The sequence below is a fragment of the Lampetra planeri genome, chromosome 23 (assembly GCF_965212315.1).
Source record: "Lampetra planeri chromosome 23, kcLamPlan1.2.h2, whole genome shotgun sequence".
Lineage (NCBI taxonomy): Eukaryota > Metazoa > Chordata > Hyperoartia > Petromyzontiformes > Petromyzontidae > Lampetra > Lampetra planeri.
The window spans coordinates 1,439,065-1,559,740 of record NC_136129.1 but is presented as its reverse complement, the minus strand read 5'-3'; the positions used below and the strand labels follow the sequence as shown (position 1 = coordinate 1,559,740).

The 120,676-nt window shown below is 56.1% G+C and overlaps 1 protein-coding gene across 4 annotated transcripts; it reads left to right on the top strand.

Annotated features, from left to right (window-relative positions):
- The first annotated feature begins 39,523 nt into the window (after window positions 1–39,523).
- Window positions 39,524–119,626, top strand: LOC144726209 (protein 4.1-like). Of its 4 annotated transcripts, none has more exons than XM_078604724.1 (20): window positions 39,524–39,645; window positions 74,211–74,354; window positions 83,317–83,472; window positions 87,692–87,796; window positions 88,998–89,040; window positions 91,853–91,928; window positions 92,885–93,109; window positions 94,053–94,140; window positions 95,247–95,399; window positions 96,661–96,758; window positions 98,093–98,271; window positions 98,882–99,207; window positions 100,349–100,411; window positions 101,679–101,867; window positions 107,773–108,462; window positions 110,454–110,582; window positions 110,914–111,015; window positions 112,491–112,571; window positions 117,117–117,281; window positions 118,973–119,626. In XM_078604724.1, exons 2-19 carry the CDS (start codon window positions 74,223–74,225, stop codon window positions 117,246–117,248), a joined length of 2,967 nt encoding a protein of 988 aa, XP_078460850.1. In that variant the 5' UTR covers window positions 39,524–39,645; window positions 74,211–74,222; the 3' UTR covers window positions 117,249–117,281; window positions 118,973–119,626. The 4 variants fall into 4 exon arrangements, with proteins under 4 accessions (XP_078460850.1, XP_078460851.1, XP_078460849.1 ...); XM_078604725.1 differs by lacking the exon at window positions 39,524–39,645 and adding an exon at window positions 58,039–58,364; XM_078604723.1 differs by lacking the exon at window positions 39,524–39,645 and adding an exon at window positions 71,675–71,844.
- The last annotated feature ends 1,050 nt before the right edge of the window (window positions 119,627–120,676 follow it).

Here is a 120,676-nt window from a genome sequence, read left to right as displayed (position 1 = left end):
CACACCCCACACGGAAGAGCGGCGCTCTACCGCTACCGGAGGATGTTCTGAGTTTGCCTGAAGAATCTTCAGGAAGATATTCTGAGTCGTGAGTGAAGAATTTTCCGGAAGATGTTCTGAGTTTGCGTGAAGAATCTTCCAGAAGATTTTCTGACCATTGGAACCTCATTTGCCAGTAAAAATATGATAATTGGTTTTTTACCCTTCTATCTGGCAACAAAACTGACACCTTTTTTTTACAAGGAGTCATGTTTACATAGACCACAATACCTGCAGTCATAATGCAAACAAAAAACATAACTCTGATAATGTGCACTGTCCTTGGACAGTGCACATTATCAGAGCTAAAAAAAAACATAACTCTGATAATGTACACTGTCCTTGGACAGTGCACATTATCAGAGTTATGTTTTTTGTTTGCATTATGACTGCAGGTATTGTGGTCTATGTAAACATGACTCCTTGTAAAAAAAAGGTGTCAGTTTTGTTGCCAGATAGAATATTTGGCATTGTCCTTGAAACTGATTGGTCTACGCCAGAGTATATAAATGGCATAAGAGATAAATGCCCTGATAGTGCCATTGTCTTTGTAGGTTCGCCTTTGGGCACTGGTGGTGAGATGAGGCCATAAAGAAGGCTGCTGGTGTAGGCCAATCCGTGTTAAAGACAATGCCATCAATTATCACCAGAGCATGTTTGTTTACATGTTCACCACAAAGTGCCGTGTGTTCAATGCAGTACTGGATTCGTTGCGAAAGGTTTCGACTCGGTGTTTCAACATCTTATGACGTCACGCATCTGGGGGGGGGGGGGGGTCAGACATTTGTGACGATGTGTGACAAGAGGGGGGGGTTTGAGAAATGTGACGTCACATAAAAATGCGAAACTTTAAATAAATATAGACATGTTTTACTTAATGAAATGTACTTTTTAATACATGTTTTCTCCTGCAACATCAGAGTGCAGCGCCACATTAAATACGCATTACATTGACAATAGTTTAAAGAGATTTGAAGCATGTTTTATTTTGGGGGGGGGGCAGAGCTTTGTGACGTCATATTTGAGTGGGGGGTGTCTGACTTTTTGTGACGCCGTGTGACGATGGGGTCAAAAATCGTCCAAAATCGCGTGACGTCATTTATGGACGGCCCCTTAACACCTCCAGAAAGAGTAAAACAAAAATTCAAACTTCCATACTGGCAAAAATGAATAATTATTTTTCAACGTACAACACGCTACTCAATACCCCCCCCCCCGTATCGTTCAATCCAAAGTCAATAACAACAACAAAAATACACGACCATGCGATTTGTCTCGTTTTTTTACGGAGATCGCGACTGTGAACGATGAGAAAGGCTCAGTGTCGCTCGAACGCCGGGAGAAAGATTTGGTGGTGATGGGGGGATGGGCATTTAAGACACGAGTAGCCTTTCAGAAATGTCTTTGAAAGGTCGGCGTGGGGTGAATGCGGCTGTGAATGTGCAGCAGCAACAGCAGCGGGACAATGATGGCAACGTCCCACGACGTTTCGGGCGCAACCCAAGCGTGCGTCATCCCTCGCCCGAAACGTCGTGATTCATTTTATTATTCTACCTACGTGACTTTACCGTGTATGGATTCCTGCAGTCACGAAAGCTTCAAATCAAGACAGCCCCCGCAGTTTAGACGTTGTTCTCTCGCCAGCAACATCATGCAACCATAGCATCTTGCGTGTGTTTTAGCAAGCCCGGCCGCCGATGAGACCCTGAGGGTGGAAACCGACCCAGAGGTTTGTATTTCTCGTGCCTACATGCCGCCCGGGTGCAATATCGGTGTGGCAAGGCAATGGAATCGGACGCACCCACACGCAATGTGTAGATGCATGTCTGTCAAGGCCGGAGCCATGGAGTCAACATTGGGGGGGGACCAAATCTTCCAGGGGGTCTGGGGGTCCCACCCCAGAAAAAAAAATCTAAATTTGAAAACTCATTTCCTGCCTAAAATATAGAAAAAATTCACTAACACATAGGATGGACTTTTAATACATTTTTTTACAATAATGTCAAGTAGTGTATTGTATTACATTGCTCTGTTTTTTTCTTTTTTACCTTTTCTTGCTTCATTATTCGTAATGGCAGAGATTAGGGATTAATAAAGTACAACCATAACCAATCATTGTGAGCATATTTTAATATTGGGGGTGGGGGGTGTGTGTCCCCCAATATATATTATAATTACGGCCTTGATGTCTGTTGTAAACGCGCACGCGGGCGGCGTTCGGCTCGCGTGATCTCCCCGCCGCTGCCTCGAGACGCGCCGAGAGGCTGGCGGAGCGCGGCCGAGTGGAGCTGGGGGGGGGCGCTTGGGCCCTTGAATAATTTAGAGGCGCGGAAACCACTCTGCCAACACTCGGCGGAGCATCAGCCTGCCTTGACCACCCAGGGTCAGGATCCCCCCCCTGATAGAGGGGGAAGGGGAAAAACACCACCCCCGACCAACAAAACCTCTTCCGACAATCCCCTATCGGGGTGGGTGTGGTGGGGGGGCCTGCCTTGTTAGCCCGTTTGGAACACGGGGAGCATTATTTATTCACGCCGAGGCCAATTTAAACCCCGTAATGTGCAGCGATCGATGCCAATAGCCCACGCAGGGACGATACATCCTCGCACGCGTGTAACCATATTCCCGGTGTGATCGATACGACGACGATGGTTCTCCTCTTCTTACTTTTAGTTTTAAAATAAATTTACGGTTTATTTTTTATTTTTCCGAGCACAGCCCCCCCGGACCCCCCCCCCCCCGCCGACAAGAGCCGACACCGCCAAGCGGCCAGCGACAAACGGCACCATCGCGGTCGTGGAGGAGTGGAACGTGCGACTCGGCTTCGCGCCGCACGATTGGCGCGGTTGGCGCACGCGCGGTGCGAAAGAAGTCCAACGTACACGGCGTACGTACGGCAAAGTGATGTTTTTAAAAGTGTTATTATGTTTACAGGAGTTTGGGGGTACACGAGGCGGTGATGGAAGAGGGGGTGCCAAAGGGGAGCGGTGCGAGGGAAGATGCAGAATGAGAAGCGAGGTGACCTGCAGGGTGGTGGTGGTGAGTGGACTGGTGAGCGGGTGGATGATTGGGTGAGTGTGTTGTCGTGACCTGCAGTATGGTGGTGAGCGGGTGGGTGGACGGGTGAGTGGGTGAGTGCGTTGTTGTGACCTGCAGTGTGGTGGCTAGTGGACTGGTGAGCGGGTGTGTGAGTGGGTGAGTGAATGCGTTGTTGTGACCTGCAGTGCGATGGTGAGTGGTAATTGAATAGTCAGGCTGGTTGACCGTGGCCTCAACACGGGAGGCAGTGATGGGATTTCTTGGGGACGTTGGGACTGTCCTCAACAACCGCGATTTCCTTTCTCAGCGTTATCCGAAGCTGTGCATGAGCAGCTCATCTCTGGCAACCCGTCCACCAGAGCAGCGTGGACTCGCGGCGCTTTCTGCGCTGAGGAGCGATGCTCCAGGGCACCGCCACGACGCATCCTTCACGTGCTCAGCGCCAGACGACAAAGCCACCGTCCCATGCCACCGTCGTTACACCTTTCTGTGTGTGTGCCGACACACCGCGCACGCGTTCGTCGCCACTGTGTGCTCATGTGACGGCCAGAATTGTATGAATTCCCGGACCCCTCCAAAAAATAAAAAATTACCCCCAGCTACTAAGTTGCCGATAATTATAATGCCCTTGAACGTTGATGGCGGCGGAGATTCTCCTCTGAGTCGACGAGGCTTTGTCATCATCATCAAGACGATGACTGGTCATTGCCAGCTGCGATATCTGTCCACTGCTGGATGAACGTCTCCCCAACTCCGTCGTCATCTCTCGCGATGCAACAATCCATCTGGCTCCATCGCAGGAGCCGATGCCACTTCATCGCTGCTCTGGGTGTCTTCCGTGTGTGTGTACGTTGAACTTATTTCGCGCCGTACGTAGCCAACCGCGCTAACCAGATGCGTACCCCTTCTTGCTTTGACTGCTAACGATGGATTGTAAAGTGTGCCAATGAAGCAAGCAAGCGTCGTCTTTACGCATACGGGTGGGCCATCAAGTTGCGATTTTCGTTCTTCCGACCACCCATTCATGATAATAACAGCAATGATCACGAGAGTTCACACACACACGTGACACGCCACCGCACAGCATTCGCTCACTCTGGAAGAGAGCGGAAGGGAAGGAGAGGGACCGGCTGAGAGGGGCGAAGAGGAGGAACCACAAGAAGAATGGGACGGCAGCAGCAAGCTGCTGAGCTGGGTCCAAATCCTGGGTCCAAAGCTCTGGGTTTCTTTACCTGTTAAGGTGTTAGCGGCCAATAAATTAGCCTTTTATACACGTGGGAGGATTATTGCAGCACCCAGGGAAAACGCACGCGTGCGAGGGGACAACGCTATATCTCGTACAAGCGGAACAGGTTGGAGATTGGTCCACGCTTGCTGCACTGCCACCTCCTGGCTAGCCCGCTTTCAGTTGCACCCCGACTCGTGTGCTCCTTTGTGTGATCTACCAACCCTTGCTGCTTCCACGGGGCTGCATTAAGGGCCGCGTGCTCAGCCACCGCTAACCAAGCAAACGTCACGTGGTTTGGTTGCTGCTGTAAATGTCCACGTGATGATGATACAGCATGGGACCTCCTTTGATGATGATCATTACTAAGCAACTTCGTTGAGCTATCATTTGTGATAGCCAGGTCGCTTCTGAAACAGAGTTACATAGCTCAATGAGGCCTCACCTGGTCAAATAACAAGAATACCATTGGACCATTTCTGCCAGAATAAACGTATGAGAAATAAGAATAGGTTCTACCATTTCTGGCAATATAACAGTTTTTAAAAAAGATATTATATGGCTGGGGAGGGGCTGGTCACCCCGTGGTGCCCTTATAAAACTCAACGTTTAACCTACTCACGCCGGCTTGTGCCCGCCCTCACAGTCGGCCATATTTGCGGAATACACCACGCCGCCGTTGACCCTGGCCATTGAGCGAGCAACCCAACGTTCCTACCAGCTCTCTCCGCAGGAATGTGTTATCATCAGAGCCATGTTTGTTAGCATGTTCACTACAAGTACCGTGTGTGTTCAATGCAGTACTGGATTCCTTGCAAAAGGTTTCGACTTGGTGTTTCCTGTTTAACTGCCAGAAAGGGTAAAAATAATAATTATTATTTTTAAACTTCGATACTTGCAAAAATGAATAATTATTTTTTCAAGGTACAACACGCTACTCTATACCTCCCCCCCACAAGTACAGTGTGGTGAATGCAGTACCTGATACCTCGCAAAATGTACAATTTATTTGGTGTTTGAACATCTTAAAACACAACTCCGGTTTCATTGCCAGAAAGGCTAGAAACCTATTCTTATTTTTTCATGAAATAGAAAGGAAACCCAGGTGAGTTCGTATCTGGATAGGTGAATGGGAAGGCAGCGGCGTGCTGGGTGCGTGGAGACAGCGTGGCGCTTGTGATATTTACGAACACCGCTGGCAAGGAGTATACGACACGCAATGTTCTTTGTAACCAATTCCCAGAAGAGTTGGGAGAGGATGGGAGCAATCAGCTATATTCGTCTGATTTCTAATCGACAGTTGTTTTATTTTCTTATTTCGTGCGCGAAGTGTTTCTCCGTGTTACGTAACGGGTGGCAGGGGGGCACGCGCGGCTGGCTGGCTGGCTAATTAATTCGCAATTAACCGCGGTTATAGATTCTGGGAATTGTTCATCCCACGCTGCATCGGTGATCCCAGATCCGCTCGGCCCCCACAGTGAGACCCATGCGTCGCTGCGGCTCTCCCGGGGACCGAAGTCCACTCCGTCGGCCGCTCCGCTCGCCGGCCCCAACCACCGGGCCAGCCACCTCGCGCATAGCGGCGCGGTCACGACACCGCAGCCCCCCCCCCCCCAATCTGTACTCCTCCGCCGTCTCTCGACAGCAGCCACAGCTGGGGTGGCAGTGTCTAGGAGATGTTAACGCTCTCGCCTGGTATGCAGGAGGTCGTGGGTTCGACACCGACCCTGACACTGCCTGCTGCTGTATATTTGGAGTCTGCCTGTCTCTCTCTCTCTCCCCCCGTGGTCGCGTTGATTTTTCTCCGGATCCTCTGTGTTTTTCACCTCCGCATTTAGAATCGACATCACGCGTTTAGAGTCTTTGTCTGTTGCTATGAATTCCCACGCGATGATGATGAGCCACTTTGTCGAGCTATCATCTGTGATAGCTAGAGTCGCTTCTGCAAACAGAGCTACGTAGCTCAGTGGGGCCTTAGGGGCCGTCCATAAATGACATCACGCGATTTTGGACGAGTTTTGACCCCCCCCCCCTTCGTCACACGGGGTCACAAAAAGTCAGACCCCCCCTCAAATATGACGTCACAAAGCTCTGCCCCCCCCAAAAAAAATAAAACATGCTTCAAATCGCTTTAAACTATTGTCATTGTAGTGCGTATTTAATGTGGCGCTGCACTCTGTTGTAGGAGAAAACATTTATTAAAAAGTCTATTTAATTAAGTAGAACGTGTTGCCTATATTTATTTAAAGTTTCGCATTTTGATGTGACGTCACATCTCTCACCCCCCCCCCATCGTCACACATCGTCATAAATGTTTGACCCCCCCCTAGGTGCGTGACGTCATTTATGAACGGCCCCTTACCTGGTACAATAAAAAAAATGTTTTTAGTTTTCCAATGCGAGGCCACTTTGCGGCACCGCAGCGTGTCCTTGTTTAAAATGATGGGGAGGGTGGAGGGAGGTTGGGGGGGGATTAGAGAGGGGGGTGGGGGGCTGGGGAGGGGGGCGGGGTGGGAGGGGGGAATTCACAGTCAATGTCAGACTCTAACCCAGTGGTTCACAACCTTTACCGCAGCCTTGCAACCCTTTGGTTGTCAATCGTTAAAAATGTTTACAATGTTCATAACTGCAGAGGGTTTGATGAAACAAAGTAGTTGCGTAACTTACGTGCCCCGTGCTTAATTTGTGTTTTCGATGATGTCACTTCAAAAAAAAATCCGGACATGTCTCGCACTCCCCTCCAGAACGTGCGTCTCGCGTGATGCACCCCGGGTTCAGTGCCCGCAATAAATAAAAAATATTAAAACACAAATTATATACTTGCACAGTCAAGTAATTGTATGTTTTCATGCGCTATACAGCCAGATAATACAATAGATCGCTAACCTTAAACACCCAGTCGTTCATAAAAGTTGAAGGCAGTATAGTACTATAGTAATAGAGCAAGTGCAGATTCCATCTCTTAGGCATACTTAAGCGGTTGTTCTTTCGCTGTGTTTGTCCCCACCTGAAGACGGACGCTTGTGTTGCGCCCGAAACGTCGTGATTTAATTTAGTTGTTTTCATTTCAATTTATTTTATTTTCTACCTACGTGACTTTACCGAAAAAAACTAAAAGTATGGATCCTTGCAGTCACGAAAACTTCAAATCTAGAATCAAGTGCAGAATCACCAAACCGGAGTTGATAGCTTGAAAGCATTTAGCGCGGGGCCCTTGAAAGTGCGGGGCCCGCATCATATGCAGCTACTTTTGCTACGAGGATAATCCGGCATTGCCCAGGTTAAGAATGATAGCCATGCACTGCTCTAAAGAGATGTTAAACGCCGTGAGTGACCGTGCGATCTTCAGCTTCTCACCGCCGATGCCCATAGAGGAATCGGCTAGGATGCCCCAAATTTGGCCCAATCACGCTCAGCTTTCGAGCAACACCTTTCTTTCCACTCAGCTGCAGTCGAGTCGAAATGTTGAGGGGAGGGGGTGGGAATGGCACAACCCGTCCCTGAGCTGTCCCAAACGCAACGTGACGGCTCACGTTGCCTTGGGCGGCCAAACAAAGACAGAGATCCCCCGTATAGCCTCGACAAACTGTTGGGGCAAGTGCCGTAAGCGAACACCTATGAAGGCCGGCACGGCACACGAGGGGGTCGTGGGCCAGCACCACGCCCGGCCGCCTTTGTCTCCGAAGTGGCGATGTTTACACACCGCACCAGGTACTCAGTTTAGGCTGAGTCGACCTAGGCAAGGCCCAGGACCGGCTTCAGATAATCGTCACTGGTGTTGGTCGTGAGCGGGAATCGAACTCAGGTCGCCGAATTCGTAGCGCACTGCTCCGCACACACGCGCACGCACGGACACAACACACAGACGGCGGTGACGTCACCACGCGCTTGTGCCAGGCTACGTGCACGTTAAGGCCACGTGAAGTGTCGAACGCCCGCTCCCAGTAGGTCACGGGGCAGACCCAGGTGCCACGGGTCGACTGACCGGGATGACTGGCCGATGCACCACCTGTGCCCCCGACTGTGCCGACTTGCTGGATTTTAGACACCCGGCACTCCACTCGTTGTTGTGAGCGTCGCTCCTCTGCCCTCCTCTGCGTCCTTCACGAGCCTCCTCCACACACAACACACACGAGGGGGTGGGTGGCCAACACCACGCCCGGCGATGTTTACACATCGCACCAGGTACGCATTTGAGGCTGAGTCCACCTAGGGGAGGCCCAGGAGCGGTTCAGTTAATCGTGATTGTTGTTGGTCGTGAGTGGCAATCGAACCCGCTTCGCCGGGTTAGTAGCGCAGCGTAGCGCTAACCGTTTCACCACCGCTCGCCACACTCACACACCCCCCTCACAATCCCCATGCCCCACAGCTCCTGTGCGCATCTCCCTGAGGCATCAGGAGGCAGAGGAAGTGAAGAGACGTGAGGACCATTCTGGAATGACAGATGCTGGGGGGGACGCCGCGTTAATCGGGTGACCGTGAGCGAGCGATGCCGCGCACGGCACGAGGGGTCCCACTCGGTGCCGTGCTCTCTGGGCGAGACGGCCCCGGGGGAGACGCGACTGAGTTGTGGGCACGCCGCTCATACCTCAGTGGGCTACGCCCGTTTGGTTTTATTCGTGTCTCTATTTTGTTAAGTGATATGCTGACATTTACTATACACTGCTTGTTGTTGTAACGTTCTAAGCCGCCCCTAATGGACACAGTTTTAAAAAGCGCTTCATAGCTCATCGGATTCCTCCAGTATAAATATATATTCTGTTTCTGAAGTCGAGCTCATGTTCGGCTGACACGTGGCGCCTGTCTGGCACACGTGTCCCACTGAAGCCCCCCCCCCCCATCACATCGTCACACGCACAAATACGGACAATTGTTTACAAAAACAACAATTAACATCAAGTTGAGGCTGTGCTTGATTTGATGTGCAGCTCGCCCACGCGCTGTCCGACGTTTCGCTCCTTGTCCCAGGCCCAGGGAAGCTCACTCGAGGAGCCGCCGAATAGGAAAAGAAAACCGAAGCGATTCTTCGGAGAGTCTTCTCACCCAGGGGCCGTCGATCCAACCTCCTGGAACACGCACTGGCGTGTGTGTGTGCGTGTGTGTGCATGCGTGTGTGTGCATGTGTGTGTATGTGCATGCGTGTGTGTATGCGTGTGTGCATGCGTGTGTGTATGCGTGTGTGCATGCGTGTGTGTGTGCATGCGTGTGCGTGCTTGCATGTGGATGTGCATGCGTGTGACCGGCTCCGGTTTGTCAACAGAGGTCTCACTCAGAATCAGTCGAGCGGCATTATCTTTTCATCGGTTGCGTATCGCTGTGTGGAAGCTACCTGGTCTGTCGCGCCGCACGAAGCTTCAGGTCTTCTCGGCCACTGTCATTCCCTCCATTTCCTACGCTTGCGAAACGTGGAACCCCCTAATGGAGCATCGTCGCCGGTTAGAAACATTTAGGCTGGCCTGCCGACGACCCATCCTGGGTTTAACCAGGCTGGATTGTGTGAGCTCACAAATCCAGCCACCGCATGCCTAAACAGCTTTTGTTCGGTCGGATAGAGGGGGCTAAACAGGCGCGGTACGGGCTAGAGAAGAGATGGAGTGATGTGGTACAGGAGGATGTGGAGTTGAGTGGACTTACCGATGACTGGTAACAGCGGTGTCAAGATCGGCCTCTGTGGAGGAGGAGGCTCGTGAAGGACGCTGCTACTGGGCAGTTGGAGGCAGTCGCCCTCCAACAACAACGGAGGGCAGAAGAGCGCCGCTCACAACAACGAGCGGAGCGCCGGGTGGCTAAAGCACAGCAAGTTGGCACAGTAGGGGGCACAGGTGGTGCATCGGTCAGTCATCTCCGTCAGTCGACACGTGGCACCTGGGTCTGCACCGTGACCTCCTGCCGGCGGGCGTTCGACACTTCACGTGGCCTCAACGTGCACCTAGCCTGGCACAAGCGATGTGTCCTTGCGGTAGTGTCGCGGTTAGGGCGCTGCGCTATTCCATTCCCGCTCACAGCCAACACCGGTGACACGTATCTGGACCGGTCCTGGACCTCCCCCTAGGTCGACTCAGCCTCAAATGAGTACCTGGTGCGGTGTGGAGTCAACATCGCGCCACTGGAGAGACAAAGGCGGCCGGGCGTGGATGCTGGCCACCCACCCCCTCGCGTGCCGTTCCGGCCTTCATAGGTGCTGCTCGCTAACAGCACTTGCCCCAACAGTCTGTTAAGGCTACACGGGAGGGGGCGGATCTTTGTCTTTGCGTGTGAGTATGTGCACGTGCGTGCGCGCGTGCAGTAATCACGCGTGATGAATTGGTTGGGTCAATTTAACTGCTGATTCAATTAGTGATGGGACTGCAAAGCCCTGATCAATCATTCATAGAGACGAACGGGGGAGGGGGGGCACCCGGAGGGGGGGCCCTCCCCTCCCCCACCCTCCCCCCACCCCTCCCCCTACCCCTCCTCGTCGCCTTAATGGGGCCGCCACGCGCGCCCAATGCCCCCCCCCACTGCTCGGTGATGTTAAACGGTGGTGATGTCATCTCGGTTACCTGAACCGGTCCTGGTCCTCACCCAGTTCGACTCAGCCTCAAATGGGTACTTGGTGGCGTTGTGACGTTAAACATCGCCACTCGGGGAGACAAAGGCGGCGGTGTCGTGGTTGCTGCCCCCACCCCCTCGTGTGCCACAGTGCCATAGTTCATAGGTGCTGCTGCTGCTACTCGCCCCGACAGTCCCGAGCGTGATGCAATCTTCCAACCGGGGGGGGGGGGGTGAAATACAGTGGAGTGTATTTTACCAAACGCGTAACTGACCAGCGTGGGGAAGTATGGCCAGGCAATTCCGCACGACGTGGCTAAAGAAGTGAAACACACACGCATGGCCGACACGGCGTTCATGGGCTTGACTGATCTCTCAGTAGAATGCAGTGGTTCTTATTATTCTTAAACTTGGGGTGGACACCCCCTGGGGATGCTGTGAGATGCCCCTTTCTGGGGGTGCGAGACATGGCCCAGGTTATTTGAGACGGTAAATAATCGAGAACACAAATTGAGCACGGGGCACGGTCAAGTAACAACTTCCTTTGTTTCATCAATCCCTACGGATGTATTCACATCTTTTGTTTACCGTTGAGAACCAAAGGGGTGCAGGGCTGCAGTAGAGGCGAAGAACCACTCGCTTCGTAGATTCACACATAACTAAAACAAAAACAACGCCTGCATGTGCTACGTGCATTCTACAATAACAACACTAATAACAACAATAACAGCAAGAATAAAACCAATATCAACAATAGCAACACTAACAACAATATAAACAACAATAGCAACACTAACAAAAATATCAACAACAATATCAACAACAATATGAACAATAGCAACACTAACAATAATATCAACAACAATATCAACACTAACAACAATATCAACAACAATATCAACAATAGCAACACTAACAACAATATCAACACTAACAATAATATCAACAACAATATCAACAATAGCAACACTAACAACAATATCAACAACAATATCAACAATAGCAACACTAACAACAATATCAACAACAATATCAACAACAATATGAACAATAGCAACACTAACAATAATATCAACAAAATCAACAACAATATTAACTATAGCAACACTAACAACAATATTAACAACAATATTAACAATAGCAACACTAATAACAATATCAACAACAATATGAACAATAGCAACACTAACAATAATATCAACAACAATATCAACAACAGCAACACTAACACCAATATCAACAATAGCAACACTAACAATAATATCAACAACAATGTCAACAACAATATCAACAATAGCAACACTAACAATAATATCAACAACAATATCAAAACAATATCAGCAACACTAACAACAATATCAACAACGACAACTACTACAATGCATGCAACCGTGGAAAGCCTCCCCGAGTCTCAAGACGACTTTTGCAACAGGATCTTGCCCCACCATTGGGGTGTTTGGTCCGTTCTGACGACGAGATCTTTGGCTTCACGTGGGAGGGCAGAGACGGAAAACCCTGGAGATCACCCACCACCAATAGGAGCAGGAGGAGGTGACAATCAACATTCCGCACAGATGGATTCAATAATCCCTTGCTGTGCTGCCAACTCACAGGCGGCCCCAAGCCTATAACGCCTGACTTACCAAGCAGTCTTCCAATCAAGCAGTCAACGTTTTGTTTTTAAATGTTACCAAGTAAGGTCCACTGAGCTAGGTAGCTCCTATCACAAATGACATCTCAGCGAAGTGGCTTATCATGTGGACATTGATAACAGCCAAATACTCTTTGGTTTTTTCGGTAAAGTCACGTAGGTATATCAAACAAAATCAATGAAATCACGACGTTTCGGGCGCAACACAAGTGTCCGTCATCAGGTGGGACAACCACAGCAAGAAACTTCAGCAATTGTTTCTTGCTGTGGTTGTCCCACCCTGATGACAGACGCTTGTGTTGCGCCCGAAACGTCGTGATTTAATTTATTTTGTTTGATACCTATGAAGTATTGGAATGACGGCAGGAAACCACTTGACGGGTAGCACACTTTTTATTAAACCTTGACTTGTCACGATACAACGTGTGGTCTCTATTCCTCTGACTACACACACTTCACTTGACACGTGTAGTTACTATTCCTCTGACTACACACACTTCACTTGACACGTGTAGTTACTATGGCTCACACTGCATGCCCAAACTGCATGCTCACACTGCACTCCGCCCCGTAATGTCCGTGGAGCCTACAGGCCCACCCCAGCTTGGGCGTGGGCCACAACCTCTGAGTCCCGAGAGCCGGCCCTCTCACGGACGTTCGGCCCCGGGTCCTAGGGTTCCGCCTCTGGGTCACACAGAGCCCGGCCCCTACAGGACAGCGGGACTAGGTACCGCAGGGCCCTATCTCTTCCTCCTCCGTCTTCAGTCTTCGCTGGTTACTCGCTCCCCGTGCGCCTGTGCGCACCACCTTATATAGCCCCCGCTCACGGGAGACGGAGCGTATGCGGACCTCGACGTGAGCATCCCCCTTAGTTGACCAATCCCCGCGCGCTTGTCCCAGGATCCCCTCGCTGTCAGCGCGCGTCACTGATACCCAACCAATCACTGCCTCATAACCCCCCGACCCCGCGCTGACCCCTGATCCTTCACCGTCAGCGCGCGTCACCAACACACACAGCCAATCACTACGCGCTGGCACACGATCCCTACCCCAGCGCGTATCACCACTACATCACCCCCTCACACATAGCTCGCAGCCGGCCTGGCTGCTAAACAACAACACAACACAACGTCAACACAACAAAAACCCCACCCCCCAGTGTGCCCCGTAACGCAACAACAACAACACAACGACAACAACCTATGTACAAATCGACAACCAACACAATAAAAGTCAACAACAACACACAACACCTAGACAACAAGCTATGTACAGCCCGACGAACAACACAATAAAAGCAAATCCCAGAAAATGAACGTGTCCAGTGTCTCTGTGACTATTGATCCCTCCCCCCTCCGCTCGCTCCTCCACCCGGGTGATAGAGCGGTCGAGCGGATGAGGAACGCAGTGACGAGGCGCTCCGGCCACATCGGCTCCTCATTCGGTTGGTCATAAAAAGTAGCGCGACCTAGCGTGAGTCCGCCTGGCCGGTCCATCGTATGGAACGGGACGCTGACAACCGTCCGGTGGCTCCGGCAGCCCTGGACGGCGCGGATCGGGCCTGGAAGGACAGGCCGCGCCGCGAAGATCCGGCCGCCGGTGGTCGGCAGCTGTCAGTTCCGAGACACCTGGGAGCGGATCAGGCGGAGACATGTGAGGATCAGGCGGAGACATTTCCCCCCTTGGGTGGTCGGTCACGTCACATGCTCAGCCCTCACAACACAAAGGGAGGCCATATGGAGGCGAGAACGGTTTCAGTCGGGAGGGGTGGACGTACCAACGGCGCTTTCTCCATTTTATTTGAACACACTGGGGGCGTGCAACCCGCACGACCTCCACGGGTCCCCGCCATGGCTTCAACAATTTAGGCGACGTAGCCAAAGGTGCCTGAGGGCAGTGCAGCCAGGCCCTATCACCTGGTTTCCAGTCGTGCACGGACACCTTCCGTGCACGCAACCGCTCGTTGGCAATTTGGCGAGCCCGCGAATTAAGCCGTGTGGCCTCCCGTGCCTCTGTCAGCTTATGAATGTTAAATTTAATATGTTCTGCCAATTTCGAATTTGTTCGTGGTGCGGACAGTCCCAGCTGCGTTTCCATGGGCGGGTCGGCTTCCCGACCATACATCAGATAGAATGGGGAAAATCCCGTTGCTGCATGGGGAGCCATTCTATACGCGGCGAGGACCCCCGGGACCTGCAGGTCCCAATCAACATGTGCCTCACACACCTGCTGGCACAGCATAGAAGTCAAAGTCCTGTGGAGTCTCTCCACCATCCCGTCTGTCTGTGGGTGGTACGGGGAGGTACGCACCTTCTTAGTACCCAATAGGTCGCACACCTCTTGCAGCAATTTACTTGAAAAATGTTTCCCTTGGTCGGTCAGCAAGCGTTCGGGAGCCCCCTTGTCCAGGACGTAGCCCTGGACAAAGGCGTCCGTCACAGCCGCCGCCGACTGGTTGGCGAGTGGCCACGCCATAGGCCACCGGGTAAAGTATTCGACACCCACCAACAGGTACTTATTACCCCTAGGCGTGACTGGAAAAGGCCCCAAAATATCGAGCGCAATGAGCTCGTTAGTGCGCGAGACCTGAATAGATTGCAGCGGTGGATTTGATGCCACGGGCGGCGGTTTCCGTCTGGCGCAATCAACACACCCTATTAGAATATTCACCACATCACTCCCCATCCCCGGCCAATAATAGTCACGCTGAAGCAGAGCAAGCGTTTTGTTTACTCCCAAATGCAAGAGGCGTTCATGTGCGGCCAGGACAACTTTCCCCCGCACAGCGGAAGGCACCACGAGTGCGTGGCGCCGGGACAAACTGTCCCATCTCATTAACAGGCCCTGCTTAAGTACCCAGGAGCCAGTTCGCTCCCGGCCCTCCTCGGGACCCCCCACCCTGCGGCGCAACGCTAGCAGGGAGCTGTCAGACATTTGGAGACGGCCCCACTCAATCAGCGACAGTGAGAGCAGCAAGTCCTCTCCCTCAGGGGTAGCGGGAACATCCCCGATTGGTGCATCCGCGGTCGCAGCCAACGCCCCCATACCTTCCGCAGCTGGCGGTTTACAGCGCGCCGATCCCATTAAGCACGCACATTTGTGACAAGGTGACAATCGCGACAGGGCATCGGCGTTAGTGTGGCGCAACCCCTTACGGTATGTGGTCGTGAACTGATAGTCCTGGAGGACTTCCAACCACCGTGACAATTGGCCCGAGGGTTGGGCGACCCTCAATGAATACTGAAGCGCCGCGTGGTCCGTCCGGACCGTAAAGTGACGGCCATAGAGATACGGTCTAAATTGCTGTACAAAAAAAACAATAGCAAGCAACTCGCGACGGGTGACGCAGTAGTGCTGCTCCGCCGGCGACAAGATCCTGCTACCATAGGCGACCACCCTTTCGACTCCCCCAACGACCTGTGAGAGCACCCCCCCAATGCCCGTGTTGCTAGCATCCGTGTCTAGCAAGAAGGGACTTGCAAAGTCAGGATAATGCAAGGGCGGGGCACCCACCAAGGCGTCCCGGAGGGAGCAGAACGCGGCCTCCTCCTCCGGTCCCCATCGGAACTTGACTCCTTTTGCCGTTAGAGCGTGCAAGGGTTTTGCAATGGTGGCGAAATGCTCAACGAATCGGCGGTAGTAAGAAGCAAAACCGATGAAACTGCGCACGTCCGAAACCGACGTGGGCGTTGGCCATGAACTGACACAGTCCATCTTCGCGGGATCGGTAGAGATCCCCGAAGAATCGACAATGTGGCCCAAGTATCTCACGGACTTACGAAGAAGGTGGCATTTGGCCGGTTTAAACTTTAATTTAGCCGATCGCATTCGCAAGAACACCCCTCTCAATCGCTGGAGGTGTTCCTCAAACGTTTCACTGAAAACAATGACATCGTCAAGGTAAATCAAGCAAGTATCCCATTGCAAGCCCGACAAAACCAACTCCATAAGGCGCTGAAACGTCGCGGGAGCGGAGTGAAGTCCCATGGGTAACCGGTTAAACTGGAATAGGCCCCCTGGAGTCCGAAATGCTGTCTTAGGTTTAGACTCGTCGTCGAGTGGCAGCTGTCAGAATCCCGATAATAAATCAAGAGTAGAAAAATATCGCGCACCAGACAATGCATCGAGGGACTCATCCATTCTGGGGAGCGGATACGCGTCAGCCACGGAGATTTTATTTAGGCGACGGAAATCTACGCAAAATCGCAAGGACCCGTCTTGCTTTTTAACCAGCACAATAGGTGCTCCCCAAGGACTGGAAGAAGACGAAATAATGTCGGCCGCCAGCATATCGTTGACGGCCGACTGAACGTGTTCCTTCTCAGCAGGACTCAGCCGGAAGGGATTGAGCCTGACCGGTGCCGCATCGCCTGTTTCAATATGGTGGCGCAACAGGTCCGTGCACCCAATGTCATATTTATGCTTACTGAACACATCAGAAAATTCTATCAGCAACGCACGCAGCGCACCCAACTGTACCGTTGACAAATCGTTCGAGTCCGCGCACAGTGAATCGACCCATTCAAGGTCCTCCCTCACTGGAATGTTCTGCGTCGGGCTTGGCTCAACATGCGCAACCAGCCGCTCTTCCGCAGGGACCCGTGCCGCGTGAGCTAGCACGGTGCCCTGCTGAATAACGGCCGGCCGCGACCCAGCGTTTAAAACCATCACGAACGGGTCCTTGTCAGCCCGAACCAAAGTGTGAGCCACCGACAAATCGAGACCTCCGACAGCCCTATTTGAAGGACCCAAAAGCATGCTCTGTTCCGAGGTCTCCCCCACCCATGGTTTCCTCAACCGGAGGGGAATTAACATCTGTGAACCCAGGATAACGTGCACGGTCTGTGTCGCCAGCGCTTGTATCGTAGCGCACGCCGTCCGAATTTCGGTAGGGTTCGCCAAAAATGAAATACGGCGACCCGATGGTAGTTCAATGCAACGCTGATCGATGAGAATTTTAATGGGCATTTTAGCCAAAAAATCTGTGCCCAACAGACAAGGAACCGCCAAGGAAGAAGAAACGAAAACGGGTCCCGACAATTTGATATCTCCAATGCAAATGGACGCCCTAATCTAACCGACAATGCCCAACGAGCCCCCATTAGCCGCGTAAAATGGCACGTCCACCGGGAGCAGAGGTCGACATTGGACGGGGAGAATGTTGTAAATGAGGTCCGATATAATAGTCGCCGACGCCCCCGTGTCCACTAACACCCTGACCTCGACCCCGTCAATGAATCCCGTAACGACCGATGATCCCGCCGACGCAGCCACTATCCTGTGCCCCAACTCCGACCATTTAATGTCCCCTCGGTCCCGCACGAACCCCCCTCGCCGAACCGAATCCCCGATCCCTAACCGGCTCTCCTCCGCCGCAACGCGACGGCCCATGTGTGTCGTGCATGTAGGCCGAGCATGTGAAGCGCCGCGACTTGCCGGGGTTAGTAGGGATGACTTGGGGCCTTGGTCGTCGTCCAGCCGAGGTCCCATGGCGCGCTGACGTGGAGCACGGCAACCGGACGCCACGTGGCCCCGGAGGCCGCAGTTATAACACGTGATGAGGGTCGTCGGAGATCTCGGTTGCTCCAGCTTGCGGGCCGATCGCAGAGGCGAACGACCCCCCGACCTCCAGTCCCCCGGTCGTCCCGCGGTGAACGCCTCCTCTCGTGGGCTGACGACTTGGGGCTCGGTGACCACCGGGCCCGGAGCTGAGGCCACGGCAGCATTGCAGACGACCCCCTGTTTACGTTGAAGGACCTCGTGCGCCTGTATACTTGTTGCGACCCGCAAAGAAGAAATATCGACCTCGTCGGTCCTGCGCCAACTTGAGCAGTTGCTCCAAGACCATCGCGTCCTGGCCCTCCTCGTCCATATGAGGGAACGCGGCGTCGGCGAGAGCCAACAACGCCGTGCGGTAGGCGAGCGCGGTCTCCGTGTCCGCCTTCCGCCGGGCGTAAAAGTGATGGCGACACGCCGAGGGAGGTCCGTAGACCTTGGCCATGAGACCCAGCGCAGCCTTAAGCGTGGAGCGGTCCGACCTCTGTGCGGACGTGAAGGCCGCGAGCGCGTTGTCGTCCAACATGGCAGGCAGTGCCCGCAGCGCCGTAGCGTCGGACCAGGCGGACATTTCCTGATGCGCCAGAAACCTGCGCTGGAATGCGCCCCAGTCCCCGCCTTCCGCCTTGAAGGCTGACAATGTGGGAAGGCGCTGTTGAAAGATGAAGTCGTCCTCTGCCTCGTGGTTCCTCTCCGCCGCACCGTCGGTGTGCGAGATGGCGGCCCCAATGGCAAGTGGCTGATGGCGGTCCGCAGCGCGCGTTGATGACGTAAGCGGGCGCGCTTGGAGAACCGCCGCCACGTGGTGCTCGCCGTTCCCGCCAAAAGATGTCCGCGCAGTTGAAATGGCGGGAATCGGCCAGTCATTTTGGCGGGAATCTGCGGGGCGACCCTGTTGAATGTCCGCCGACGTTCCCGCTCCTCCCGACGTGCTGATTTCCGCCAGGATGGACGCGGCGGCGAGCAGCAGCTCCGCCAGACGGGAGTGCGCCTTGCGGAGCACGGCATCGGTCCCCAGTCGCTCGTCCGGCGCCCTCGGCGGATCCTGCAGCGTCGGCATTTCTTCGTCCTCACCCCCCGATGCCAGCTGGCCCGAGTCGTCCAGGTTATCCTCGCGGTCAATCCCGTGAGTCCGACGGGTCTTCCTTGTATCCATGCCTGGAAGACTGTTTCACTTCTGACGCCAGTTGAAGTATTGGAATGACGGCAGGAAACCACTTGACGGGTAGCACACTTTTTATTAAACCTTGACTTGTCACGATACAACGTGTGGTCTCTATTCCTCTGACTACACACACTTCACTTGACACGTGTAGTTACTATTCCTCTGACTACACACACTTCACTTGACACGTGTAGTTACTATGGCTCACACTGCATGCCCACACTGCATGCTCACACTGCACTCCGCCCCGTAATGTCCGTGGAGCCTACAGGCCCACCCCAGCTTGGGCGTGGGCCACAACCTCTGAGTCCCGAGAGCCGGCCCTCTCACGGACGTTCGGCCCCGGGTCCTAGGGTTCCGCCTCTGGGTCACACAGAGCCCGGCCCCTACAGGACAGCGGGACTAGGTACCGCAGGGCCCTATCTCTTCCTCCTCCGTCTTCAGTCTTCGCTGGTTACTCGCTCCCCGTGCGCCTGTGCGCACCACCTTATATAGCCCCCGCTCACGGGAGACGGAGCGTATGCGGACCTCGACGTGAGCATCCCCCTTAGTTGACCAATCCCCGCGCGCTTGTCCCAGGATCCCCTCGCTGTCAGCGCGCGTCACTGATACCCAACCAATCACTGCCTCATAACCCCCCGACCCCGCGCTGACCCCTGATCCTTCACCGTCAGCGCGCGTCACCAACACACACAGCCAATCACTACGCGCTGGCACACGATCCCTACCCCAGCGCGTATCACCACTACACCTACGTGACTTTACCGAAAGAACCAAAGAGTGTGGATCCCTGCAGTCACGAAAACTTCACATCTAGATTGAGCAGCAAAATACTCTAAAAACGGAGGATCCAGAGAAAAATCCACGTGACCACGGGGAGAACACGCAAGCTCCGACTATACAGCAGCAGGCGTCAGGTTCGGGTTCGAACTCACGACCTCCCGCATAGCAGGCGAGGTAGTTAACATCTCGCCACCGCGGCGTCTAAAGCCAGCTGCAGTCTTGGCACTACAAATTCCAAATCCGTTGTCCGGGAGGGTTTCTACACATACTCCTGGGCTCCCCTCCCACGGGAATGGCGACTGAGAGAGTGCAGCCCCAGGGGATTAAAATGACGAGAGGCAGGAACATCCCCCCACCCCCACATCTCCCCCCCCATCCCTCCATCCCCCAAATTCCTCCATCCCCCCCCCAACTCTCTCTCCCCCATCCCTCCATCCCCCCCATCTCTCTCTCCCCCATCCCTCCACCCCCCCCATCTCCCCCCCCCATCCCTCCATCCCCCCCCCCATCTCTCCCCCCACCCCTCCACACCCCCCACCCCGTGTACCGGCGTCAAGGTCCCCATTTGAGCTACAACAAAACAACAACTTTACAGGAGCCTGCAAATCACTCAGTTCGGTCGGGATCACTCACAGAGCGGTGGCATCGCCCCCCGACTGTGAAGGCAGCGCAGCCGGTGTCTCTGATACACAGCAGCGCCTCGCTGCGTGACGATCCCCTTGTGCTGCCACACAGGGATAGCTGCTACTGGGGGTGCCCCCTGGGCTAGGTGACAAAGCAAACTTCGCCCTGTGAAGGCACCGCAGCCGGTGTCTCTGATACACAGCAGCACCTCGCTGCGTGATGATCGCCAAGTGCTGCAGGCACCGGAGCGCCCATGCTGAGCCCGCCACACGACAACATCTCAGGGCGCATCGCGTCTACGCGACTGCCGATGCTGCTACTGATGGTGCTGCTGCTGCTGGTGGTGGTGCTACAGAGGCTGCTGGTGGTGCTGGTGCAGCTGGTGGTGGTGCTGGTGGTGCTGGTGGTGTTGCTGCTGCTGGTGATGGTGCTGGTGGTGCTGGTGGTGTTGCTGCTGCTGGTGGTGGTGCTGGTAATGCTGCTGGTGGTGCTGCTGGTGGTGGTGCTGCTGTTGTTGCTGCTGCTGTTGTTGCTACTGCTGCTGCTACTGCTGGTGCTGCTGGTGCTGCTACTGCTATTGTTGCTACTGCTGCTGCTGGTGGTGCTGGTGCAGCTGTTGTTGCTACTGCTGGTGGTGTTGCTGCTGCTGGTGGTGGTGCTGGTGGTGCTGGTGGTGGTGTTGCTGCTGCTGGTGGTGGTGCTGGTGGTGGTGCTGGTGGTGCTGGTGGTGGTGTTGCTGCTGCTGGTGCTGGTGGTGCTGGTGGTGTTGCTGCTGCTGCTGGTGGTGGTGCTGGTGGTGCTGGTGGTGGTGCTGCTGGTGGTGTTGCTACTGCTGGTGGTGTTGTTGTTGCTACTGCTGGTGGTGCTGCTGGTGGTGGTGCTGGTGCTGCTGGTGGTGGTGTTGCTGCTGTTGTTGCTGCTATTGCTGCTGGTGGTGCTGGTGGTGGTGCTGCTGCTGGTGGTGTTGTTGTTGCTGCTGTCGTGGGTGAACTCGAGATGAGAGGAGTGACGATGGGGCTGGGACGGGAACCTCCCAGTCTCTCCCTGTCGCGCCAGCCGAGCAGCATGGGGCGGGGGGGTCACGGCCGAGGCAAAGAGGGTTGGGGGCTAAATCTGAGCTGACGACGGCGACGACGATGGCGATGGGAATGGGCAAATTAATCGGCCGCACTTTCAAAAACAGCGTCGGCATAACGGTGCGCGCAGAATGAGCGCGATGGGCGAGACGGAGGCGCGTCTGGAGTGTGATGAGCTCTGATGTCGCCAACGACAGAGAGCCGGGGGCTGGTAAGCGTGGACGTACGTTGAACTTCTTTCGCACCGTACGTAGCCAACCGTGCTCAGCGAAGGTGCGGGTGAAGGACAACGAACTAAACACTTCAAGCGATTCCAAAGAAACGAGTTTGTCAACCGAGATGATGACTTAAAAGTGCATAGCTCCCAGTGACTTCCTAATATGGGAAGGAAGAGCGTTCCAGACGGCCACAGAAGCGCGTCTGGAGGCGCCGCGCGGTGAAGCGGTGACCACCATCACCGCCACCGTCTCTGTTCGACGGCTCGCAGCCAAAAGCCGCCGCTGCTGCTGCCTCTCTGCTAGGATGGTGGGAGTTCGCGTGATGATGGTTTATGCTCCTTGACGAGATCAGCAATCGTGGCCGGCAGAACCATGCCCCGGCCGCCTTTGTCTCCCCAGGGGTAATGTTGTGGACACACTGCTTGAGGCGTTTATTTTAAGGCTCAGTGGAGTAGTGGACAGAGGCAATGCCCAGGACCGGTGCAGATTATAATCGCGACTCGCGCAGGCCGTGAGCGGGAATCGGCTTCGTAGCGCAGTGCGCAGAACAAAAACAACCAAAGATCCCCCGTGTAGCCATAACAAACTGTTGGGGCAAGTGCTGTTAGCGAGTAGCACCTACGAAGGCCGGCAAGGCACACGAGGCGGTGGGTGGCCAGCACCACGCCCGGCCGTCTTTGTCTCCCTAGTAGCGATTTTTAACCACTGCACGAGGTACTCATTTGAGGCTGAGTCGACCTAGGGGAGGCCCAGGACCCGTTCAGGTAATCGTCACTGGTACTGATCATTAGCGGGAATCGAACTCAGTCTGCCGGCTTCGTAGCGCAGCGAGCGAACCGCGACACCACCGCTCCCCAACACAACAACAACGGTCATTCCCCACGAAGTGACGTCACCACGGCGCTCGTGCCAGGCTAGGTGCACTTGAAGGCCACTTGAAGTGTCGAACGCCCACTTGGCAGAAGGTCACGGGGACAGACGCAGGTGCCACGCGTTGACTGAGATGATTGACTAAGATGACTGACCGATGCACCACGTCCATACAGACACACGCACACACAAACATCACTGGTCGATCGGCAGGTCACCATATCCCCCCCATCCCCCCCCCTATCCCCCCATCTCCCCCTATCCCCCTTCCCTATCCCACCTCCCTATCCGTGCTGCTGACAGCGGATGCTGAGTGGGGAGTAGAGAGGGAGAGAGAGAGGAGGGTGATGATGAAGATGAGGGTGATGATGATGAGGGTGATGATGAGGATGATGATGAGGAGAGTGAGGATGATGATGAGGGTGATGATGGAGAAGGGTGATAATGATGAGGGTGATGATGATGATGATGAGGAAACCTACAGGGAGACGGAGCCATTATCCTACGCTCAAAGAGGCACCATTCCGACCCCGGGTCCCATGCACCACGCGGTCGCCACCCGCGGCCCCAGTGGCCGCGCCCTTCGCCGCCTTTTGTTGCGGAGAAGTCGCGGTTGGAGACCGGCCGGCCACCCTGGTTAATACCGCGGTGCTGCTGGATGCGTGGCGTCTTCTTGACCCCGTGCGCCCTGCTGGACGCGAGCTGTCATTGCGTTAGCCGGGTCGCTTCTGACAAAGAAGCTTAACAGCTCAGTGGGGCTTTAACTGGTAAGATAAATTTTTTTAATAGTTTCGTTTTAGTTGTATATATTTTGAAGTGATCTCCTTACCTCTCCTATACTGTGTACTCCTATCGTGTTGTTGTAGCGTCTGTTGTTGTGACGTTCTGACCGCGTGGGCCCCGACTGGACATTGTGAAAAAGAGCGTTATAGCTTCGTATTGGGTGTAATAGAGGGACAACAGCCACATTAGACATGAGTTCATCGTTCTCGCCATACTCATTGGCTCACACTGACTGCAAGGCGTGGGGTGAAGCTGGGCGATTGATCACGTGCGGCTCGGCATCCGAAGTCCTGAAGACTCAGAATCGGTGAACTCGCCGACAATGTGCACGTGAGAGGGAGGAAGCTGCCGGCCATTTAGTTTCAAATACAATGCACACATTAGCGGAGCATTCTTGATTTGAAGCTTTCGTGACTGCAGGAATCCATACTCTTTGGTTCTTTCGGTAAAGTCACGTAGGTAGGATTACAATAAAACAGATCACGACGTTTCGATCGCAACACAAGCAATCTTCACTTCAGCATTTGTTTTGCTGTGGTTGTTCCACCTGATGAAGATTGCTTGTGTTGCGATCGAAACGTCGTGATTTGTTTGATTTTATTTTATCGGAGCATGTTTGTTTTCCATGTTCACTACAAGTTCTGTATGTGGTTAACGCAGACTCGATTCCTTGCAAAAACCTATCGATTTGGTGTTCGAACACCTGCTGTATTGCCACAAAGTGTAAAACCTATGATCGTTTTTATTAAACGCTGTTATTTAACTCACTCCGTCTGTTGTATCCTCAAAAAATAAATCTTGTAACTCAATTTTTACCCACTTCCCAATGTGATATCGACTGCAAACTTGAAATACCTACGTCATACTGATGACAATACTATATTCTATCATAAAAAAATCCAAAACAAATATTTTTCAACATTTTACACGCTTTTATTTAACTTACTCTGTGTGTTGTGATATCCTCAAATCTTGTAACTCTATTTCAACCGTCTTCCCAATGTTGTATCGACTGCAAACTTGGTATAGCTGTGTCATACTGATGACAATACTATATTCTATCATTGAAAATTAAAAATGTATTTTCAAACTATCTTTTTTACGGCTCTAATTGTCCACGTTTACGGCTCTAATTGTCGACGCTCAACTGACGTTGCCTGTAAATCACCGCGGTCCCTTACGTCACGGCAAGCCTCGGGGAGCCACGCCGAGGGGCGGGGGTGTGGAAGGAGGGGAGGGGCGATGGGGAAGGGGGCAGGGGGAGTGGCAGCTCGGACAGTACATTTCAATAAAGCGTGGTTTTTAAAAAAGTATTTTTGAATATTTTATTCATACCTTGATACTTGCAAACCAGTGTCCCATGATATAGCTCACCACAGGCTATAAATGCTCCGATACGTGTGGCATTGTCTTTGTGCTGTTTGCTTTTTGTTGTTCTCTGGCCTGACACTGGTGGTGGTGAGACTGGGCCCTGAAGAAGGCTGCTGTCACTGGTGTAGGCCAATCAGTTTCAAACACAATGAATGTTATTATCAGAGCCATGTTTGTTTGCATGCTCACCATAAGTTCCTTGCAAAAACGCATCTATAGTTGGTGTTTGAACATCGTAACACAACGCCTGTATTATTGCCAGAGAGGGTATAAAAACCTATTCTTATTACACACTTTTATTTAACTCAATCTGTCTGTTGTTGTTGTTGTCGTTGTTGTTGTATCCTCAAAATCGTGTAACTCAATTTTTACCCACTTCCCAATGTGGTATCGACTGCACACTTGGTATACTTATGTCATACTGATGACAATACTATATTCTATCATAAAAATATGTATTTTTAAACATAATTTATGTGTTATGTTTCGGCTTGGGTCTAATTGTCCACGGTCAACTGACATTGGCTGTAATTGGCCACAGTCCCTTACGTTATGGCAAGCTTCGGGGCCACTTCCTGGAGTCGTGGAGTTCTGCCATTACGAGTACGGTACATTTCATTAAAGCGTGTTTTAAAAAAAGTTTTCTTAAATATTAATTATTCCCACTATAATCACCCAGGAATGTCCTTAACCCTCGTGACGTCACTCCACGTCGACCAGCCCCCCTCATTAATATTAATGAACTGCTGCACGAGTGTCAGAAGGTCTTTTCGAAGGCCTCCTCATCCAAAATTAACTGACAAAAGTGCAGCGAACTGCTGGTTGGAGCGTGGGACATGACCGAGTGTCCGGAGAAGGCAAAAACCATCAATAAGAGCACAACATCGCTGCTGCACCACCTGGGGGTGTTCCTCGGACCAGAGAAGGAACCACCGCAAAGGAACTGGGTCAAGCTGGAGGAAAAAGTGAAGGAGCGGCTGGGCACCTGGAGTCGCCTGTGCAAGTTCCTCACCTTCAGGACAAAGACGTTGGTGGTGAACCAGCTGGTGACGTCCATGCCGTGGCACCGACTCTTCTCCCTGCACCCCCCCCCCCCATGAGTCTCGTCAACGCGCTTCAGAAGCGAGTCCTCGACTTCTTCTGGTCGGGCGGAGGACACCGGGTCGCGGCTGGGGTCCTGTCCTTGCCACTGGACGAGAGCGGTCACGGGCTGGTGTGCGTGCGGAGTCAGCTGGCCACCTTCCGACTGCAGGCCGCACAAAAGTTCCTGCACGCTGCCCCTGCACCGGCCTGGAGCGTCACGGCCTCCTTCCTCCTGAAACAGCTGGGGGCTCTGCAGTGCTCCAAACAACTATTCTACATGGACCTGCAGGGCCTCCCACTGGGACAGCTGCCACATTTTGGCGTCATCTGGTCCAACCCATATGAGACTATGCTCTAAGGAAAGCTGTCTCGGGTGTGGACCAATCGACTTCAAGGACAGTGCACATTATCAGAGTTATGTCTTTTGTTTGTATTATGACTGCAGGTATTGTGGTCTATGCAAACATGACTCCTTGTAAAAAGGTGTCAGTTTTGTTGCCAGATAGAAGGGTAAAAAAACAATTATCATCTTCTTGTTTCCACTGATCGTAAAAAAAGAACAGCCTACGTCCTCGACATGGACCTGCCCCTCATTAGTAATCATGAGCGGGTGACGTCACTCCACATCGAACAGGCCCCAGTGACGTCCTCCAAATGGACACCCTCCCTCATTAATAATAAATAGCGGGTGACGTCACTCCACATGGGGGGCGAGGCGCCTCCTCGCCCCTCCTCGGCGTCAACTTACAACCCTCACTACAAAGGCAGAACCCTCACGTCACGTGATCTCCGTCACGCTGTTGAGACATCGAAGTAAAAATGACGTCATGATGAACAAGGGATTATAACCTTTAAATGAAATAAGTCTGTGTCACCGCGCCCTTATAAATTGCACACGAATTGATGCAATTAATATCACGTGGCGGTCTGCTTTTCGCTTGCAAGTTTCACATCTACTGCACGACACTCGTCCTTGGACGGGCTAAAGGCGAGTTGCTCATAACGAGGGAGGCAGTTCCCTACCCGGGCAGCAGCAGCAGAGTGGAGAAGGGGCAGCCTCTAGTCCAGTGAGCAGGTGCTGAGCGGCGGCTCAGAGTGTGCCAACCGAAGCACCAAATAGAGGTTTTCTTTGGGTTAAATCGCGTAAATATATAAATGTGTCGTGAAACCCGCCACCACCCGACACAGCCAATTGGCGAGGTTTGTGACGTAAACAGAACGTGGCCAATTCGTTGCTCGTGCAGAGAGTACATCCACGACATTTACACACCGGTGTTGCTGTACCAGTAACGAATTGGCCACGTTCTGTTTACGTGAAAAAAACCCTTACTAATTGGCTGTGTCGGGTGGTGGCGGGTTTAACGACACATTGAGATATTTACGCCATCTAACCCAAAAAAACACCTGCATCGTGATGATATCGGTCACGAAATCCTCCTCCTGCTACGACGTGTCAAACAAAGCACCGAAGTTGCATTGCGGCAAATCATCGGAGGCGGTGGGTGGGGCGGGGGCGAGGGGAACGCACGAGGTGACATTCACTCCGTCTCTTCGTCGCCCTTCTCTGCACGCTCCACCCCCTGCGGCAGTCGTCCCTGCTCGGAGCGGCTGCTGGGAAGACGGAGACGGCGTTGCGGCTCGCGCCACCGACCCGCGGTGGCGAGGAGATGTTGACTACCTCGCCTGGTGTGCAGGAGGTCGTGGGGTCGATCACGACCATGACGCCTGCTGCTGCTGTGTATTTTTTGGAGTTTGCGTGGGGTTTTCTACCGGGTACTCCAGTCTCCCCCCCACCTCCACAGTGGCGGATTAAGCTAGTGCGGGGCCTGTAGAATGTGATGTTATAAAGGGGCCCTAAATAAAAAAAGTAAATATTTAAAACACAAATTTGTAACCTGCATAGTAAAGTAATTGTATTTTTTTCATTTGCTACACAGCCAGATAATACGACAAATCGCTAACCTTAAACACCCAGTCGTTCATAAAAGTTGAAGGCGGTATAGTACTATAGTAATAGAGCAAGTGCAGAATCACTGAACCGGAATTGATAGCTTGAAAGCATTTAGCGCGGGGCCCTTGAAAGTGCGGGGCCCGCAGCTACTACATATGTAGTAGCTACATATGTTGTAGCTACTTGTGCTACCAGGATAATCCGGCACTGCCCCACCACATTTAGAGTTATTCGGCTGTTGCTGTAAATGTCCACGTGATGATGATGATAAACCACTTTTCGTTGAGCGATCATTTGTGACAGCCAGGGTCGCTTCTGAAAAAAAAATCTACATCGCAGCTCGGTGGTGGGCCCTTACCTGGTAAAATAACAAAAACAGTTCATGGTAATACGTTTTTAGTTTAACCCACAACTGAAGCGACAAGTCATCGTTCCGACAAACTTTCTATCTCGCGACCCGCTCCGCTCGAGGAATTCGAGGGGGTCGACGCGTTCCCTGCAGGACGCCCGCGGGTGTAGAAAACACGAGGTCGCCCACACAGTCAATAACAAAATGATCGTCTCCGTAAATGAATGCAAATTTGCTCCGATGACCCTCATTAAAAACAACACGGATCCCTTGGCGAATTCTAAAATAAAGTAACACGAAGCAAGGTCGCCCCCTCACCACTCCCGCCCCGCCCCATATCGGTGCCTTTGTCGAGTCGCCAGACGCCCCCCCCCCAAAAAAAAACTGCCGACTTACTACTTACTACCTCTCTCTCTGAGTCGCACTCTCTCTCTCTCTGAGTCGTCCTCCCTCTCTAAGTCGTCCTCTCTCTAAGTCGTCCTTTCTCTCTAACGTCGTCCTCTCTCTCTGAGTCGTCCTCTCTCTCTGAATCATCCTCTCTCTCTGAGTCGTCCTCTTTCTCTGTGTGAGTCGTCCTCTCTCTCTGAGTCGTCCGCTCTCTCTCTGAGTCGTCCGCTCTCTCTCTCTAAGTCGTCCTCTTTCTCTCTGAGTCGTCCTCTCTCTCTGAGTCGTTCTCTTTCTCTCTCCACCGCTTCCGTCCATCCACCTGGCGACCTGCTCCAGTCCCCCCCTCTGCCGCCGTGGCGCGGCTGTGGCGCAGTGCCTGGCGCAGCGACAACCAAAACCTCGCGTGGCGCACACATCGCCACGCGCTCGTTCGTCGCGCTGTGCCGCACGCCGCGTGGCTCTCTCCGTTGTGTCCGACGCGTCGCTCCCCACAGCACCCCCACCACCAGGGCCGGATCAAGGCACGGGGGCTTTAGGGGCTGCAGCCCAGGAGTCTCCGCCAGCTGGAGGGCCTCCAGAGTTGATGACGTGAACAGTTGATTCGTTTGTGAATAATCTTGATTTGAAGCTTTCGTGACTGCAGGAATCCATACTCTTTGGTTCTTTCGGTAAAGTCACGTGGGTATAAAATAAAATAAATCACGACGTTTCTAGCGAGGGATGACGGACGCTGAGGTGTTGCACCCGAAACGTCGTGATTTATGTTATTTTATACCCACGTGACTTTACCGAAATAACCAAAGAGTACGGGGGCTGTGTTCAACTCACGGAGTTAGAAATTAAATAAAAACAAATCACGACGTTTCGATTGCAACACAATAAATCATCATCAAGGGCGAAAACCACAGCAAGAAAAATTATGAATTTTATTAGTTGTTAGCCTTGTAAAAATACATTTTTATTTTTCCTTTAACTTTGTTTTCATTTGGGGGGGCCTCACAGTACATGTAGCACCGGGGCCTACACAACACCTGAATCCGGCCCTGCCCCCATCCCGTGCCGCGAGAAGCGAATTCGGCCGCGCGAGCTCCTGGGAGAACTCGACTCGGTTCTCGAAGAAGCTCCACCGGCACGCGCAGCGAAACGTCGGACAACACGTCGGACATCACGCGGCACAACCTGGGAGCACGACGGGGGTGGGGGGGGGGTTGCAGCATGCACGGCCTGCGCCTGGCACCGGAACTCCCCCCCCCCCCCCCCCCGGGCGTCCGAGCTGCAGACTCCAACACGCAAACTACAAATAGACGGCAGGCAGCCAGCCGCCAGGAGTCGGGATCGAGCACACGACCTCCTGCGTACCAGGCGAGGGAGATGATTTCTCCTCAGCCACCGCGATCACACCGCGGGAGGGAGCAACGCTCTATCCCCGTACAGATGGAAGCAGATGGCGATGAGTCCACTCGCCGTTGACTGCCTTCTCCCGGCGAGCCGGGGTGGTGTGGCACCTCCTCGAAGGGAGTCTCACAACAACGGGGCGCGGTGGTGGCTAGGAGATGTTAACTACCTCGCCTGGTACACAGGAGGTCGTGGATTCGATCTCGACCCTGATGCGTGTATAATATTGGAGTTCGCGGTGTCTTTCTCCACGTGGTCGCGTGGATTTTTCTCCGGGTCCTCTGGTCTGCCCCTCCACGTTTAAAATCAACATAACGCGTTTGGAGTCTTTTTCTGCTGATATAAATGTCCACGTGATGATAAGCCATCTTCTTGGTTCTTTCGGTAAAGTCACGTAGAATGGAAATAATAAAATAATAAAAATAAACATCATAAAATAATTCTCACGACGTTTCGGCCACAACGCAAGCAGCCGTCCTCAGGTGGAGAACAGGTCTGTCGAGAAGACAGAGTCTGAATGACACACCCCAGGCTTGGAGCGTCTATTTAAGCTGGGATGGAGGGGGGAAGAGCGCCTTGACAAAAAAAACCCCGCCAAACCTCCTACGCATTTCATTCAGACTCTGTCTTCTCGACAGACCTGTTCTCCACCTGAGGACGGCTGCTTGCGTTGTGGCCGAAACGTCGTGAAAATTATTTTATGATGTTTTATTTTTATTATTTTATTATTTCCATTCTACGTACTGAAAGAACCAAAAAGATGAATCCCTGCAGTCACGAAAGCTTTAAATCGAGATGATAAGCCACTTCGTTAATATATCGTTTGTGGCCAAGTCGCTTCTGAAAAATATCTACATAGCTCAGTGGGGCTTTTAGCTCGTAAAATAGAAAAACTGTTTATAGTTTAACTGTGCGAGATACACCAACCTTCGCTACTTCCACAGTGCTGTATTACAGGCAGCCACCTACATCCGTTCGGTTCATGTATTAGGTGTAGCATTGTGAGCCACTCGGCTCTTGAATCGGGTGCAACCGCAACAAACAGCAGCGACCGCATAAGTTTGATCACAGCTCGCGTGTTCAACGGCCTATTGCCTCTCCACGCCAATACTGTCCAGCGGCAACCGTTTGAGCAAGAAAACCCCCGGGACCGGTTTCGTTTCAACCTTTCCGGGTCTCATCGGCATGCTTCGTTGATCGCCAAAGAGCAAAGCCAGCGCGCGCAACGCAAGTCCGCGTGCCGCAAAAACACGAACAGCGCGAACTCACAGCGGGGCCAGGCGCGCGTCCCCATCGCTCCGTGGGCAGCACTCGGGAGCCTCACTGAGATGCCTTCCCGCCTGCAGCCACGGGGAGGCGCACGCTTGCGGAGTGGGGGGGGGCGAACGCCTGTGCAGCAAGAGTGTGGACTCGTCTCCATCTGTCTCCATCTGTACGGGGATTGAGAGGAAACCCCGCCTCGCACGCGCGGTGGTTCTCTCCGGGCACTCCGGTTTCTTCCCGCGTGTATCGACACACTCACCCCAACACAGGACGCCAGAGCGTGGGCAGTCGTCGGGGATTGAGTGTTACTCCCTCGCATGCGAGGGGTTTTCTCCGGGCACTCCGCGCGTGCGAGCGCTGGACACGGCGGCGCGTGCGGCCGTGGCGCAGTGCGTGAGCGAGATGGTGCGCGTTGACAGCGCCTACTACCACCACCACGACGACTACTACTGCCCCAGTTCACATACCGTGCACGGCTGACATCAGTGGCGAGTGATGTCAAAACCGCTGCTGGTCCTGGCTCACCCCCCCCCAATCACCCCCAAATCACCCCCCTCCCCCCACCAACCACTCTCCCACTCTTCACCAATCCGCATTGACCAGCGTGGTGGAGTACGAGGGCGCCACGGTGGCTAGCAGATGTTGACTACCTCGCCGGGTCTACAGGAGGTCGTGGGTTCGAGCCCGACCCTGACGCCTGCTGCTGTATATTTTGCGTTTGCGTGTCTCTCTCTCCCCGTGGTCGCGTGGATTCTTCTCCGGGTCCTCCGGGGTTCCCTTCCACATTGAGAATCAACATCGAGCGTTTTTAGAATATGTCTGCTGCTATACATTTCCGCGTGATGATGATGATAAGTCACTTCGTTCAGCTATCATTCGCGATGGACAGGTCGCTTCTGAAAACAATAGCGAGGCCTTACCTGGTAAGATGAAAACAGCTTCAGTTCATAATTAACTTTGGTCAAACAACCCCAAATACCGACACGGCGAGGGAGGCCTTTATCTAGCAGTGGATAGACCAAGGGAGCTGTAACCCATTGTTGCTTTAATTACGATGGGAATGCACGGCACGGATATGCATCCGCACATATCCCTCTATGCCCCCTGTGTGCCACATGAAGGAGGATCATTGCCCGGAACGTCGCCCATGATACACTTGTTTTATCGTGAAGGCCACACACACACACAGCTACACGGTTGTCGTCGTGAGCTGTGCTCGTGCACGCAACCTCTGTCAGCGCAAACAGCAGGAGGAGAATCGCGAATCCGTCGCTCCCTCGAATCATTGATCCGCCGCCGCTGCTGCTGCTGCTGCTGTCGAGGTTGTGCTTTTACGAGACGCGTGACAGATGCAGTGCTGGGATGACGATTATGGTGACGAGGATGATGATGACAACGAGGATGATGACGATGATGATGACGACGATGATGATAATGACGACGATGAGGATGATGATGACGACGAGGATGATGATGATGATGACAAGGATGATGATGATGACGACGAGGATGATGACGATGATGATGACGATGAGGATGATGATGACGACGAGGATGATGATGATGATGACAAGGATGATGATGATGATGATGACGACGAGGATGATGACGATGATGATGATGATGACGAGGATGATGATGATGACGATGAGGATGATGATGACGACGAGGATGATGATGACGATGAGGATGATGATGATGACAAGGATGATGACGAGTCTAATTGACCGCTCGTCTCGTTGGCGTCTGCATCGTCCCGCGCGCACAACAACAATAACAATGTAATAATTTAAACGCATGACCCTGAAACAATCGTTCTCAGGATGCTCTGCACACAAACGCACAATGCACTCTCACTCAAAGTAAACACAACAACCCTGCAGCAGCAGCAGCAGCAACAACAACAACATGACGGCATAAACACTCCGGTGCGGGGATTCGAACCTTAACGCGCTCAGCTGCGAGGCACGCGTCCCGATGTGAGTCCCGTCGCCAACCAATCACAGCCAAGTGTGGGAGGGGGGTGACCGGTGGGGGACGACTCTCGTCCAATCAGACGTCTCCGTTCAAGGACGGACTGCATCGGGATCCGAACCCCCGAGATTTCTCGCCGCCGTTGCTGCTGCTGCCGCTGCGTCATAGCGCTCCGGAGCGATCGAGGGGACCCCACGCAGCAGACACCCCAGGGGGGTCACGGGGTCCGCGTAGGGGCCACTGGCGCTGGCTCGAGGAAGAGGGGAGGGTGCCGAGGAAAGCAGCAGCAGCAGGGGTGCTGTGTACCCCGCACCACTACCCTCTTCATATCCCCTTGCCCGCCCCGTGCGGGGTTCCTGAGCAGCAAGGGGGTAGCGAGGGGTGGGGGGTAGTGAGGGTAGCGAGGGGTGGGGGGGTAGTGAGGGGGGGTAGCTAGGGGTGGGGGGGGTAGCGAGGGGTGGGGGGGTAGCGAGGGGGGGGGTAGCGAGGGGTTGGGGACCGCGTCACCTCCTCCTCCTTCCCCCGCGCCTCCTGCGAGCGCAGCGGAGCCCCTCGCTGCTCGTCGGGGACCTCGTCCCGAAGGGGACCCCGTGGACACGGGGGTCGCACGCCAGGGGGGGCTGGGGGGTGCTGGGGGGTGCTGAGGGAGGCTGCGGCGCGCTGGGGTCTGCGGCTCGGGGGAGGAGGCTGAGGGTGAGGAGGCTGAGGCTCGGGTGAGGAGACTGCGTCGCGTACGGTTCGCGATGAGAGACGTCGCGCCCCGCGTGGGCGAGGGGGAAGTCGGGGCGGCGCATCACGGCGGATTGTGGTGGTGGTGATGGTGTGGTGGTGGTGGTGTGGTGGTGGTGTGTGCTGATGGTGTGGTGGTGGTGTGTGCTGATGGTGTGGTGGTGTGGTGGTGGTGATGGTGTGGTGGTGGTGTGGTGGTGGTGATGGTGTGGTGGTGATGGTGTGTGCTGATGGTGTGGTGGTGGTAATGGTGTGGTGGTGATGGTGTGGTGGTGGTGGTGGTGGTGTGGTGGTGGTGTGTGCTGATGGTGTGGTGGTGTGGTGGTGGTGATGGTGTGGTGGTGGTGTGGTGGTGGTGATGGTGTGGTGGTGATGGTGTGTGCTGATGGTGTGGTGGTGATGGTGTGGTGGTGATGGTGTGGTGGTGATGGTGTGGGGGTGATGGTGTGGTGGTGATGGTGTGTGTGGTGATGATGGTGGGGTGGTGGTGATGGGGTGGTGGTGGTGTGATGGTGATGGTGTGGTGGTGATGGTGTGGTGGTGATGGTGTGGTGGTGATGGTGATGGTGTGTGGTGATGGTGTGGTGGTGATGGTGTGTGTGGTGATGGTGTGGTGGTGGTGTGGTGGTGGTGGGGTGGTGGTGATGGTGTGTGTGGTGATGGTGTGGTGGTAATGGTGTGGTGGTGATGGTGTGGTGGTGGTGGTGTGGTGGTGATGGTGTGTGGTGATGGTGTGTGGTGATGGTGTGTGTGGGATCGTGTGGGTTGGCGTGGTGTTGTGTGTGGGATGGTGGAATGTTGTTGATGTGTGGGATGGTGTCGTGGTGATGGTGTATCTGGGATGGTGTTGATGGTGGTGGATGTGTGTGTGAGTGTCTGGGTGTGTGTCTCTGTGGGTGTGAGTCTGTGTGGGTGTGAGTCTCTGTATGAGTCTCTGTGGGTGTGAGTTTCTGTGTGTGTGAGTCTCTGTGTGTGTGAGTCTCTGTGTGTGAGTCTCTGTGTGAGTCTCTGTGGGTGTGAGTCTCTCTGTGTCTCTGTGTGTGAGTCTCTGTGTGTGAGTCTCTGTGTGTGTGAGTCTCTGTGTGAGTCTCTGTGGGTGTGAGTCTGTGTGGGTGAGTCTCTGTATGAGTCTCTGTGGGTGTGAGTTTCTGTGTGTGTGAGTCTCTGTGTGTGTGAGTCTCTGTGTGTGTGAGTCTCTGTGTGTGTGAGTCTGTGTGTGTGAGACTGTGTGTGTGTGAGTCTCTGTGTGTGTGAGTCTCTGAGTGAGTGAGTCTCTGAGTGAGTGAGTCTCTGTGTGTGAGTCTCTGTGTGAGTCTCTGTGGGTGTGAGTCTCTCTGTGTCTCTGTGTGTGAGTCTCTGTGTGTGAGTCTCTGTGTGTGTGTCTCTGTGTGTGTGAGTCTCTGTGTGTGTGAGGGTCTCTGTGTGTGTGAGTCTCTGTGGCTGTGAGTCTCTGTGTGTGTGAGTCTCTTTGCGTTTGAGTCTCTGTCGGTGTGAGTCTCTGTCTGTGTGAGTCTCTGTGTGTGTGTGAGTCTCTCTGTGTGTGAATCTCTGTGTGAGTGAGTCTCTGTGTGAGTGAGTCTCTGTGTGTGTGAGTCTCTGTGGCTGTGAGTCTGCAGTGCCGAGCTCACACTGTTGGCAGCTCGGGATCAAGATTTACGCTCCAATTTCACCAAGGCCACCCTCTCTCACCCTCTCTCTCTAACCCTCTCTCAGTCTTTACCTCTCTCCCCCACCCTCCTTTATCCTCTCAATCGCTCAGTCGCTCACTCTCTTCCTTCACTGCCTTCTGTTCACTCTTTCTCGCTCGCTCTGTGATTCCTCCCTCCTCCATCTCACTCTGCCCTCACTCATTACCTCCTGTCACTCACACTCCGGCAACCTCTCAGCGTGTCTCACTCCCTCTCAATCACGTTCTCAATCCCCCCCCCCCACTCTTACCACCGCCACCCGCTAAATCTCACTCGAATCCCACGCTCCTCTCTCCCGCGTGCTCTCTCCGCTGCTGGATGACACGGAGGCGACCCACACGTTTTGCCCCTCTCTCTCTTCTGCCAAGGGGCCGATACAGCAGCCGCGTCTTCCACACGCGCTCGCACGACGACGACACGACACGTCTGTGCGTGGTGTGTGTTAACTACCTCGCCTGGTCTACAGGAGGTCGTGGGTTCGATCCCAATCCTGACGCCTGCTGTTGTATATTTGGAGTTTGCGTGTCTCTCTCTCTCTCTCACTAACCCCGTGGTAGCGCGGATTTTTCTCCGGATCCTCCGGATTTTCCCCTTCCACATTTCGGATCACGTATTTGGCTCCATTATGAATTTCCACATGATGATAAGCCATTTAGTTGAGCTATCATTTGTGTTGGCCAGGGTCGCTTCTAAAACATATCTCCGTATCTCAGTGGGCTTTACCTGCTAAAGTAAAACATAGTTTATAGATATCCATTTAAATCCGCGGTGAGCGCGCAGCAGCAGGCAGGAGGCACGGCAGTGAAGAAGCCGCCCCCCCAGGTCGGGGAGGCCCCGCCCACTCAGCCGCTGGCCCCGCCCACTCAACCACTGGCCCCGCCCACTCAGCCACTGGCCCCGCCCACTCACCCACTGGCCCCGCCCACCCAGTCACTGGCCCCGCCCACTGCTTTCTGGCCCGCATCTTGAGCCGAGCCCCGAGGAGAGAAGGGGTTTCAAATCCGGTCACTTTCCTTTGCATTCTTGTAAAAAAGGTAACAGGTAAAGGTGCAGTTCCTGCAATTGCTCGCTCACGTCCCTGCTGGGCGGAAGCGGCCTCCACTAGGGGGGGGGTACCTTGCGCCGACTCTTCCACGCTTGGCCATGCCTCCAGGAAGAGGTGTGAGTCACCCACACTTTACCCCACCACACGGGGGACCTGCCCCTCGACTGGCCGGACAGAGGCGGGGGTGCGGGAGGGGTGGTGGGGAGAGGGGCGAGCGGGTGAAGCGGGTGAAGCGAGGGAGGATATCTTGTAGAGACGTGATGATCGTTTCAGGTTCCGCTCCGGGAGATGGAATCGATCCGGCGACCCCCCCCCCCTCCTAGGACCGTGTTGCGAGCCCATTGTCGCGACATCTCTAACGCCTCTCTCTCTCTGTGCTCTCCACGGTGTCTCCTCCACGTCGTCCTGCTCGTCGTCCTCACGCCATCGCCCGTCTTCTGCGCTACTCCGCTCGCCCTCCCTCCCGTGGTGACGTCCGTCCCCTGTGCTCGGTGAGTCCTCGCTGCCCTCACGCTGCCCACGTGATGCTGCCCTCACGCTGCCCACGTGATGCTGCCCACGCGGATTCGTGAATGTTCGCGTCACACGTGACAGCCGGGGCCGCACGCGCGCTGTGAACGAGTGCAGGCCACGTGACGCCCATCGCAATGGATGTGTGTGTCTGTGGGGAGCAGTGGTGCAGCGGTTAGCGCGCTGCGCTATGAACCCGGCGACCCCAGTTCGATTCCCGCTCACGGCCACCAACACCGGTGACGAATATCCGAACCGGTCCTGGGCCTCGCCTAGGTCGACTCGGCCTCAAATGAGGACCTAGGGGACAAAGGCGGCCAGGCGTGGTGCCGGTCAACCACCGTCCCGTGTGCCAAACACCGTCTCGTGTGCCAAACACCGTCTCGTGTGCCAAACACCGTCTCGTGTGCCAAACACCGTCTCGTGTGCCAAACACCGTCTCGTGTGCCGTGCCGGCCTTCACAGGCGCTGCTCTTAAACAGCACTCATCCCCCAGCAGCCTGTCACAGGCTACACGGGGGAGCTTTGTGTGCGTGGTGGCGTTCGCGGTTTGACACCCGTCCGCGGCCGCCTGGGTAAAATACTGCTGCGAGTGTAAATACGCCCCCCCCAAACCCCCCGCCCCAAACCCCATTCCCCCCATCCCCCCTCAAACAATCAACATCGAGTATTTGGCTGATATAATTTTCTACGTGACCAGCCACTTCGTTGGGCTATCATTTGCGGCTTGGTCGCTTCTGAAAAAGAGTTATGCAGCTCAGTGGGCCTTTCGTGGTAAAATAGAAAAAAATTAGTTTATTTTTTAATCGTTTTAGTCTCGTAGCTGCTGCTGCTGCTGCTTTCAGGTAGCAAATGATTTTACACGGACCTTGTTGACCCGGGTTATGTCCGAGCCAATATGATTGCTCTTCTCCTCCGTCTTTACTTCGTCTTTCGAACTCGCCGATGAGGAGTCGCGTTTTGGTCTTGCGCTGAAAGAAGAGCAACTTCATTGACTGGCCGAGGATCACAGCGGGGGAATTGAGGATTGGACGTCAATCCGGGAGCCGGCGACGTAACGGGACCCCCTCACCGGTGAGGCGCGAGCACCTGGAGAGGTTGACCCGGGGAGGATGACTGGGGGAGGTTGACCTGGGGGAGGATGACTGGGGAGGTTGACTGGGGAGGTTGACTGGGGGAGGTGGCACGGTGGGAGCCGCACAGCTGCCGCTGTTGAGAGAGGGAGAGAGACTTGTTTGTGTTTGTCTCAAGGTCTCTAATTATATGGCCCGCAGGGTCGCGTCGCAGTGGCAACACTCGGGGCTCCACAGCAGGAAGGGCCTGGGCTTGATTCCCAACCCGGGCGCATCTGTGTGCGGTTTGTGTGGTCTCCCCCCACCCTGTTCCCTACAGTGAGTGTGTGTGAGAGTGTGTGAGTGTGAAGTGAATGTGTGTTAATATGTGTGAGAGTGTGTGAGTGTGAATGTCGTGTAGGGGAGCGGTGGTGTAGTGGTTAGTGCGCTGCGCTATGAACCCGGCGACCCGAGGTCGATTCCCGCTTACGGCCAACACCGGTGACGATTATCTGAACCGGTGCTGGGCCTCCCCCTAGGTCGACTCAGCCTCAAATAGCTACCCGGTGGTGGTGTGTAGTAAACATCGCCACTGGGGAGACAAAGGCGGCCGGGTGTGGTGCTGGCCACCGCACTGCCCCATCACCTGCCCAGCACCTGCCCAAAACCTGCCCAACACCTGCCCAACACCTGCCCAACACCTGCCCCACCACCTGCCCCACCACCTGCCCCATCACCTGCCCCATCACTTGCCCAGCACCTGCCCCAGCACCTGCCCCACCACCTGCCCCAGCACCTGCCCCACCACCTGCCCCATCACCTGCCCCATCACCTGCCCCATCACCTGCCCCATCACTTGCCCAGCACCTGCCCCAGCACCTGCCCCACCACCTGCCCCAGCACCTGCTCCAGCACCTGCCCAAGCACCTGCCCCATCACCTGCCCCAGCACCTGCCCCAGCACCTGCCCCATCACTTGCCCAGCACCTGCCCCAGCACCTGCCCCAGCACCTGCCCCATCACTTGCCCAGCACCTGCCCAGCACTTGCCCCAGCTGGCTGCGCTAGGCTAAGCGGGGCGCCTTTGCCTTTGCACGACGGCTGCGCGCCTCTCGGCAGCCACTGGGGGGCGCCGCTCTCCAGCCCCCCACCCCGCCCCCACCACCACCACTCTCACACGGCAGCAGCAGCAGGAGCAGCATCGTCTCCACCACCACCACAGCTGCTGCTGCTGTTGTTGTTGTGACCACCGGCCGCCGCCGCCGCCGCCGGCAGCAGCTGCAGCAGCAGGTAGGGAGCGAGCGAGCCAGGGAGGGACCCCGACCCGGTGCCGGGTCGGGGAATGAAGGCGGCGTCGGCCTCTCCCGCGCTCTCTTCCCCCTGTGCGCGTCCCCTGACCTCGCTCCCCACTCTCTCCGTGTCTCTCCCCACTCGCTCCTCTCTCCGTGTCTCTCTCCACTCTCTCCGTGTCTCTCCCCACTCCCTCCTCTCTCCGTGTCTCTTCCCCTCTCTCTCCATGTCTCTCCGTGTCGTCGCTCCGTTCCCGCGCTCTCTCCCCACGCCTCTCCCGCGTCTCGAATCTCGCTCCGTCCCCCCCTCTCCCTCCACGCCGCGTCTCCTCCTCCTCCTCGAGTGTGTGGGGCTCCTTCCCCTCTTCCCGCCTCTCTCTCCACCTCGTCCACTTCCACCCCCACCTCGTCCACCTCCACCCCCACCTCGTCCACCTCCACCCCCACCTCGTCCACCTCCACCCCCACCTCGTCCACCCCCACCTCGTCCACCTCCACCCCCACCTCGTCCACCTCCACCCACACCTCGTCCACCTCCACCCACACCTCCACCCCCTCGTCCACCTCCACCCCCACCTCCTCCCCCACCCCACCACCACCCCACCACCTCCTCCCCCACCTCGTCCACCTCGTCCACCACCTCCACCCCCACCACGTCGCCCCTCGTGCCGCGTCCGTGATGGCTGCGCGCGCGCCGCAGTGAACCGAGGGCGGTCTCCGTCTCCGCCGCCGCCGTCGCTGCTGCTGCTGTTGTTGTTGTGGAGCACAAATCACGGCGTGGTTGGTGGTGGTGGGGGCGTGGGAGGAGGGGAGGGGTGGGAGGAAAGCCGCATCGAGCAGTGCATCGATGATGGCAGATGATGATGGTGGTGGTGGTCGTGGTGATCGTGCCGTGCCGGCCTTCATTGGTGCTACTCGCTCACAGCACTTGCCCCCACAGTCTGTGCAGGACACACGGGGGAATATTTGCCTTTGGTGATGGGGTGGTGATGCTGATTGTAGTCGTAGTTGATGGTGGTGGTGATGGTGGTGCTGATTGTAGTAGTGATGGTGGTGATGGTGCTGATTGTAGTAGTGATGGTGGTGATGGTGCTGATTGTAGTCGTGGTGGTGATGATGGTGATAATGGTGGTGGTGATGATTGTAGTAGTGGTGGCAGAGGTGTGGACTCGAGTCATGTGACTTGGACTCGAGTCAGACTCGAGTCATGAATTTGATGACTTGCGACTCGACTTGGACTTGCATAACAATGACTTTGTCCCACCTCTGAGTGGTGGTGATGGTGGTGATAATGGTGGTGGTGCTGATTGTAGTGGTGGTGATGTTGGTGATAATGGTGGTGGTGCTGATTGTTGTAGTGATGGTGATGATGGTGATAATGGTGGTGGTGCTGATTGTAGTAGTGGTGGTGATGATGGTGATAATGGTGGTGGTGCTGATTGTAGTAGTGGTGGTGATGATGGTGATAATGGTGGTGGTGCTGATTGTAGTAGTGATGGTGATGATGGTGATAATGGTGGTGGTGCTGATTGTAGTAGTGATGGTGATGTTGGTGATAATGGTGGTGGTGCTGATTGTAGTAGTGATGGTGATGATGGTGATTGTAGTAGTGATGGTGATGATGGTGATAATGGTGGTGGTGCTGATTGTAGTAGTGGTTGATGGTGATGGTGGTGATTGTAGTAGTGATGGTGATGATGGTGATAATGGTGGTGGTGCTGATTGTAGTAGTGGTTGATGGTGATGGTGGTGATTGTAGTAGTGATGGTGATGATGGTGATAATGGTGGTGGTGCTGATTGTAGTAGTGGTGGTGATGATGGTGATAATGGTGGTGGTGCTGATTGTAGTAGTGATGGTGATGTTAGTGTTAATGGTGATGGTGCTGATTGTAGTAGTGATGGTGATGATGGTGATAATGGTGGTGGTGGTGCTGATTGTAGTAGTGGTTGATGGTGATGGTGGTGATAATGGTGGTGGTGCTGATTGTAGTAGTGATGGTGATGATGGTGATAATGGTGGTGGTGATGATTGTAGTCGTGGTTGATGGTGATGGTGGTGATAATGGTGGTGATGATTGTAGTAGTGATGGTGATGATGGTGATAATGGTGGTGGTGATGATTGTAGTAGTGGTGGTGATGATGGTGATAATGGTGGTGGTGCTGATTGTAGTAGTGGTGGTGATGATGGTGATAATGGTGATGGTGCTGCTGATTGTAGTAGTGGTGGTGATGATGGTGATAATGGTGGTGGTGCTGCTGATTGTAGTAGTGGTGGTGATGATGGTGATAATGGTGATGGTGCTGCTGATTGTAGTAGTGGTGGTGATGATGGTGATAATGGTGGTGGTGCTGCTGATTGTAGTAGTGGTGGTGATGATGGTGATAATGGTGATGGTGCTGCTGATTGTAGTAGTGGTGGTGATGATGGTGATAATGGTGGTGGTGCTGCTGATTGTAGTAGTGGTGGTGATGATGGTGATAATGGTGATGGTGATGATTGTAGTAGTGGTGGTGATGGTGGTGATAATGGTGGTGGTGCTGCTGATTGTAGTAGTGGTGGTGATGATGGTGATAATGGTGGTGGCGCTGATTGTAGTAGTAGTGGTGGTGATGATGGTGATAATGGTGGTGGCGCTGATTGTAGTAGTGGTGGTGATGTTGGTGATAATGGTGGTGGTGCTGCTGATTGTAGTAGTGATGGTGATGATGGTGATAATGGTGGTGGTGCTCATTGTAGTAGTGATGGTGATGATGGTGATAATGGTGGTGGTGATGATTGTAGTAGTGGTGGTGATGATGGTGATAATGGTGGTGGTGCTGATTGTAGTAGTGATGGTGATGATGGTGATAATGGTGGTGGTGATGATTGTAGTAGTAGTGGTGGTGATGTTGGTGATAATGGTGGTGGTGCTGATTGTAGTAGTGGTGGTGATGATGGTGGTGTTGCTAATTGTAGTAGTGATGGTGGTGGTGCTGATGGTGATGGTGCTGATTGTAGTAGTAGTGGTGGTGGTGCTGATTGGTGATGGTGCTGATTGTAGTAGTGATGATGGTGGTGGTGCTGCTGATAGGTGATGGTGCTGATTGTAGTAGTGATGATGGTGGTGGTGGTGCTGATGGTAGTAGTGATGATGGTGGTGGTGATGATGGTGGTGGTGCTGCTGATTGGTGATGGTGCTGATTGTAGTAGTGATGATGCTGGTGGTGGTGCTGATGGTAGTAGTGATGAAGGTGGTGGTGGTGATGATGATGGTGGTGGTGGTGGTGATGATGGTGGTGGTGCTGCTGCTGATTGGTGATGGTGCTGATGGTAGTAGTGATGATGGTGGTGGTGGTTAGTGATGGTGGTGATAATGGTGGTGATAATGGTGGTGATGGTGCTGATGGTGGTGCTGCTCATTGTAGTAGTGATGATGGTGGTGGTGGTGCTGATGGTAATGGTGCTGATTGTAGTAGTGATGATGGTGGTGGTGCTGATGGTAATGTTGCTGATTGTAGTAGTGATGATGGTGGTTATTGATGGTGGTGGTGGTTAGTGGTGGTGGTGGTGCTGATTGTAGTAGTGACGATGGTGGTGGTGTGGTGCGTGCTGTGTTCGTAACCTCTCGCCGTGGCTTGCGTGCTGCCGCCCATCGATTGCCATCGGCTCTCATGATCCACTATCGTCATCAGGAGCCATGATTGATCCACTGCTGGTTGACGACCGCCCGTCCATTCCGTGTGAACCGAGGTCGGGCGCGAGTGGAACGGTCTGGAGTTCAAATCGGCCCATCCCTCCCGAACGAGGGTCGATAAAACGAGTACTGTACCACTTTGTGGCGAAATCAACGGCAGCTGTCCCGGGAATATACTCGCCCCCCGCCATGGGAATGTGGAATGTGCAAAGTGGTCAAATAACCTCCACGAACCCACGTGGACTGGCGGGGGGGGGACCCTCCGTCATCCAGCAGTGGAGTGACAGCAGCACTTGCGACATTTACACGGTTAAACTTTGAGAGAGAGAGAGATGCATGTATTGTATGTTCAATCAGAGTTGGCGAATCAGGGCGACTGCCCCGGGCCCCATGTTTTGGGGGGCGGCCCCACACTGTGTGCGATTACCCCCCGGGCTCCACCCCTCCCCCCCACCCCGCTTAACGACCACCCTTGTAATGACTAATCGCTTAATGACGGGCATCCATAGAGCCCAATGTGTAGTGTATAGTAGTGTAGTGTGTATCGTGGTGTAGTGTATAGTAGTGTAGTGTATAGTAGTGTAGTGTATAGTGTAGTGTAGAGTGTATAGTAGTGTAGTGTAGAGTGTATTGTAGTGTAGTGTATAATATTATAGTGTAGTGTATAGTGTAGAGTGGTGTAGTGTATAGTGGTGTAGTGTAGTGTATAGTAGTGTAGAGATTATAGTCGTATAGTATATAGTAGTGTGGTGTGTATAGTAGTGTAGTGTATAGTAGTGTAGTGTATAGTAGTGTAGTGCCTCCATAGAGCCCATTGTGTAGTGTTTTTTTACCCTTTTATCTGGCAACAAAACTGACACCTTTTTACAAGGAGTTTAGTGTGTATAGTGTAGTTCCTCCATAGAGCCCAATGTGTAGTGTATAGTAGTGTAGTGTATATTGTAGTGTAGTGCCTCCATAGAGCCCAATGTATTCGCTTAGCGACCATCCCTCTGCTTACGACGGGCTGTTGTAGGTGCAGTAACTATTAAATAATGCATTTATTAATCACGTTTATTTTAATACTACGTGTATATAATGTTGTTAGTATCGTTATGTATTAATGTGCATTGTTTAAATATTATAAAGTACGTTTTTTGGGGTGAAAAAGGTGAAACTTTCCTTTATCGGACCAAATTAAGCCTTTAACGTGCATTTCCTAGACTCACTTAGTGACCAAATCACTTAACGGACGGTTTCGTGGAACCAATCACCGTCGTTAGGAGGAAGCCCGCTTCTACCGTATCTTGTTATTTACTTGGGAGAAATGTTGAGCAGAACGGTGCATTTTTCTATTTCGAGAATTATATTATTTTATTTTATTATGTTTTATTTTTATTATTTTATTACTTCCCTTCTACGTGACTTTACCGAAAGAACCAAGAAGACAGAACGGTGAAGTTTGCTTGGCCTGGCCTGGCCTGGCCACCGGGACTCTGCGTGCGTCCCGCCGCTCCGCTCTTCCTTCCCGTGCCTGTCCCTCTTCCGGCGCCTTTCCAGTTGAATCGCGCTGATCGCGACGCATCGCTGATGAGTTCTCCGGGCATCCAGACCTGGCGGGTCGATGCTGCGGTCTTCATGTGCGGTGGTGACGCCGTCGCCGCGTCGCGGTTAACGCGCCCGGACTTGCGATTGAGACAAGTCCAGGGTTCCGCGTTGCCCAGATGTTCGCTCCCTTGCCTCGTATGCAAAGAAGTTCTATTGGGACCCTGGCGCCTGCTGTATATTTGGAGTTTGCGTGTCTCTCTCTCTCCCCGTGTCTCTCTCTTTCTCTCCCCGTGATGGCGTGTATTTTTCTCCGGGTCCTCTGGATTTTCCCCGTCACATTTACAAAAGACGCGTTCAGAGTATTTTGCTGCTTTGGATTTCCACGTGAAAAGCCACTTAGTTGGGCGATCATCTGTGATGGCCTGAGTCGATTCTGAAAAAGAGCTATGTAGCTTAGCAGGGCCTTACCTGGTAAAATAAAAAATAATTTATAATTCATTCCAGAATCAGAATCTGATTTATCTGGAGATATCCGATGAGCTGTGAAACTCTTTTTCACAGATGTCCAGTTTGGGGAGCGGGGTCAGAAAGTTACAACAAGAAAGAGTCAAACGGTAAGCAAACCGCTACAAATAAATGAATTAACTGATTCTAAACTTTTTATTTTACTTGACCACGTAATGCCCACTGAGTCATATATTATTTTTCCAGAAGCGGCCACAAATGATAGCGCAACGGGAAGTGGCTTATCATCACGTGGAAATGTACAGCAGCCAAATACTCTGAACGCGTACTTGATAAGCGTGAAGGGAAAACACAGAGGACCTGCACAAAAATCCACGCGATCGCGGGGAGAGAGAACATGACAACTCCAAATACACACCAGGCATCAGGGTCCGGATAGAACCCACGACCTCCGAGAGATGATACATAATAAATAATATCTCTGGCAAAGTTAATCAAAGCTCCTCCTGCTGCCTGCCCAGCGGCGTGAATGGGTTCACCGCAGTGTGAGGGCCGATAGGCAAGTTGCGTATAGTGGGGCAAGGTGGTGGGTAACTCCCAACTCTTCCAACACGTCTGGCCAGCATGCACGAGTAGGCCACATATCCCCTACGTGTATACAGTATCGTTGAACTTATTTCGCACCGAGCGTAGCCAGCCACGCTAATCGGAGGGTGGGTGAGCGTACGGGTCCGTGACTATGTGATTGTGTGAGTGACTATGCGAGCGGGTGAATGACTGTGCGAGTGGGTGAGTGACCGTGCGAGTGGGTGAGTGACTGTGCGAGTGGGTGAGTGACTGCGAGTGGGTGAGTGACTGTGCGAGTGGGTGAGTGATTGTGTGTGTGGGTGAGTGACTGTGTGAGTGGGTGAGTGATTGTGTGTGTGGGTGAGTGACTGTGTGAGTGGGTGAGTGACTGTGCGAGTGGGTGAGTGACTGTGTGAGTGGGTGAGTGACTGTGTGAGTGGGTGAGTGACTGTGCGAGTGGGTGAGTGACTGTGCGACAGGGTGAGTGACTGTGAGAGTGGGTGAGCGACTCCTGTACATAGCCAACCGTGCCCTTCTGAAGCTCCACCTGGCGGGGAGACCCCTTCCACCAGCGGCGGCGCGAGCGAGTCGTTTGCAGGGGCTGCGCCTCGACCTGGATGAGCCGCAGGGCGGTGGCGCTTTGCGAGGGGAGGTCATCGTCGGTGCGCTCTCAAGCCGCGGTGTTGGTGGCTGTTGTTGTTGGTGTTCACACGCTGCGTTTGCATCCTACCACACACTCGTCACCACAGCCGCGTGTACATGGCCTTGGTGAGTGCCGTCAAATGCTTCCTCATCCACTGCGCCGGGTGTCACCTGGGCCTCGTGGGTTAGGGTCAGAGCTTTAGGGGTGGTGTTGTTAGGATTGGGGTTCGGGGTAGTGTTGTTAGGGTTATGCGTAGGGGTGGTGTTGTTAGGATTAGCTAGCATTAGGTATAGGGGCAGTGTTAGTTGGCTGTAGTGGTGGTGTTAGAGTTGGGTGTAGGGCTGGTGATCTGGAGTTCGTGTGACAGAGGAAGGATTATTTTCCCAAATGGATCGTTAAGCACTCCACACGACACTTTACAGAATCTAGAGTGCATGTGGTTTTAAAATTTGTGAATTCGACGCGAGCATGCACCTGTGTGTGTGTGCGCGATTGGCGTGTGTGTGCATAATGTGTGTCATAATGTGGGTGTGCATAATGTGTGTTTGTAACGTGTGTGTGCGGAACACGTGTGTGCGTAACGCGTGTGTGCGTGCGTAACGCGTGTGTGTGTGTGCGTAACGTGTGTGTGTGTGTGTGCGTAACACGTGTGTGTGCGTAACGCGTGTGTGTGTGCATAACGCGTGTGTGTGTGTGCGTAACGCGTGTGTGTGTGTGTGCGTAACGCGTGTGTGTGTGTGCGTAACGCGTGTGTGTGTGCGTGCGTGCGTAACTCGGGGGGGTGTGTAACATCCGACGCGGTTTCCACGCGCCTTCATCCACAACGCTGCACCACCAACCCCTGTTAGCTCCCTCTGTACCCCCGGTTCAGCGCTTCAACTCAACTCCCACCACGTTTCTCTCTCACCGCGTCTCCCTCCCTGCGTCTCTCTCCCGCCACCGCGTCTCCCCCACCGCGTCTCCCCCACCGTGTCTCCCTCCATTCAAATTGTGGAACCCTGGGGGCGGTGGGGGGGGTCTATTTTGCTTTTAGATGTGGGTGACCCGGAGTTGCATTCCGCATTTACATGGGGAACATTCAACGCAGTTCCACGAGATGAGGCAGCCTCACAGTCAACATTGGTGATACATTTACTTAACGCACCTTCAGCCAAGAAAGCCGTGCGGAGTCTTCAAGACTCGGTGTATAGGAGGGGGTGGGGGCGATGGTGCTGCTGCTGCCGTGTGATCCCAACTGAGTGATGTACTGAGTGATGTGCTGCTGATCTTTCGGCATCGGGAGGTTGTTTGGCCGATGCCGGTGACACCGTGTGGGTGGGTTTTTAGCTGTGGGGGTAAATCTGAGCGCCTGGAGGAAACCCACGGGGAACACGGGGAGAGGACTCACAAACTCCACTGGCTCACGTGCACTCGCACACACTCACTCATTCACTCGCTCACTCGCTCGCACTCGCACACACTCGCTCATTCATTCACACACTCTCACACACTCACTCGCTTGCACAATTCACCCAAACTTATTCACTCACACTCATTCACTCGCACCCATTGACTCACACTCACGCACACACACAATCGCTCATTTATTCACACTCACTTATTCGCTCGCTCGCACTAATTCAAGCACACACACTCACACACACACACACATTCACTTACTCATACATTCTCACACTTACTCTCATCACGCACTCACACACTCACTTATACACTCGCATTCATTCACTCACTCACCCAGACTCAATTCACCCACATACACTCATTCACACGCACTCATTCACTCACATTCACTCACACTTATTCACTCACTCATACACTCTCATACGCACTCTCAAATGCACTCACACACTCGCATTCATTCACTCACTCACCCAGATTCAATTCACCCACATACACTCATTCACTCACATTCATTCACTCTCACTCCTTCACTCACATTCACTCACACTCACTCATTCACTAACGCTCACTCACACTCACTCATTCACTCACATTCACTCACACTCACTCATTCACTCACACTCACTCACTCACACTCACTCATTCACTCACATTCACTCACACTCACTCATTCACTCACACTCACACTCAGGCGCTCTGCAGGACAGGGGGAGAGCATAACACATTCTACACTCGCAGGTCTCAACATCCCAGACCACAATCCCAAACTTCTCACACAATCCGGGAAACCTTCACACAGGAGGGGCAGTGGAGTGGCCAAAACGGTACCACTCATTTTAGACCAATCGGTCAAAGTCCAAAACATGATTTCCGATTTGTCCGCGTGTGCCCCGGATTAATAAACTACGGCTTTACTTCGGCTGTAATGATGTAACAGCCTTGTGTCATTCCACTGCCGGATGAAGGCCTCCTCCACCCTAGTGTCGGTCACGGGGGTCGTTTGACTGTACTTCACCTCGCTGGTCAATAACGGGTTGGCAGAGGGCGGCCCCCCGGGACAGCTTCGGGTTTGGAAACTCTGCCGATGGTCGGTGCGATGCACGTGGCGGATGACCATGCGGTAGATTTCTTGAGCGTCTCACTGCGACCGCACGTCTCGGGCAGGACCGTTTTATCCAATAGGCCGCAGTAGGTGGTGTGCCTAGGGCCTACTCATCCACTCACTCACCCACTCACTCACCAAATCACCTATCCACCCCCTCACCCACCCACCCACTCACCCACCCACTCACCCACCCACTCACTCACCAAATCACCCATCCACCCCCTCACCCACCCACTCACTCACCCACCCACTCACTCACTGCCTAGGGCCTATGAAAACTAAAGGGCCTATGCAAAAACATTTTGACCATGTTTTATTTTGGTTTGTACCATAAAATGTTTTAACTAAGATATCTTCTTGAATAAATATATTTATATAGCAAGTATATATATACAAAGTACATACAAAGAGACAGAGTCATGTCAATCGTTTGTTTTTTTCATAAGGAGAGGGAGAAATTAACGCCGGAGTTGAACTTTTCGAGAACATCTCTTCGCAAAATTAACAAATAACATCTTCACAATCTCATTCTCAAGAGGGAATAATATCAGTGCAAGGCAAGACAAGACAGCGGTGTTGTCCTATGGTTGATCGGAGACAGTTTATATTTAATCATCTTTAGCTGGGCAGTACCAACTGTACATAGTTATCACTGAAGGCCAACAAAACAAGAACCTTAATCCGGCCCTGGTCTCGGGGTGCTCTGTAGGTGACGGCACGCACGTCGCATTGCCCCATCGGCACGGTGCAAGGAGCTTGCCAGCGCTCCCCGTCGGGCAGCGGCCACGCGGTGGCTCGGTGGCAGAGCGAGCGGCTCCCGATTGGGGGGTCGTGAGTTCAAGCCCCGGTCGGGTTGGGGTTCACTCAGCCCAACCTTCCTCCCGCCGGGGTCGAATAAATAGTCGCTCTTTTTTTTGGGAGGCAGTCGACAGTGTTTGTCCTCCGGATTGACTCATCACCGCTCCCCCGCCTGCCATAGAAATGTGTAATTTCTATCCACAGGCTCATGAGGGCTGCAAACAGGAGATGAGCACTGATGCCTCGGGCGCTGATTGGAGCCCACTGGAGAAGGCGGGAAATTACTTGTTACGGTTTTTGTGGCTTTTGTGTTGCGTGTTATTCGGCTCGCCGTTGGTGAGAATTCCACTCATTGAGGTTGCAGAGGGGGAGGAGGGAGTGCTGTGAGAGTGTGGCCATGAAAAAGGGAGGAGGATGTGGAGAGAGAATGGGAGGTGGCGCTTGAATTATCATAAGAAGGGGCGATGGCAGCCGTGCTCGCACAATCGCTCCCCTGGGCCGTTTGCGCGGCTTTGTGGGCCGTGGAGATTCGCGCGGACGATGATGACGACGACGACGTCGGACGCCTGGCGAAGGGGGGGGCATTGCCGCGATGATGATGATAATGAACGTCAAGCGGAGGATATTGATGCGAAACTATCGTCAACGTCGTTGCGGAGATGGTAAACAACAGTGAAATTAATATACAGATGAAGTCCCTCCCTCCCCCTCATCCTCATAGCTGTCGTGCCACGCGTAGCACGCGCAGGTATCCCTCGTTTTTATGAAAAGGGGATCCGTTGTTTTAAAAAGCGCGTGCAAAGACGAAATTTCGTAAATAGAAAATGGCTTTTCCCATTAAGTTAACATTTAAAGTTAGGGATGTGTTTTGGACTGTCATTCCAGCTCTGCTCAAAACCTAAAACTACACCCCTATCTCACTTTTTACAATACAAAGCAATTATAATAACTGACAAGTATTAAAACGATTTAAGAATATTAAGTGAAAAAAAACAATAATACATTTTCGGGTAACTCGCGACGTTGGAATGACTGGCGGTGCGATGTTGAGGCTTTGCCGTGATGCCGGCGTGGATCGGTGTCGCAGCCTCGTTCGATGACCTCGCGGCGCACGGGGCCGGAGTGAAATTTCGCGAACGCGGAAATTCTATTTCGTTCGGACGCAAAATTTCGTAAAACCCAAACGTTCGTTCACCCGGACAACGTTCGTTCACGTGGAAAGTTACAGCAGCCGAATACTCTAAACGCTCGTTTCTAAATGTGGAGGGAATAGCCGCAGGACCCGGCGAAAAATCCAAGCAGCCACGGGGAGAGAGAGAGAGAGACGCAAACTCCAAATATAGAGCAGGCGTCAGGGTCAGGATCGAACCCACGACCTGCTTTATACTGGGCGAGGTAGTTAACGTCTTGCCAACGTGATGATGATAAGAGAGAGACGCAAACTCCAAATATACAGCAGCAGGCGTCAGGGTCAGGATCGAACCCACGGACTGCTGTATACCGGGCGAGGTAGTTAACATCTGCTAGCCGCCTCTGCCTGCGGAGTAGCAGCCAGGCGTCCGCTTGTCGTGGTTGCTGAAGCGAGCGCCCCACGGGATTGCCGCACGTGCGCCCTGCGCTTATCGTGCTTTGCAAAGTTTGTTTTCAAATTGTTTACACTGGGGCATTTGGGATGGCCCAAATGGAAAAGCCCCACAGGGCCCCCCGACTGTAGAGTCAGATAGCGTGCTCCCCCCCCCCGTGGCGACGATTTCGCCGCAGCATCGGCTTCGGTCGGCACGCAGCACGGGTGGGTGAAGTTAGAGTGGTCCGCAACTTCACTTGAGCGTTTGTTGATCCCACAGGTCCAATTCTTTACCACCGTTTTTGCGAAAAATCCCGTTTCCACTGACAATTATCACTGCAGAAGCAAGTGCGCGCATGTGTGCAGGGAGCCGTGGCGTCGCGGTTAGCGTGTTGTCCTACGAACCCGGCGACCCGAGTTCGATTCTCGCTCACGACCAACACCGGTGACGATTATTCGAACCGGTCCTGGGCCTCCCCTAGGTCTACTCGGCCTCAAATGAGTACCTGGTGCGCTGTGTAAACATCGCCACTGGGGAGACAAAAGCAGGCGGGCGTGGTGCTGGCCACCCACCCCCTCGTGTGCCACAGTACCGGCCTTCAAAGGTGCTCGCTAAAAGCACTTGCCCCAACAGTCTGTTAAGGATATACGGGGGATCTTTGTTTTTGGTGACGCCACCGAGATGCGTGAAGGTGACGGCGGTGTCCTCGCGGCGTACCGACTGACGTGGCGCGCATCGTTCACCCCCCCCCCCTCATCCCTGGCCCTGCTTGGCCCCGATCCAGATTCAGACGCCTTGCGACGCCGACGTATTTGTCTACGTACGTAGAATTGCTTTGGCACTGTGTGTAGCCAACTGTGCTAATCGGAGGGGCGGGGAGAGGAAGGACAACAAACTAAACACAACAACAACAAGAAGCTGTTTTAAAGATATGAGTTTGTCAATCTGGATGATGATTTAAAAGCGCACAGCTCCCAACGGCCTTCCTAATATCGTGATGAAGAGCGTTCCAGACGGCCGCGTAAGCGCATCCGACGGCGCCGCGCGGTGCACCACGGTTCGGGTCAACGGCTCGGTACGGCAAACAACCGGCGGCAACCACCCGTGCCGTGAGGGCCCGACTTTCGGCTCGGGCCGTGCCAGCGGGAGATGAGGGGCCTTAGTTGGTCGCGTCGCTGCCCTGGTGCGGCAGGGCCGAGCGATCCCCAACCCCCCCCCCTCCCCCACCACGTTGGGTCCGCGACGAGTCCGAGCGTTTCGTTCGCGATCGATGGGGAGGAGAAAGCCGCTCCTAATTAGCGGCGGGAGGGTGGAGGGGGGGGGGGTCGGCGAGAGCGGTGCCGGGGTGGTAATCGGCCCCCGGCTCTCGGATCGGCTGGGTGGGCGAGGGACGCGTTGCCGGCGGCGGCGGTGAGCCGAGGTCAACCCACGCGGTGCCGCGTCAACTCGGCGGTCGGCGTTCCCGCGGAACCCCCCGGGTCTTAACAAATCCTAAACTTGGGTCTGGAGGGTGGGGGGTGGTGGAAAGATTTCGGGTCATTTAAAAAAAAAATCTGTTCGCCGCTCGGAATGCTGCTGCGTGCCACAAGTGCCGCGCGGAGCAAGAGGAATTGACCGGGTCACCGGGTGTTCGGGCGCATTCGGCGGAGACGCTCCCCAAGGGCGTGGCGCGGAAACGTCGGACATGGTGGCGGATGACGCTCGGCACGGCCGGCAAACGCGGGTCGTCACCGGGGTCGTGTTGGGGAGCGGTTGCGCCGTGGTTAGCGCACTACACCTCGAGCCCCCCCCCCCCTCCCCCCCCCGACGGCCAGAGTTTGATTACCGGGCCACAGCTCGCATGGCCGTCCACCGGCCGCCATCCCGCACCGGCAGATAAGACGGGCAGCGCTAACGCCGTACGGTGTGAACGCGAAGCATCGTCTCTCTGAGCTATTTCAAGAACAACTGCACGGCGCTGGTTAACAAGCGTCCCTTGTGGTGGCACGCAGCGCGCGCCCGCTGCAACACCACCCCCACCCACTGCAGCACCACCTCCACCCACTGCAGCACCACCTCCACCCACTGCAACACCACCCCCACCCACTGCAACACCACCCCCACCCACTGCAGCACCACCCCCACCCACTGCAACACCACCCCCACCCACTGCTGCACCACCCCCACCCACTGCAGCACCACCCCCACCCACTGCAGCACCACCCCCACCCACTGCAACACCACCCCCACCCACTGCAACACCACCCCCACCCACTGCAGCACCACCACCACCCACTGCAACACCACCCCCACCCACTGCAGCACCACCCCCACCCACTGCAACACCACCCCCACCCACTGCAGCACCACCCCCACCCACTGTAACACCACCCCCACCCACTGCAACACCACCCCCACCCACTGCAGCACCACCCCCACCCACTGCAGCACCACCCCCACCCACTGCAACACCACCCCCACCCACTGCACTGCCACCCCCCACCCACTACAACACCACCCCCACCCACTGCAACACCACCCCCCACCCACTGCAACACCACCCCCACCCACTGCAGCACCACCCCCACCCACTGCAGCACCACCCCCACCCACTGCAACACCACCCCCACCCACTGCACTGCCACCCCCACCCACTACAACACCACCCCCACCCACTGCAACACCACCCCCACCCACTACAACACCACCCCCACCCACTGCAGCACCACCCCCACCCACTGCAACACCACCCCCACCCACTGCAACACCACCCCCACCCACTGCAACACCACCCCCACCCTCTGCACTGCCACCCTCACCCACTGCACTGCCACCCCCACCCACTACAACACCACCCCCACCCACTACAACACCACCCCCACCCACTGCAACACCACCCCCACCCACTACAACACCACCCCCACCCACTGCAACACCACCCCCACCCACTGCAGCACCACCCCCACCCACTGCAGCACCACCCCCACCCACTGCAACACCACCCCCACCCACTACAACACCACCCCCACCCACTGTAACACCACCCCCACCCACTGCAACACCACTCCCACCCACTGCAACACCACCCCCACCCACTGCAACACCACTCCCACCCACTGCAACACCACTCCCACCCACTGCAACACCACTCCCACCCACTGTAACACCACCCCCACCCACTGTAACACCACCCCCACCCACTGTAACACCACCCCCACCCACTGCAGCACCACCCCCACCCACTGCAACACCACCCCCACCCACTACAACACCACCCCCACCCACTGTAACACCACCCCCACCCACTGCAACACCACTCCCACCCACTGCAACACCACCCCCACCCACTGCAACACCACCCCCACCCACTGCAACACCACCCCCACCCACTACAACACCACCCCCACCCACTGCAACACCACCCCCACCCACTGCAACACCACTCCCACCCACTGCAACACCACCCCCACCCACTGCAACACCACCCCCACCCACTGCACTGCCACCCCCACCCACTACAACACCACCCCCACCCACTGCAACACCACCCCCCACCCACTGCAACACCACCCCCACCCACTGCAGCACCACCCCCAGCCACTGCAGCACCACCCCCACCCACTGCAACACCACCCCCACCCACTGCACTGCCACCCCCACCCACTACAACACCACCCCCACCCACTGCAACACCACCCCCACCCACTGCAACACCACTCCCACCCACTGCACTGCCACCCCCACCCACTGTAACACCACCCCCACCCACTGCAACACCACCCCCACCCACTGCAACACCACTCCCACCCACTGCAACACCACTCCCACCCACTGTAACACCACTCCCACCCACTGTAACACCACCCCCACCCACTGTAACACCACCCCCACCCACTGCAACACCACCCCCACCCACTGCAGCACCACCCCCACCCACTGCAACACCACCCCCACCCACTGCACTGCCAACCCCACCCACTGCAACACCACCCCCACCCACTACAACACCACCCCCACCCACTGCAACACCACCCCCACCCACTGCAACACCACCCCCACCCACTGCAACACCACCCCCACCCACTGCAACACCACCCCCACCCACTGCAACACCACCCCCACCCACTGTTCACGACCCTGTGGAGCCAGTGGCCGAAATTCCGCATTCATATGCCGGGGGCGAGTAGGGCTCCGTAGGTCTTTCCCGAAAGGTGCGTCTCATTTTATCCACTCCGGAGGGAGGGATGGATGATATGGCTGAGACAGACCCCCCCCCCCCCTCCAACCGCGCCTGAGCACGGTTGGCTACGTGCGGTGCGCACGCTCGCTCTGCCACAGAGTCGTCACCGGGCCGGCTGTACAATCGGCGTCATTTTGGGCAAAATTACCATACTTAGTGGCACATGAAGAAGGTCCGTTGCTTGAAACGTCGGCTATTCATATGTATAATGCGTATAGACGTTTCCTGATAGGGCCGCAGTGTTGTTGACGGACGTGTGGGGTTAGTCGTCGCCTGTGCTTGTGCACCACTGCCGCCGTGCGGTTCGTGCGGGGCTACGCGCGGTGTCACGTGCGTCGCCGTGGGGTTCGTGCGAGGCTACGCGCGGTGTCACGTGCGTCGCCCCGGCGGGCTGCCGCCTCCTCGACAGCGATCCCAGCGGCCCCCCCTCCCCCCCCTCGTTACTCGTTAGGGGATTGCGATGTTTTTGTCGTGGGATTAAACCACCTTAGGGTGGATTAGCAGAGCGAGCGCCCGCGCCGCGACAGACGCAGCCGGCAAATCCCGCGGCTCGCTGTCCCCCCCCCCCCCGCGCTGTCGTCCCCTCCCCGCGCTGTCCCCCCCGCGCTGTCCCCCCCCCGTCCCGCGCTGCTGGCACGGTAACGCGACACCGGGCCCCGTGCACCGACCGGCCGGCAAGGTTCTTGCGGCTCCGTTGGTCGAGCCGTTCCGCACATTACCCCCGCGTCGGCGTCTCGCCCGTCGCCCGGGGTCACCCGGGGTTTCCCGGGGTCACCCGGGGTGGACCGACTCTGATTCCGAGGTCAAGAGGCACTGCTTGTGAATTCTCTTGAGGTGACCTCAGCGGGGGGCCCGGCGTGGTGGCCAAACCGGGATTCAGAATTTCTCAAAACTCGCAAATCAAGCGCAGGGACTACATTTTGTTAATCTTATACAGTAATGCCTCGATGTATACGAAGTACGCAAAGTTTCTGAATTTACCAACGGGTTCCGTTCCTGAGACCCGTTCGTAAGAACCAGTGGCATCTACATCGGCAGAACATGAAGAACCAGTGGCATCTACATCAGCAGAACGTGAAGAACCAGTGGCATCTACATCTACAGAACATGAAGAACCAGTGGCATATACATCTGCATAACATGAAGAACCAGTGGCATCTACATCTACAGAACATGAAGAACCAGTGGCATCTACATCGGCAGAACGTGTAGAACCAGTGGCATCTACATCTACAGAACATGAAGAACCAGTGGCATATACATCTACAGAACATGAAGAACCAGTGGCATCTACATCTGCAGAACATGAAGAACCAGTGGCATCTACATCTACAGAACATGAAGAACCAGTGGCATCTACATCTACAGAACGTGAAGAACCAGTGGCATCTACATCTACAGAACATGAAGAACCAGTGGTATCTACATCTGCAGAACATGAAAAACCAGTGGCATCTACTGCAAAACATAAAGAACCAGTGGCATCTACTGCAGAACATGAAGAACAAGTGGCATCTCCATCTGCAGAGGAGGAAGAGGAGGAGGGGGCAAGCCACTCATGGGTTCTGCGCGATCCAGCAGCGTTGCTGTGTGCAGGTGATTGTGACGAGCACAGTGAGTGTGACGCGGTGATTGTGACGCGGTGATTGCGCCGCATCGTCACGAGGCGGCGATGCACCGCGTGGAGATTCCCCGTAGAGAATCCCGCTCGTCGGTCGCACCATGAGTGGCCTTGAAAGGAAAAAATACGTCACGTGCAGTAAGCCTTCTCCATAGCTCGTGAACGCTTTATTCTTCAGAGCACAACTTAAGGACCTGTTACATATATGACACGAGCTGAGCTGGCGTGTTGGCCGTGCTTGTGTCACCGCCGCAGAGCGGTGAAGGCGGCGGCGTCACCGGGCGACGCGCTCCACACTCGCGATCGGCGCTGATCGTGGGTAGCGCCGGGTCGGCTGGGCGAGGAGCGATCGCGAGCGGTGCGACGTGCGCTGCCGCGAGGGGCCCTTGTGCCGCCCCCCACTCGCCCCCCACTCGCCCCCCACTCGCCCTCCATTCGCCGTCGCTGCCACGCGTCCCCAGGAGAGGCCGCTTGGCCGTGTTTACGTCTCGTGGCCGCGGCTCCGCCGGCTGTTTGTGTCGGCCTCGCCCGCCCGGCTAATTGCTTCGGTCCCCTGTGACCTGTTGGCCTGCGGCGAGCTCGTGTTTACACACACACACTCTCTCTCGCGTGCGGGCGTCTTGACACATGCACACACTCTCTCTCACGTGCGGGCGTCTTGACACACGCACACACTCTCTCTCGCGTGCGGGCGTTTTGACACACACACACTGACGTGCGGGTGGGCGGACGGACGAGCCATGCCCGCTCGCCCGCCCACGCGTGCGTGTCCGGTACTGTCCTCGCCCATAGGCAGCAGCGGCCGGCAGCGCTGCACTCTGCATGTTTGTGGAAGCCTTTTGTTTTGTGTTAATCAAAGCCATCGGCTCTCTCTCTCTGGAGTGCATGTCCGGGCATGGTTCAAACGATTGGGACTCTACTCAAACCGGGTTTCCCCGCGTTGACCGGTAATCCGCGTGCTGGCGCCGCCATCCAGAAACCGAGGCGGCCGCCCCGGTGGGCGGTGGAACGGACTCCGCAGTCGACGCGCGCGCGATGACATCTCCCGGCGCTCGCGTCAGGTCCAAGCGGTGGCTTCCGTCCTGAAACCGACGCTGGAGCCTGCGGCAACGGGTCACCGATTCTGTAAAAAGGTGACCGCTTTTTTGCAACTGGTCACCGTTTCACAACCCCCGTCGATGGTGGAGGAGTCGCAAAGGGGAGAGGGGGCCGGGGGTGAGGGAGCGTGGGAGAGGAAACGGGGAGGGAGAGTTGCAGGCTGACATCGTGCCATGAGAACAGGGTACAGCGTAGGATCGTGGGTGAACAAACGCAGTGAGGGGACTGGAAAAAAGGGGCGCATTATAGTTATTGGCGTGGTATTCACGCAATCGCGCACGCCGGGCTGTGACACGTGTTGTAAATCTGCCACATGTTTTCATCTGGTGCCAAGCCGCGCGCGCACTGTACGCGTCGCTTCGCCAATCCCCCCGTCCCCCCTCCGTTTCGTCGCCTCACGCTCTCCGTTTCACGCGCGCCGCCTCACACGCGCCACTCTTTGCTTTGGCATTATTTTCCCCCCAAAGTTTTATTCCGCGCATGCCCTCTGCGCCGCGCCGCATCGTCGTCCGTCCATCGTTCGTCCGTCGTTCGTCCGTCGTCGCGGGACCGCTCGCGGCGCGACCCCTTGCGGCGCGACCCCTTGGGTTGGCAGAGAAACGTCCCGCAGAAGCGGACGTCACAAAGCCACCTCCGAGATCCCTCCGGTCCCGCACGCCGCTGCAGGGCGGCGGCTTCTCACTCGCCCCGCGAAAGATGACGGCGAGGTTCCTAGCGTGACGAGCCGAACCTCGGGACTTCTCAGAGCTGGAATTCAACCGAATGAAAGAGACGTTAATGTGGCCAGGGTCGTTTTGTCTGTTTGGTTCGAGTGGCCGTCGGTGGCCGTGCCGAGACTGCAGGTCACCGAAGCCGATTTAACCCACGGGCAGCCGCCAGGGGTCTCGGCGGTGCCGGATTTTCGCACTCCGCCCTCTTGAGCCAACCACCCGGCCCGCTCGCTGTTTCCTGTCTTTCAGACTCTCTCGATTCAAACTCGCATTTGGGCTTTCTGCCCGGAGAGCCCAGAGCCAGAGCGAGCGCGAGCCAGAACAAACAAACAAGCAAACAACAACAACAACAACTCAACTTGCGGTGTGCCCTTAGGAGTGAGGTTTAATCTGGGACTCGCTCTGTGATCATGGTGGCTTTCGCGCCAATTCAGAGTGCAGTGGCTCTTCATCCATTCATTCATTTGTTCGTTTGTTGGGTCCTTTCAGGAGGGAATAATGCCTGGGGCCCTCTTTCCGACTGAAGGGGCTCTGCCCACGACACTGGAGCGAGGGGGCACAATGACGCGGATGTTTTTTTTTCTTCTGCATTTGTCAAAGCAGTTTGGCCCCCTTCCGGCGATGCGATTCTCTCTCTCTTTCTCTGTCGCTCTCGCTCGCTCTCTCGCTCTCACTCTCTCTCGCTCGCTCTCACTCTCTCTCGCTCGCTCTCACTCTTTCTCGCTCGCTTTCACTCTCTCTCGCTCGCTCTCACTCTCTCTCGCTCGCTCTCACTCTCGCACGATGTTTGAAAAGCAACGGAACGAGTTGATGACTGCGTGCGTGCGGTGATGTTTGGGGCAAGGGAGTTTTTGATGGAATCTGGCTTCCGCTGGATGGGCTCCGTTTGTACCTCCCCACGAAGGCATCCATGATGCGAGTGATGCACTGAACTTAACCGCAGTCACAATTAGACCGGCATAGACACCACGGACTCACGTAGAGATTCATGGACACCACGAACTCCCATAGAGACCCATAGACACCACGGACTCCCATAGAGACCCATAGACACTCGCAATCTTGATCCCGACCCTGACCCCTGCTGCTGTATATTTAGAGTTTGCGTGTCTCTCTCCCTGTGGTCGCGTGGATTTTTCTCCGGGTCCTCCGGTTTTTCCCTCCACATTTTTGGCTGCAGTACATTTTACACGTGATGATGAGCCACTTCGCTGAGCTATCATTTCTGATGGCCAGGTCCCTTCTGAAAAAGAGCTATGTAGCTCAGCCGGGCCTTGCCTGGAAAAAAATAAAATAAATGTTTTATAATCGTTAATTGCTGCTGTGTGATTCCAATTGAGTAATTTGCAGGTAATTTCTCATCACTGGGATGTTTTGGCCAATACCAGTCACGCCGCTGTGTGTCCGAGTTTTTGGCGCTGGGAGAAAACCCACAGCGGCAAAATTACAACCTCCAGGGCGACGTGGAGGATGGGACCTGGCTCACTAGGGGTGGTGGGGTGGGGGGAGTGGTTCTCGTGCCCACACTCGGGCAGCGTCTCTGGAGACCCCCGGCGTGGGCTCGGAGGTGCATTCTCTCTCTTGCGGCACGCTCGCTCGGGGAACCCGGTTCAAAGGTTCCCTTTCAACACGACGCCGCCCACGCACGCACGCGATGGCTCGGATGCGCCGTACGTATCAAGCGTACGTAGCCAACGGCGCCAATCGGAGGTGCGGGGAAAAACGACAAACTAAACAACAAAGTAGTTCTGAAGAAATTAGTTTTTCAATCTCGTTGATGATGTAAAAGTGCATAGCTCCCAGTGGCTTCCTAATATCGGATAGAAGAGCGTTCCAGACGGCCACAAAAATCTGAAAGCGCCGCACGATGCGGTGTCCCATCTTTGTTCGTTGGTCAACCAAAAGCCGCTGCTACCGCCGCTGCTGCCACTGCTGCTGCGAGGTTGACCGGAGTTTGCGTGGCGGTTTGCGCTCCTTGACGAACGGGCAGCGTTGTCTGCGTGGGGGGTCGTGCGTGCCGGAACCCCGTGGGGTCGCCGAGTTCCAACGCGGCGGCTGCCTGCCGCGTGCGCTGTTGGCAGAACGGGGCCAGAGGCACGGCCCCGCGAGCGGTGGCACTCGCCACCGCTTTTGGCCTACGCTTCCATCATCGGCTGGATGAAGGCCAGGCTTTGGCCGCCCCTCCCGCACCCCCCCTCCCCCCTTCACCAACCCACCCGCACTGACCGGCATGGTGAAGTACGGTCAAACCCCCCTTGACAGACGCAGCATTAGCACGCCTTCAACCAGCAGTGGGTTGACAAAGGGCTGTAAACGTCACGTCAGTCTTTAGGCGCTTCCGCCGATGGTAAGATCATCTTGCCCTGGTCGGTCGAGGTGCGTGGCAGGGCACGGCCGTCCGGGACCTGCGTAGCGTGAGTTTTCGTGGAAAAAGAAGCTCCGAGTGTGGTGCAGCGAGCTTCAACGTGTCAGCGATTGTAAGTCGGTGGTCACGGCTTGGTGAAGCCTTTGTCCAGCGGTAATCGACCATGGCTGCTTCTGCTGATGATGATGTAGTCGGGTGGCTTGATTAAGTGTGTTTCTTAAGTTTGTACGGCCAGGTGGTAAAAGAAAATTAAGTTGGAACTTTGTAAGCGAGCGAACGAGCGGCGCGGTCGCCTCGCGGATCGATCCGACTGCGATCGGCGGAGCCGTGGACGTGAGCCGCGAGTGGGTGGCTGTATGAGTGAATAGGTGGGTGGGTGGGTTGGTGGGTGTGGGGTGACTAGTTTGGTTGGTAGGGTGGGTCGCTGACTGGCTGGGTGGGTGGCTGGCTGGCTGGCTGGGTGAGTGGCAGGATTGATGGCTGCGTGGCTGGCTGGCTGGGAGGGTGGTGAAGCCACGTGATAAGAATAATTTAACGTGACGCAGCACGCTTGATTGGCCATGGAATGGACCCCATTCTCTTCTGCGGGGGTCAAGGGTTCACAGGATCGGCTCAGTTTTGTTTTTTGCGCCCACGCCACCACTGCCGCCACTGCCGCCGCCGCCTCTATGAGATGAAGTCTCCCCTCACCCTCCGCCACCTCACCCCCCCCCTGGTGACGAAGTGAGATGCGAGTGAGTGGTCAGAGTCGGGAGGGTGGTGGTGGTTTTGTGCAGCTAAACGATCCCCCCCCCCGAACCCCGCTCTCGATCCGCCGCTCAACTTGCCGCGGTTGTCCCGGGACGGAGCGACGCCTTCCGCTGTTACCGTCGCGCTGCGCGGTGATTTTGGTGTTCACTGTCCCAATCCAGCAGGGCCGCCCTGGCCGGGTGTGAATTACCACCGCGTGCCGATTGTTCCGTGGCACGAGTCCTTGTCCACAGTCGGTGAGTTTGCGGGTCCCTGTGGGAGTCTGCTGATCCCTGTGTGAGTCTGCAGGTCCCTGTGTGAGTCTACGGGTCTCTATGAGAGTTGCCGTGTCACTGTGCGAGTCCGCGTACCTCCCTGTGAGTCTGTGGGTCTCTACGTGACCCGTCACTCAGTGGGGCGAGTCTCAGCAGTGACGGGCCAAGCGTGGTCTCCAGGATGTTCGCTCAACTCGTCAACGCTCTGAACGAGGGCCCCCACTTTTGCGTGCGCGTTACAAAGCCCCCCTCCGCCCTCCTTAGCCCCGATGACAGACGGTGCTGTGGTGAAAGGGGCCGCTCGCCGGGGGGGGTGAGAAGCGCCGTCCCTCCTGCCACCGCTCCCCCCCCCCCCCGCATTGCCCCCACCACCGGCCGGGTTGATTCCGCAAAGCGAAACACGGCAGAAAAATCTCGGTAACCGTTTGACCGGCGCTCGAGTAGGAACCAGAGAGACGCCCCCCCCCCCCACGGCCGAGACCCCCCCCCCCACCCCCCCGGGCCGACATTAAGAGACGTGAGCGGCGCCCTGAGAGCTCGCGACACCGCCGCGGGAGACGGCGTCTGCGGAGCGGCGTGACGAGTCGTTGAGACGGAGTTCCGTGCCCCCTCCGCAGGCGCCTCCTCGCCACGCGTGCCTCTCCCCTCCCGCGCCTCCTGCGGCTCGGCTCGCCCGCCCTGCCCCCCTCACGCCGGGGCCACGGCGGGGAGAGAGACGATCGCCGAACGCATTGCCCCCCCCACCCCGGCCTGCGAGCGACGACGCCCTTTTTGGGTTGACCCACGTCGACGGTTTCCGTTCTTGGAAGTCGCGCCGAGACGTTGAAAACGACTTTCCGTCCGTCGGATACCCACGCCCCCGGCACACGCGCAAAAATAGACCCACGGGGGCTGCTGCTGCTGCTCGTGCCAAACTAAAACTATAAACTACTTGAGTTTTTTACCTGGTAAGGCCCGCACCGAGCTATATAAATAGCTTTTTTTCAGAAGCGACCTGGCGATCACAAATGATAGCTCAACGTAGTGGGCTTATCATCATCATCATCATCGCGTGGAGATTTATAGCAGTAGCCAAATCCTCAAAAAAGCGTGACGTCGATTCTAAACTTGGAGGGGAAAAAACCGGAGGACCCGGAGAAAAATCCACTCGACCACAGTGGAGAGAGAGAGAGACACCGCAAACTCCCGATATTCAGCAGCCGTTGGGGTTGGGATCGAAGCCACGACCTCCTGTATACCAGGCGAGGTGGTTAACATCTCCCAGCCACCGCGATGGTGCCCGTTGCGCCGGGCACGACTCGGCGGGGCCGTTGAGATTTCTTCGTCTTCCGAGTTGACGTCCGAGGTCTCGCCGGTGCTGCTCTCTTCATCGCAAAGCGTTTGCCAATTGACATTCCGAACCAGGGCGACGGGCAGATGTTCACTGTTTTGTTCTGAAAGCAGCTTAGGGACACACACACACGCTCACGTGCACACATGCACGCACACACAAACAAAGACAAAGATCTCCCGTACAGCCTTAACAGACTGTTGGGGCAAGTGCTGTTAGCGAGCACCTATGAAGGCCGGCACTGCACACGAGGTGGTGGGTGGCCAACACCACGCCCGCCCACCTTTGTCTCCCCAGTGGCGATGTTTACACACCGCACCAGCTACTCATTTGAGGCTGAGTCGACCTGCAGGGAGGCCCAGGACAGGTTCAAATATTCGCCGACTGTTATTGATTGCGAGCGGGAATTGAGCTCTGGTAGCCGGGTTCGTAGCGCAGCAGCGCGCACTCACGCAAGCACACGCATCTGCCGCTAACGCAAGCACACGCATCTGCCGCTAACTCGGCGGTCACGCTGGATTCGGGCGGTGGGACGGGCTTCACCAAACCACCGCTGCCACAGTGTTGGCGGCGGCGGCGCCGTAGTTCCCCCCCCCCCCCGGGCGAGAGGCCAACCCCCCCCCCCTCCCCCCCCACGTGTCGCCGTGCCGGCTGTCCCCGCAATGTGCCGTGAGCCGAGGGCCGCCCCGCGCCGAGCAGCAAACGATCTGGCAAGTCTTCGCGTCATTCAGACCTCCCATCGCCCTACTCGGCCATACGACATGACGGCAGTCGTGCATTCGCCGCCCTGGTTAATACTGTGGCGCGCGTTAACCATGGAAATATGTCATTTGGTATGCAGGGGATCGTGGGTTCGATCGCGACCCTGATGCCTGCTGCTGTTTATTTGGAGTTTGCGGTGTCTCCCTCCCCATGGCCGCGTCGATTTTTTTATTTTCCCCCTCCACAACGTCACGCGTTCACAGTATTTGGCCGCTATAAATTTCCACGCGTTAAGCCACTTCGTTGAGCTATCGTTTGTGATGGCCAGGTCACTTCCGGAAAAGAGCTACTACATAGCTCAGCGAGGCTTTACCTGGTAAAATAAAATTAAAATAGTTTTAGTTTCCCGGGCAGTAGCCGTTGCGCTCTGAGAGTGGCACGAACGCCCACGCGCGCTCGCTCTCTCCTCACTCGATCGTCGCCACACGACGGCAGCCACCGCCGTCGGCGTCGTCTGGAGGTTTCCCCGTGTCACGGCAGGAGGAGGAGCCTTCGTGCCGACACTGATTTTCAGCAGATGCGGTCGTGTTCTCCTATCGCGCGGTGGTAGTAGTTGTTGCGTTCCTGAATAAATAATATATAACATAGGGGGTAAAGCGCGGTCCGCAATAACCCCGCGGGATGCGTACGCCGGTCGAGCAAAGACCGAAGGTCGTGGGTAACTTCCCGAAGCAGAATCCAGCAGCATCCCAATGCCTTGTATGACGATGATGATGCGACGCGTTGCAACGCTCTATTCAATTCGCGTCCGCGTTAGGAAAAAATGTTTTCCTAAAATGCGATCATCATCATCATCGCGTTGTATCCGATTCGCGTTGTGAAAACCACGCGGTGTTATCGGAGAACGGACTGCACCTCGAGAATCACGACATCGGAAACTTTGGTGCCCATCGGTGCAGTTGAGCGAGCGAGTGCCGCGGTACCCTCGTCGCGGTTTGATGCGAGGCGGCTGTGGCCCACGACTAACGGCGGCACCGCGGATGTGGTGGTGGTGGAGGTGGTAGGGGAGGTGGTGGAGGTGGTGGTGGAGGTTGTGGTGGAGGTTGTGCAAATAAGCAGAGGTCGCGTGGCGAGCCGCGAGCGAGTCCGCCGAATGACCCGAAGAGAAAGAGGAAAACAATAATTAAAATCTAATTTCTAGTAACGGTTTGTTTCACCTGCTTAATCATTAACCGCGGTTAGCTCGAGGCGTGCGCTGACCGCGTGGAATCACTTGCGCCGCTGGCGCCGCTGGCACGACTAAGAACCACCGTGTGCCCTTGCACGGAACCGTACCCTGGAGAAAGGTCAACAGTGACGGTCGCATAGAGACCCATCGATGCGTATCCGAGTCCCATAGACTCGCATACAGACCCATCGATGCGCATCCGATACCCAGACTCACACAGAGACCCATAGACTCGCGTAGAGACCCATCGACTCGCATGGACCCAGAGACTCCCGTAGTGGACCCATCGACTCACATAGACCCATGGACTCGAATAGAGATCCATCAACTCGAGTAGAGACCCATCAACTCGAATGGAGACCCATAGACTCGAATAGAGACCCATAGACTCGCGTAGAGACCCATCGACTCATGTAGAGACCCATGGACTCGAATAGAGACCCATCAACTCGAGTAGAGACCCATCAACTCGAATGGAGACCCATAGACTCGAATAGAGACCCATAAACTCGCGTAGAGACCCATAGACTCGCGTAGATACCCATAGACTCGAATGGAGACCCGTCAACTCGTGTAGAGACCCATAGACTCGCGTAGAGACCCATCGACTCACGTAGAGACCCATAGACTGGAATGGAGACCCATCGACTCACATAGAGACTCGTCGACTCGTATAGAGCCTTGCACAGACTGAGATTAATCCGGGTTCTCTCGTGTTGTAGTCAGTTGATGGTCTCATCTCGGTGACGGCGCAGACACACACCCACGCACAAATCAAAACGTAGCGTCATTCAATTAGATTTCTACACTCAACTTTGCAAAATTCCAGCCTGTGAGAATAAACACGACAATCGAGTTCGTCGACTACCATGCGGTGAGCAATTACACCCTGGGGCAGGCGGGCGGGGTGAGGGGAAGTGCTGCCCCCTGCTGCCCCCTGCTGCCCCCTGCTGCCCCCTGCTGCCCCCTGCTGCCTCCTGCTGCCGAACTCGGAGGGGATCCCAGAGGTCCGCTCTTCTGCAACAGCCGATCGCCGGCGGCAGGGCCGGACTTGAGGTTCTTGTAGGCCCCAGGCACTTCTGTTTCCTTCGGCCTTCAGTGATCACTTTCCAACAGTTGGAACTGCTGCTGCTGCTTGCCGCCGTGTCACTACTCCCGCCACCGCTGTCACTCCGCCTGCTTGCCGCACGGTTCTTCGTCTAGCCGGTTGGACAGACGCCGTTGCTGACACGTTTGTTATTTGGTCCTGTCTTCCCTTGCACCGCTGCTCTCTATTGAGAATGAGAGTGTGCGAAAAACACCATGTGGGTGGGTGGCTGGCTGAGTGGGTGGCTGGCTGGCTGAGTGGGTGAGTGGGTGGGTGGGTGAGTGGGTGGCTGGCTGAGTGGGTGAGTGGGTGGCTGGCTGAGTGGGTGAGTGGGTGGCTGGCTGAGTGGGTGAGTGAGTATGCCCTAAGCACAGTGCCTACTGTGGCCTATTGGATAATACGGCCCTGGTGGGTGGGTGAGTGGGTGGGTGGCTGGCTGAGTGGGTGGCTGGCTGAGTGGGTGGCTGGCTAAGTGGGTGGCTGAGTGGGTGAGTGAGTATGCCCTAGGCACAGTGCCTACTGTGCCCTATTGGATAATACGGCCCTTGTTAGCGAGCGAGCGGCCTGGCAGCGGCGCGTGCGTCGCAGGGCGCCCATTCCGATGTGAGCGGAACAATCGCGACCTTTGCACCCCTCCCCCCCCCTGCGAGAGATCGCCACGCACAGAGAATAATTATGACTATTATTACGACCATCATTATTAGCACCGCTATCCCGGCACGTTGGAAGTGGCGCTTGGGCGTTTGGGGATGCGCTGTTGGCAAGCTCTGCACAGCGGGCGTCGATTCAAACGCACAGCCGTGCGGGGCGGCGTTCAGCAGCGGCGTTCAGCGGCACGTGGTGAACACCTCTGAGTCTCGTGCGGTCTCTCTGTGGCGAGGAGATGTTAACTACCTCGCCTGGTATATAGGAGGTCTTGGGTTCGATCCCGACCCTGACGCCTGCTGTATTTCTGGAGTGCGTGTCTCTCTCTCCCCGTGGTCGCGTGGGATTTTTCTCCGTTTTTTTTGTCCCCTCCACATTTCGAATTGACGTCACGCGATCACAGTATTTGGCTGCCGGTCACGTGATGATGGGCCACTTTGTTGGTGCGCTATCATTTGTAGCCAGGTCGCTTTCGAAAAAGAGCTGTATAGTAGCTCAGTGGGGCCTTATCTGGTCAAATAAAAATGGATTACGAGTTTAGTTGAACTCGGGCCGTCGAGTTCATCGCAGTGCGCTAACCAAAGCGCCACCGCTCCGACCGCTGCTTGAATACCAAGGGATGCAACCGAGCAATGCCCATGTCGTGTTTAGGCTTCCGGAGCGAATGCGATGGAACGAGCGGCGAGGGAGCACGGAGCCGGCCCGAGGTCTCGGCAGGGTTGTGAGTTCGCGTCCTGGTTGGGGGGGTTGACTCGGCCCATCATCCCTTCGGGGCTCGGTAAAACTAGTACCGCCTTAAATTTCGATTTAAAGCTTTCGTGACTGCAGGGATTCATCTTCTTGGTTCTTTCGGTAAAGTCACGTAGAATGGAAATAATAAAATATTTTTATTATATAATTTTAGTATATTATTTTATTATATTATTTTATTATGTTTTATTTTTATTATTTTATTATTTCCATTCTACGTGACTTTACCGAAAGAACCAAGAAGATAGTACCGCCTTGTGGGGAAGTGGACAGTACTCGCCCCCCGCTGTAGGAATGAGGAATTGCCACCGCTGGCTCAGGGCTGAACGCAGGAACGAGCGCCGCCTCGATGCTCGATTGGAGCGGCGGCGTGCCGCGTGGGCGAGGCAAATGTGCGGCGTGTCGAGCACCCGGCGTTGGTGCGTTACGTAAAAACCACCGGCGGTCCCGGGAAGAACTGCATTGCGAGTCCCCTTCTGTTGTCCTCTACTCTTCCCCAACTTCGTCTTGTGCCAGGTAAGGCCCCGCCGAGCTGCTGTGTAGCTCTGTCTCAGAAGCGTCCTGGCCACAAGCAGATGGCTCAGCGAAGTGGCTCATCATCGCGTGGACATTGAGAGCAGCCAAACACTCTGAGCGCGTGACGTTGATCCTAAATGTCGAGGGAAACACCGGAGCACCCGGAGAAAAGTCCACGCGACCGCGGGGAGAGAAAGAAACGCAAACTCAGAGGATACAGCAGCAGACGTCAGGGTCAGGATTGAACCCACGACCTCCTGCATACCAGGCGAGGTAGTCAACATCTCGTGACCGCGTGTATTTTGGCTCGCCATCAAAGCAGTGCTGCAGAGATAAGCAGCTTGGACCGGTTTTGTCCTAATCGGGACCCAATCGGCACGGCGCAGTCACTGCTGCAAAGTCGGCAAAAACCCGCCGGGCAAACGAAACGCGGCGTGAAAATCATCGCGGCGCCCAAACACCGCGCATAAACTCCGCAGACGTTTACCCCCCCCTCCCCGCCCCATTTTTAAATGTGGAGCAATCTCCTCGTGAGGTCTGCATCACTCAGCAGCAGCAGCGGCGGCGGCTTCATCAAACCTGGCCCTCGCGTCACGCAAAGCCGCTAGTGACGACGCGTCCTCGGCGTCGTGCGTAGTTCACCGGCAGCGCGCGGGTCGCCCCGTCTCGGTTTGCTCGTCGCGCCTTCCGCAGCGGGATCTGTCGTGCCGAGCCGCGTCGCTCGTCCCCACTTCATTTTGCCCTCGTGAGAGCAACACGAGAAGTGGGAGGGGGGGAGAGGAGATTTGAGGGTCTGTTGGACAAGAAATGAGAGCAAAAAGGATGGGAACGGGAGCACAGAGATGTTACAGACTGGAGGTTCGTTGAATTTCTTTCGCACCCTGCGTAGCCAACCGTGCTCATCGGAGGCGCCGCGGCGGTTGGGATAACAAAAAACTAAACGGCACGAAAAAGCAGTTACCGAGGAAAATGAGTTTTCCATTCGGCCTCTCTGCGTACAACTCCCCCCCCACCCCCCCGCCATTCTGGCGTGGCCCGCGACAATCGCGCTGACCGCGCGGAAACGCAGAACCCAGTAACGCCTCATCCCCCCCGTACGTTGTTCCCTCTTGCGTGGTGGTGGTGGTAAAGAAAGAAAAAACACGCAGCCGCACTTTTTACACAACAAGCCTTCAGGGGCCGCACGGCCCCAACGCGACCCTCGGTTATGAGCAGCCCAATGTTACGTTCATTGACGCAGACCGACGTTACGTTCATTGACGCAGACCGAACATTCCACGCGGCGTTGTCTTCGTGCAAATTGCGCGTGGCGTCCGCCGAGCGGGAAGGAAGAGGGCCGTGGGCGGTGAGGCTGGCCAGGCGGGTGAGCCGGTGCCAGCAACAGTCGCTCTGCAGTTCTATACGTATGAAGATGTTTTTAAGACGGCGAGCGAGTGTTCATCTGACGTGTTTGGAGGAAGCCGGAGCCAACCATCTCTGCAAGAAAGCGGTCCGAGTTCAACGCGGCAAACTCTATAAATGAGCACGTTTGTTTGTTACTTTGAGAGACAAATACCGTAGGGGAAGAATGGCTGTTATTTATCTCGTGTGAGCATTCTCCAACAGTATGTTAAGGCTATATGGGGGGTCTTTGTTTGTGTATGTGCTTGTGTATGGGGAGCGGTAGCCCCACCAAAACTAAGCACTTGCCTGGTATTTTGTGCCACCAAACAATCCACCCCCTCAGCTCCCCATTGGAGATGGAGCAGTAACAGAGAGAGTGGAGAGTTTCCCATACCTGGGCAGTATAGTTATGACCAGCTCTGTGTGCCTTTGACCTAGCTACGTTCTGATAGCAGAGGTCTCACTACGAATCAGTCGGGCGCATTATATTTTCATCAGCTGCGCAATGTTGTGTGGAAGCTACCTGGTCTGTCGCTCTGCAGGAAGCTTCGGGTCTTCTCGGCTACAGTCATGCCCTACCTTTTCTATGCTTGTGAAACGTGGACCCCTCTAATGGAACATTTGCGCCGGTTAGAAACATTCAGGCTGGCCAGCCTACGATCCATCCTGGGTTTAACCAGGCTGGATTGTGTGAGGAGCTCACAAATCCTTGAGCTCCTCCGGCAGGCAAAGCTGCGTTGGCTGGGTCATGTCGCCCAGAAGCCCAGCCACAGCATGCCCAAGCAGCTTCTGTTTGGCTGCATAGAGGGGGCTAAACGGGCGCAACATGGACTGGAGAAGAGATGGAGTGATGCGGTACAGGAGGATGTGGAGCTGAGTGGACTTGCCGACGACTGGTACCAGCGGTGTCAAGATTGGCCTCTATGGAGGAGGTGCAATGACAACAGAGGGCAGAGGAGCCACGCTCACAACAACGAGCGGAGCACTGTGCGGCTAAAATGTAGCAAGTTGGCACAGTAGGGGGTACAGCTGGTGCATCACCAGTTATCTCAGTCAACAAACCCATGGCACCTGCTGGATCTGTCCCGAGACCTCCTCCTATCAGCGAGCCTTTTACATTGCACGTGGCCTCAAAGGGCACGTGGCCTCGCACAGCCCCCGTGGTGACGTCACCGTTACTTAGTGGAGAATTGACGGGTATTGGTATTAGAGCGGTAGTGTAGCAGCAAGTGCACTGCGCTACGCAGCCTCAATTGAGTACCTCGTGCGGTGTATACATCACCACTGGGGAGACAAAGGCGGCTGGGTGTGGTTCTGGCCACGCCCCTGTTGTGACCGCCGTGCCGGCCTTAATAGGTGCTCGCTAACATCACTTGTCCCAACAGTCTTTTAAAGGCTGCACGTGGGGACCTTTATCTCTGTGTGTTTTTGTGGGCGCTCTCTTTGCTGGTCACACCACACACACAGCCTGCCACTGCCGATACGACCAGCAGGAAGTTTACAGCAACAACAAAAATCCGCGGCAGTCGCCACGAGTACCAGCGCTGCCTTTCATGCGGGACCGGGGGAGGGGCTCCCCCCCCGCACCCCCCGCCCCCCCTCCCCACACGAAGCGGAACCCACAAACGGCAAAACTCCGCGGCGCGTAAAGCGGCAGTCTCGCCGGAGCGTCCGTCCGCCAGGCTGGGAGGATCTATCCCGCGTCGCGGCGACGAGTCGCGGTGATCGGGATTACCGTCCGGCTCCATCCAGCTCCTGCGTCTGGCTGTCTCTTGGTCTCGTGTCCGCCAGATCGGTGAGCGCGGCACTCCCGAGTGGAACGCTCGCCACCGTGTGGTTCCCGCGCCTTTTATTGCGGCACTCCACGGCGGGGGTCGCACGTGGCGGGATGCCCGTTCGCGCTTCGGTACGTTCGGCCACGTAGCCGCTCGCGATGTTTTTTGTTGCAAACGTTTGCCGAGCACAGGGCCCAAGAGGGCGGCCCGCAAACGGGCGAGCGGAGCGGCCAGTGGCGAGAGCGGCGAGAGGTTGAAGGTGAACGCCTTAAGGTGTCATAGCGCACGCGCGCGTGTGTGTAAGTGCGCGTGTGTGTAAGCGTGCGCGCGGACACGTTTTTTGCGTCGTGGTTTTCGCGAGCGACGCCGGAATTGTCCGGTCAACTTGTGGCGGTCGCCGTGCGTGGTCGAGGGGTCGCGGGGGTCGCGGGGTTGCTCTCCGTCCGGCTGCTCGTGGTCTTTCCCTCTTGCCTGCTGCCTCGTCTCTCGCGGCCCAGAAGCCTTCGCAGAGGCCACGTGCCGGGCCCACGGGCCCACAAGGCGAGGAGACGTGCAGGGTCTGTAAATGGTGTGTACGTATTTTTTGTAATAATCGTATTTTCAACACGTACATTGGTGCGGGGGGGAGGTCCGACCGATGTTCACGGATCAGCTGGACGTGTAAACGGGGAACCCTGTAAGTTCCGCGAGGTCTGCGGATGGATTCTGTGGGGCCGTTACAAAGGGTGGGGGTAGATGGTCTGAAATTTATAGTGTTCATCCGCAAGCATCGGTCATTTGGTAATTAGGTAGGGACATTTCATGCGTACGTTTCACAATTTTTCGTCAGTTCACTGCCGGATGAGGGCTTCCCCACGCCTGTGGAGGTCATGGCGGTTGTTTTGACCGTACTTCACCATGCTCGTCGCTGCCTCTCGGTGGGGCGGGTGCCCACGAGGGGTACCGGTCCACGGCACGCCGCCGATGCGAGCCGTGGCCCGGAATCGAATCGCGGGTCTCTCCGGATTCGTAGCGCGGTGCGCTCACCGCTGCGCCACCGCTCCCCCGTCCCCGCCCCTCAAGAGCGGTTGCTAATTTGTATCCGAGTCGCATCACCTCCGGCGGCAGTGGTTAGCGATGGGAAAGTACCTTTAGGTCGTCTCTCGCCACGAGCAGTGGAGCGTGTCGCTCACGGGCTGCTCCTCCAGCCCCCCCCCCCGCTTCCTCCTCCTCGGCGGTCTCCGTGTGTGTATCTGCGCGTCGATCTCCACTCCACGCTCCTCACCGGTCGGGGTGGCTCACTGGGAGAGCGAGCGGCTCCCGAGGTCAAATCCTCGGTGAGGGGCGGAGGATGGGGGGAGGGTGACCCATTGTCCCTCTTCCTCCTTGTCGATACAGTGAGTGCCATCGTGCGGCGGAGCCCAACGGTGGATTTTCTGTGGGTAGACTCTCCCCTGCCCCCCGCCATAGGAATGTGGAATTCCCAACACTGGCTCTGCAGGGCGGGTAAGCTGGAGATGGGCGACCGGTGCCTCGGCGCTAAGTTGAGCAGGAAATCACTTTGACTTTCAAAAAATGTAAACAGAACTGAGACTGCCCGGTGTGTCTGTTGAGTCGGAGCGTGGTGATGCTCGTGATAGTGGCGATGGTGGTGGCGATGGTGGTGGTCGTGATGGCGATGGCGGCGGTGATGGTGGTGGTGATGGTGGTGGCGATGGTGGTAGTGATGGCGGTGATGGTGGTAGTGACGGCGATGGTGGCGGTGATGGTGGTAGTGATGGTGGTAGTGATGGTGATGGCGGCGGCGATGGTGGTGGCGATGGTGGTGGCCGTGATGGAGTTAGTGATGGCGATGGCGGCGGTGATGGTGGTGGTGATGGTGGTAGTGATGGCGGCGGTGATGGCGGTGGTGATGGTGATGGTCGTGATGGTGGTAGTGACGGCGATGGCGGCGGTGATGGTGGTGGAGATGATGGTGGTGGTCGTGATGGTGATGGTACGCGCGCCTGAGCGTGTGTCCCGTGGGGTGGCGACGTGCGCACGCTGTACCACGGCGTCCGTTCCGGCGCCCTCACCGTTGGCACGGCGGTCGTTTACACGGCCCGGCGCTGCTCACGTGTGAGTGTGTGGTGGGTGGCCCGAGTTCGATTTCCACTCACACCGGTGACGATAATCTGAACCGCTCCTGAGCCTCCCCCTAAGTCGACTCGGCCTCAAATGATTACCTGGTGCAGTGTGTAAAAACATCGGCCGTGGTGCTGGCCACCCATCCCCTCGTGTGCTGTACCGGCGTTCGTAGGTGCTCGCGAACGCGTGCGCATGTAATGTTATCCGCGTGGCTGTACTCTGTGTGTGTGCGTGCGTGTAATGTTATATCCATGTTCCGCTTCACACGTCTCTTCCGCAGACTCCGCGTGCGATGGCCACAGAGGGAGCCTCCACGCCGGGCGGGGTGAGGCCGGCCTCCAGCAGTGAGGAGCAGCAGCAGCAGGAGCAGCAGCAGCAGGAGCAGCAGCAGCAGCAGCAGGTGGCCTCCTCCACGGCCAAGCAGGCAAGAGGCGGACAACTCGGACAGCGTACAGAGACAACGCACAAATACAAATATTCCCCTGCGTAGCCTTAACAAACTGTAGGGGCAAGTGCTGTTTTCGATTAACACCTCTGAAGGCCGGCACGGCACACGGGGGGGGGGGGGGGGGGTGACCAGCATCGCGCCCGGCCGCCTTTGTCTCCCCAGTGGCGATGTTTACACCTGGCACCAGGTACTCATTTGGGGCTGAGTCGACCTAGCGGAGGCCCAGGACCAGTTCAGATATAAGTGACCGGTGTTGGCCGTGAGCGGGAATAGAATCCGTTTCGCCAGGTTCGTAGCGCAGCGCGCTAACCGCTGCACCACCGCTCCCCACTGCACCACCCAGCACACAAACACGTATAGTACGACACGTCATTAATTAAAATATAAGGAAGATAAACCAGGCATATGCGTGGGTTGTAAGGGCTGTGCTTCCTAGTATTCACGTGAATGTAAAAAAATCCCACTGGCAGGGGAGATGAGTCTGTAAATCATCCGTGTGGATGATTACATCTCTCTCTTTTTTCCCATTTTACGCTCGGGCGGTTTCTTAGCGGTCAGCACAAGTGCGATGATATTTTTAATTACTCGGGGGAGGGAATTAATCGCCGTGCCGGTTGGCGCGTGAGGTCCGGTGGCTCCGCGACCCTCCGCCGGGCAGCATTGACAAACGGTGTGTGGTTTTTATTCTTTGTCGCTACTCGTTTTAAACGCTCTTCGTATTCAACGCGATCCAGGCGTAGTCATGCTCAGTGCGCACGCGTGCGTGTGTGTGCGTGCGTGTGTGTGTGCGCGTGTGTGTGCGTGCGTATGGGGAGCATGAGTGCGCTGCGCTACGAACCCGGCTGCCTGAGTTCGATTTACACTCACGGCCAACACCAGTGACGATTATCTGACTGGTCCTCGGCCTCCCCTAGATCGACTCAACTTCAAATGAGTACCTGGTGCGGATGAGTAAAATCATTTCCACTGTGGAGACAAAGGCGATCGGCCGTGGTGCTGGCCCACCCACCCCGGCGTGTGCCAACAATCTGTTAAGGCTATACGGGGGATCTTTGTATGGGGAGCACGTTAGCTAGAAATTCTTAACGTGGTTTTGTGGTAATTAAATTGAAGGTGGAGGGGCTACCAGCCCCTTGCACTCGTCAAGAGCCCCCATTTGGCTGCTGTGGTGGCGACAATCGCCGCGGGGGGAATGGCCGATGTTGCAATTCGCCTTCCCTGCACGGCACAGCTCACATCCACGGCACAGCGTTACCGCCCGGCACCGCCGCGGAGGTAGGGGCCGGTTTTTGCCGGACGCTTCACGTGGCCCCTAAAGCGCACTTAGCCTGGCAGGAGCGCCACGGTGACGTCACCGCCACTTAGTGTCGAATGGCGGTTGCTGCTGCTGACCGTATGGGGGGCGGTAGTGTAGTGGTTAGCGCTGCACTACAAACCCGGCTGTACAAGTTCGATTCCCGCTCACGGCCAACACCAGTGACGATTATCTGAACCGGTCCTCGGCCTCTCCTAGGTCGACTCGGCCTCAAATGAGTAGCTGGTGCGGTGTGTAAATATCTCCACTGGGGAGACAACAGTGACCATGCGTGGTCACGGCCACCCAATCCCTCGTGTACCGTGTCGGCCTTCATAGGTGCCGCTCGCTAACAGCACTTGCCCCAACAGTCTATGGGAGGAAACCAGAGAAACGCGGAGGAATCCCAGGCAGACCACGGGGGGAGAGAACGCACCGACTGGGCTCGGCGAGGCTTCCGAGTCGGGAGTCGAACCCCCAGGTCCCATGCTGCCGTGAGCCATCGGTGCCACCACGGCCGCCGCCCGAACGTTTCGTTCCGCCCGCTCTCTGGACGACAGAAACCCGCCGCCCCTCCCTCGCTGTTGCCAACAAGCCGGGGGACTCGCCACAGCGGCCGCGGGAGAGCCAACTGCGGAAGTTGGATTTCAACATTTCACAGTCGGGTGCCCCCCCGCCCGCCACGCACACCACCCCCCCTCCCCCCCCCTCCCCCCCCTCCCCAGCCACCCAGCCACCCAGCCACCCGTGGCTTCCATTTGCCTCTCCCTGTCTACCCCGCGCCATCGGCCTGGAGCCCCGTGCCAGCCTGGATCGGCACTGGACGTTAAAAAAACAACGAGGATGAGAACCCATGCCACGCTTGCATGGATCCTGCGGCGCTTTCTAACGTGGCGGCGCCTTTGTCGTCGCTCGCCCGCCCTCGGTTAGGGCGTTTAATCGGTTCGGTGGCGGTGAGAATTATTGGTGGCGATGGCGTCACGCTGAGAGCCGCGCGGCGCGCTGGCGGTGTCGCGCGGTGTGCGTGACGGGGGTCATGGAGGTCGCGGGGGTCGCTGGGGTTGTTGGGGTTGTTGGGGTCGTTCGGGTGACTGGGGTCACGGGGGTGACGGAGGTCGTTGGGATCGCTGGAATGGCTGGGGTGGCTGGGGTCACGGGGGTCGCGACGCGTGACGTCGTCTCCTCCTCGGCCGGCAGCACCGGTCACCCTCTTGGCGCCGGAGCTGATCGTCACCGAGCGCCGTTACTGGAGCTCGAGTCCCCCGGTGGCGACGCAACCGGACACTCGAGACGCGTCGATGTTGGATCATCGCTACGGGCATTGCCGTGCCGCCCCCTCCCCCACACCGCCCCCGCTACGGACGGTGCCTGACGCCTCAACGCCATCACCTTTACCTGGCACGCACAACACTGTACATGTCGCCTCACCTTCAGGAAGGTCTGCACCAGCGATCGGCAACCAAAATAACAAGAGGAGTAATTTTGTTAGAATTGTGTCAAAAATCAACTCAATTTGTCAAGAGCCCCGCAGTGCTGCGTGAATGCCAGACGGCGGCCCTTGATGAATAACGTCACGAAGCAATCCTTAAAGAGCCGCATGCGGCTCCACGACCGATTTACAGCCCCTTCGGATGATTGCTCCCTCCCCATGCCGTGTGGGCGGTCACGGGGGTCGTCTGTCCGTACTTCACCGCGCCGGTCGGTGGGCCGCAGCGGCTCGGACACCGCGCGGCACCGCCGATCGCCGTGGCCGCACTCCGCCAAAGCGGTTTAGACTTCCATTCGGCGCTCGTCCGTTGCTGCGGTCGATCGATTGACGAGGCCTTGGTGCGACGTTGGAAGGCTGTGGCCGCACGTGCCGATGAGACGCCAAGCGACGCCATCTCAGTCTCGCCACGTGCAGGGGAACCGCAGCTTCCGAGCCATCTCAGTCGCGGCTCGACACCTCGTCACGCAGGGAGAAAGAAGATTTTTTATACTCACAACGAAGGTAAAGGCGCAGCCCTGCGAGTGCTAGCCAACGACGCTGCTGGGGGAAGGTGCCTCCACTCGAAAAATAAGTTCCCTTTCTGCTCGGGAAGGGGCCCTCTACTGGGCACGTGTGAAAAAGAGCTTCACAGCTCATCGGATTTCTCCGGGATGAGAACAGATTCTGATTGCGAGTACGCCGCTCTCGAGAGCCCCTGTCGAGTACTCGGCCTCCTCGTCCCCAACGCCGGCCGGACGTCGCGCAAAGGGAGTGAAACCAAGCACGTGGTGCAGAGGGAGTGAAACCAAGCACGTGGTGCAGAGGGAGTGAAACCAAACACGTGGTGCAGAGGGAGTGAAACCAAGCACGTGGTGCAGAGGGAGTGAAACCAAACACGTGGTGCAGAGGGAGTGAAACCAAGCACGTGGTGCAGAGGGAGTGAAACCAAACACGTGGTGCAGAGGGAGTGAAACCAAGCACGTGGTGCAGAGGGAGTGAAACCAAACACGTGGTGCAGAGAGAGTGAAACCAAGCACGTGGTGCAGAGGGAGTGAAACCAAGCACGTGGTGCAGAGGGAGTGAAACCAAGCACGTGGTGCAGAGGGAGTGAAACCAAGCACGTGGTGCAGAGGGAGTGAAACCAAACACGTGGTGCAGAGGGAGTGAAACCAAGCACGTGGTGCAGAGGGAGTGAAACCAAACACGTGGTGCAGAGGGAGTGAAACCAAGCACGTGGTGCAGAGGGAGTGAAACCAAACACGTGGTGCAGAGGGAGTGAAACCAAACACGTGGTGCAGAGGGAGTGAAACCAAGCACGTGGTGCAGAGGGAGTGAAACCAAGCACGTGGTGCAGAGGGAGTGAAACCAAACACGTGGCGCAAAGGCAAAGGGCGTCTGCGGCAGCGTCGAGGCGTGTCGGCGCGCGAACGTCACGGCCGCTGTCGACGGTCGTGGCGGGCGAGGCGGGCGAGGCGAGAGAGAGGCGTGGCGTTGTGCAAGCTCCGCGCGTTCCTCATTCCTTCATGCCGTCCCGTCGCCACCATCGCCGTTCCCGCCGTTGTCAGCAGCGGCACCAGCAGGCCCAGTGAGGTGCCTCCTTCCTGGTTCCTCTTGAGCGGATCGCTGTCGGAAGGTCGCGGGTTCGAGTCCTGGTTCGGGTTGGGCTCGACTCAGGCCGAAGACGGTGGAGCTGCGTTCAGGGGCGTAGCTGATTTTAACACCACCATGAGCACCATCACCACCACCATGACCACCACCACCATGACCACCATCACCACCATCACCATCAAAGGAGAAATATCCCCCATATAGCCTTAACAGACTGTTGGGGCAAGTGCTGTTAGCGAGCACCTATGAAGGCCGGCACGGCACACGAGGAGGTGGGTGGCCAGCACCACGCCCAGCCGCCTTTGTCTCCCCAGTGGCGCAATGTTTACACACCGCACCAGGTACTCATTTGAGGCTGAGTCGATCTAGGGACAGCCCAGTTCAGATAATTGTCACTGGTGTCGGCTGTGACCAGGAATCGAACTCGGGCGGCCGGGTTCGTAGCGCAGTTTAGCGCTAACCGCTACACCACCGCTCCCCACGCCACCATCGCCACCATCGCCACCATCGCCACCATCGCCACCATCGCCACCATCGCCACCATCGCCACCATCACCACGATCGCCACCACCACAGTTCGACTCACAGGGCGCTCTTCCTCGTGTTAATCCAAACTCACCAAGACTCTTCAAGACACGACTGTCTCCCGTATAACAATAATCTGTCAGGCTATAATAATATGATTGTAGTCGCACCGTGTGTTGGGTTTAGAGTCGGACAGTCTTAACCAGTGACAGTGTTGCTAAAAAGCAACACCGTACAATACTCACTCTTAAGTTGCCGCACGTCTTGCTTTCATGCGCATGTCAGTTAGCGGTACTAATATTTTACGGCGTGTGTATTCTTTGGAAATATAGCGTCTTCATTTGTAATGATGTTCTTTGGCATTCACGGTCAACTGTTGGAATATTTTTTGCTTATCTGTTGATTCAGGGGTGCCCCCCCCCTGCGACCCACTGGGCCCCCTATGCGTCGCATAACGCTGCCACATAACTCGCCCCAGCCCCCCATAGTTACACCCTTGGCTGCGGTACATCTCTGTTGCCCCGGCTACTGTTGCCACGGCAATCGTTGCCACGGCTACCATTGCCACGTGAACTTCACGCGTGCTGAGGGACCCCGGCCCTTAGCAAGACGCTGACCGCACCGTCTCATTCATCACTCTGTGTTCAGCCACCATCACCGCCATCACCACCACCACCGCCACCACCACCACCACCACACGTTGCAACAACAGACAAAGATCCCCTGTGTAGCCTTAGCAGACTGTAGGAGCAAGTGCTGTTAGCGAGTAGCAGCACCTATTAAGGCCGGGGCACGGCACACGAGGCGGTGGGTTGCCAGCACAACACCTGACCGCCTTTGTCTCCCCGGTAGCGATGTTTTTGCACACCGCACCAGGTAATCACTTGAGACTAAGTCGACCTAGGGGAGGCCCAGGACCGGTTCAGATAATCGTCACTGGTGTTGGCCGTGAGCGGGAATCGAAGAGTGCTGTTAGCGAGTAGCAGCACCTATGAAGGCCGGGGCATGGCGCACGAGGGGGTGGGTGGGCGGCACCACGCCTGGCCGGTCACAACAACATACTCACCCACTCACTCACTCGCTCACCCACTCACTCGCTCACCCACTCACTCGTTCACCCACTCACTCGCTAACTCACTCACCCACTCACCCACTCACCCACCAACTCACTCACTCACCCACTGACTCACTCACCCACCCACTCACTCCCTCACCCACCCGCTCACCCACCCACTCACCACACTGCCGGTCACCTGACTTCTCTTTCTGCGTCTTTCCTCGCCCTCCCATTGTCCACCTCCCCAGGTTGTCACAGTAACCCTGCTGCTCAGTTCCAAGACCCGATTTACACGCTCGTCAGCATTACAACTTTGATGAGAGTGCTGTATGTTGCTGGCCGCTTGGCATTTTGGTCCCTTGGGTCTTAGCTCGGCAGCCGCGGTGAACACCGACAGCGGCATCGATGTCGCGCGAGCCACCGTCGGCGCGGCGCACCCGGCGGCCGTGACGGTGTCAGGATTTTCACGACGACGCTCTCGTGGCCACCGCCCCCCGCGCCCCCCCCCCGCCCCCCCCACTTCCCCGTGAGTCACGTCGCGAGCTGATTGGCCCGAGCGGGGGATGGCGTGATGGATGATGCGGCACTCGACCCGCGCAACGCGAAGTCGCTCCGTCCACGCGAATGAGATACAGAGGGCCGCCCCGCCCCCCCCCCCCCCCCCAGGGAAAAGGGGGGCCTGAAGGGGAACAGTTGCACCCCACCCCTCCCCGTGCAAGATGTTAACTACCTTGCCTCGTATACAGGAGGTCGTGAGTTCGATCCCGACCCTGACTCCTGCTCTATATTTTGAGTTCGCGTGTCTCTGTCTCTCTCCCCGTTGTCGCGTGGATTTTTCTCCGGGTCCTCCGGTTTTTCCCCTCCACATTTAGAATCAACGTGACGCGTTCAGAGTGTTTGGCTGCTGCTAGACATTTCCACACGACGAAGATAAGCCACTTCACTGAGCTATCACTTGTCATGGCCAGGTCGCTTCTGAGAATGAGCTACACAGCTCAGTGGGGCCTTACCCCGTCAAATACATAGTGGTAGTAGTTTAGGGGCACCCGCCGCGTGCGATGCATCGTTTGAGTCGATTCACGGCCGTGAGATTTGTGCGCACGAGCGGTGACGGCGTGACGCACGTCCCACGCGGGATATACGTTTGTGTGGCGTTGGCGTGGGAGCTGTCAACCCAGCGACACGAGAGTTTGGTTCCCGGCCGTGGCTGACGATGGGTGGCGAGTGATATCGGAACCGGTCCTGGGGCGCGACCTCCTTCCTTCACCGAGCCGCACCCGCCAGTGTGTGGTGAAGTATGACCGCGTCGGAGACCCGCTGTCATGCATTGGTGGAGAATGGCTGGATCATATTTTCGTTGTTTCCGTTTAGATAGTCACATGATGTGATGACAAAGCAACTCACGTGCGCCACTGACGGGGGGGGAGAGGGGGGTGGCGGGGGGGTGGCGGTGGTGCTGGTTGTGTTGCCCCTGACGAGGGGAGGGGTGGTGCCGGTTGTGTGAGTTGAACCCCCCGATGTGGCTCGAAGAGCTGAATGGAGTTCAAGACAACTCCCAGCAAACACCGCCTTGTTGTGAAAGAGCCAACGCAGAAGATCCCCTGGGGTTTGATCTTCCACCAAGCTGCTCCCGGTCCACCCTAAACTGTATCCACTGCACAAACCACGATACCTGATGATGATGATGATGCACAAGTGGTAAATGTGAAACTCTCCGGCAGTGTGCGACTGTGGCCATCCAGAACGGAGGCGGAACGCAGCGCGTAGCGACGCAACGCCCCGATCCACAAGTACAAAGGAGAGAGACACCGCAGTGACGGCGATGACGATGATGATAATACACGACTCCGCTGGCTCCTGACGTGGTTGTCTGCGTGCTTGACCACCTCAGTGTGAGACCGTCGCCGCTGTAGCTCCGCGTCTCCATCAGCAGCCGCACGACAAAAGCTCCGCCGCACGCCTTCGGGTCGTATCACTTCCTGAAGAAGCTCCCAGCACGTGGAGCGAAACGTCGGACACATCGTGCCGAACGACGCGCAGGACAGTGTTTAAACGTCAGCGCTGGGTCGACAAGAGGTGGCGTGCCATGGTGCTGGCCACCCACCCCTTTCGTGTGCCGTGCCGGCCTTCGTAGGTGCTACTCGCTAACAGCACTTGCCCCAACAGTCTGTTAAGGCTACACGGGGGATCAACATCAGCATTGGGGAGACAAAGGCGGCCGGGCATGCTGCTAGCCACCCACCCCCTCATTTGTCATGCTGTCCTTCGTTAGCAGCACTTGCCTCAACAGTTTGTGTGACTACACGGGCGATCTTTGTCTCTGTCTGTCATATATGCGACGCATCGCGTGCTTTCAGATGCGCTACTGCGGCCGTCTGGATCGTTCTTCCTTCCGATATTAGGAAGCCACTGGGAGCCATGACAAACTAATTTCTTTAGAAGTGCTTCTTGCCGTTAGTTTGTGTCCTTCCCCCCCCCCCCCCTCCGGAACCTCCGATTAGCGCGATTGGCTACGTACGGTGCGAAAGAAGTTCAACAAAAAACACATACATCGCTACACATGAGAAACAATTTAATCTATACGCAACCCATTGGCCCCCAATGGCCTTCCGGAAGGGAATACTTTTCAGCAGCATTGATTCTACTAACTATTGACTATTTTATTTTACCAGGCAAGGCCCACTGAGCTTCACAGCTCTTTTTCGGAAGCGACCTGGCCACAAATGATAGCTCAACGAAGTGGCTCATCGTGTGGAAATTTATCGCAGCCAAACACTAAACGCACGTTTCTAAAAACTCCAAATATACAGCAGCAGGCATGAGGGTCCAGATCGAACCCATGACATCCTGCGTACGAGGCGAGGTCGTCAACATCTCTCCACCGTGGCACCCCGATTCGGTCCAAGCCAAACCCTTGACCGGTTTTAACAAACAGTATCTCATCAGCAGTGTGGTGTTTTTTTTCGCGTGCGAACTCTGTGGGCAGGCGCCGGCGAAGGGCAACACGAGCGAGTCGACCCCCGCTGCAGCGGCAAAGGCCCAGGCCCAGGCCCGGGCGGGCAAGAAGGCCAAGGGTGCCGCGTCGGCGATGGCGTGCAAGGTGGCGCTGCTGGATGGTGCGCAGTACGAGTGCGAGGTGGAGGTGAGGCCCCGCGTCCCCAGCGCCAATCCCCACGAATGCCTCCCCCCCCCCCCCCACATCGCCGCTTATCGCCATCGCTCCATCCCACGTCTCTCTTCATCCCACGTCTCTCTCCATCCCACGGCTCTCTCCATCCCACGTCTCTCTTCATCCCACGTCTCTCTCCATCCCACGGCTTTCTCCATCCCACGTCTCTCTTCATCCCACGTCTCTCTTCATCCCACGTCTCTCTCCATCCCACGTCTCTCTCCATCCCACGTCTCTCTCCATCCCACGTCTCTCTCCATCCCACGGCTCTCTCCATCCCACGTCTCTCTCCATCCCACATCTCTCTTCATCCCACGTCTCTCTCCATCCCACGTCTCTCTCCATCCCACGTCTCTCTCCATCCCACGTCTCTCTCCATCCCACGTCTCTCTCCATCCCACGTCTCTCTCCATCCCACGTCTCTCTCCATCCCACGTCTCTCTCCATCCCACGTCTCTCTCCATCCCACGTCTCTCTTCATCCCACGTCTCTCCATCCCACGGCTCTCTCCATCCCACGTCTCTCTTCATCCCACGTCTCTCTTCATCCCACGTCTCTCTCCATCCCACGTCTCTCTCCATCCCACGTCTCTCTCCATCCCACGTCTCTCTCCATCCCACGGCTCTCTCCATCCCACGTCTCTCTCCATCCCACGTCTCTCTACATCCCACGTCTCTCTCCATCCCACGTCTCTCTCCATCCCACGTCTCTCTCCATCCCACGTCTCTCTCCATCCTACGTCTCTCTCCATCCCACGTCTCTCTCCATCCCACGTCTCTCTCCATCCCACGTCTCTCTTCATCCCACGTCTCTCTTCATCCCACGTCTCTCTCCATCCCACGTCTCTCTCCATCCCACGTCTCTCTCCATCCCACGTCTCTCTCCATCCCACGTCTCTCTTCATCCCACGTCTCTCTCCATCCCACGTCTCTCTCCATCCCACGTCTCTCTCCATCCCACGTCTCTCTTCATCCCACGTCTCTCTCCATCCCACGTCTCTCTCCATCCCCATCCCACGTCTCTCTCCATCGCACATCTGTGAGGGATCGTTTTCTGCCCCTGTGTGGAATCCTTTCCCGTCTCTGTGAGGAATTGTCGTGAGAGCCTACTCCCCGTTAAATTGGATGATGTCATTGAATGGTTGCCACCAAGTAACGTCCCCCGCAAGCCTTTAATCGCGTGCCGGGCTCAGGAGATAAACGCTTGGTGGGTTAACCGCTTGCCAGTGGAAAGGAAGAAAGAGATCATGTGGTTTGTGATTAAACAAAAAATCCTCCACTCGATCACGCTCGGCAGCGGCATCTGGCGCGGCCCAATTAGCGCGGCTAGGCCGGGCCTCGGGGGAGGCCTTGCCCACCTGCTGCCCATCATGCCCCCATGTCGGCGGGTGGGGGGGTTGGGGGGGTTGGGGTGTGAGTGGCCGTGCCGCGGTGCGCGCACCGCCTGCTAACGAGCGCCGGCATGAATCGTTCCCCTTGCTTGCACCGCCGCCGCGGTGTGTGTGTGTGTGTGGTGGGGAGCGGTAGTGTAGCGGTTGGCGCGCTGTGCTCCGAACCTGGCGACCCGGGTTCGATTGCCGCTCACGGCCAACACCAGTGACGATTATTCGATCTCATTTACAGCGCCAGTTAATCGTCACCGGTGTTGGTTGTGAACGGGACTCGAACATCGGGTCCGCGGGTTCGCAGCGCACCACAGTGCTAACCGCTACACTGTCGCTCCCCATGCACAACAACAACCGCCACTAAGTGGCGATGACGTCACCACGGTGCTTGTGCCAGGCTAAGTGCACTTTTACGGCCACGTGAAGTGTCGAACGCCCGCTGGCAGGGGGTCACGGGACAGACCCAGATGCTATAGCTTGACTGACCGGAGATGACTGGCCGATGGCATTGAAGGCTTCACGAACTACGTGGTCGAAAAAGATGTTCAATTATGTGGGAGCCAGAGGACATCCCTGTCACACCCCAAGGTGAACAGGGAATGGCTCTGACTCCTGGCCACGTAGTTTTACCCGGGCCTGCCCACCATCATGATTGTGAGCAGAGAGTCAAGGACTTAGAAAGCACGAAGAATAGACCAGAGCCCAGGTCTATTGATGGTATCATATTCCTTGACCAGGTCAATAAAGCAGAGATGTAGGTCCTGTTGAAATTGCCCACACTTCTGCTGAAGCAGACGCACAGAAAATATTGCATCTGTGCAGGACCGCCCTGGCCTGAAATCGCGTTTGGGCTCCACAACCCTCTCCTCAGCATGCCTGGACCTTTCCCGGCACACTGAGGAGGGAGATGCCCCTGTAGTTGTTACAGTCTGTGCGGTCCCCCTTCTTAAAGAAGGGGACCACTAGGGCATTCTTCTAATCCTGTGGAACCCGTCCAATGGTCCAGACCACTGCTTCTGTGTCAGGTCATAGAAGGTATCTGACTCATGGGCCTTGTTCATCTTCGGTGAGGGCATAAGTAACCACGACCACCACTCCTCGCCTCCGGTTGATGGGAAAGCGAGCCCACAGTAGCCTGGGGCTGACAGCTTCCCACACCTCACCGCCACTTTCCCATGCCCCCTTCATTCTTTTGTTCAGAAAAATAGCTCCTCCCTGGTGTTTGGCAGTAGAGGACTGTCCACCCCTCATGGTGAATATCGCAGAGATCCAGGTGGTACCGGTCTAGCTCCCGACAGAGGAGTGGCAGCCTCTCCACCTCTGTGAGCATGTGAACATTCTACGTGGCCACTCGCAGTGGCTTTTTGCTGTTTCTGGAGGAACCCCGATGATAAGGATTCAGTCTCCTGGTTCTGCCAAATGGGCTTTTGCCAGAAGACATCATAGACGCCGGTCTCCCCGGACCCGCTGGCACAAGCTTCGTTTTGTATTTTGCACGTAGTTCAGTGGTAGTTGAATTGATGGTGGAGGGGTTACCAGCCCCTCGCACCCGTCCAGAGCCCCCATTTGGCCACTGTGGTGGCTACAAGCCCCATTGCCAATTTTGGAATTGGCCTTCCCTCCATGGCATTGCTCCCATCCATCACAGCGTTATCGTCCGGCACCACCAAGGAGGTTAGGGGGTTGTTTTTACCGGACAATCATCTGTTTTACAGCGCCAATTTATCGTCACTGGTGTTGGTTGTCAGCGGGAATCGAACATCAGGTCCGCGGGTTTGCAGCGCATCACAGCGCTAACCTCTACACTGCCGCTTTTCATGTACGTGTGCGGACATGCACGCACGCACATTGCTTTACCTGGTGAAATGAAAATGTAGTTTATAGTTTTATTGTTACTCGATGTGCATTTGCTGTCTGCCCGTACGTTGCCGACTGTCGCTGGGAGACGTTTGTGGACTCGTTTTGAGCCATGTCAGCCCAACGTCCTAAACGATCTAAATTGAGAACTATTTTTTTTACTACTTTTCGTGTTTAGTTTGTTGTCCTTCCCCCTGCACGTCCGATTAGGCACGGTTGGCTACGTACGGCGCAAAGGAAGTTCACACACACACATACACACACATACACACACACACATACACACACATACACACACATCCGCTTCCACAATAACTGGTGCCACTTTGACCAAATCCTGACACGTCTCCTCGGGCCACTGAGCTGCATCCTTCCCAGAATGAAAGCAGTCATTCAAAACATTCCTCTTCTTCTTCTTCCTGTATCCAGTATCAGGCACGTGGTGGTGGTGTGGTGGTGGTGATGTTGCCTGGTCCGTAGCCAGTCTATGGGTCTCTGTGTGAGTCTATGGGTCTCTGTGTGAGTCAATGTGTCTTTGTGTCAGTCTATGGGTATTTGTGTGAGTCTGTGTCTCTGTGTGAGTCTATGGGTATTTGGGTGAGTCTGTGTCTCTGTATGAGTCTTTGTGTCTCTGTGTGAGTCTATGGGTCAGTCACAGTGTGTGAATCTAAGAACAAATGGGATGAGACTGTCAGGGAAGATGTTTGAGGTCACTGCGTGTCTCCTGTGCAGCAGCTGTGGGGTCTTGCAGAGAGTGGAACACAACGTCAATGAGGTGGTGGTGGAGGTGGTGGTGGTGGAGATGGTCGAGGTGTTTATGTTGGAAGTGGTTTGCTTAATGGTTCCGGACATGACGACGTTTCGATCTTGAATGCACGTGATCATGATCGTGCGCGCTGCCCCTTTGCTGCCCCCTTGCCGGTCCCTTGCGTTTGGCTGTGGCGTGAGCAGAAGCACTCCAAGGGGCAGGTGCTCTTCGACAAAGTGTGCGACCACCTCAACCTCCTGGAGAAGGACTACTTCGGTCTGGCCTTCCAGGATGCCCACGACCACAAGGTGAGGGCATCGCGGGCCGTCTCGATTCACGGCCTCTCTACGTTACCGTCGCCACGGGGAAGGTGGAGTACGTACGTGTGTACGTTGAACGTCTTCCGTACCACCACCGTACTTAGCCAACCGCGCTAATCGTAGATGCGGGGGAAGGACAACAAACGAAACACTAAAAGCAGCTGTAAAGAAATGTGTTTGACAATCGCGATGACGATTTAAAAGTACATCGGAAGGAACAGCGTCCCAGACGGCCGCAGAAGCGCATCTGAAAGCGCCACGCGATGCGGTTGACCGTCTCTGTTCGATGGCTAGCCAAAAGCTGCTTCTGCTGCTGCGAGCGAGGATGACCGGAGTTCGCTTTACGAGATCAGCAAGGTATTGTGGTTCATTTATGTTAAGCGCTTTGTGTGTAATGAGTTCGGCCTTATGACGTATTCGTCCAACAAACTGGAAGCTAGTGCAGCTCGGACGGACAGGAGGAGGAGGCCACGCGGTGGGTCAGAGGTCAGAGGTCAAAGTGCCGGGCCGCCACCACTGACAACCCTGGGTTCGAACCCGGAGCACGGCTCGATGATTATATCCTGACTCTGGGCTGTGGCTCAACTTCCCTAAACCATGTTGGCTTCACACCAATCATTATTATTGTCATTGTTGCTGTGCTCAAGTGAAGCAACAGTAGTTGTTGTTCGTACATAACGGTAGTACCCGCAGAAAACCCACGCGTGTGAGCGGGGAGGTAACTAAAATAAAAACAAAACTCACCAATGTTATTTACCAGGTAAAGCCCTCTGAAGTTACCCGGCCACACATGATAGCCCAACAAAGTGGCTTATCGCGTGGAAATGTATCGCGGCCAAATAATCTAGAAACGCATGGCTGATTGTAAATGTGAAGGAAACTGCAGAAAAATCCACGTGACCACGGGGAGAACATGCAAACTCAAACATATAACAGGGGTCAGGGTTGGGATCCTACCCACGACCTCCTGTATACCAGGCGAAGGAGACGCAACATCTCCCAGCCACCGCGGCGAGATGAGTTTTCTCAGCCCACAATCCCTCTTGGGTCGATAAAATGAGCATCGCTTTGTGGGTAAGTGCCGCTGTGCGTGGTGTTGCGTTTGTCCGCCACAGTGCCGTGCGGCCTGGCGATTTTTCCTTGTCCCCACGGGTTGAATCTTCATCTCTTGTTCTTTGTCACTTTGCAGAATTGGTTGGATCCTGCCAAGGATATTAAAAAGCAAGTCGGAAGTAAGTTTCACTTTGCCACATTTGGGGGGCTGGTGGGGGGCCGGTGGGGCGTGGGGAAGGGCGGTGGGGCGATGGTTACCGTGTGGCTTGGTGGCAGAGCGATCGGAAGGTCGTGGGTTCACATCCTACTATTGAGTTGGCTCAACCCCATAGTCCCTCTGGGTGTCGATAACACTCAGAATCACTGTGTGGGTAAATGAACAGTGATTGGCCCACCTCCTGGCTCTGCAGGGCTGTGAGCGGAAGTGTCGCCTCGGTGCTCTCTCGAGCCCGTGGGAGGTCGATTAGAATCCCCGTCAGGGGCGGGACGCAGCAGCCAGGAACCCAAGAGACACTTTCACGGTTTCCACCGAGGCTGAAAGCATGAACGCTTTAGCGCCGCCCGCCCGACACTACCGTCTGTCTGTGTTCGTCGGTCCGTCGGTCCGTCTGTGATGGGGAGGCCAATGACGATAACTCAAGCGTAGACGATCCGGCGCGTAGCGTGGCGTCGTCGCTGTTTGGTGCCGCGCCCTGGAAAGCGGTTGCTGCCCAATAGACGTGAGCAGACAAACCATCGCAGCATGGACTTCAGAATCAGAGTCTTGGTTTATCTCTAGAGAAAATCCGATGAGCCGCAAAGCTCTTTTTCACAGATATCCAGTAACGGCCACGGGGTCAGAGAGTTACAACAAACAATGTTCGCGATCGAACCCAAACAAACTCTTGTGGATAATATTGGTCACGAAAGCCGACTACATGTTCAACTCACCTGCCCTCTGTTAGTCCGCTGCTGGATTAAAGGTATCTCCGCCCGCCCCGCTACCGTGTGGAGTTGTTGTTTGACCGTACTTCACCACGCTGGTCAGTGCGGATTGGGCAGATGGGCGGTGGCTGGCGGTTTGGTCCGTGGAGTGGCGACGGCCGGTTCCGTTAACCCCCGCGCCACTGATGTTAGTGGTCGCCAGGTAAACGAACTCGGGGTGGTCACGTTCATCGCACAGTGCCGCTAACCGCTGCGCCACCACCCCACCCGTCCTAGGGTTATGCAATCCTGAAGGATTCTTCACGTGTTTACGTCACGAAATCCAGAAGACATTGAAGACAGATTCCACAGGGCGCTCTGGTCAATGGCACATGGCAATGATTTTACGAGTTTGCTTCCAGGAATCGCACGTTGTGTGGTTATTGTTAATATGGAGAGCCAGGAGTGTGATGGACTCAAACGTTTTATTTGTGTGTGGATATCTGCTTATATTTACCCATGATGCACTGCAGCAATGCATATGAGGTTTGGTGTATAGCAGACAGGCGAGGGTGGTGGCTGGGATTATATTTACCCATGATGCTCTGCAGCACCGTACACCCCGGAAAGAGGGAATACCGTCAGCTAATTTTAATAACGAGGGAATATCGTCGGCTGATTACGATAATGAGGGAATAACGTGATCTAAGTATACTAATGAAGGAATGACATAATCGAATTATAGTAACAAGGGAATACCGTAATCAAATTATTGGAACGAGGGAATGATGTAAGCTAATTCCAATAACGAGGCAATACCTCATTCTAATAATAAGAATGAGGGATTGATGTAATCTAATTATAATAACCAGGGAAATCCATAATCTAATTATAGTAATGAGGGGGGGGGGATACCGTAATATGATTATAGTAATGAGGGATTACCGTAATCTAATTATACTCTTTGGTTCTTTCGGTAAAGTCACGTGGGTATAAAATAAAATAAATCGCGACGTTTCAGGCGCAACACAAGCGTCCGTCATACGTAGGTGACTTTACCGAAAGAAACGAAGAGTATGGATTCCTGCAGTCACGAAAGCTTAAAATCAAAATCTAATAATAGTTAGCAGAGAATGCCGTAATCTAATTTTAATAACGAGGAAATACCGTAATCTAATTCATAGCCACGTTCCCAAACGGGACACATTTTCTCTGCATCCATGCTGCCTTCCCCCAGTCACTTTGTGAGTCTTAGCCATTAATCCGAGAAAATAACGCCCCCACCAGTCGCACGCCCGGCCGTGGTTGTGTTAGCTCGTTAAAATGTGTCCTCCCAAAAGTAATCCCCTCACAAATTCTTTATGGATTTATATTCGTTAAGAGGTGGCAGTGGCTTGGGGAGGAAGGGCTTCATCCAGCAGTGGATTGACCATGATGTCATTTCTGTATAAATAAACGGGGATTCATTTCTCACTGAATAATCTTTATGGGTCCCCATGAGACCTGGAGAGGAGGCTCTCATCTGGTAGCCAGAGTGAGAGGTCTGCTGGATGTGGCGGGCCGGGTGAAGGAATATTTTTTAGATTCACCACCCCCCCACACAGAGCCAGCTCGCCCATGGGATTTGATTTGCAAACACCGTGGTCATTAACAACAATAATGGAACAAAAATCCGTAGTACACCGCGAGACAGATAGAGCAACACAGAGACGGAGAACACACACAACTAAAAGCCAATCACACAGCTTACTTCAGCAATTGGGCTCGGCCCTCATGGGCAGGGCCCGGCTGCACGTGAAGCAGGCTGCTGGGTTGCCGCATGTCATTGGCAGGAGCACTCCGTCTAAACTGGTACTGTGTTTGCTTCCTTCAGCAAATACTGCTGCTGCTGCTGGTTGACATTCTTGGTCTAATGAGACCAGTGGATGAATATAATATTTGTGTCTATGACGCAGAACGGGGGTTCTGCTTATGTTTGCTTTTACCCACAATGCTCCGCGGCACGGTGCACTGCGCCCGTGCAATTGGCCGTGGCCGACTCTAACCGTCGCCGCTGCCACTTCTGCCACCTCCGCTCTCCTCTGCCAGACGGGCCGTGGGCGTTTTCCTTCAACGTGAAGTTCTATCCGCCGGACCCGTCGCAGCTCACGGAGGACATCACCAGGTAGGCGAGCGGCGGCGACGGTGGTGGTGGCGGCACGCGGGCAGTGCCGTGGTGGCTCGCCGCGCGACAGCAAAAGGCGCACGGTGTGACATCGTCATGTCGCGGTGTGACCATCATTTAGCGGCATTGCCGGGGCTGACCTTCACAATGCCCCTACTGTTTTATTTTTATTTCCTGATAAAGTTTTTCGGAAAAAACAATTGCTAATTTTTTATTACCCGTGTTTTGTCGGGAGTCACGGGCAGCCAACGGCTGTTGTGCGCCGCAGTGATTTTTGTGGTCAACGTGCAATCCGCTTCTTGCGTGGCGGACGGCGCACGCGAGCGTTGTGGTCGCCGGCGCGTGTGCGGGTCCTAACGATCGCGAGGCTCGGGCCGGGCTCACTTGGAGTCCTCGACTTGGGGAACAGGTTACACATTCCTGAGAGCCGTTCGTAAGTCGGGTTGTGTTCGCATGTCGGAACTCAATCGTTCATTGCACGTTCGGTCAGTATTTTAAAATGTCCTACGGTACAACGAAAAAGGGCAGCAATGTTAAACTCATGAATAAGAAGTATTGTACATTTGCATGTAATAATACATAAATACTGGATAGTAAATAAAACATAAAATAAAGTAACGTTGAAAGAATAAAAATCTGTTTTATTTTCACTTAACTTGAGTCGAACGATTCACTGTCGTGCATCGTGCGTAAATGCTGGAGACTCATTACATCTCGCCGAGGATTGCTCCGCGCAACAAAATAGTTCCGCGGATCGGTTCGTGAGTACGTCTCAACGGCGGTTCGTTCGTAAGTGTGGACGTTTCTAAGTCGGGCGTTCGTAGGTGCTGATGCCGTTCTATTCCCCCTCCCCCCCTTCTCTCTCCCTCCCCCCTCCCCCCTCCCCTCTGCCCTGTACCTCCTGTGCTCCCCACTCCCCCTCTCCCTTCCCTCCAACCCCCACCCCACCGTCCCAGGTACTACGTGTGCCTGCAGCTGCGTCAGGACGTGTCGTCGGGGCGGCTGCCGTGCTCGTTTGTGACGCTGGCGCTGCTGGGCTCCTACGCGCTGCAGGCCGAGCTGGGCGACCACGAGGCCGACGAGCACGGCGCCGACTACGTGGCCTCCTCGGGCTTCCGCTTCGCTCCGGCGCACTCCCACGAGCTGCTCGAGAAGATCGCCGAGCTGCACAAGACCCACCGGTTTGTGCGCCGCGCTCTTTGCTACGCCACGCTCATCACCGCCCCACCACACTCACAGAGTCGGTGGGTCTCAGTGTCTCACCACCCACCCCACCCCCGTGTCTAACCACCCACCCCACCCACGTGTCTAACCACCCACCCCCACCCACGTGTCTCACCATCCACCCCCACCCACGTGTCTCACCACCCACCCTACCCCCGTGTCTCACCACCCCACCCCTGTGTCTAACCACCCACCCCACCCACGTGTCTAACCACTCACCCGCCCCCGTGTCTCACCACCCACCCCACATGTCCCACCACCCACCCCACCCCCGTGTCTAACCACCCACCCCACCCACGTGTCTCACCACCCACCCCATCACGTGTCTCACCACCCACCCCACCCCACGTGTCTAACCACCCACCCCACCCCACGTGTCTAACCACCCACCCCCCCCCCCCGTGTCTCACCACCCACCCCACGTGTTTAACCACCCACCCCACCCCACGTGTCTAACCACCCACCCCCCCCCCGTGTCTCACCACCCACCCCACCCCACGTGTCTAACCACCCACCCCACCCCACGTGTCTAACCACCCACCCCCCCCCCCCCCGTGTCTCACCACCCACCCCACCCCACGTGTTTAACCACCCACCCCACCCCACGTGTCTAACCACCCACCCCACCCCACGTGTCTAACCATCCACCCCACCCCACGTGTCTAACCACCCACCCCACCCCACGTGTCTCACCACCCACCCCACGTGTCTCACCACCCACCCCACCCCACGTGTCTCACCACCCACCCCACCCCTATGTCTCACCACCCACCCCACCCCACGTGTCTAACCACCCACCCCACCCCACGTGTCTCACCACCCACCCCACCCACGTGTCTCACCGCCCACCCCACCCACATGTCTCACCACCCACCCCACCCACGTGTCTGTGAACCTCAGGGGACAAACCCCGGCTGAGGCTGAGCGCCACTTCCTGGAGAACGCCAAGAAGCTGTCCATGTACGGAGTGGACCTGCACCAGGCCAAGGCGAGTCACCGCCACCACCGTCCGTTGTTTGTTTTTGCTTCCCGCTGCCGGGCAGAGCCACCTCCTCCTCCTCCTGCCCCCCGCATTTCTCCTCCGTTCCCTCCTGTAGCTGGCTTCGTTGGGATGAACACGCAGTCGTACGCCGTCTGCAGCGCGATTAACGCCCACCAACTTTGGTGGTGGGCGCTTCGTAATCTGCGTCGCCAGGAACAGTCCCCCAGCCACCGCCTTTGTCTTCCCAAATGCGATGCCTCTACACTCCTCTGCCGCCCCCCCGCCCGCCCCCTCCCCCAGCTACCACCAGGCCTACCCCAACAAGCCCTCCTGAACGCCGCCCGCGCCTGTTCCGCTCTCACTAAGATTACGCCACTGCATCTAAAACCACGGTCGTCGTGCGTACAATTTCACAATCGCTGTGGCGGCAACTTGGGGAGGCGATGATTATGCGAATGTTGTTAAGGTGAGATTGAGTCACGATCGTCAATCTGGACAGGGGACTCGGCGGCGGGGCGAGCGGCTCGCAATGGGAAAGGTTGCGAGCAAAGCTCCAGGTTTACCGAGCGTAGTTGAGGTTTCCGTGGAGGGAAAAAACCAGAGGACCCAGAAAAAAAATCCACATTTAGAATCAACCCGCGTTTAGAGTATTTGGTTGCTGCGATGCATTTCCATGTGATGATGAGCCTCTTTGTTGAGCGATCATTTGTGTTGGCCAGGGCGCTTCTGAAAAAGAGCTGTATAGTAGCTCAGTGGGTCCTTACCTGGTAAAAAATAAAAAAAGTTATCAGTAGTCAGTTAAGACTCGGCTTGTGCTGAGCAAACACCGCCAGGGCCGTCGCTCCACGCCACAGGAACGTGGAAATGTCCCCACTGGGCTGTAAACGGCGGACGAGCAGCGCCCGGATGGCTCCCTGGACACTCGCAGCCAGCTCCAGGGAGCTGTTGGGGTTATTGTGGTAACACAAAAAAAAGCTCGAGTTCGTAAGTTTCAGGAAGCCAACAACCGCGGCACCGCGGCGTGGAGACGTGTGCGACGAGACGGGGCGGGTGGCCGTTGGCGTAACTGCGACGGGGGGGTTGGCGGGGGGGCGGTTGTCTGACGCGCGCAGGACTCGGAGGGGGTGGACATCACGCTGGGCGTCTGCTCGAGCGGCCTGCTCGTCTACAAGGACCGTCTGCGCATCAACCGCTTCCCCTGGCCCAAGATCCTCAAGATTTCCTACAAGCGCAGCAACTTCTACATCAAGATCCGGCCGGGAGAGGTGAGCGGGACGGGCGGTGGCAGCGCTGCCGCTCACGCGCGTGGCGCCTCCGCTCCGGTACTGTGGATGCAGCAGCAGTGGCGGCAGCAGTGGCAGCAGCAGAAACAGGCAGTAGCAGCGGCAGCAGTAGCAGCGGCAGTGGCAGCGGCAGCAGTAGTAGCAGCAGCAGCGGCAGCAGCAGTAGCTACAGCAGCGGCAGTAGCAGCAGTAGCAGCGGCAGCAGTAGCAGTGGCAGGGGCAGCAGTAGCGGCAGCGGCAGCAGTAGCAGCAGTAGCAGCAGCGCAAGCGGCAGCGAAAGTCAGTGGACCGCCGCACGATCGTCGTGATGCTCCGCTTGCCATGGGCGTCGAGGAGGAGCCGTGCTCCCTGGCTCTGCCAGGAGAAGGTGGGACAGCCAAATAATGTCCCTTCCCCCGCACCTCCAACTAGCACGGTTGGCTTCCTTACGCAGTGCGAAAGAAGTTCAACATACGAACACACGTGTGATCTCCCCATCTGTTCCAGCTGTGCGGGATAGAGCATTGCCACCTCGCACTTGGGCGCTCTGGTTTCCGTCCACGCGTATAAACGACTCGTTCGCACCTCCGATTAGCACGGTTGGCAACGTACGGTTTGCAAAAGAAATTCGACGTACACGCGCCCATTAATTGGCCTGTAGCCCGGCCTGCAGCCTGTCGGCCAGCCCGGCCTTTAGCACGGCACCGTGGAGGCAGTCAGAGTTGGTGGATCGCACAGAGCAGAAGAGCTCCTTTTTTTGCTCTGCCCATGACCGACTGCCTACCTCTCTCCCGCAGACTCACATAGAGACCCATAGAGCCCCACAGACTCACATAGAGAACTATAGACTCACATAGAGATCCACAGACTCGCATAGAGACCCACAGACTTGCAAAGAGACCCACAGACTTACCTCGAGACCCACATATTTACCTAGAGACCCATAGACTCACAGAGACCTATAGACTCACATAGAGACCCACAGACTCACATAGAGACCCATAGACTCACAGAGATTGACAGACTTCAATAGAGATCTACAGACTCAAATAGAGACCCATAGACTCGCAGAGACCCACAGATTCACATAGAGACCCATATCCACACACAGAGATGCACAGACACGCACGGCGACATGTGACTGATTGCCTCCCTCTCTCTTTCTGTACGATTACTGGACATCTTTGAAAAAGAGCTTCATAGCTCATCGGATTCCTCCGGTCTAAATAACGATTCTGATTCTCTCCCGCTCGCGCTCGCTCAGCTCGACCAGTTTGAGAGCACCATCGGCTTCAAGCTGCCCAACCACCGCGCCGCCAAACGCCTCTGGAAGGTGTGCGTGGAGCACCACACCTTCTTCCGGTGAGGCCCGCATGCACGCATACACGCAGATGCACGCACGCAGACGCACGGCACGCACACGCGCAGACGCACGCACACACGCAGACGCACACACGCAGTCGCACGCACACACACAGATGCACGCAGACGTGCACACAGACGCACGCACACACGCACGCACTCAATCGCACACACGCAGACGCGCACACAGAGACGCACTCGCGCACACACACACAGACGATGGCGCCCCGACACGGAACTCAGATGCGGGGTGGGGGGGGGGCGTCTCAGACGTCTGAACAGCTGGCCGGACTCTCCTCTTTGCCAACGCACACTGACCAGAGTGGTGAATTATGATTTTTAAAAAAACTGCCCATGGCTGACCACGGCATAAGGGGCGGGGGGGGGGAGTCCTTCGTCACACAGCAGCGCATTGACCTGGGGCTGTAATAAACGAACGGAAATGATTGTGAGGTGGCCTGCACCACTCACCTGGGGCATCGTCGTCGTCAGCACCACCTCCTCCTCAAAGACCCAATGCAGAAGACCCCTTGGGTGTGATCTTCCACGAAGCTGCTCACGATCCACACCTGTGCTCATCCAGAACGGACCGTAGCGACGTGTAACGACGCAACGCCCCGATCCACAAGTACGAAGGAGAGAGACATTGCAGTGACGACGATGACGACGCTGATGACGATGATGACGACGATGATGACACACGACTCCGCTTGCTCCTTGACGCGGCTGTCTGCTGGCTCGACCACCTCAATGTGAGACCGTCGCCGCTGTTGCTCCACGTCTCCGTCAGCAGCCGCACGACGACAAGAAGAAGGAGAAAACCTCCTCCTGCCCCTCCTTCCCATGCCCCCCTCCCTCCTCATCTTCCTCCCCCTGCAACTCCTCCTCCCTCCTCCACCCCTCCTCGCCCTCGGCCCCCTCCTCCTGTCCCCTCCTCCTCCTTCCCCTGCTCGTCCTTCACCCCCCCCCCCTCTTCGTTCTCCCTCCCGATGGGCAGTGAGGAGGGCAGACCCCGGGACACCGTGACCTGGGCGCTCGTCGCTGCTGCCCTGGCTGCTCCTGGAGCTGCTTGTTGTTGTTGTTGATCGGTCTGTTGTTGTTGCTGTTGTTGGCGTTAATGATTGGTGTATTGTTGGTGAGCAGTGTGTGTGTCGTGTTGTTATTGATCTGTGTGTTGTTGTTGATCAGTGTTGCTGTTGATCAGTGTTGTTATTATGGATCTGTGTGTTGCTATTATTGTTGTTGTTTATCGTTGTTGTTATTGTTTGGCGTGTTGTTGTTGTTGTTGTCGTTGTTGACCGGTGTCGTTGTTGTCGTCGCCGCGTCACCGCCAGGCTGGTGACCCCGGAGCCGGCGCCCAAGGGCCGCTTCCTCACGCTGGGCTCGCGCTTCCGCTACTCGGGGCGCACGCAGGCGCAGACGCGCGCCGCCAGCTCGCAGATCGACCGCCCCGCGCCACACTTCACTCGCTCCGCCAGCAAGCGCTACACCGTGTCCAGCTCGCTCGACGGAGGTGATGCGAGCGGACGGGCGGGCGGGTGGGCGGGTAGGTGGGCGGGCGGGCAGGCAAACGAGCGCGCAGAAGGGCGATACCCCCTCTTCCACCGGCGCTCTGGACACTTTGGCCCATCGCAGGCGCCTTGCCGGACACCTCCCCCTGCTCTCCTACCCTCGTTTCTCCCATATCTGTTTCAAACTAACCCCCCCCATGTATATATATGTGTGTGTGTGTTTGTTGAACATCTTTCGCACACGTGAAGTGGGGAAGGCTCTGCTGGCAGTCTCGCGCTCAGCACGCGAGTAGAGTTTGAAAGTGAACGTGAATGTAGTTTGCTTAACACGCATTAGGCTTTCGCGACCAATATTATTCTTAATCGAGGTTTTTGGGTTCGATCGCGTAAATATATAAATGTGTTGGAGAAACTGATTGTGTTTGACAATCACTAAACGGCGATTGTGTTTGACAATCACTAAACGGCGATTGTGTTTGACAATCACTAAACGGCGATTGTGTTTGACAATCACTAAACGGCGATTGTGTTTGACAATCACTAAACGGCGATTGTGTTTGACAATCACTAAACGGCGATTGTGTTTTTGTCTCTCGCCGATGTCGTTGCCAGCGCCGGGTGGGGGCAGCCAGGACGGCTCCTCGTGGGGTCTCGACGACGAGCCTCCGCCCCCCACCGCTGACCCCCGCAACTCCGTGGGGGGCGAGCGCCACGCCGTCAACTCCGTCGCCGCCGTCACCACCGTCACCGCCACAACCAAGACCAGCGGGGCCACCCTCGCCGCGACGGCGGGCGGGAACGCCGCCGATCGGGCGGAGACGACGGACGGCGGTAACGACGGCGGCGACGACGACGTTGTTGGCGGCGCCGGCCGCGACGACGACAACAAAGAGGAAGCCTCCGTCCAGAGCTCGGAGGCGCAGGGGGAGGAGGTGAAGGTGAGGGGAGCTCCTTCAACGCCGCCGCCGCCACCGATCGCCGGCAGAACCGAGTTTGGCCGATGCTTGCCTTGAGCCACACCGCTGCGGGGGCAGCGCACTCCGACTTCTCTGCAATATCTAATTATATTTGTTAGCATTAAATGCGGAGCGCCCTCGACAAATGACCGTGCGGCGTTCGTTAAGGGGAAGAAACCGAGCTTGCCGATGAGACCCGGAAGGTTGAAACCCCGAGTTTTGGTTGCCAACACTGCTGACGGGGCGAGCTCCCAGGAGGCCGTGTGGCTGACGGGTCGTCGCGCCAATTAACACATACAACTGGAGAGACAAACGTGGGGAAGGGAGATTTATTTATGTTGAGGGAGTCCAAGCCTCCGTGTTTCGTTGTACAAAACATCACTTGCACATTCAAATGCCACGGTGGCTAGGAGATGCTGACTGCCTCGCCTGTTATACAGGAAGTCGCGGGTTTGATTTCGACCCTTGACACCTGCTGTATATTTGGAGCTTGCGGTGTCTCTCTCCCCACGGTCACATACATTTTTTCTCTGGGTCCTCCGGTTTTTCACATCTACATTTAGAATCAATGTCACGCGTTCAGAACATTTGGCTCCTGCTATAAATTTCCACGCGATATTGATGATGATGATAATAGTCCACTTCGTTGGGCTATCATTTGTGACAGCCAGGTCAAGGCTTCTGAAAAGAGCTGTACAGCTCAATGGGGCCTTACCTGGTCAAATGAATTACAAGTAGTTTTAGATTCTAGAGCCTAAAAAAAATGTGCTTCGAGATCCTCCGCCATCCCACCCCCCCACGCTCACCCCCACGTGCCCGCCCCCTTGCCCCTGCAGAGCACAGAGCACATCGTCGTCGTCATCAACGTCATCATAGTCGTCGTCATCATCGTCATCATCGTCATCACCGTCATCTTCGTCATCGTCGTCATCATCGTCATCATCGTCATCACCTTGGTTTGCCCATTCCAGTCAACGTCCCCTGTGCCGTGTCCGTTTTGCGCCGCGGTTCTTTTTGCTTTGCTTTTGTTTGTGTATTTATCATTTGCATTCCTCCCTTCCCTCCCCTTCCTCCCTTCCCTCCCCTCCCTCCCTCCCCCCGTGTGTTCCCTCCCCTTTCACAGAGAAGGCCTAAGAAAGCAGACGGAGAAAACATTTATATCAGGCATAGCAGGCTAATGTTAGAGGTTCGTATGGTGCCTGCCCCGTCCCTCCACTCCGCGACCTCTCAAACTTCTTTGTGGATTGCCCCGGGCCCCCGCGTTTGGGGGGGTTTTTCCGGCACGTGCGTGCGTGCACACTGCTCTGCATTGTTTTGGGCATGGTGCCTCCCCCATCCCCCCCCCGACGTTTTAGCTCCCCGTGCCTCTTTCAGGAACTCTCGGTCTATGCCGGTTGTTTCAGTTCCTGAAGAAGCACGTGGTTGTTACGGTGTTGTGGTTGTTCTTGTGGTTGTTGTTGTGGTTGATGCTGTGATTGATGTTGTGGTTGTTTCTGTGGGTGTTGCGGTTGTTGTAGTTGTTTTGGTGGTTGTTGTTGTTGTGCGTTGCTGTGTGTTGGGCTCTACACAGCTTAAACTTGACACCTCGGTTAAAGTGCCTCAAATACTTCTCTTGGCCATTATTGGTGAATAACGACACGCACACAAACCGACACAGACGCACACTGACACGCACACTGCCACGCACACTGACACGCACACTGACACGCACACTGACACGCACACTGACAAGCACACTGACACGCACTGCCACGCGCACTGACACCCACACCGACACTCACACTGACACGCGCACTGCCACGCGCACTGCCACGCGCACTGCCACGCGCACTGACACGCGCACTGACACGCTCACTGACACGCACACTGACACGCACACTGACACTGACACGCGCACTGACACGCACTGACACGCACACACACCGACACACTGACATGCACACACACTAACCCGCACACACCAACACGCATACACCGACACGCACACGCACAACGACACGTATGCACACACACTGACACGCACACGCCGACACGCACACACACTGACACGCGCGCACACTGCCATGCAGATGCACCGACACGCTCACATTCCGACACGCAACGGCACGTACGCACACACACACCGACATGCACACACACACCGACACGCACACACACATACTGACATGCACACACATCGACACGCACACACCCACATGCACACACACACCGACACGCACACACACACACACCGACACGCACACACACATACTGACACGCACACACACACACACACACCGACACGCACACACACACATACTGCACGCACACACACATACTGACACGCACACACACACACACCGACACGCACACACACACCGACACGCACACACACCGACATGCACACACATGCACGTGCGTCACCGCGGCCGCCCTCTAACCGCCGGGGTGGTGGTGGGCGACGGTTCCCGCAGGAGCTGGAGCGCCGGCCGGACGAGCTGCTGCTCAAGCGGCAGGCGAGCCTCAGCGAGCTCAAGCGCTCCTTCCTGGAGTCGCGGCCCGACGGCGCGGCCGGCGCCATGACGGCGCCACCGGCCGGCGGCTGGGACATCCGCCTGCAGGAGCCGTCGCCCGTGCGCCGGCACGGCCAGCCCGGCGCGGAGGTCCGAACCCTTCCCCCTCCCCCCACAGCCCCCAGCACCGATTGGCAGAGGCATCCTCTTCCCTCGCACGCAGAGAGACAAACAGAAACACCCGTAGACTTGCACAGTGCCTCGAACAGAGACCCGTAGATTCACACAGAGGCTCGCACAGAGACCCGTAGACTCGCACACAGACTCACACAGAGACCTATAGACTCGCACAGAGACCCGTAGATTTGCATAGAGACCCATAGACTCACACAGAGACTTCACAGATATCCAGTATGGGCGGGTCAGCAAGTTACACCGGCAAAGAATACAAAAAAACCTGCAGACTCCCACAGAAACCCAGAGACTCACACAGAGACCCGTAGACTCACACAGAGACTCACACGGAGACCCGTAGACTCACACAGAGACTCGCAGGGAGACCCGTAGACTTTTCACCCAACAAACTACTCGTGCACCGCGCGCGTGCGATCTTCGCGGACTGCCGAGGCTCTCCATATCTAGCTGTGACTTCACTGCGGTGTACAATAGTACAACATCGGCATTTCGGTGGAACTTGATGTTAATACGATGAGAGACGTATGTTGAAAATAGGAAGAGCGTGGGTACGGGGGGGGGGGGACCCCTGTGGATCGCCGACTAGGCAGGGCACGGGCGATGTCTGTTCGTCGCCAAGCTTGATGAACTGCGATCGACCGAACCTTGACCTTGGCCTGTCCGATGAGTGTCTGGTGGTCAGTGGTGTCGTAGGCGGCTGAGAGATCGAGGCTGACCAACAACGCGGCGCACCGCTCGTCCGTGAACTTGTAGAGGTCATCGGTGATCTTTAGCTAGAGCCGTCTCGGCGCCGCGCGACTTCCGGTACGCCGACCGCAACGGTTTGAATCTGCCCGTCGCAGCGGCGCGGGGAAGGAACCGCTTCAGACGCAGGCGCTCTGCGACCTTTGAGATTGCGCTCGGGTTCGAGATGGGGGGGGCGATAGTTTTGCGGGGTCACCTACGGCTCGAGGCCGACTCTTCTCGGCAGCATGCGTTACCCGCACCGCTTTTAACGAAATATTTGGCCGCCGTGCGAGACTCGCGAATTGCCGTGTGGACGTGGTCGAGCCGGCGACGGCTTCCTTTGGCGGCCGCGGTCGATGGAAGTCGACGCACCTTTGGCCACGCCGACGTTGGTGCCAGGTTCACCAGTTGCTGGTTGATGAAACCCAGACCGCAGTCCCGGGAAGATGCGTTGCCTTCCACATCCGTGGGGCAGGGGTGGGGGGGGAGTCTATCCACGGGACAGCCGCCGTTAGCTTCTCCCACAACGTGGTACAGGCAACCCCCGCACCTACGACCTAATTGGTTCCTGGACGACGATCGCAAGTCGAGGCGTCGTAAGTCGAAGCCTCGCCTCCCATAGGGCGCAATGTCAGACATTGGGGTTCCGTTCCTGGAAACCCATTCCCTCCCGTAAAAATACCAAAATTGGCCAACAAACATTTATTGCAACTTCATAACCTTTAGCAACATTTATTAAGTAAAAAACAAACACTTACATTTGAAAATCCTTAAGTACTTTTCTGCACGTGCATCACATTTCCTCTTCTCAGATGTATTAAAAGGCGAACATATTTTTTTTTACAAAGAAGTGAAGAGAGTCGAGAAAGAGACGCTGCTGCATTTGCTCCCGGCGCAGCTGCAGACTGCCGGGCTACCCTGGACATGCGCATTCGGCAGAAGAGCAAAGCAGCACGTGGCATGCGCAGACTCGTCACCCGAAGGCGCTAGCGTCTGCGAGTGGCGTGCTCGGACGCAGCGCCAATCGACTCGGCATCAGTAGCAGTCGCTAGGCGGTCGTAGACGGGAGTTTTGGTCGTAAGAAAGGTCGCAAAAGCGGGGGTCGTAAGTCGGGGGTCACCTGTACCTGTTTTATCGGCCCTGGAGCGCGATGATGGGTCCGAGTCGCAACCCCCAGCCAGGATTCAAACTCAAAACTTTTCCACTCACGAGCCGCTCGCTGTGCCGCTGGACGGGAACGCCGCCGGCTCCAAGCGGCGTTTTGTATCGGCCGCTGCGATCCACTCAGAATCAGAATACAAATTTCTATTTCGACTGTAGGAGGAAGAATCCGATGAGCTATGAAGCTCTTTGTCACACACGTCCAGTATGGGCAGGGTCAGCGGGTTACACTCGCAAAGCCCCGACGCAGACTTCCAGCGCCGGCTGGTCCTGTCGCTGACCGCGTGCGAAGCCGAACTTGGGGCGTCGAGATGTTAACTCCCTCGCCTGGTATACAGGAGGTCGTGGGTTCGACCCTTACCCTGAGTCTGCATGTTCTCTCTCCCCGTGGTCGCGTGGATTTCTCTCCGCGTTTAGAATTAACGTGCGTTTAGATCATTTGGCCGCCGCGGTACATTTCCACGCGATAAGCCACTTGGCTGAGGTCTCGTTTGTGATGGGCCAGGTGGCATCTGAAAAAGCGCTACGTAGCTCAGTGGGGCCTTACCTGGTAACATAAACAAATTAACCCGTAAAAACAAAGTTTTTCACTATAAATCCTTTATATGCGTGGCGGCTAGAGTCCTCTCGTCCTCTGGCTTGAGATGGCTGCCACCTATGGGTCAGATGAATGGCTGCCACCATTAAGCAATTGGTAATTAAATATAATTAATTTTTTCCTAAAAAGTGTAAAATTTTGGAGAAAATTTTTCACGAACATACATTGTCACGCACAACGAGTCTGTGTGCAAAATGTCAGCTCGATTGGATCACGGGAAGTGGGTTAAAAAACGACTTAAAGATTTGCACGGTCGTAAGCAAGCAAGTGAACTTAATATAAAGGATTTAAAAACGGAGCCCAGCACGAACAACAACAGGAACAACAGCACAGCAACAACATCGAGCCCCAGGGACAGCTTGGGCAGGCACACCACGCACCACACACTGACACCTCCTCTAAGATGGCTATGCCAGTCACGACCACGAGATGTGTTCACATCCACGCACTGCAGAGTCAGTGAATGCAAGACATGGAGAATGGGGGGAGCCTTGAGCTAATGAAGTCACTTCTGCGCCGAACTGCAAACCCAGTGAATGTGTGTTTCTCACTAACCTGCTTCTAACGTCTGCTTCTCTCCTCGCCGCCGCTGCTGCCTCCCCCACTGCTGCTGTTCACGGTTCCTCGCCCCGTCGCTCGGCTCCACGCACCCCCATTGCCCCCTGGTGACAGCCGCTTGCTCATTCATCTCAAAACCCAACCAACGCCGCCTCCAACCCCACCGCCCCCGTTCGTGTCTCTCTCCCCAAAACACCCACGACCCTCTGCCCTGCCAACCCTAACCCTGCCTCTGTCTTGACACCACAACACCACCCCCTCCTCCTGAACGATGTCACATCTGAACGATGTCACATCTGAACGGTGTTACGTCCTGAACGTGACGTGATTCACCGATGTACCACCACGACCCACCATCGTAACCGGTGTACGTTGCGAACGATGGTAACGATACGATGAACCATCCGTGTTATTTGCCATGGCGTACCATTATCATTGGTGTACCATTATAATGTACCAACACGGATGATGTACCATCATGATGTACCATTACAATGTACCATCATGAATGATGTACCATTACAATGTACCATCATGAATGATGAACCATTACAATGTACCATCATGAATGATGAACCATTACAATGTACCATCATGAATGATGTACCATCATGATTGATGAACCATTATGATGTACCATCATGAATGATGTACCATCATGAATGATGAACCATTACGATGTACCATCATGAATGATGAACCATTACGATGTACCATCATGAATGATGAACCATTACGATGTACCATCATGAATGATGTACCATCATGAATGATGAACCATTACGATGTACCATCATGAATGCTCTACCATCACGGTGTCCCATCACCTCCGGCGCATGCGCCCCTCCTCGACCTCCCTGGCTGCCGCCGCCGTTGCTGCCATGACCCTGAAGGATGATGAGGAGGAGGATTATTGGGCACAGCTGCCCGAGGAGCCCGCGCCCTCGAGCGCGCCCAGCGGCCAGCCACACGAGGTGGCCACGGCGGCGCCGGGCGACGAGGCGTGGACGGCGCGGCCTCTGGGCCCGCACCCGCGGGAGCCCCCCGCCCAGTTTGCGGACGAGCTGCTCGTAGAGATCTCGCAGGTGCCGCCGTCGCCGCGACGATAGCCTCGCCGGCTGAGGAGCGAGCGGAGAGACCGGCGATACGAACGCACGATGCCCACGGGGGGTGGGGTGGGGGGGGTGATGTCGAGTGGTCACCTGACATCCGGCACGAGTGTGTCACGTGTGTGTCTGTGTGTTTGTGTGTCTATGTATCTGTGCGTTTATGCGTCTGTGCGTCTTTGTGTCTGTGCGTCTGTCTCTGTGTGTCTGTGTGCAGCACTTGCCCCAAAGGTCTGTTAAGGCTCTTTGGCTTGTGTGTGGAGATAGTGGGGAGTGGTGGCGTAGCGGTTAGCGTGCTGCGCTTACGGAGCCGACGGTCCGGGTTTGATTCCCGCTCACGGTCGACACCAGTGACGCTTGTCTGAACCGGTCTTGGGCCTCCCCTAGGTTGACTCAGCCTCAAACGAGTATCTGGCGGCCAGGCGTGGTGCTGGCCACCAATCTCGTGTGCCGTGCCGGCCTTCATAGGTGCTCGCTAAACACACTTGCTAAGCACTTGCTAAGGCTATACGGGGTATCTTTGTCTTGTCTGCATGAGTGTGTGGAGCTTTATTGACGTGGTCAAAGCCCATGATACTATAATTAGGCCAGTACTCCGGGTCATTTTTTGTGCTTTCGGAGTCCCTGACCATCTGATGGTGGGCAGGCCCCAGGTAAAGCTGCGTTGCCGGCAGTCGGAGCCATTCCCCGGTCGCCTTGGAGTGCGATGGGGGATGCCCTCTGGCCCCTGCACCATTTTTAAAACATCTTCCTTCGACCACGTAGTTCGTAGATGCTTGAAAAAATGTTTGCACAAACGGTTACAAGACGGCTCGCGTTCTGGGAGTCATCAGGGCGACTCGGCGCAGCGCTGGCGGCACTCGGAGTGGCTCCCCACGGCCGCTTGTGCAGCAGCAACCACAGCAGCAGCAGCAGCCGCAGCAGCAGCAACCACAGTAGCAGCAGCAGCCGTAGCAGCAGCAGCAGTAGCTGCAGCAGCAGCCACAGCAGCAGCAGCAGCTCACTAGCCACATCAGCAGTATCTGCAGCAGCAGCAGTAGCAGTAGCTGCAGCAGCAGCAGTAGCCGCAACAGCAGCCGCAGTAGCAGTAGCTGCAGCAGCAGCAGAAGCAGCAGTAGTAGTAGCAGAGTATTTTAGGCTAATGGATGGAAACGCAGGAAGCCCCACGTTGAGTCCCCATGCGCGGCAGGGGGAGGGCACTCTCACTAAAACTATTTAAGCCAGGTAAGGCCCCACTTGAGCTACGTCGCTCATTGTCAGAAGCGACTCTGGCCATTACAAATGATAGCTCAACGAAGTGGACTATCGTCATCACGTAGAAATTTATAAGCGGCCAAATTACTTTAAACGTGTGGCGATGTTGATTCTAAATGTGGAGGGGAAAAACCGGAGGACCCGAAGAAAAATTAACGTGACCAAGGGGAGAGAGAGAGAGATACCGCAAACTCCAAATATACAGCAGCAGGCGTCAGAGTCGGGATTGAACCCCCCGACCTCCTGTATACCAGGCGAGGTAGTCAACATCTCTCCGGTGGGGTGCCAGAAACCCTGCTGGTGACGCTGCGGCTTGCGGGCACTTCGTCGGACCCTTGTGCGTTGGCGCGTCAGGCGAGCTCCGTCTCTGTGCGGCCCACCAACCTCTGCCTTGGGACTTTTCCCCCAGACGCTCACTTTTTTCCCGCGTTGCGCCTCGGCCGCTTGTCCCCCGCAGAGGATAGAGAAGAAGGAGGAGGAAGGCTCCAGGGCGGAGGCAGCGCAGCCTCAGCAGCAGCAGCCGCAGCGGCAGCCGCAGCAGCAGCAGCCGCAGCAGCAGCAGCAGCAGCCGCAGCGGCAGCAACAGCCGCAGCAGCAGCCGCAGCAGCAGCCGCAGCAGCAGCGAATGAGCAGCAGCAGTTCGGTGTCGATGTCGCGGGTCGTCTACAAGACGGTGGTGATCACTGGCGAGCCCGACCTGCTCAAGGGCTCCTCCGACGAGAAGGACGACTCATCCTCCTCCGGCGGCGGTGGCGACGGCGACGCTCGCACCGGGCCCGGCGTCCAGACGGCTCCCTCGTCGGGCGGCAGGAGGAGCGAGGAGGAGGAGAGAGCAAAGACGGAGAAGAGAGCGGCGGCGGAGGAGGAGGTCGTCGGACGCGTGGCCGCCCCGCCCCGAGCGGTCCCCCACGACGGGGCCGAGGCGACGGGCGCAGGCGAGGCCCAGGCTTCGGGCGGAGCACCCGGGGAGGAGGCCGAGGGGGCCGCGGGGGACGTCGACTTCCTGGAGAGGGAGATGATGAAGGTGGCCGTGGCGCTGAGGAAGGGGGCGGCCGGCGGGCACGGCGACGAGGGGAAGCCCAAAGCCAACGGGGCCGACGCGTCCGAGTCGGAGACCAGCGAGTCGGAGGAGGAGCGCGGTTTTGAGGTGAGGGCCGCGTGTGTGTCCGTGTGTGCGTCAGCGGCGGTTAGCGCGGTTAGCGCGCGACGCCACGAATCCAGCGGTCCTGGGCCTCCCCTAGGTCTACTCGGCCTCAAATGAGTACCTGGTGCGGGCGCGTGGTGCTGACCACCCACCTCCTCGTGAGCCGTGCCGGCCTTCATAGGTGCTGCTCGCTAACAGCACTTGCCCCAACAGTCTGTTCAGGCTCCTTGAAGCAGAAAGTCCCCCAAACAAACCTCAAAAAGTTGCAAGGTCGCCCCATATCTTCACCGTCATCATGAAACAGCCATGGTCATTCCACTGCTGGATGAAAGCCTCAAGCTGCCTCAGGTCTGTGACCGGCGGGGTTGATGCGGCATTACCCCACGGTCTCACCCGGCGGCGTCACCACACGGCACCACAAGGCGGCAGCAGAGGCACGCACCGCGGTGTGTCGCCGTGTCCGCATTGCGCCGCTGCAGGGCGCTGTCGCTCCACTCTTCTGCAGCGCAATAAGATAAACACTCAACAATGTTTTTTATTACACCAGGTAAGGCCTCACTGAGCTACAGGAGCGAACTGGCTATCACCAATGATAGCCCAATTGTAAGTGGCTTATCATGTAGGAATGTATACTCTGTATGCGTGATGTTGATTCTAAACGTGCAGAGAAAAAATCGGAGGACCCGGAGAAAAATCCACACGACCATAGGGAGAGAGAGAGAGAGACGCAAACTCCAAATATACAGCAGGCGTCAGGGTCGGGATCAAATCCACGACCTCCTGTGTAGCAGGTGAAGTCGTCAACATCTCCGGGCCACCGCGGTGGCTCAGGCGAGCTGATTTCTCTGGTGCCTCTTCACGACGTCCCGGGCTTCGTTCGCCAGGCTCCATCGCTTGCCGGGACTTCTTTTCTGGAGTAAATATAGCCGGGCGATGTTGATCCGCACTTTGCTGCTCGTATTGAAGGGTGCTTGAAGTGAGACGGCGAACAAAAACCTCGATCGATTGGGACCCATGGAGCACGCGCTAACAGCCGCTATGCGGACCGGGAAGAAAGAGCGAACTGGCGATGTGGGAAAACTGTCGCAGCGTGTCCTGTAGCAACATGCTCTGTCACAGTACACCCTGTCACAGTACACCCTGTCACAGTACACCCTGTCGCAGTACACCCTGTCACAGTACACCCTGTCGCAGTACACCCTGTCGCAGTACACCCTGTCGCAGTACACCCTGTTGCAGTACACCCTGTCACAGTACGCCTTGTCACAGTACACCCTGTCACAGTACGCCCTGTCGCAGTACGCCCTGTCGCAGTACGCCCTGTCGCAGTACGCCCTCTCGCAGTACGCCCTGTCCCAGTACGCCCTGTCGCAGTACGCCCTGTCCCAGTACGCCCTGTCGCAGTACGCCCTGTTGCAGTACACCCTGTCACAGTACACCCTGTCACAGTACGCCTTGTCACAGTACGCCTTGTCACAGTACGCCCTGTCACAGTACACCCTGTCACAGTACACCTTGTCACAGTACACCTTGTCACAGTACACCCTGTCACAGTACACCCTGTCACAGTACACCTTGTCACAGTACACCTTGTCACAGTACGCTGATTCAGGACGCCCAACCAGACGTCCCTTGTGTATGGCGCGCAACTCAAATTTCGTGAAAGCGAAAATTCGGAAATCGGGACTTCGCAATTGGAGGAATGCATGCATGCATGTTGAGTTGTTTTTTACTTTGTACGGGAGGAAATCGGAGAACGCGGAGGAAGCCCAGACAGGCCATGGAGGAGAACGTACTGACGTCACACAGAACAGCGGCGGTGTCGGGAATCGAACTCCAATGCTTCCCGCTGGGAGGCGCGAGCATCACCACTGCGATGCCGCCCACGCTCACACGCTCACACGTGTGTGTCTGTCCGTGTGTGTGCGTGTGTGTGTGTGTGTACCTGTGTGTGTGTACGTGTGTGTGTACGTGTGTGCGTGTGCGGAACACAGCCACCTCTGATCGCCACGGAGAGCGTGAGCTTCAGCGAGGTGTCGCACACGGGGAGGGCGGACTTCTCCACCACGGACGTTCCCATCGTGCACACGCACACCAAGACCATCACCTACGCGGCCACGCAGGTACCAGACGTGCGGATATCACTCGGATAAGGGACAGCGGTCGACGTCTCTCCCATGTGTTCCCGGCGTCTCTCCGCCTCCCCGCGTGAAATCCAAAAGTGCTTCTCACCTGACTGTCGTCCCCGCGGCCTTGAGCGTCGCCACCGCACCACCCTGCCGCGCCCGCCGGGCCCGTGACCGTAGCTCGTACGACGTTAGCCGGCGCCTCGCGTTGTCCCGGCGGCGTCGCTCCCAACCGCCGGAGCCGTGCGAAACGTCGGCCTCTGCCGGGGCCGTGGCCTGACAACCGGCGGCGGTGACGGTGATGCCGACGTTGTGGTTCTCTCGCCAGGAGGGGCGCGGAGGCGAGGCGTCCGAGTCGAGTGTCTTGCCCGAAATGGCCGGCTTCTCGGCAGAGTCCGTTGCCACCACGACCACCACGCACATCACCAAGGTAGGGCGGCAACCCCCCCAGTGATGGCTGTCGTCCCCCCCCCCCCCCCCCCCCCCCCGTGGCTCGCCGCCTGTCCTGCAAATGGCTGATAGTCTGCCAGTAGGGGGGTGATGATTGCTCGTGCTGGTGATTTGTGGGTAATTTTTTTCAAAGTTGCCAAATGTGGACCGTGACCCCGGTGGGGTGGTGCAGCTCAATCAGTCAGCCCACGGTACCTGGATCTGTCCCGTGACCTCCTGCCAGCGGGCATTCGACACTTGGCCTTACAGTGCACATAGCCTTGGTGACATCACCGACACTTGTTGGCGAATGGCGGCTGTTGTTGTGGTGGCGCTGTGCGTGTGTGTGGTGGTTGCGTGTGTGTGTGGTGGCTGTGTGTTTGTGGTGGTGGCGTGTGTGTGTGTTGGCTCTGTGTGTGTGTGTGTTGGCTGTGTGTGTGTGTGGTGGCTTTCTGTGTGTGTGTGGTGGTGGCGTGTGTGTGTGTGTGGTGGCTCTGTGCGTGTGTGTGGTGGCTCTCTGTGTGCATGTGTGTGTGATGGCTCTCTCTGTGTGTGTGTGTGGTGGCTCTCTGTGTGTGTGTGTGTGGTGGCTCTCTGTGTGTGTGTGTGTGTGGTGGCTCTCTGTGTGTGTGTATGGTGGTGGCGTGTGTGTGTGTGTGGTGGTGGCGTGTGCGTGTGTGTGGTGGTGGCTCTCTGTGTGTGTGTGGTGGCTATGTGTGTGTGCGGTGGCTCTGTGTGTGTGTGTGTGTGGTGGCTCTGTGTGTGTGTGTGGTGGCTCTGTGTCTGTGTGTGTGTCTGTGTGTGGTGTTGGCTGTGTGTGTGCTGGCTGTGTGTGTTGGCGCTGTGTGTGTGCTGGCTGTGTGTGTTGGCGCTGTGTGTGTGTTGGCTGTGTGTGTGTGTGTGTGCTGGCTGTGTGTGTGGTGGCTGTGTGTGTGGTGGCTGTGTGTGTGTGTTGGCTGTGTGTGTGTATGTATGTGTGTGTGTTGGCTGTGTGTGGGTGTTGGCTGTGTGTATGTTGGCTGTGTGTATGTGTGTATGTATGTGTGTATGTTGGCTGTGTGTGTGTGCTCTGTGTGGCTGTGTGTGTGTGGTGTTGGCTCTGTGTGTGTGTGTGTGGTGACTCTCTGTGTGTGTGTTGGCTGTGTGTGTATGTGTGTGTGTTGGCTGTGTGTATGTTTGCTGTGTGTGTGTGTATGTATGTGTGTGTTGGCTGTGTGTGTTGGCTGTGTGTGTTGGCTGTGTGTGTTGGCTGTGTGTGTTGGCTGTGTGTGTGTGTGTTGGCTGTGTGTGTGTATGTATGTGTGTATGTGTGTTGGCTCTGTGTGTGTGTTGGCTGTGTGTGTGTTGGCTCTGTGTGTGTGTGGTGACTCTGTGTGTGTGTTGGCTGTGTGTGTATGTGTGTGTGTGTGTTGGCTGTGTATGTGTGTGTGTATGTGTGTAATCTGTGTGTGACCGCGTCTCTCACCGTGCTCGTAGACGGTGAAGGGAGGCATTTCGGAGACGCGCATCGAGAAGCGCATCGTCATCATGGCCGACACCGACATCGACCATGACCAGGTGTGTGCACGCGCGTGGCCTCCCCTAGGTTGACTCGGCCTCAAATGAGTACCCGGTGCATAAACAGCAGCGGGAGTAGTAACCACGGCGTGTGCCGTGCGGCGTTCGCTCGCGGTTCCAATGCCGGGCGCCCATTTGAGACGAGGGAGGAGTCCGCGCCCGATGTAGCCGGCGGCGCGCAATATTTGGGCTGCGTGACGGCCGCTCGCGACCTCGTCCCCGAGTCTGGGGATGCGTGAAAGTCGTGCCGTGATGGAACACTGCGTGACTTCTAAATTTAGAAATGTAAAGCCCTCTGTGCGGACACCGGACGGATTTTAATCCGTCCCATCTGTACGGATGAACACTGCGGAAGTTAAAAATCCCAGCAAGCGGCGGTGGCGACTGCGGCGTCACGCTGCTCCACGTTTCAAGAATTTTCCTAGCAAATCGCTCAATCGGGATTTCTTCGTGGCGACCATCGCCCCCCCCGCCCCTCTACCCCGAAAAATTGGCGGGACCACCCTCCTGAAGAAAAGAGGTCTCCGAGACCCGGCGAGGTTGTCGTGGGTAAACAAGCCCAATCGCGATGACAAAAACAACGATAACCGGTTGTCACGTGGCTCAAATAAGTGGCAAGAGAGAATAGCGGGGGGTGAGTGGAGGAAGACCTCGGCCATCTCTGCTCTCGGGCTCCAGCCAGCGGGGAACGGGAGCGGTCTCAGACAATATCCAAGCTTCCAGCGTGGACGCCCGGTGGGGAGCAGGAATGGGCAGCGGAGCGCAGGGAGGCTGCCTCCGACGCCGCCTGTGGTGGGAAGGAGCCGGTAGGCGCCGGCTTGCTGCCTCCTCTGACGACAGTGTGAGGCCGGCGGTGGTCCACGATGCGGGGCGTGCAGCGTCGCCTTGAAGTCGTCGGGTTTCTTATGAATGTCGCCCAGAAGTGGGTGGAAAATGCTATCCAAGGCTACAAGTACCTTGAGGGTGTGTGAGTGTTCGGGAACGCGTAGGCTCGGGTGTGAATGTCGGGATAAAGGGGTCATCCTGCGGCCTATTGTGAGCGCACCGTGTGGTGCTAGAGGTACGCTACGGTGTGAAAGCGAGCAGGGTGGCTGGTCTAAAAAATTTAAGACAAACCAAACCTCTTGAATCGCCTCAAGTTTTGGTTGCTGCCTCACTCGACCTGACCCACACTACACACGGGCGTGACTTGGCTGACCACAAATACAATGGTGGCGGCGATGAAGGCGAGCCTGTGAAAGTAAGCACGAAACAAACACATCGGTGCTGCGACTGGCGGCTTCGGTTTTCTCATCTCGCGGCGATGGCGCTCTGGAGCGGGAGATTTCTCCCCTCGTGAGTGAAGCTGCGATGAGGCTTGGCCCCTGGGAATACGCTGCGTTGCTCCGCAGCGATCCGTCACCCTGTCGGCTTGTTGTGGCCAGCCCCTTGCTTTGACCTCCTGTGTCTCGGCCCATTTAACAGTTGTAAAAGTTTACTACTTGTTTAAAAAAAAAATACTGGTAGGAACCTCCTGATTACACCAGCCCACAGGGGATTATTGTGTCCGTCGTGCAGGGAGGGGCTGGGTGGGGAGGGGAGGGTGGGGAGGGGCTGGGTGGGGAGGGGAGGGTGGGGAGGGGCTGGGTGGGGAGGGGAGGGTGGGGAGGGGCTGGGTGGGGGAGGGTGGGGCGGATCTGGGTTGGGAGGGTGGGGAGGGGCTGTGGGTGGGGAGGGTGGGGAGGGGCTGGGTGGGAGGGGTGGGGCTGGGCTGGTCACCCCGTGGTGCCCTTATAAAACTCAACGTTTAACCTACTCACGCCGGCTTGTGCCCGCCCTCACAGTCGGCCATATTTGCGGAATACACCACGCGGCCGTTGACCCTGGCCATTGACCGAGAAACCCAACGTTCCTACCAGCTCCCTCCGCAGGAATGTGTTTTTTTACTTGTTTTGAAGCTTTCGTGACTGCAGGAATTACTATTTATTTTACCAGGTAAGGGCCCCACTGAGTGACCCCACCATCACAAATGAAAGCTCAATGAAGTGGCTTCTCATCGGCGTGTGGACATTTATAGCAGCGGCCAAACGTGCGATGTTGATTCTGAATGTGGAGGGGAAAACTGGAGGACCCGCAGAAAAATCTACGTGATCACGGGGAGAGAGAGGCACTCAAACTTCAAATAGGGGTTGGGATCGAACGCACGTCCTCCTGTATACCAGGCGAGGTAGTTAACACATCTCTACCATGGCGTGCGTGTGACGACCTCTGTGTGTATGACAGTGGGGAGCGGTAGTGTAGCGGTTAGCGCACTGCGCGATGAACCCGGCGACCCGGGTTCGATTCCCACTCACGGCAAACACCAGTGGCGATTATCTAAACCGGTCATGGGCCTCCCCTAGGTCGACTCAGCCTCAATTTAGTACCTGGTGCGGTGTGTAAACATCGCCACTAGGGAGACAAAGGCGGTCGGGCATGGTTGCTGGCCACCCACCCCCTCGTGTGCCGTGCCGGCCTTCATAGGTACTCGCTAACAGCACTTGCCCCCTCCAGTCTGTTAAGGCTATACGGGGGATCTTTGTCTTTTTTTGTGTGTATGAAAATCTGTGTGTGACGACCTGCGTGTGTGACGACCTGCGTGTGTGACGACCTCCATGTGACGACCTCCATGTGACGACCTGGGTGTGTGCGTGTGACGACCTGCGTGTGTACGTGTGACGACCTGCGTGTGACGACCTCCATGTGACGACCTCCATGTGACGACCTGTGTGTGACAACCTCCATGTGACGACCTCCGTCTGATGACCTCCGTGTGACGACCTCCGTGTGACGACCTGTGTGTGACGACCTCCGTGTGACGACCTCCGTGTGACGACCTCCGTGTGACGACCTGCGTGTGACGACCTGTGTGTGACGACCTCCGTGTGACGACCTCCGTGTGACGACCTGTGTGTGACGACCTGTGTGTGACGACCTCCGTGTGACGACCTCCGTGTGACGACCTGTGTGTGACGACCTCCGTCTGATGACCTCCGTGTGACGACCTGTGTGTGACGACCTGTGTGTGACGACCTCCGTCTGATGACCTCCGTGTGACGACCTGCGTGTGACGACCTCCGTGTGACGACCTGCGTGTGACGACCTGCGTGTGACGACCTCCGTGTGACGACCTGCGTGTGACGACCTCCGTGTGACGAACTCCGTGTGACGACCTGCGTGTGACGACCTCCGTGTGACGACCTCCGTGTGACGACCTCCGTGTGACGACCTGTGTGTGACGACCTCCGTGTGACGACCTGTGTGTGACGACCTGTGTGTGACGACCTGCGTGTGACGACCTGCGTGTGACGACCTGCGTGTGACGACCTCCGTGTGTCGACCTCCGTGTGACGACCTCCGTGTGACGACCTGCGTGTGACGACCTCCGTGTGACGACCTCCGTGTGACGACCTGCGTGTGACGACCTCCGTGTGACGACCTGTGTGTGGCGACCTCCGTGTGACGACCTGCGTGTGACGACCTCCGTGTGACGACCTGCGTGTGACGACCTGCGTGTGATGACCTGCGTGTGACGACCTCCGTGTGACGACCTCCGTGTGATGACCTCCGTGTGACGACCTCCGTGTGACGACCTCCGTGTGACGACCTCCGTGTGACGACCTGCGTGTGACGACCTGAGTGTGATGACCTGTGTGTGACGACCTGTGTGTGACGACCTCCGTCTGATGACCTCCGTGTGACGACCTGTGTGTGACGACCTCCGTGTGATGACCTCCGTGTGACGACCTGTGTGTGACGACCTGTGTGTGACGACCTGTGTGTGACGACCTCCGTCTGATGACCTCCGTGTGACGACCTGTGTGTGACGACCTCCGTGTGATGACCTGCGTGTGACGACCTGTGTGTGACGACCTCCGTGTGACGACCTGTGTGTGACGACCTGCGTGTGACTACCTGCGTGTGACGACCTCCGTGTGACGACCTGTGTGTGACAACCTCCGTATGACGACTTCCATGTGACGACCTGCGTGTGACGACCTCCATGTGACGAACTCCGTGTGACGACCTGCGTGTGACGACCTCCGTGTGACGATCTCCGTGTGACGATCTCCGTGTGACGACCTGTGTGTGACGACCTCCGTGTGACGACCTGTGTGTGACGACCTCCGTGTGACGACCTGCGTGTGACGACCTCCGTGTGACGATCTCCGTGTGACGACCTGCGTGTGACAACCTCCTTGTGACGATCTCCGTGTGACGACCTGCGTGTGACGACCTCCGTGTGACGACCTGTGTGTGTGACGACCTGCGTGTGTGCGTGTGACGACCTCCATGTAACGACCTGTGTGTGACGACCTCCGTGTGACGACCTGTGTGTGACAACCTGCGTGTGTGCGTGTGACGACCTGTGCGTGTGACGACCTGCGTGTGTGCATGTGACGGACCTCCGTGTGACGACCTGTGTGTGACAACCTCCATGTGACGACCTGCGTGTGACGACCTCCGTGTGACGACCTGCGTGTGACGACCTGTGCGTGTGTGTGGTGTGTTGTTTATTCTGAGCAGGCCCTGGCCCAGGCAATCCGCGAGGCCAAGGAGCAGCACCCCGACATGGCGGTCACCAAGGTGGTCGTGCACAAGGAGACGGACGTCTCGATCGAGGACGACGACGACGACGAGGAGGAGCAGCGCCCCTGAGGGCCGCTGCCCCGCACCCCCCTCCCTGCCCAGGTGACGCCGCAGCCCGTCGGCCTCCCGACCCTCACGGTGCCCCCTTGCTGCGCACTGCGCGTCTGAGCCGCGCCAAGTCAGCCTATCGGGAGGGGGGATGCACCAGCTTGTTTTTCCACTGCGGAAGTCGAGCCGTGGAGACTAAGACTATCTTTATTGTGCCGGGTGAGGCCCAAATGAGCTGTGTAGTTCTTTTTCGGAAGCGACTTGGCCATCACAGTTGAATAGCCCAACGACAAGTGGCTTATCACGGGTAAATGTATAGCGGCAGCAGCCAAATTCTCTAAACGCGTGACGTTGATTCTAAATGTGGATGGCAAAAAAAAATCGGAGGACCCGGAGAAGAAAAAAATCCACGCGGCCACAGGGAGCAGGCGTCAGGGTCGGGATCGAACCCACGAACCTCCTGTACACCAGGCGAGGTAGTTAACATCTCCTAGCCACCGTGATGATGAGAGAGAGAGACACCAGAGACTCCAAATATACAGGTGCCAGGGTCAGGCTTGAGCCTACGACCACCTGCATACCAGGCGAGATCGTTCACATCTAGCCACCGTGTCGATTTTTTGTTAAGTTCGAGGTTCAAGTTTGTGGGTCTTCTTTGTTTTATCATGTTGGGTGCTATGGGCTTGAGCCGTGCAGTGCACGCACGCACAAAGGAAAAGACAAAGATCCCCCAGAATAGCCTGAACAGACTGCTGGGGCAAGTGCTGTTAGCGAGCACCTATGAAGGCTGGCACGGCACACGAGGGGGTGAGTGGCCAACACCACGCCCGGCCGCCTTTGTCTCCACAATGGCGATGTTTACACACCACACCAGGTACTCATCATTTTAGGCTGAGTCGACCTAGGGGAGGCCCAGCAACGGTTCTGATAATTGTCACTGGTGTTGGCCGTGAGCGGGAATCCAACTCGGGTCGCCGGGTTCATAGCGCAGCGTGCCAACCGCTGCACCACCGCTCCCCACACACACAACACGTGTACACGCACACAATACGTGTACACGCACACAACATGTGTACACGCACACAAGATGTGTACACGCACACACACACACCTGGCAGACTGCCGTGTGTGTGAGTGCGGCGGTCTGCTGCCGATGCTCACTGGTGATGTCTGTTTGGCGGTGGCGGCGGGGTGCGTGTGTGGTGCGTGCGTGTGGTTTGTGCGTGCGATGTGTGGTGCGTGCGTGTGGTGCGTGTGGTGCGTGTGGTGCGTGCGTGTGGTGCGTGCGTGTGGTGCGTGTGGCGGTGCGGGCATGTGGCGGTGCGTGTGGCGCGTGCGTGTGGTGCGTGCGTGTGGCGCTGTGTGTGGTGCGGGCGTGTGGCGGTGCGTGCGTGTGGCGGTGCGTGCGTGTGGTGCGTGCGTGTGGCGGTGCGGGCGGCGGTGCATGTGGTGCGTGCGTGTGGTGCGTGTGGTGCGTGCGTGCGTGTGGTGCGTGCGTGTGGCGGTGCGGGCATGTGGCGGTGCGTGTGGCGGTGCGTGTGGTGCGTGCGTGTGGCGGTGCATGTGGTGCGTGCGTGCGGCGGTGCGTGCGTGGCGCTATGTGTGGTGCGTGCGTGTGGTGTGTGCGTGTGACGGTGCGTGCGTGTGGTGCGTGCATGTGGCGGTGCGTGCGTGTGGTGCGTGCGTGTGGTGCGTGCATGTGGCGGTGTGTGCGTGTGGTGCGTGCGTGTGCGTGGTGTCCTCAGCGGCTGGCAGGAGGGGTGGAGCCACGGGGCCGTGGGGAGGTCACCCCGCGAGCGTCGCGCCACAGGAACCACTCCCGTGCCGCAGCGGCGGCCCCCGCCACACGCCAGGGGGGGGGACGTCACACGCCAGGGGGACGTCGCCCACCCACCCACCCTCGGCTCCGCTGTTGCCCGCGGTTGTCGGCGCTCATTCCGCCGCCCCTGACTCGAACCACGCTTCACGATTTGTGTTTTTTTGTTTCTCTCTCGCTCTTGATCTCAGATTATTATTATTTTTTTACGTTGTCCGTTAACGTTTTGCTTTTTATTCCGTTCGCTCGTGCGCGTTTTTAATCGTGCACGCGGGAAAGGAAAAATAAAACCTCGCAAAGGGGCCTCCTGCCAAAATCCCCACAGCCTGGGAGGCTGCCACGAGTTTCTAATGGACTTGGGGGGCTGCCGCGAGTTTCTAATGGACTTGGGGGGCTGCCGCGAGTTTCTAATGGACTTGGGGGGCTGCCGCGAGTTTCTAATGGACTTGAGGGGCTGCCGCGAGTTTCTAATGGACTTGGGGGGCTGCCGCGAGTTTCTAACGGCCTCGCGCTCCTTCGGTCTGGAGCCACCGGCTCTCCACCGTACTACATCTCGGATGATAAAGTCTTTAACTGGCCACGATTAACGTTTTTAGTATTTTTCTCATTTTAAATCTTCGCTTAAAGACCAACAACGCTCGCTGTCCTTCAGCCTGATGAGGCTGCTGCTGCTGCCGCGTTCTTCAGCGTTGGAAGTGGCGGTGGTTGCTTTCCTGCTTCCCCGTGGCGAACCGGCCTTCGCTTCCAGGGGTAACTGCTGGCCTGTGCTAAACAACAGCAAGAACTAAACTTGTTTTAGTTTTACCACGTAAGGCCCACTGAGCTGTGCAGCTCTTTTTTCAGAAGCTGCCTTGGCCACAGATGAGAGCTCGACAAAGCGGCTCAGCGTCGCATGGACATGTATGTCGGCCAAATACCCTGAATGCACGTTGATTCTAAATGTGGCGGGGGGGAAAGCTGGAGTTGCCGGCGAAAAATCCACACGACCGCGGGGAGAGAGAGAGAGAGACACCGCAAACTTCAAATATGCATCAGGGGTCGGGATTGAACGCATGTGGACGTCGCACAAGCCCGGCTCGCCGTGCCGACGGGAGCCGACGGAACTGGTCGTTTTATTTTTTACCTGCCTGAAGCTTCCTTGTCTCTCTCTCTCTTCTCTCTTTCTTCACAAAACCCGCCCCAATGGCGCGACCCCCCGCGCTCAGGGGACGCAGTTCCGTTCCGCCCCCCCCCCCTCGCCCCCCCCCTCGCCCCCCCCCCGTCGCCCCCCCCTCGCCCCCCCACCCTCGCCCCCCCCCCCCTGCCCTCCCCCCCCCCCAACGCATCGAAGTGAGACTGAGGGCAAGCGAATGGGGGCTCCTACTGGAGGGGGGGGGGGGCTGCTCGTGAATTGAAACAGAATTCGTAATCTTTGTTTATCCTGGATGGAAATCCGATGAGCTATGAAGCTCTTTCCCCCCTCGCCCCCCCCCCCCCACAGATATCCAGGTCGGGTTGCACGGGGTCAGAAAGTTACGGCAGCACTCGGTAGACAAAACACAACCATGCAAAGTATAGAGAAGGGGAAGAAAATCGCAACAAAAAATGTTTTTACTATTTTTCATTTTACCACTGAGCTCTTCAGGGACTCCCC

What these genes read in the sequence shown, in the direction of transcription:
- LOC144726209 (XM_078604722.1), top strand. An exon ending in GAGCACCACACCTTCTTCCG is followed by an intron (nt 96,759 to 98,092) that starts GTGAGGCCCGCA and finishes CGTCACCGCCAG; the next exon opens with GCTGGTGACCCCGGAGCCGG. An exon ending in GTCCAGCTCGCTCGACGGAG is followed by an intron (nt 98,272 to 98,881) that starts GTGATGCGAGCG and finishes TGTCGTTGCCAG; the next exon opens with CGCCGGGTGGGGGCAGCCAG.